This window comes from Mustela erminea, chromosome 5 (genome assembly GCF_009829155.1).
Source record: "Mustela erminea isolate mMusErm1 chromosome 5, mMusErm1.Pri, whole genome shotgun sequence".
Lineage (NCBI taxonomy): Eukaryota > Metazoa > Chordata > Mammalia > Carnivora > Mustelidae > Mustela > Mustela erminea.
This window is the reverse complement of record NC_045618.1, coordinates 101,541,802-101,685,980: the sequence shown is the minus strand read 5'-3', so window position 1 is coordinate 101,685,980 and position 144,179 is coordinate 101,541,802. Positions and strand designations below refer to the sequence as shown.

The following is a 144,179-nucleotide window of genomic DNA, read 5'->3' as shown; positions in this document are numbered from 1 at the left end:
TGAAATTGAGAGCTAAAGAAATGACTAAGGCAGACAGGTTTTTTTGTTTGTTTTTTCAAAGATTTTATTTATTTATTTGACAGAGATCACAAGTACTCAGAGAAGCAGGCAGAGGAAGAAGCAGGTTCCCTGCTGAGCAGAGAGCCCGATGCAGGACTCAGTCCCAGCACCCTGGGATCATGACCTGAGCTGAAGGCAGAGGCTTAACCCACTGAGCACTGAGCCACCCAGGCGCCCCTAAGGCAGGCAGTTTTTATACATTTTAGACAAAGGGACAATAGATCTGTGATGAATTTACAGTTAAGGAAAAGAGATGTTTAGGAACTTTAATTCCTAAGGAATTCTAGCAGAATTTAGGCTGAGGAAGTCAATTAGTGAAAAAGTAGCAAAGCTTACTTCAGCTTTCTTGACTTTAAGGTCCCTATTTCTGTTGATAAGGATGTCTTTTTACTTCTTAATACAGGGAGGCTATTTTTCATAAGGGAGATTTGTTTTCTGCTTTCAGGGGAACAGAGGAGGGTCTGAGTGTCCTTGTCCTGGTTTTTTTCCAAATAGATTCAATTCAAAATAATCAGTATGCCATTGCAGTACATCTGAGGGCAGCCTGCCCTGGGCCCTTACAACTTCATTTACAAAACACCCATTTAGATGCAGTTTCATGTTACACTACCTTGTAAAATTGGTTTTCCCTCATTATTCTCCTTTTTTGATTTTTTAAAGTAAGTTTCTTACTTAGCAAAAGATTTTTGCTTTCAAATAAGAACTTTATTTTTTTTTCAATAAGAAATTTAAAATCAGTTTTTCTACTTCTAAAAAAATTCTTTTGGTGTTTTCATTGATATTATGTTAAATTTCTAGATTATTTGAAGAGATACAGAAATCCATTCAAGAATTTTAGAAAGTTTTCTTTGTATGAATTCTGAACATTTCTTAATTTTATCCTGAACTATTTTGACTTTTTTGTTGTCATTACATATGGCATTTTTCCCCATTATGTTTTCTGGGTGGTAGTGTTTATAAAAGTCTAACCCATATGAAATTTCCATTTCTGTAAGTCAAAAAAGGTTAGTTAAATATTGGCAATCTCATATAGCCTCCCTAATAGCAGTGTTAATGATTCTTTTATGTTTACTTTATTCATAATTACCATAGCAAATACTCATGTTGCTTATCATACTTCTTCAGGTGATTTTCTTGGGCTTTTCAGCTATATAATCATATTACCTATAAACAATGATTAATTTTAACCGTACCATTACAATCTAATTTTTATACCTCTTATTTATTTTTCTTGTCTAATTGCATAGTCTGTTACCTCCAGGATGATGATTGGTTGGGTGTAGTGGTGAGGGTAACATCCTAGTATTTCTCTATACAGCATAGTCTTTCTGATTCTATCGCGCGCGTGCGCGCGCGCACGTGTGTGTGTGTGTGTGTGTGTGTGTGTTATATAAAATTATTATTCCTACTTTATTTAGCATGTTAATCCAGAATGGTTGAAATTTCCAAGTGCTTTTTTAGCATATATGGAGATAACCCTCTGATTTTTCTCTTTTTAAGCACTAATATGGTGAGTTATATAAAGATGTTTCTTAAAATGGAATCATCTTTGCAGTCTTTATATAAATCTTACTTTACCAAGGTGTGCTCTTCTTTTTGCGTTGAATCTTTATGCTAATACACTCTTTGGAGTCTGTGCATTGATATTTATAGATGCCTTTGATCTGTAAGTTATTTTTTCTATTACTTTTGTTGAGTTTTGGTATCAATTAAAGGCTGATTCATCATGAGGATCTGGGGGGTTTCTTTCTTTTCTGCATACTCTAAAACATTTGGTGTCATCTATTACTTAAAAGTGGGTAGAATTTACTGGTAAAATAATCTGTGATGTAGAAATTATTTGTTTACTCTTGGTAGAGAGGTTAACAGTTCTCCATATTTCTCTCAGTAATTACTGTGTTTCGATTTTCTCTCTATTCTGGGGACAATATTGGCAATTCATATTTCACTAGAAATTCATCCATTTTGTGCATTTAAAATTTTGTAAAAAGCTGAGCAAAATCAGCTTTTAGAAGTCTTTTAATTTCTCCCATTTAATTTCTTCCTATTTTTAGTATGTATGCTTTTCTCCATTAAAAAGAAAATGGGTTGGGCGCCTGGCTGACTGAGTGAGTTAATCCTCTTCCTTCAGCTCAGGTCATGATCCCAGAGTCCTGGGATTGAGCCCCGCATCAGGCTCTCTACTCAGCAGGGAGCCTGATCCCCCTCTCTCTCTGCCTGCTTCTCTGCCTACTTGTGATCTCTCTCTTTGTCAAATAAATAAATTTTTTTTTTTTAAATAGTAACATTAGGTGTGCCTGGGTGGCTCAGTTAGTTAAGCAACTGCCTTTGGCTCAGGTCATGATCCTGGAATCCCAGGATTAAGTTCCACATCAGGCTCCTTGCTCAGCAGGAGCTCTCTACTCTCAGGCTCTCTCTCTCATGCTCTCTCTCTCTCTCACACGTCCTCTCTTTCTCAAATAAATAAATAATTTTTTTTTTTAAAAAGTAACTTTAAAAAAAATAAAATGGGTTAATTATTAATATTGTTGGTTGTTGGATTTATTTACCAGTACTACCGTTAATCTGTTTTCTAATTCTTTATCTTTATGCATCCTTTCCTTTTGCTGTATTGAGTGTAATAATGCCATTTCCTGCATAAGTAGCATTTTGGAAACTGCTTAAATAAATAAAAATTAATATGCCATTTCTCTTGCTTTCCCCAAATGAAGAATTATAAAAAGGGAGAGAGAAAATTCAGTTTTAAAGAGGGGAAATGGAATGAAGTCTTTAATTCTTTTTTTCTTCTAGGTAAATATCATTATAAACTTAACTGTCTTGTGATTTTTGATTTTAGAATTGTTGACAATTCATTTTTCCTAAGAAACAAACCTAGTATGACAATAGGAGTTAAAAGGATGCTGTTTTTATTGACTTTCTTTAAAATGCCATTCCTCTGTTCCTTTATTTCTTAATAAATGATTATGCAGTGGGTCAAGTTATAATAGAAAAATCAAGGAAAAATACATCCCCAACTTCTCTCCCTGCCAGAAAGTTGTGTTATCTATTAATTTGTTTAGATACCTAGCAAGTGTTCCTTGTCTTTGTGTGGTTTTGGTATTATGAGCCAGGTAGTTCCATTCCTTTTAGTTCAGTTCAGTCCAGCAGTCCTTTGCTATGTGCATTGCCTGTCCTCGGTGCTGGAGAGAGAATGCTCAATACCCATGCCTCCCCCCTCCCCACCTCCCCACCCTCTCAGTCTGTTCTTTTGGTGCAGATTACTCCTCTAGCCTCAATCAGACTTTGCAGAGAGATGTGTTGCAAGACAGGACAGAGGGAAGGAGGAGTGGCTAAACCCAGATCATTTGCCATAACTATAAAAACAAGGAACAAAAGTTAAGCTGGTTGATATGCATGCTCCGTAGTCAGCAGGATACTCACAGCAGTATTTCTTGTCCGAACCCTCAGGAGCCTGAATGAAGCTCTTGTTTGACTCTCTAAACCCTGCCAGTATTGAATCCCCTGATTGTATTCCCCTGGGAGAAGACTTGGTCCTGGGTGCTGTGCCAAGGAGAGTTGAAGGTGGGGAGGCCTTCATTTCCTCCTAACCTCTCTCAATTCTTGATGCCAGGGGATCCTTAGGAGTGGTGGAACCAGTTTACATTCAAGCTTGCAAAAAGAGTTTAATTACGTTCAGGAGTTTTAATTTCTCAAAAATGTAAAATATCCTCAATTACTTCAGTTCTTACATTCCACATAAAAGTCAGAAGAAATATGCAAGTAATATACGCATATATAAGATTTATTATTTCATACCTGAGATAGTTAATTCAGAATAATCAACATTATTCTCAGGGATACTCTGATGATAGAAGCAGCCTTAGATTAATTATGAAGCAACCAGGAAGGACAGGGCTTGAGACTTACTACTCATTTGAAGATACTAGAAACCAGAAGGCAGAGCATGAACAGGATATTATATAATAGGACACCTTTGGAATATTTCAGTACCTTTATTTTTTATTTTATTTTTTTATTTCAGCACATTTAGATCTTGTAATTTTTTATAATGAAAAAGGTGAGTCATCTGGAGTCTCAGAACACTGAGTTTAGAAACACTGTTGGAGTAAAAAAATATCTGTACCCTATGAAAAGGGGCCCCCAAAAGGAAAGTGTTAGTCTGATTGGGGCCTGGGAAATGGTCCCTACAAGGCTCATTCCTCTAGTGATAGAAGTGAGTGTCCAAACAACACTCACTTCTCATCCCTGTTCCATCTGAACACACCCGCAGCCCTCACTTTCTCTCGTCTTTTGTGATATACACACAGAGCTCAGTATTGGTGTGGGGGACATTGTTTTATTTCTGAGGTCATTTTGCATCTGCCTTTGTATCATTACACTTTTATAAAATTATCTCAGTAGTCACATAATTTGAAAGAATCCTAGGACGTCCTCGCTACGGCTTTTCTAAGTTAAATTTCTCTAGCTTCTCATACAAAGACTCATCAACTTCCTGGTCAGTCTTCCACTGTACATATTTTAATCTGTCCCCATCAGCCTTAGAAAACACTTTGAACAGAAAAATAGACTCTAGTTGTAGTGAACCAGAGCAGAAGATTGAATAAGATGTCCTGTGACGATCTTTGTCCTACCCGTTGTAGCTCTATGGCAGTCATGCCATTTTATTGACACCCATTGCATCATCGTTCAATATGTCTCTTCCACGTGAATTGCCAAGAGCCCAGGTCGTCTTAGTTGATTTTTGGATCCTGAACTCAGATATGTTGTATTTGACAAGGTTCTTGATTATAAATAACAGAAAACAACTATGGTTCCTTAAGCAGAAGTGGAATGTATTTTGATTATCGTGGCTCCTAGAATCAAAGAAAGGTAGAAATGAATCAGATAGGCCAAGGGAGGCAAGGCCCAGATGAATTTTCACCACAGGAGCAGGCTTCTCAGGACAGGCCAGTTGCTAGTAGGGTGTTCACTGCCCAAGAATGGCCTCACTACCACTGGACACCTAGCATCCCTGTGCTGCATTCTGCTGGCATTAGACATGCCATCCTTCCAGACTACCCCTACCTTTCCCCCATAGAGCCATCCTGAAGCACCTAATTGACTTGAGCCTTGTCATTACCCTTTAGGATATAAAGTCCCAGGTGACAGCATTTGATTAGCTGTCTTAGATCTTGTCCTTGCTTATGCTCCCAGGGGGATGGCTGCCCTTTTAGTTTCCATGGTGGAAGAGAGGGATGCTTCCTTATCATTATCTTAGGATTCCTCCCAAAAACGAAAAGAGCTTTTAGATGCTGGGCAACCCAAATTATAAATACCTATTATGCATAAATTTTCATTTTAATTTGGGTCCATCCTTTCCAAAGAACTTTGAAGGAATGATTCTGTCGTCTAGTTAGTTTTCATTTCCAAGCTGCTGCTGCTTCTACAGAATTTTTAAGCTCGTTTTTTGTATTTCTCCAGACTCCAAGGCTTGCACAGGATAGCGTCAGAAGGGTTTGAGGACCACATATTGATCTCCAGCTGTAGTCCTCTCACTTCATCATCCTGTCCTCCTGCCTCATCATCCAGTACACACACCTTCATCCTGCCACTTTTTTCTTTTTTTTAAGATTTTACTTATTTATTTGATAGAAACACAGCGAGAGAGGGAACACAAGCAAGGGGAGTGGGACAGGGAGAGTAGGCTTCCAGCAGAGCAGGGATCCCGATGCAGGCTCGATCCCAGGACTCTGGGATCATGACTTGAGCCAAAGGCAGACGCTTAATGAACGAGCCACCCAGGCACCCCCATGCTCGCACTTACATAACTGTTATTTTAAAAGGTTTTATCAGATGCCTTGCTCAAATCTAGACACACTAGATCTCTACCAGGATCCTTCTCTACCAATCTATTAAACCTATCAGTTTTGTTAGTTAATGTGTTCTGTCCAGCAGCCACCAGAGGTATGGAGGCAAGAAGGTCAGATGACAAGGATTTAAAGCATAAAGTTCCCATTCTTCATGTCCCAAAGGTAATAGGCATTAGAGAGTAAACTATTGAATTTTAACTTCACAGTAGTATTTTTCTCTAATTATGTATTTTTCTTTTTCTTTTTTTTTTTTTTTACTAATCTCAATGACCAAATATGATTAAAGAAGAAATGAGCTTTCCTATCTCATTGGAAGTGATTGTGTTTGGGGTGCCTGGGTGGCTCAGAGGGCTGAGCCTCTGCCTTCAGCTCAGGTCATGATCTCAGGGTCCTGGGATAGAGCCCCACGTCAGGCTCTCCACTCAGCGGGGAGCCTGCTTCCCTTTCTCTCTCTCTGCCTGCCTCTCTACCTACTTGTGATCTCATTCTCTCTCTCTGTCAAATAAATAAATAAAATCTTCATTTAAAAAAAAAATGATTGTGTTTAAAGGGGACTCTATTACCAAAGCAGGAAGTAAACTCCAGGGCATTTTCTTCCCACATGGCTTAGAGGGCTATTCTTATAATATTTCTGTAAATTTGAAATTATTTAATATCGATATTATTAGCATCAAAAAAAATCACAGAGGCTATTAGAAAAACCAGGTTAAAAAATGATACCCCAGGCGCATGGGTGGCTCAGTGGGTTAAGCCGCTGCCTTCGGCTCAGGTCATGATCTCAGGGTCCTGGGATGGAGCCCCGCTTGGGCTCTCTGGTCAGCAGGGAGCCTGCTTCCCTTCCTCTCTCTCTCTCTCTCTCTCTCTCTCTGCCTGCCTCTCTGCCTACTTGTGATCTCTGTCTGTCAAATAAATAAATAAAATCTTTAAAAAAAAAAATGATACCCCAATACCCAATGAATGAAATGAACACATAGTTTTAAAAGAGTAAAACAAATATTTACCTACAATAATCAAACAGGGAGGGAGCTTCACCAAATGCCATGAATTTCAATAACTAATTGTCAAGTAAGGCTCTTGAGCCATACACATTACTAATAATTTAATCCCAGTTTAAATGACTAATCCTGGTTGTTAAATAAAACTAAAGGTATTCCTCCCATCACCCCCCAAAAACAGGGTACAAACTCCAACAGGGTGAAAGAGAACTGATACAGGCTATTTAACAAAATTTCAGAAAAGCAGAGCACAAACCTTCTAAGACTACATATTGTCTAGTTGATGCATATCTCCTCCATCCCCTACCATCACCTCAAGTCACAGAAAAGTGTAAAGACCCAAAATTTCCAGCCCTCAGATTGTGGTATAGAGAGGAAAACAAACTGGAACAAACTGGTTTTGGATATTTCTAGAGTAGAAAGAATCCTGACTCAAAGCAAATAGAAAGTAGAAAATCTAGATAGAATGTGAGCAGAATGAAAAAAAAATTAGAGAACTATTTCACAAATATACTTGCTTTTTAACAATTCAAAGAAAAAACAAAAACAAAATAACATAAATGTAATTGAAAAAGCAAAAAATAACAGGAGCTTCCAAATTTTGAAAAACCCTAGAAATAAGGGGGTTGCCTGCAAGAGCTTTAAACCACAAAACATTTTAAGAACATGAATTATATGGAACATGAGTTTAAATACCCTGTGATAAAAGAAGAAAAAGTAGAGCTGAAAAAAAAAAAAAGACAAAACAACATAATTACAAAACTAGTGAATAAAGTAAAAACAGCAAGGAACAGTTAGAACAGCTAAAACTTGAATTACAACACAGAGCAAAAGTTAAAAAAAAAAAGTTAGATATAACCACTGTCGCTCTCGACCCGCAAGAACGACCCGTAGGCGAGGTGAGTGGCAAACTTCTTTATTCACAATCTTCAGCCGGGGACCCCCCCCAGTCTAAGACCCCCAAGTATATCTCCACCAAGTGCGAACTATATCCAATCAGAGTATACCACGACTAATAAACTACCAATCAGAAGGACTATCTATGTGCACGCATCATGCTCGTGAGCACGTACGTGACTCCATAGGTTTTCTTTGTTCTACAGATCATGCGCCTTTCCCTTGACTCCTGGTATCTATCAAACGTCACCCGCGAATGCACTCACAGTCCTTGGGTTAATCTCTCACTCCTCCCACTCCTCAGACCTCGCTTAGTACGTGACTCCCTGCTCCTGCTGCATGGCTCTCCACAACCACAGTAAACACAGGTTAAAAAAAAAAAAGGAACTAAGAGATTAAAGTTAGTAGAATGGAGGTAGATAGTGGGGACTGGATAAAAGTGATCTCGTGTGATGAAAAATGGTGTCCTGAAGTATTAAACCCATCAAATTAAAACTACTCAAGAGAATGTCCCTGAAATAAAAGTAGATCTGCTGTATTAAAGATCACATTGCATGTCAGAGAACTTCCACAAGGACGGCTCAACCCTGAGGCTCATCTTGCCTATATACTGAAGTTCAAAAGTAAAGAAGGAGTTCTTCATGCCTTCAGACTGACGATATCAAATTATCTGCAGGGGATGTAGTGACCTCAAAATACAGTGGCAAAAGGCAGGAGCAATGACAAAACGTAACCCAAGAATATCTTAACAAAAGGAGTTGTCACTCAAGGAGATAGACTTTCCAAAACATGAAAAGAAAAGGAAACCCAGCACCCATGAGCCTCTCTCAAAAAAAAAAAATAAAAAATCATAATGATAGGCTGGCCATTAAGACAGGAATTTAAGGGGGGAAAGGGGGACAGAGAAGCCAGGGGAAGAGGGGAAGAGGGAAAGGGGAAGAGGCTCTGGGTGAACACCAAACCCATTTAAATATAGACCAGTACAAACCAGTGGACTGTCATAACGCTGATGTCACAAACATGTCAGTATAAAAATACCATAAAAGTCAGAGGAAGGGGATGCAGGGACGGGGTGAGAACATTATCTTTGTTTTTTATAGCAGAGATCAGTGTTCAAAAAAATGCAACGTTCAGAACACTTCAATCTACAGTAGAGCTTTTAGAGGTTAGTATTTCTCAATAGAAGAAAACTTTATTGAAAATTTAGCAATTCTAGGGACGCCTGGGTGGCTCAGTTGGTTAAGCAGCTGCCTTCGGCTCAGGTCACGATCCCAGCGTCCTGGGATCGAGTCCCGCATCGGGCTCCTTGCTCCGCGGGGAGCCTGCTTCTCCCTCTGACTCTGCCTTCCACTCTATCTGCCTGTGCTCGCTCTCGCTCGCTCTCTCTCTGACAAATAAATTTAAAAAAAAAAAATCTTTAAAGAAAATTTAGCAATTCTTTCTAAGCGTCTGGTTTGGCTCAGTGGGTTAAGCCTCTGCCTTCAGCTCAGGTCATGAGCTCAGGGTCCTGGGATCTGTTATGCTCCAATAATGGGTCCGTGATTAAAGGAGCAAGACTGATATAAAGCAAAGGTCAAGCAAAGCTTTATTTCGCACCAAGCATCAAGAATCTAACCAAGCGTTCGGGGACGCACCTCTTACAAGAGAGGGCGACCCCTCTCTGTTTCACAGACTAGCTTTTAAGGGCAAAGGCCATGCGGTCGGGCCTGGCCACGCACAGGTGGCCAATGAGATTGTAACACACACAGGAAACTCCACAGTGATGCTAGGTGACCAATTGAGTTACAGTTTACCCTAGTAGACATTTGAACCAGCCTATTACACCTTGATTGGGATTGGCTCCCAAAAGGCTCCCAAAGGGCGGGGCCCATACTCCTTGGTAACCAGGGAGACGGTATGCATCTCCCCACTGATTGGATGTCTCCACCTGGCCTGACCCACCTTTGTATCTGGGCTTTGTTACCTGAAGCTGGTTTCTGGGACTTGTCTCCAAGTAAATCCCCTGAGGGAAGGGGAGCAGGGACAGTTTCTAAATAGGTCCTTACAAGATCCAGCCCCCCCATCGGGCTCTCTGCTCAGCAGGGAGCCTGCTTCCCCTTCTCTCTGCCTGCCTCTGCCTACTTGTGATGTCTGTCTGTCTCTCTCTCTGTCGAATAAATAAAATCTTTTTTAAAAATGTAGCAATTCTTTCACTTGGCTTCAGTTTGGTTTAGTGTTAAATCCAAGTGGTTTCCTTCTATGAAATCCAAGTAGAACTAAATTGAGTATCATTATTTGTCTGACAGCAAAGGAAGTATAATGTGATGGTGCAAACCTGGGCAGTTAGGACGATATAGTGAAGATTAAATGTCCCCCCCTTTAAAAATGTACATTTATTTCATTATGTTCATATCTACCAAGCCAGTGGTTTCAATTCATGCTTTACATAGATATGGCCAAAATTCATCAAACTGTGTACTTAAAAATGGCTGTATTTTATTGTAAATAAATGTACCTCAATAAAGTTGCTAAAGTTATAAAGATTATTTAAAATTAAGCCCCCTTGAGTCCACATAGAGAAGCAGGGAAGAAATAAAGATTAAAAAAAAAGAAGAAGAAGAAGAAGTAATAGTAGTAGTCTTGAAGAAGGAGAAGAAGAAGAAGAAGAAAGAAAGTGGAAAAAACTTTTTAATTTTTTTTTTTTTTTTTTTTTTTTTTTTTTTTTAAGAAATGAAGGTGGAGGTGAATGGGCAGGGCTTTTCCGTCCCCAACTCCTACTCATCTCTGTTAAATAAACCTGGGCAGGTTGGCACTTTTTTCTTTTTCTCTTTTTTTCTTTTTCTTTCTCTTTATTTTATTTTCCTTCCTTCCTTCCTTCCTTTTCTTTCTTTCTTTCTTTACATAAAGTCTCCAGCATAGAGTTCCAAAGTTTAAGAAAAAGAAAAAGAACACTACCATTTTAAAAATAGATGTCAATTTGGTGAGGGAACAGAGGGCAAGCTGAGGACAAAGCAGAAGCTGACACCCCACAATGCCTCCCTCTATGGGATCTATGTATGTGACATTTCTCATGCACTCCTGGCTGCCCTAAGACTAAGGAGAGGAACAACAAATAGTTAAACTTACAGAAATCACAATCCTGCAAGACATGAGTCTTCCTCAGTTTACAAATGTCTTCATGATCTACAAGATCAAAGCATTTCTATCAATAACCTAGCTTCCAGAAGAAAATGTAGATACAATTAAATGCTCTTATAACCCTCAGCCCATTAACAGACACTTGAAGTGGGCGGAGTATAATGTTCCTCAAGGAAGTTTCCAACTATTTTCATGTTAATGCCTTACTAGAGGGGTAAACCTTAACTTGACCATGACAAAGCCTCAGGTATCTTGTAGGTCCTCTTTAGCTTATGAAAGTTCTTTTGGAAACTTCCCTTTTTGCTTACCTCCCCCAACCCCATAGTATATAATTAGCTACCCCTCACAACCCTGGGACAGCAGCTCTTTCCGCCCTGGGGTCCTGTCCTGGGACTTTAATAAATCACCATTTTGCACTGAAGATCTCTCAGGAATTCTTTCTGAGTCATCCACTCCGGACTCCACCCCACCAAACCTCACCTGTATTCTAAAACCACATCAGATTGACCTGACCATAAATTGTATACAGCTCTATAGCAGGTGGGGAGGGGAATAAACTAACAAAATAAAGCCAGTGAATTAAAGGTGACCTAGTGTTTGAAACAAAGAACACTTCTGGATGAGACTCATGTTATCTGCTTTCTAGAGTGGCTTCAACCCGTCCTTCCCAGACAGATGGAGATGGTCACCAGATGGCGGCTAGTGCTTCTGGATGTGTGAATGGGCCTCGCTGGGGCCTGGACCAGCCCCTGAGTAGGCCTCCCTTCATCTCCCAGTCCGGCTCGAGTTACCAGCAGGCCCAAACAGCTGGCTGCGGTCCTGCCGGCACAAAACCTCTCCAGTTTTCCTAACAATCTCCCTCTCTTTCCTGCAACGTTTTGGCAGCTGTGGTGGGTGGGTGCTTTACTCCTCACTTTCAACTTGCCTAATGCTTGCAGCCACAGGGGAGACCCAAACCCTGCAGAATATCCCGGAATGCAAAGCATTTGCAGTGAGTCACAGCTGCCGAGGTGCCAGCAAGGGCTGTTCCAGACTTGGAAGGGGGGTGGGTGGGGATGGTCAGTCAAAGCAGCTGCGCTTCTGTCAAAGGCTGGCCGCGGGGGCGGGGGGGGGGGGGGGGGGGGGGGGGAAGAGGAGTGGCAGCACTGGCTGGCTTGAGAAAAGGGCTGGATTGAGAAAAGACAACAACAACCAGGGGAAGGGTGCTTGGGGACCTCTCCTCCGCAGCTTCCCCACCTGCTTTATGTGGAGTCACCAGCTCTTCAAAGTCACATTCTCATTGTCCAGACATTTCCACAGGGGTGGGGGGGAAGCCTTCTGGAATAGAAAGGACAGAGAGTTGGTTTTTGGAAGATGATCCCCGACCATCTTCTAACCAACAGTCATAAAAAGCTGAGCCCACTGAGCTTTGCAATACACTATTTTAAGAAATGCAGTGGGCGTTCTCTCCTTATTGCCAACAGAGGGGGCATTCACTGGCTCCCGTGGCCGGAAAGGACTACTCCCTTTTAAATTCTGGACGGAGCACTTGGGTGTCAAAACATTACCTCTTTTAAACTATTTTATTAATAACTGTGAATAGAGGATACATTCATAATATTTATTCAAAATATTTTTTAAAAATATAAGAACTACATGGCTCTCACTTTGCCCCACCCTGACCACCTACTTCTCCACTGTGTATTTTTCCAGAAGTGTTCTTTGCATGTACCAACATGTCTGATCTATGTAAATTTCTGTGCAAATAGCATACATTACACAATGTTTCATTCTTTGTTTTTAACAACCTTGGAAACAGTTTCATATCAGTACAAATAGAACTCCCTTGTTTATTTGTTCATTTAACAGTACCCTAAATATTTAGCAGTACCCTGTTAACAAACACCAGTTATTCTCAATCTTTGCCCATACAAACTGTGCTCCAGTGAATATCTTTGAATATATGTGCAGGTCCATATATATGTCAAATTTCTAGAGCCAGGATTGCTGTTATGTTTTGACATTTAGTTATTGGCTTTTTAAGATTTTTTTTTAAGATTTTATTTATTTATTTGACAGAGAGAGAGATCACAAGTAGGCAGAGAGGCAGGCAGAGAGAGAGAGAGGAGGAAGCAGGCTCCCCGCTGAGCAGAGAGCCCGATGCGGGGCTCGATCCCAGGACCCTGAGATCATGACCTGAGCGGAAGGCAGAGGCTTTAACCCACTGAGCCACCCAGGCGCCCCATTAAGATTTTATTTTTAACTAATCTCTACGCCTGACGTGGGGATCGAACGTACAACTCCAGCATCAAGAGTCTCTCCACCTACTGGGCCATAATACATAATACAGATGCCCTGTATTATGACATTTTGATAATTTGTCAAATTGTCCTTCATAAAGCTTATACCAGTGTATATTCACATGCATGAGTGTTTCTGCTTCCCTTATTCCTCAGCACAGAATTATCCAATTTTCTTACCTTTGCCCCTTGATAGGTTCAAATGCGGCATCTTATCATTATTAAATACGGTTTCTTACTATAAGTGAGGCTGAGAATCTTTATGCATGTTTGAGATGCACTGGTATTTTCTGTTCTGTGGGCTATGTTCTCTGCCCATTCTCTATTGTACTATTGGTTCTGATTCATTGAGCTCTTTGTCAATGTACATATAGAGAAAATTATTTTCCGGTTCATTTTTCTTCTCCCCATATGTACAATGTTTATTTCATACAGAACTCTTCTTACTTTTCTGCTGAAGTTACCTAGAAAGTTTAGCATTTGATAGTATTTCCCCTGAAATTATGATATTTTCCCCCCATATTTTCTATATAACATGTATTATTTTGCCCTTAGCCTTTAAATTTGTGATCCAGCAGAATTTACTGTAGAGGTGGGATCTAGGCTTTATCTGTATCTTTCTCCAGATGGCTATCCAGTTGTTCCAACACTATTTACTGAAAAATCCAATCATCCCCTCACTAAACTGAAATGCTACCTTTATAAAAAACCTGAATCTTCAAGTTAATTTGTATAGTAATTTATTGCTGCATAACGAATCATCCTAACTTTAGTGACAAAAAATAATACCCCTTCATTACCCTGTACTTTCTGTGGATCAGGAATCCAGGCCCACGTTAGATGGGTCCTCTGTGTTAGGGCCTTTCACAAACCTGCAAAGGGTCAGCTGGGGCCGAGGTCTTATCTGAGGCTTGATTGGAGGACATGCTGCCAAGCTCGCATGGCTGTTGGCAGGATTCAGTTCTTTGTAGGTTGTTAGGCTGGGGGCCTGGCTTCTTGCTGGTATCTGCTGGAGGCCACTCTGAGTTCCTTGCCTCCCTATATGACAGCTCACTTCAGCAAAGTCAGCAAAGAGAGAGTCAATAGAGTCTGCTGGCAAGATGGAAGTTACCATCTTATCTAGTCTTTTCTAATGTACAGAAGTGACATTCTACCATCTCTGTCCCATTCTGTTGGTTAGAACAAGTCACACATCCCACTCACACTCAGAGGAAGGGAATTACACAGGGGAGTGAATACTAGGATAGGGCTGTTCGGTGGGGGTCATCCTAGTGTCTGCCCTCTGGCCCCAATGATTCATGTCTCTCACAAGCAAAATGCACCCAACCCGTTCTCAAGTTCTCCAAAAGTCTCATCCCCTTACAGCATCACTTGGAAGTCTGGAATCTCATCATCTAAACCAGGCCAGGTGTGGTCAAGGGACCTCCTGTGCAGCTTATTAAACCCAGCTCCCAAGGTACTATTCCTCCCCATCTGTAGACCTGTGAAACTAGTGGAACCTGTCACTTGCCCATGCACCTGACAGACAGTGGTGGGACTGGCAAAGGATAAAGGCTGGAAACACTCCCATTCAAAAAGGAAGAAAATGGGAGGTACAAAAGAGTCATTGTCCATAGCAATTCACAGGTTTCGGTCTGTTCAAAGTTTCCATATCATACATATGTTGGTACACACACACACACACACACACACACACACTGTGCTTACTAAGTTCCAAAAACTTTTCTATGTGCTTTATATATAAACTTATTTAGCCCTACAACAACCCTAGGAGGGTAGGTACTATTATTATCCTAATTTTACGTAAGAGCAAAATGAAGTACAGAGAGGTTAAACAAGTTTCCAAGGTCCTACTGCCAATAAGTGACAGAGCCAGACATGGGGCAAGGATTCCTGGAAGAACAATTTGTAGGAGGCTTGGGTGAAGGAGGAACTAAACCGGTGCTTTCAGCTGGCAAACATTCTTCCTGGTTCCTTATAACACAAAATTGTGTGTGTACGCGTGTATGAGATGATTTAGCCCTTTCTACTCCCCGGTCAGCAGCGATCAACAAATGTGGAGCTATTCACAATTCATAGGTATTTTTTCCCTACCCTCCCTACTTCACTGACAGCTTTCTGTAAATATGGCAAGAGTATGTGTTTCTCCATTTAACCCCACCTCTCCTGCTTCTTCTCAGAGCCAGCCTAAGCATCCTGTTCCCATTGTTTCTTTCCCCTTCTTCCCCTCCTCCTCCCCCCCTCCTCTTTCTCCTCCTCCTCCTCCCCCCCTCCTCCTCCTCCTTCTTCTTCTTCTTCTAAGATTTATTAATTTTAGGGGCACCTGGGTGCTCAGTGGGTTGAGCCTCTGCCTTCGGCTCAGGTCATGTTCTCAGGGTCCTGGGATCGAGCCCCAAATCAGGCTCTCTGCTCAGCAGGGAGCCTGCTTCCCCAAGCCACCACTTGCCTCTCTGCCTACTTGTGATCTATCTTTCTCTCTCTCTCTCTCTGTCAAATAAATAAATAAATAACCTTCAAAAAAAAAAAAAAAGATTTATTAATTTTAGAGAGAGAGCACATGGGGAAGGGGCTGAGGGAGAGGGAGAGAATCTCAAGCAGACTCTGCACTGACGAAGGAGCCCCATGCTGGCTTGATCTCACAACCTGAGTTCATAACCTGAACCAAAACCAAGAATCAGATGCACAACTGACTGAGTGACCTAGGTGTGCCCTGTTCCCATCATTCCTTACAAGGGAGTGTTGAACTCCCTCCTCATAGCATTCCGTGTAGAGGGCTTTGTCTGAGATCCCCCTACAGGCATCCTTTCTGGTGTGTTCGCCAGCCATCATTGATCCGCACTACATCCAGCCGCCCTTCCTCTTTACTGTAGATCAGGCCTTGAAGTTGTCACTTTGGGTTGCCCACTCCACATCCATTCCCTTTCCCCTCCTTCCTGACATAATCCCAACTTCTTGAGGTATCCAATATCTTGAAAGTCTGGAATCTCAACATCTAAGCCAGGCCAGGTGTGGTCAAGGCACCTCCTGTGCAGCTCATTAAATCCAGCTCCTGAGGCACTATTCCTCCCCATCTGTAGACCTGTGAAACTAGTGAGACCAGGGGATTCAGGGGAAAATGACTCTATGCCCTCTGTTCTTGCTCAAGGAATGTGCTCTGATTAACCTAAACCTGTTTCAGTAATTCCTCCTCCCTGCTTTGGAAAAATTAGAGTTTGGTTCTGGAACCAAGGTTCGAGCCAAACAGCACAGGGCAATCCCTTTGGTGACAGCTACTGAACCAGATGGGGGCATATGAACTAAGTTGGTCCATCAAGATTTTTACCTGCTCTCTCATCTAATGGATATGAGCAAAATAATGTAGCCAAAATTGCTGTGGGGAGCTGTATTAGAAACGCTAGAGGAACCAGGCTTCTGATGAATCATGTGGGCAACAGTGATGAGAGACAGAAAAAATCTGGGTGATTGATGGTGTTGTTGAGCCTGCCATATCTTAGCACACTTCCCTAGTTTTAAAGCCAGCCAGAGTCAAACTTCTTGTTGCTTGAGATCAAAAGCTTCCTAATTCATACAGAATTAAAGATGGTGCCTAGTTTGGTGGAAATTATCTCATGTCTTTTTTATTATTTGGGTGCATTTTTTTTGTAATTTCTACATTGAGTCGATAATAATCACTTATTTTTGAGGATGTTCAAAACTGACTGGTAGTGCCAATTACTTTTATGAGCTCTAATAGTTCTGATAGTTAAAATAGGATTTTTAAACTATCCAAAAATATGATTAGCTTCAAAACACGGAACAGCAGTATTGTCCAGGGAAAGCTCAGCCTGATAATAATTGTTATGCTCAAGGAAGCAGGGGGCATCCCACAACATCACATTTGCACCACGTCCTGCCACATTTGTCTCTTCGTCAGTCAGCCAGCACTGGGGGTTATGGGATGCTTGAAGCAGGGTTTTGGTTCTCCTTGTCCAACAACTTAATATATGTGCCCTTGCAACTTGTGAGAGCCAGACATTAAACATAGCATTCTTCGTTTCCAAACCTCAGAGTAATTCCAAAGGCCCTTAGGATGCATTAAGTATAAAAAGTGAAATCAGAATGGTACCCTAAATAAATGAATGGGGAACCTGGATGGAGTAAAGACTTCGCTCAATTTTCAAAACCCATTGTTAATGATGGAGAGCAGAAGGAAAGGTCACATCAAGGGGTTTTTTTTCCCCCTTAAATTACTCTTGTATTATATGCGCTTAATGTGTTGTGTGTTGGGAGTCCTTACTATTTTTCTCCCAGGGAAAAGTAAAGAATTTTTGCACTTGAGGCTAGACATGGAGGGTTGATTCAAGTAAGTCCAAAGGAGGATTGGTTAGAGACCGAGTTTGGAACTAAGCATTTCCCCAAGCCTGGGTAGCTGGGAAGGGGTAGTGTTGACAGGTTTTCTGGAGGTGACAAAGATGGAATCCCATTTGCACAGTCTCAGAGGAGAGCTTGGTAAGGGCTGCCTGAGTCTCTAGGAGTGAATTTCCCTGTCAGCAGAGTGCACCACTCTGAAAAGCTACTGAGTTGGCCCCAGACAAAACTGTCTGGACAGGTGACCTGGGAGGCACTGCACTCCATGGTGGCAGCAGGGGCAGAAAGGGCAACCTCATGTCAGGCAAATGTTTTCGTCTCTTTGTGCTTTTGCATTGGAAGAAGTCCTTCCCCACACACAGGTCACAATGATTTATATATTTCCTGTTAACTTCATGATAGTTTTGAAAATAGATCTTTAGCCTTTTTGGAACCAACATCTGTTTATGCAGTAGGTAGGGATTCAGTTTTATTTTTCTCAATATAGAGAGCCAGTTCTCCCATCTGGTAGACATCCTTTCCCACAGTTTTCCCATCAAGCTGCATCCTTTCCCACATTGACATGTGGGGACCAAGTTCTACTCTAAACACAGCTCTGTCTCTGAGCCTCCTATTATTCTGTTCCATTATCCATTTTGTCTGTTCTTGAAGCAGTTTCATGTTTGAATGATCGTGCCATAGTAGTATGCCTTAAGTATCATCTCTATGACTTTCTTTTTCAGAGGAAACTTAGCTAAATCATGGACTTGTTTTTCCAAATTTTAGAAGTTTTCAGTATTTCTCAAAAAACCAAAACAAAAATCTGCCAACTTGGTAAGATTGACATAATAGGGTAATTTGGGGGGGTGTTTTGTTTTGTTTCTTTAAACTAGAAGGATTTTTAATTTCCAAGTCTTTTGAGAAAGCAAAATTAATACAACACAAATTAGAAGATCTAATTAATAAATTTAACAACAAGCCAAAGTAATTTTGTTACATAAATTAACCCATTTATTATAGGCTAGCAATGTTTCAAATGGTGGAGCTTCTGCTGGTCTTTCCACTCCTTCGGTCTTCCGGTGGCAGACTTTTCTGTGATGTCATCTGTCAGATGGCAGGTCCAGGTGCCACGGGAGATGGTTTTCATGTGGGAACCACAATACCTGATCCCTGCAGCTCATATTTTCATCTTGGTTTTGCCACAGAAGGAGCAAGTGTACTTGGAGTGCTGGCTAACTTCAGTCTTCTTCACCATTTTCCTGAGGCACCGTAACAGGTCTCATATTTACCCACAATTCCAACCTTCTTGGTGTGTTTAGCCACGTCTGCCCCAAATTCGGTCCGAGCCCAGAGAGGAAGAGACTCAGCGTACATGCCTATTAACCTGGAGAGAATCTTCATAGTATTAAGCTATTCAGTTCATGAGCATGGAGTACCTCCCCATTTATTCAGATCTTTTATGTCCTCCTTTTAAAACAAAAGATTTTATTTTTAAGTAATCTCAACACCCAATGTGGGGCTCGAACTCACAACCCTGAGATCAAGAGTCACACTCTCCACTGTCTGAGCCAGACAGGCACCCCCTTTTATGGCCTTTAACACAGTTTAAAATTTTTCCTTATAGAGCTCAAAGTATAGTCTTTAATTCCTAGAGTCTCTTGTAGTTTTTGTTGCCAGTGTGAAAGATAGCCTATTCTTCTATTACATATTTTCTTGTCGTTTATTGCTAGTATAAACAAATACTATTGATTTTTATCTCATCAATTATTTATACCTCACTGGGAACCAGTTGCGTAGATTCTTCCCTCAGAGGAGATTTTAATAGGTAGAAAGGGGAAGAGGAAAAAGAACATGAAGAAACAGGTGAGGACAAGAGACTCTCTAAGAAGCCCAAAGGCCAGAGAAGAGAGGGGCCAGGTGCTTTGGAAACCAATTTTATCTCTTCATCTTTTTCCCTGAAGCTTCATGGAATTATCCTAATTCTCACATACAGGTCCACCTCTTTAGAAATGTGCCATTCTTTCCTCTCTGAGGGGCTCCCACATCAGAGCCTACTGGAGCCCAGTCAGCCCTCAGCACCATCACCACCCCTCGCTAACTGCATGCAGTCTCCTGGGACAGCAGCCCCCCCACTGATCTCCCACATTCCGCACTCCCCGAACATCTGTCCCATCAGGTCCATCTTTTATCATGTCACTCCTCTACTCAAAAGTCTGTAGTCTGCATGGAGCACTGGGTGTGGTGCATAAACAATGAATTCTGTTACACTGAAAAGAAATTAATTAAAAAAATAAAAATTAAAAAAAATAAAAAACAAAACGAAACAAAACACAAAAATAAGTCTGTAGTCTGGATCCTCTCCTCCTTCAGATTAGCAGCCGGAGTCGTTCCTGCCGCTCAGGGGACTCTCCGTGATCTGGTCCCCCGTTTGCTCTCTGACCTCATTACCTACCGTGCCCACTCCTGCTGGCTCTATTTCACCACCTTAGGTTCCTTGCTGTTTCTCCAACTTGGCAGGCAAGCGGCAGCCTCGGGGCCCAAATAATTATACATTGCTTCATAAAATACACTTGACAGCTCTCAGTTACAAAGCTTTATTATTTCTCGTGGTTTTTGAGGGTAGAAAGCTGGGAGTGGCTTAGCTGGGTGGTTCTGATTGCCGTCCAGGAGCAGTGAGGCGTCTAGCTGTGGCTGCGGTCTCATCTGAAGACTCAGCTAGGGGACAGTCCCCTTCTCAGCTCTCTCACAGGGCTGTTGGCAGGCCACAGATCCTCATGGATTTTTGGACCGAGGACCTCAGTTCCTTCCTGGATGCTGGCCAGACATTGGCCAGTTCCTCAGCTCCTTGCCACATGGGCTTCTCTAGAGAGCACAAAGCGTCTCTCCTGGCAGCTGGCTTCCCCTAGGGAGAGTGATATGAGAGAAAATGGGCACCCAGAATAGAAGCTGCAATCTCTTTAAAACCTAATTGCAGAAGTAACATGCCACCAGTTCTTCCATATTCTATTTATTTCAAATTTAGCCCACACCCAAGGGCACGGGAGTTAAGTTCCACTTCTTAAAGTGGACATTCATGTTTTTTTAAGATTTTATTTATTTGAGAAAGAACGCACATGCACAGAGGAAGAGGGAAAAGCAGATTCCCTGCTGAGCAGAAAGCCTGACCTGGGACCCAATCCCAGGACCCTGAGATCATGACCTGAGCCGAAGGCAGATGCTTAACCGAATGAGCCATCCGGGTGCCCCCATGGACATACAATTTTTAAAATGATCACAAGACCTTTGCACTTGTTCCCTCTGCCAGGGTTCCCTGCATGGCTGGCTCCTTCTCTCATTCAAGTCTCTGCTCATCAGAGAGGCTTCTTATGAACTTCCTCTCTGAAATAGCATCATTTTTTCCCCCTAGTGCTTATCATCTGACATACTAGATTGTGTTTGTTTATAATTTGTCTTCCCACTAGAATATTGGCTTGGTAAAAGTAGAAACTTTGTTTTACTTACAATTAAATCCCCAATACTCTAGAATTATGACTGACATACAGCAAGCACTCAATAAATACTTGTAGGGAAAGAGGAGAGAGAGTGGGGAAAGAAACCCCAAATATGGATTCACATCTTTAGTGTCTTCCAGATGGAAACCTGGTTCATGTCTAGAGTATATTTCACCTGGCCTAGCCCCTTGGATATCTGCAGGTATCCCAGGTACCAGATGGCACCTGTGTCTGGCCTTTTATTTTTTAAGATTTTTTGAAATTTATTTGTCAGAGAGAGAGAAAAAACACAAGCAGGGGGAGCAGCAGAGGCAGAGGGAGAAGCAGGTTCCCCACTTCCCCACTTGAGCATGGAGCCTGATATGGTATTCAATCCCAGGACAGTAGGATCATGACCTGAGCCAAAGGCAGACGCTTAACTGACTGAGCCACCCAGGTGTCCCAGCATCTGTGTCTTTTCTACATATGAGGATTTATAGAGGGTTGAATTGTGTTCCCAAAAAAGATAGGTTCAAGTCCTAATCTCCAGTACCCATGAAAGTGATATTATTTGAAAATAAGGTCCTTACAGATGCTATTAAAAAGGATCATCTCAGGTCACCTGGGTGGCTCAGTCATATGGGCATCTGACTCTTGATTTCCATTCAAGTCATAATGTCAGGGTTGTGAGATCAAGCCCCGAGTCAGGCTCTACACTGGGCGTCAGGCTCTACACTGGGCGTGGAGCCTGCTTGAGATTCTCTCTTTCCCTCTCCCTCTGCCCCCTCCTCCCTCTTAAAAAAAAAAAAAAAAAAGGATTATCTCCATGCCTTACATAAAAAGTAATGACTTAGATAAATTTTCATAATCTTACATGCCAAATAAAAGCCCTTTCAATTCATTTTGTTAATTGCATATGTAATATTTCTAAAACAACTTTCTTTCTTTTTTTTTTCTTTCTTTTTTTTTAAAGATTTTATTTACTTGAGAGAGAAAGAGTGAGAGAGATAAAGCACAAGATAGGGGGAGGGTCAGAGGGAGAAGCAGACTCCACCTGAGCAGAGAGCCCAACACTCTCAATCCTGAAACTCCGGAGCCCAAAGCAGACACTTACCTGACTGAGCCACTGGGGCACCCCAACAACTTTCTTATATATGCTTAGAATTCTGTCTAAACTCAGGATATTCAGGAAAAGGCATCACTTGAAGGGCCCTAGGATGGGGGAACGAAGATAGGAGGAGGATATTTTTAAGTATATACCCCTTTGTGCTACTTGGCATTTTATCTTGTGTCATTGTTTTCTTTAAAACACACACACATACATTGCCATTGTTTTCTTGAACATACACACACATACACTTAAGAAAAAATAGCATGGCATTCCATTTTCTTTTAAATTTTATTTATTTATTTGACAGAGAGAGAGAGAGAGAACACAAACAGAGGGAGAAGCAGGCAGAAGGAGAGGGAGAAGCAGTCTCCCTGCAGATCAGGGAGCCCAATGGGGGGCCTGATCCCAGAACACCGAGACCATGACCAGAGCCGAAGGCAGACACCCAACCAACTGAGCCACTCAGGTGCCCAGCATGGCATTCCTATTGCTTCAGTAAACTGTGATGTAGTTTCCACAGAGTTAAAAGTATCTTTTAGCCAATAATTACTTAATCAAAATCAAACATCTATGAAACTGTTAACTGAAACTTCTTAAGAGGCAGATCTTATATTAAATGTTTTTGTCAAAAAAAAGAGGCAAACTGAGGGTTGCTGGGGGGTGGGAGGTAGGGAGAGGGTGATGGGGTTATGGACATTGGGGAAGGTATGTGCTAGGGTGAGTGCTGTGAAGTGTGTAAACCTGGCAATTCCCAGACCTGTAACCCTGGTGCAAATAATACATTATATGTTAATAAAAATAATTAAAAGAGAGAGAGAGGAAACTTTTAGAGGCGATGGACATTTTCATGGGTGTATGCTTAACTTCAAATTCATCGAGATGTATACATTAATTATGTACAGCTTTTTCTGTAGGTCAATCATACTTCAACTACAAATATTTTCAGAAAAGAACAACAGGGTTACTAATAACAGTTTGGCAAACAGTTGTGAGATTTGGGGGCTTGAAATCTATTTGCAAATGAGATTTGTCTCCCTCTACCTGTTTAATTTTATTTTTTACAACTTTGGATTGTTAAGGTAGGGTATGTTTGCATCTTCTAAAATAAGCAAATAAATATTTTTTTAAAATACAGTGACCCCTGAACGCTGGTCATTTTTGGTTATTTTTTTTCCCAGATAGAACGGTAAGACAGGCATATGTGTTAACTTTAAAGATAACTATTATTATATCCATCAATAAGAAAGTATTTTGGGGTGGAGAGCAAAGAAAAAAACGTATTTTCAGAGGCCCCAAATAAAACTATACTCGCTGATATTCATTTATTCTCTCTCTTTTTTTAAAGATTTATTTATTTATTTGACAGAGATCACAAGTAGGCAGAGAGGCAGGCGGGGGGAGGGGGAGAACAGGCTCCCCGCTGAGCAGAGAGCCCGATGCGGGGCTCGATCCCAGGACCCTGAGATCATGACCTCAGCCGAAGGCAGAGGTTTAACCCACTGAGCCACCCAGGCGCCCCTCATTTATTCTCTCTTTCATTCCAATGTATTGCCTGCTTGTGTCCCAGGATGCACTCGAGGCTGAGGATAAAAGCAACAAGGCAGGCAATCTGCCCTCAGGACAGCGACAGACTTGTAACTGAGGATGTATAATTCACCGTGATGGACACAAAAAATAGCACACAGTAGGCCACAAGAGAGGAGCGGATTGCCATGCCGGGGAACCCTGGGGAGCTTCAAGAAGATAGTTTAAAAGTCCTGTAGATGATCAGTTTTGCTAAGGGATCCATGACGGACTATGGCAGCATGACTGTAACACCAACCTGTTAAATAGAATCATTCTTCCCTCTTACATGATCAGCTTGTGTGATTCTTGGCAGCATATGCTCCCAATGCGCTCTTAGCAACTTTCAAAAACCTGATTGGGCTCATTCGCCAATGTTGGAAGAGGATGACACCATCCAAAAAGGGGTACAAGTTGGAAGCAGAGAGGTTTTCCTGTAAGGAAAGTAAAATGAAGAAGGTATAAATTCTGAAATTGAAATGTGACATTCTTGGGGCGCCTGGGTGGCCCAGTAGGTTAAGCGTCTGGTTTCAGCTCAGATCATGATCCCAGGGTGGTGGGATCGAGCCCCACATTGGGCTCCCTGCTCAGTGGGGAGTCTGCTTCTCCCTTTCCCTCTGCAGCTCCCCCTGCTTTTATGCGCTCTCTCTCTGTCAAATAAATAAATAAAATCTTTTTTTTTTTTTAAAGTGTGACATTCCTGGCTAATTCAGGTCTTTAGTGATTTAGTTCATGCAATGCACTACCCTTTGCAAAATTTCACATTAAGAGCTGGGCAAATACTTCATAAATCTATTTGGAATAGTATGGTTCTATCAAAAGGTTAACCTGTTAGTACAAACCAATTTTTGCTAAAGGGCATTATTTCCTTGCTATGGCCGAGGTGCTGGCTGCTTCTTACCTCTCTCTTCTTATCTCTCCTCTTCTTGGGCATGTGGCTGTCCACGTGCCCCAGCCCTCCTTGCAGAGAGGAGCAGCCATGTGACTGAGTCCCAGCTGAAGTCTTGTGTGCCACTGCCAGACCTGGCCCATCAAAACCTCACATGCTTGACCCATCTTGCCCTTTGCCCCTTGCAGCTGGCTGGAAGGCAGATGACCCCCAAGGCAAGTCACCAGTTAAAGACAGTGGAGCCTCTGTCAGCTCCAGTGCCAGAGGAGGCACCCCATGACCAGTGGGGAGTCCCAAGCACTGTTACGTGAGCAAGGAATAAGCGGTAATAAAGTATTTGAGCCATCATACATTTTTAGAGCGGTTAGCCTTTCTTAACTCCTAGCTAAATTCTTCTCTTTTACTTTTTTGAGGAGAGAGGAGACACACCAAAACAGATAAGTGCAGGGAAATCTAATTATAATGTTTGTGCTGGGCCTCTGTCATTTGCCCCTTTAGACTCAGCCTCTATCCTTCTGTATCCTGCTTTTAGCCCATGAAGACTGACCTACACTGTAGATCTCTCAGGCGTCTGAGTGTGTGGTGATGACAGGGAGGGAGGAGGGGGAGGTCAGGGTATTTTCTGTGCTGACTCACTCCCTGTGAGGTCCTCACAGGAGTTCATGGCTCCTCTTAATCTGGCCAGTTTACAAGAGGGTCTCAGTCCTTCCGGATTCAAAGAGCAGTTCCCTGCCCTTGCCCATGCGCCTTTGTCTCCGCTTGGGTGCCCTGACAAAATACCACAAACTGGGTGCTTACACAGCAGAAGTTTCTTTCTCACGGTGCTAGAGGTTGGGAAGTCCAAGATCAGGGTGCCAGCGTGGTCAGGTTCCTGGGAAAGCCCTCTTCCCGGCTTGCAGATGGCTGTCTTCCTGCTGTGTCCTTAGAGAGAGGGAAAGAGGGAGAGAGAGAGAATGAGGGCGAGAATGTTCTTTGGTTCCTTCTCATAAGCGCACTGATCTCATCATGACAACCCCTGCATGACCTTATCTAAACCCAATTACCTCCCACGTCCTCCTAATACCATCACGTTAGGGATTAGGCTTCAATACACGAATTTGGGGGTGGGGGAATGCAGACAGTCTATCACAGACCCAGGCCCGTGTTGGCAGCCAGGCGGTTACCGAGACTCATGTGACTCCAGCATTCTTCGCAATGACTCCAGGCCCCCACCTTGGGGCCCCCACCTTGTCCGTCTGTAAATAAACCCTCTTAGAATCATCTCGCTTTGAGTGGACCATCTGTTTGCTGTTAACACTCTGACGGAGACAATCTTGCTTCGTCTTCACTCTCAAAAGTAATAGTAACAAATACTGTACATACTGCCCAAAACAAGTAAGCAGTTGTGTATTTTAGGGCAATCAGTAACAATCCCAAGCAAGAATTCCCATGCAGATTATAGCATCTCTCCTCAGCGGTACCTTGACCTTCGTGGCATCTCCAGATTCACCTCTGTCCACAACCCAAAACTAAAAAGGAAATCTCCTTAAACTGAAGGTCAAAATTTGAGTCCTTAGCCTGGCATTCAAGGGCTATCATAATTTTGTCTCTTCTGTCTGGCTTCATCATTGTCATTTCCTCCCCCCATTTCTCCTTCCCCACCCTACAAGCTGGGAGAAAGGTGACTCTGACCCTGTACATCACAAGCCCTCTCTCTGGATCGCCTCTCTTCTTCCTTCTCATTTAACTCCAGGAAGTCTTTCACCTCTGTCCTCTTTCCCTGACATCTACACCCAACTCCTACCCCCACCTGCCCATGCACATACACACCTTCCTGGCCTGGAGTGAGCACTCCTCTACGGCCCCATCACATTGTGCCTACCTGCCAACATCACACCACTTTCCTACCTGCCCCGTGACTGCTGGATTGTGATTCTCTTAAGGACCAGAATTGACGATTATTAACATCTGTATCCCCACAGTACGTCCTTGACATATGTTTGTTGAATGCATAAGCCTCCAATAGTTTTAGGCTTTTGTTAAAAACTTGCACGTGAACTGAAATTCCTGTAGGGACCTGGATAAAGCTGAAATGAGGATCAGGGCATGTCACTCTTCTGTTCCCATTGCTCCTCTACAAGAGCTGGAGACTTGGAAAAAGAATCTTGTTTCCCTTCCAGGGTCTCAACAACCCCACCTCCCCAAGAAATGAAGAGATCATTTCATCACCCCTGACTTTCACATGTTCCACTCAGCACACATTCCCAATGTATAGGACCTGAAGTACTGAAGTCTTGCTGTTAGACATACTGAATTTTTTTAAATTTAGTTTTCTAAATAGGTAATACATTGTCATGGGTCAAAACCAAAATGCATAAAAAGTTACACAGGAAAATGTCTCCCTCCACCATAGCCCACATCTCCATGAACCCAGTTCATACACTCCATGTATGTTTCTTTCTTAACATATATTTGGTTCCAGAGTTGTTTAGTATACCTGCAAGCAAATTACAAACATACATTTTTATATTTTGCCCTTCTTTACTAAAGCATGACATATTTCTTTGAACAGTTTTGTTTTTTTACTTACCATGTTTTGGAGACCTTTCCTTACATGTTCAGTTCTTGCCTCCTCTTTCTTTTGTAAATCTGCTTCGTATTCTAGTATGTGCATGTATCATAGTATCTTTAACCAAACCTTCATTGATAGACTTTAGAGTTGCTTCTAAGCTATTTTGCAAACAGTGCTTGAAATGATGTGCATTTAATCTTGATATGATGCCATATGATTTAATGTATAATTCTTTTAACATTTTGACTTTATACTTCCCTTCAAAAAATGTTTAATCTGTGGGCCAGCTAATATACGACATTTGCTAAAGGATAAACTAAGGTTAGACCATAGATCAATGACCTGAAAAAGTTATTTAACTTTATGAGTTCACTTCTGGGCATTTATCCATAAGAATGTTGGACGATATAGCAAAGTATGAGTTCATTTCAATAGAGCAGGCAGGGTATGTGTAAGCTTTGCAGGTTTTGCCAAGGTCATTTGGACAAAGCAGCATTCAGGGTTCCCCTTGGGGAAAAGCTCAATCATTTTGGTACTTTTTATGATCAGTAATACTTCAATATGATTCAGTAAGCTAATGCATTGTATTCAGCAGAGGTTTACAAAAATGGGGAAGGACTCAGCCTCCAGAGCACCAAAGGCCTCTGGAAGAAGGCATAAGACATTGGTGTCAAGACCCTGCTTGTTCCAGAGGCTAAGAGGTCATTTGAAGGTTTTCTAACTGCTCCCTAGTACAGAACAGAATTCTGTATGGGATTCTCTATGGTAACCCTGAACGTACTTGCTGCTATAGAAGCTAGTGCTCCATTTGGTCAAAGGGAGATTGCTTCCAGCTGCCCTTCTTGAACCTAGTTGTCAAGGTTGCCTAATGAGGAGAGCCCTGAGGCATGCCAGGTGCTACGTGGGCTGGAGGGTGGTGGTGGGTTGGGAAGGGCCTACAAAATGAGATTAGAACCTGCCAAAGGCTGGTAGGAGCTGATTTCCTCTGGCGGTGGGAGCATTATGGGTGGGGTCTTATAAGGCTACTCAGCCTAAATAATGTCTGGGATTAAGACCAAACTTGTAAGACCAGATCTATCTCCCTTTAGGAAGGATGGACCTCTAGGCCCTCTGAAGCAGAACCAACTGAGCATACTCCACAAGGCCACACCAACCTCCACCAGGCCTTATTTGTGGGGCCTGACACAGTTTGTCCCTTAGAGGAACAAACTGCTCTATCTCCTTTATCTCTACATGTATATTTTATCCTTTCCAGTTGGGAGATCTGATTTAAGAACATAAACCCTAAGAAAAAGACAGAGATAAAATTACAGGCCTAAATTAGAAGGAACTAGTGCTGAAGAATATAGGTTTACAGCCTTGTTCTGGAGAGTTTTCACAAACCCTGGCTTTGTTTTGAACTTTAGCCTTCATAACCCTTTCTGAGTTTCTGGTAATGGAATCATATCTATTTTGCAGATTTCTGGAACTCTCTTGAGCTCACTCCACCTCTTCCCAACCCACCAGTCATCTGTTTGGAACCCCCAATGCAGATGAACTACTCTGTTATATTTCTGATATTTATTAGGTAAACATTTTAGATGATATTGCTATTTCCATGTGTGTTTGTTTATTTCCTGCCACAAGTTTCCAACGAGCAGTTACCAAGCAGGCCCAGTTCCAGTCACTTGGGGATGCATCAGTGAGTAAAACTAGCAAAATCATGTCTCTACACTGAAGGACAGAATGGTAGATGAAGAGTTTACGTGATCAACAGTTAAAGAGGGCCAATTTATTTTTCTTTAAGATTTTATTTATTTATTTGACAGACATTGATCACAAGTAGGCAGAGAAGCAGGCAGAGAGAGGGAGGGGGAAGCAGGCTCTTCGCTGAGTAGAAAGCCTGAGGCAGGGCTCAATCCCAGGACTCTTAGACCATGACCTGAGCTGAAGGCAGGTACTTAACCAACTGAGCCACCCAGGCGCCCCCAAAATGCTCAATTTAATACATTTATTTCCAGTGCCTCTTGGGTTCAAATATGGTCCTGAGAGAAAGATGAGCTCTTTTGTGGACTGTTTTCCCTTTTCTTCTTTCTTCTTCAATTTTCTTAGATATTTCCCTGACCTTCCCCCAACACACACAGACACACATACATATTCTTATTTTATCCTATGTTTAATCTAAATACGGTAATAACTCCTCATGTCTTGCTTCCATAGTTTTCTTGCATTGTCTGAATTTCTTACTTTTGTTTGGGAGAGTTAGATCTACTCCAGAGGAAAGCCCAGGTGGGCAGAGATCTCATACACATGCACTTGTGTTTGTAAACTTCCTGACTAAAACCACATGCAATTTGGTCCTTAATTAAAAATCTCTATTATGACAATATTTATATGTTTCAGTTATCTATTGCTGTGTAACAAACCACTCCCAAATTTAGCAGCTTGAAACAGCAGCCGTTTTATTTGCTCATGATTCTGTGGTTCAGGAATTTGGGCTGGGCTTAGCTGGGTGGTCCTTCAGTTTCATATGACAGTGCCTGGGCCCACTGATATGGCTGCATTCAGCTCAGAGTTTGACTGGGGCTGGATTGTTCAAGATGCCTTCAGGTGTCTCTCCTCCAGGCTCCATCCAGCAATTATGGGACTTCTTATGTGGCTTCCAAGATGGAGACACAGACTTGGAAATTATGCATCACTTCTGTCACATTTTATTGGTCAAAACAGGTCCCAGAACCAGCACAGATTAAAGAGGAAAGGAAATAGGGATCCATGGGTGGTTCCGTTGGTTGAACATCCAACTCTTGATTTCAGCTTAGGTCATGATCTCAGGGTTGTGAGATCAAGCCTGCATGGGGCTCCATGCTCAGTGAGGAGTCTGCTTGATTCTTTCCCTCTCCTTCTGTCCCTCCCAGCTCATGCTCTCTCTCTCTCTCTCTCTAAAATAATAAATAAATTCTTTACCCAGAAAAAGAGGAGAGGAATACTCCTCTTCCCCTCAAATATGAGGGGAGTGGCAAGATCACAATGCAAAAGAGCATGTAGGATGGGGGAGTACCACTGCAGCGTCCTTGGAAACATGAGCTACCACACACTATAGAGCTTCTGTGTTAGCTGGTAATCCGCTATACATCTCAGTTCTAGGCAGTAGTAACGAATTTGCTCCTAATTTTCTTTCTCCCTGTATGTCTGTCTGCTTTTTATTAATCAGCACTTTAGCTTGAGCACATGTTTTGAATTATAATCCTGAGTTCCATGTGTATCAGTCAGTATGTTCGGTTCCAAGGCACAAGAAGCACCTCTGGCTCACTTAAGCAGAAAGGGAATTTTCATTGGGTATCAAGTTGTTTTCAGAAGAGAGAAAGTTTAGAGAACTAGATACAGAACAGGGACAAAACCTAAGGAAGACTTGTAGGAAGGTATACCCATAGTGGCCCCACAAGGACACTCTGCTTAGAGCACTAGTGCTAACACCACACAATTAGGCTGTGGGGCTGTCAATGCCACTGGGCCTGGGCATGAGGCTTTCATTTTTTCCCTTACAGTTCCAAGTCCTGCACAGGAAAAACGAGTTGTCCAATTCTACTTACTCCATCCTTTTTTTTTTTTTTTTTTTAAGATTTTATTTCTTTATTTGAGAGAGAGAGAGCATGAGAGGGAGAGAGGGTCAGAGGGAGAAGCAGACTCCCTGCCAAGCAGGGAGCCCGATGCTAGACTCAATCCCAGGACTCCAGGATCAGGACCTGAGCCAAAGTCAGTCACTTAACCAACTGAGCCACCCAGGCGCCCCTGCTTGCTCCATCCTTGACCAGGAAGTGGGGAAGAGGGCTCCTTCCACTTTACAGGTTGGGGCTAAGAGTATTCTGCCTCCTGCCTAGACTTACGTGTTGGAATGTCCCCCACAAATACAAAGAGCTACCCAGTACTGAACATCCAGCCATTGCTAATAGTATGAAATTGTCCTGATCTGGCCCCTCGTACCTCTGTGACCTCAGCTCCTATTCATTCCACTGTAACCTCAGTGCAAAACACAAACTAAGTTTGCTTCTGTCTCAGGACATTATATATGAAATTTCCCATGTGAAATGCTTGTCCCCAAATACTGGCATGACTCTCTCTCACACTTTAAGTCTTCCAATAGTGATTTTATCTAAAATTGTAACTCTTCACCCCCACACTTCCTATTCTATGGGGCAAGAATTTTAGCCTGTTTTGTTCATTGTTGCATCCCCAGCATCTAGAACAATACCTAGAAAATAGCAAGTGTTCGATAACTATGTCTTCAATAAATGAATGTAGAGCCAGTATATACATGAGTCCTTTGAAATGCCTTTGAAACACAGTTGCTATATGGTTGACAAGGATTCTTCTCAGAGTTTAATCCTCCTACTAGCATATCTGCCTGCATATGGTTTCTTCATTTTACGTTGTTATGCAAGACAAATGAAATTTTTTGATAGGTTGAAAAATTGTTTAATTTATTGTTCCCTCTCCTTCAACCAGGCTTATCCCTGTGCCTAGAAGGAAATTAGGTGAATCAGACAGTATCATTTGTTGTAAAACCATACCTTATGCTTGATTCTCTTCTCACCATTTCTAAATTGATATTTCGCTGATTTATTGTACTACTTTTCAGGATATTGCTGATAGCTTAATAATTTTCAAGGTCATCCCTTTCATCCTTCATTCAGAAAGACATGAGGTTGGACTTTTTCCAGTTTTTAAGAATGTATTAGTCCTCAGGAGCTGCCACGAGCAAAGCAGCTTGACAGTGACCTTAACTGATCCATGATCTCTCCCAGGTGGCAAAACATCAGCCCCTGTAGATTTGAACACACTGAGAGCATTCAAATAGTGATGAGAGATTCAAAAAAGTTTACTGAGAATCCACTGAATGCGAAGTTTGTACTGGATATTCCCTTTCTGTGGTTTGGCGATCTTCATTCTCCTGAGTCAGTGCGACATCATAGCGGTGCTAATCCAGCTCTGCCGACTGCACAGCTTGGGCCAAGAAGAGGCAGAACGCAGAGGATCCAGCAAGCTTTACCGGGTGTTTCATGCCATCACATTTGTGTTCCTGCCAGAGGGCCGGTTTCTGTGGCCTGTTTCAGATGATAACATATTTCCCTGTTGGTATAATAACGGGTAAAATGATCTCTCCCTTACGCCCTCCTCATCCAGTCATCCATCCACTCATTCACGGACAAGTTACTCACGAAGTCCCTACGCTGTACCAGGCATTGTGATTGTAACAGTGAACGAAACAAGGTTCCAGCTTTCAGGAAGCCTATGACTAATTGTACCACCTACTTTTATAATTCTTGCTTTAATGACCACAGATATATATAGAAGAGAAGGTTGATGGCTGACACTTTTTTTTTAAGATTTTATTTATTTATTTATTTGACAGACAGAGATCACAAGTAGGCAGAGAGGTAGGCAGAGAGAGAGGAGGAAGCAGGCTCCCTGCTGAGCAGAGAGCCCGATGCGGGGCTCGATCCCAGGACCCTGAGATCATGACCTGAGCCGAAGGCAGGGGCTTAACCCACTGAGCCACCCAGGCGCCCTGATGGCTGACACTCTTACCATCCCCCAGAAAGAGCAAAAATCCTTGGGTTGAAAAAAGAGCAAAAGGAAGAAAGGGGCTTCAGGCCCAATTCTGATTCATATTCCCAGCAAGCATCATCCTGACATATTGAGAGGACATAAATGATGACATTCCACCCGCCCACTCACTGCAGACCTCTGTCACACCCTAACACTGCCTCCTTGTTACATGTCTTCACCTAAGGATGTCATCCTGCTGTCCTGGGTCGTATGCAGAGGGCAGGTGCTCAAGGGCTCTAAGTATTGTAGCATTGGGGGCAAGATTACCCCAGAAAATTCAAACTTTTACATGTATAACAGAAAATATTTATAAACCATTTTCTCTCTCCATTCCCATCCTGTTCATTTGGTGTAGCCCATTGGGTTTCCAATCTTGGAGCTTGCTTGTTTTCTACCTATTACTTGGCCCTGAGAAGCCCTGCCTATGAGCCTCAGGCTTTCACCCCAGGGTATTTTGGCAGAGTTGGTGTTCAGTGAATATTGAGCACACAGAATGTGAGAGGCAAGGTATTTTCCAGCACACGTAGTGAGCGAAAGTTAAAGCGACCTCTGAGAATCTGGATAAAAGGGGATAAAAAGAGATATTTATCCTGATAAAAATCAGGATAAATTATGCATAGCCATGTGTTGTAGAGCCTCAGCGAAGGCTCTGAACTAAACTGAACTGAAGATCTACACAAACATTTCAATGTTTAAAGTGTCCACACATTCTCTTTAGACTCTTCCTTGACTCCACACTCTCCTGCTTTCCTTCCCAACTCTATGGCTGCTTTCTCAGTCTGTTTTGTGGGTTCCTACCCCTCCGTCTAAACTCTATTTGTTGGAGGTCATGGCTGAGTGTTGAGCAACCTTCTCTTCTCCATCCAAGCTACACTTTCTCCCTAGGTGATCTCACCACACACTGTCTTTAATTGCTACATATAATTTTAACTCATTTACTATATATGTATTAATTACTACATATGTAGGAGTAAAGGCAGGAGGGAGGGAAAGAGGAAGACAGGAAGAGTCCATTTAATTACTGTATATATATATTACTTGAATATCTACATAGCAAAAGTGAGAGATGGGTAGAGGAGAGAGAGGAAAAGGAAGAGAGAGGGTGTGTAAATACAGCACAGTGACTCATGATTGCACAGTTGCAGCCTCACTCTCTCCTCTGGACTCCAAATCCATATATTCAATGCCTTCTTAACATCTCTCCTTGGATGTGTCAAAAGCACCACAGATTCAGCATGTCAAAACTGATTTCATATTCTCTCTCTTAAAATCTGATCGTCCTTGGCCCTGATATCTTGGGATGGCATTTCCCATTCACTCACGTGGTTATACAAGCTGAAAATCCAGGCGTTATTTTGACACTTCCATCTCTCTTATTGCCCATAGCCAGTCCAGCACCAAGTTTTGGCAAGTTTGCCTCCTAAATATCATTCAGATCTGTCCTCTTCTTTTCTGTTCTCATCTTTCCAATCCTTGCAGAGAGCAAAAATCCTCGAATTTGACTCCTGCTGACCAACCCTTTTTGTCTCTTACAATCCATTTTCCACAGAGCAGCCAAAGAGAGCCTTCGGAATGCAAGGTTCCCATATGGCTCTCAAAGGGTTCCACTGCTCTGAGGATACACGTGTCCCTGCCGACTTAAATCAGCCCTCATTTGACCTATATTCCCCTTCATTCTCTCCAACTAGTTCCCTAACCTTCTTTTCAGTTCTCTTCTCTGTATGTCTCCCTTACCATAGGGCCTTTGTCCTTCAATCTGGGGATCCTGACCACATCTTGAAGTTTACTTCGATTCATGCTTCTGATCTTGAGTCTTTTCTTTTCTTTTTTTTTTCTTTTTTTAGAAGATTTTATTTATTTATTTATTTATTTATTTGACAGAGAGAGACAGTGAGAGAAGGAACACAAGCAGGGAGAGTGGGAGAGGGAGAAGCAGGATTCCTGCTGAGTAGGGAGCCCGATGCAGGGCTCAATCCCAGAACCCTGGGACTGAGCCACCAGGCATCCTGCAGAGCTTGCCTGTCTCTTCCCTATCGCTTATCCCAAAAATATTTGTTAAATGATACTGGAGCTCGAAGAGAGGTATTCATAAGTGAGGCTTCCTTTTTCCTTGCCTGGGCTGAGAGCCAGTTGAGAGACAAGATATGGAGGGAACAATCAGATGGAGATCAAAATATCAGTTTTATGATCAATAGAGTGGTTGAAAAATGTGGTTTAGGTGTGCAGCAACATTGATATCCCCAACACAAAACCCCAAATCAGGCAGCCTCACTCCCCTAGTCTTTGCTGTACACACATGCCCATAGGAAAGCCCCTCTCAGAACTTACCTCCCAGAGGAAGAACAGAGTATGAATCCAAGAGAAGAGGGGAAGAAGGAGGGCAGACTATGCCCCACCACCACCCTCAAGAACCTTTCCCAAATTTGCCATCCACGTAAGCTACTTCCACGGGTCAGAATGAAGAATGTGGGAAGAGGCCAAGTGTGCTGGGAAGATCCTTTCCCGTAGAAATCAGAGTGAGGGAATCAGAAGCAATATGTCCTACCAAGTCAATAACTGGCTGGACATGTGACTGAATGAATGAGTGAACATACACAGACTATACATCTAATTAGTGGTAGGCACTGTGCTAAGTACTGGAGATACAGAAAGAAGTAAATGTATCTAACATTAATCAAACATATACCATATGCATAGCTCTCTTTTAAGAGCTTTGACTGTATCCATTTATTTAATTAATATTAAACACATTAGTATTTACTCTATTTAATTTTATGTAATATAATTTATCTCATTCTAATATAATTTAACATTACGTTATATTTTATAATTATAGAATATATATTAAACATAAAAATAATTTAACATGTATTAATATTTGCAGTGTATTAATACATTTAATCCCCATAGCAACTCTCAGAGATAGAAACTATTAGTCTCCCTACCCTCATCTTTCTGCACCACAGGGTGAGGCCTGACCAGTGTGACGATGAGTTTTGAAGGCAACGTGCACACCTGCCTCAGCCACTTCTCTCTTCTTATGCCTCTACGTGCCCACAGAAAGGATATATTCTCAATTGCTCTGCCTTGTGTGGTAAGCTTACAGTTTCATGGACCTCATTTGCTTTCTTACTCAAAAACATCGCAACAGATTAGGGGTTCCCCACTGGCTTAGTTGGGATAGCGTGTGACTCTTGGTCTCGGGGTCATGAGGTCAAGCATCACCACACGGGATGTAGAGGCTACTTAAATAAAACTTAAAAATTCCAACAGATCAGTCAAAATTTCAGATTATGCCCACATTAGAGCCATTCCTCGTTAGTATACTGGTGAGTATCCCTGCCTGTCAGATTATGCCCACAATGAATAAAAATCTCATAGAGCATTAGTTGAACATGATTCTACAAGGTTAGGCCATTAATAAAAAATCAGCTCTGTCCTCTGCATTATTTAGATCTTTAGTAAACAAGCATTATATCTGTTTTGATCATTATACTTTGAAAACAATGCAGTGAATGCACTTAGGGTTCTAAGAAAAGTGATAAAGATGATCATCAAAATCAACAGATAATAAATTACTACAATGGAAGTTTAAATTAATTCAGGTTGTTAACTTGTAGAAGAAAAGGCTAAGGAATTCTTAGATTACGCCTTACAATAAGTGAAGTATTTCAGTAAGTGGGCTGGTCTCTCTGGCAACAAGAAAAAATGAACAGATGAGGTTGGTTTTAGAAATTTTAATTTGTAAAACTTCAGAAAATTGCACCCAATACAACAAAACCGTATTTCTTCCACCCCAAACTAGCAACCGTTACCATTTTGTCTTATTTTGTTTCCAGACTTAAAAAAAGAGTCATAGAGTGCATGGTAGAAATTAGTACAGTATCGAAGAGTTTATAGTAAAATAAAAGTAAGCTTCCCATCCCCAGACACCTGATCTTTCCTAGAGGCAACCTTACAAAGATGTTCTGTGTACATATAATCATACATATGTTATTCAACTTTTTTTCCACAAATGGAAGCACATGATGTACAACATTCTGTGTCTTATTTTTTTAAAGATTTTATTTATTTATTTATTTGACAGAGAGAGAGAGATAGTGAGAGAGAGAATACAAGCAGGGGGAGTGGGAGAGGGAGAAGCAGGCTTTCCACTGAGCAGGGAGCCCAATGCAGGGCTTGATCCCAGAACCCTGGGATCATAACCTGAGCTGAAGGCAGATGCTTCAGGACTGAGCCTCCCAGGCGCCCATGTGTTTTACTTTTTTCAATTATCTTTGAGACTGTTGAAACAGGAGAGTTTAAATCGAACATGAGAAAGTACTTGTTTGCAGTCATGTGGATAAAATTCTGGAATGAGTCACTAAAACTGATACAAGTTTCAGCTCTCCTAAGCGACCTCTGTCATCGAAGAGTTTGAGGTTCCTAGGAAGACGACTGAAATAGGAAAATAGTATGCAGGAATTTTATTAGGTAGTGCTCTTGGAATCAATACCTATAGAAGGGAATAGGAAGAGAAAAATATAAAGCAGAAATGGGCAGAGAGAAAGCTGCGGCTGCTATGTGGTCTCAACAACATGAACCCTTAGGGAGCTAAAGCTGGAAGGGCCCTTCTGAGTTATCCTGGGATAGGAAGGAGTCCAGGCCTTCCTGCCTCCACTGTAATCAATAATGGGATGCAGATGGCCCTGGGGAGGTGTGACCTTGGGCTACAGAGTCTCTTCAACCAAAATAATTTCCAGAGAAGAACAATGGCTAAAAGCTATATGCCAGTGGCACTTCAAAAATACGGGGGAATAAGTTCTTCATCCCTGAAGGGGAGCTAGGCAAAGAATTGCAGTATCTGTGGGAGGATGAGAAAGGGAAAAAGACAGAGCGAACTTACAAATGCTAACAGGTAGTGAGTCTAAGCAAAGGATTATGGGTGTTCGCAGTATTGTTCTTGGAATTTTCCTATGGCACTGGTGACACAGTAAGAAATAGTGCCTGGAACCCAAATGTTAGAACTAGATGTTGTGGGGCGTCTAGGTGGCTTAGTGGGTTGATCCTCAGTCTTTGGCTCAGGTCATGGTCTCAGGGTCCTGGGATCGAGCCCCCACATCAGGCTCTCTGCTCAGCAGGGAGCCTGCTTCCCTCTCCCTCTCTGTTTGCCTCCCTGTCTACTTGTGATCTCTGTCTGTCAAATAGATAAATAAAATTTAAAAAACAAGCAAACAAACGAGATGCCATGACTTGTTAAAGGCAGAATTTGTAACTATCTAAGGCCATAATGCCACAGTTTCAGGGTAACCTTATTAGGGGGTACGAAAAACTCAGTGAGCCTCCACTAAGGTTTTCCCCCAACTTGTTGGACCTCATTCTAGGCAAGAAGAATTTTCCATCAACCCAAACATGTCTTCCAAAGGATAGTAGGGAGATTTGAGAAGCCATGTTCTCTGCACATCACTGTAAAGAGATAGCATCCAAAACTTACAAATGAAACAAAGTACTGTGTGCCCTTTTGATATTATACCAGGGCATTATCTAACAAGACTACCTAACAAGTCTGATTCTCTAGGAAATATAATGTTTCATTTACTATTACTGTTGATTAGAACCTAGACTCGAGAAAGTTAAATAGTGCCTTGTAGAAAATCGAAGTGATTTTTATCTAGTCAGTAAGATAACCTCAGGGCGCCTGGGTGGTTCAGTTGGTTAAGCACCAGACTCTTGATTTCGGCTCAGGTCACAATCTCAGGGTCATGACGCTGAGCATGGAGCCTGCTTAAGATTTTCTCTCTCTCTTTCTCCCTCTGCCTCTCCCACCCTGCACCTGTGATCTCTCTTTCTCTCTCTCTAAAAGTAATAAGATAAAACAATGTAAAATACCTCAAAGGCCAAAGCACTGGTCAGGGTCTGCTGTTTCATGCATCCATCATCCATCCACTCTGACTGGACCGACCTTTGTTCTAGTTGCCCTGAGACCCTGCTGTGTCAGTCATTAAATATTTTGAATATCGTCCTTGAATTAATATAGCTATAATAAGGTTATTTTTGTTTGGGGGATCATTTAAAATCACAGCATTTTGAAGTTCAGAGGTGTTGCCTCCTTTAAAAAACAAGAATGAACTTCTATGAAGTGCCTAAAATAGTCAAATTCATAAAGGCAGAAAGTAAAACACTGGTTACCAGGGACTTTGGTTGGAGAGAAGGGGGAGTTAGTGTTTAATGGAGATAGAGTTTCAGTTTGGAAAGATGAAAAAGTTCTAAAGACAGAGGGTGGTGAGGGTTGGACAACAATGGGAATGTTCTTAATGATACTAAACTGTACTTAAAAATAGCTAAAATGGTAAATTTTGTGTTACATATATTTTACCACAAAAGAGTCATTATTAAAAAAAAATTCAGTCCAAAAAAAACCCCAAAAAACAGAATGAGACCACAGGTAGAAAACAAGTTCAAACAGACAATATGAGGATATAAAAAATATAGGTGTTCAGAAAAACAATAAAAATAAATGGTTTGGGGGCAGCCTGGGTGGCTCAGTTGGTTAAGCCACTGCCTTTGGCTCAGATCATGATCCCAGGGTCCTGGGATTAGTCCCATGTCGGGGCTCCTTGCTCAGCAGGGAACCTGCTTCTCTCTCTCTGCCTCTGCCTGCCACTCTGCCTGCTTGAGCTCTCTCTCTCTGACAAATAAATAAATAAAATCTTTAAAAAAATAAATAAAAATAAATAAATAACTGGTTTGGGGTATTAATTTCTTTGAAGGAACTAAATATTGACTACTGGGAAATTATTAGTATACTAATACCATATTTGAAAAATTTAACTTGTCACAGGAAATATCTCCAAGAGAAAATGATGAAAATTTAAAATTTGGGTTGATTACTGGAAACACTCCCTGTCTGAGAGATAAATATTAAATTATGAAATGGTCTCCTCAGGGAAATTGTGAAAGTCATCATCGAAAATATTAAAAATTAAATCAGATAAAACATTAGGCAGGCCTAATGTAGGAAATGATCCTGGTCTGGTTTTGGGGAGAGAGACTGGAAGGCTTATTGGGGCTTTTCTATTATTTATTTTAAAGATTCTGCCAAAAAGCATAACCCATATGCTCAGTTTCCGGCAGAAGCTAGAAATTGTTGTTCAGCGTTCCCAAAGAAGCAAGTGGAGGTAAGGTTTGGGTGCCATTTCAAGTGTATTAAACTAGAGACGCAGATGGCCCAGCTCCTACACCACCAAGCATACTCAGTTGGCTTGACCACGTGAAAAGAAAGAGCCAAATGCAAAACAGACTTTTCCTTCCTTAAAAGCTGAGCAAGCACTTCATAGTCCTCCAAGGAGGGAAGAGGTCTCTGGTGGATTGAAGAATGTAGCTTATGTGGAAGGTCTAGGTGAGGTGTCATTTCTTTGCCCCAGATAGTAGAGGCCTGAGTCTCTGGAAGCCATGAGGAATGAAAGAGAAAGGTGTGAAGCCTGCCCCAGGTGTGGTATAGCTACTACCAAAAAAAAAAAAGTGTATATAGGTGCAAACTTTAACGTACAGTAAACCTGTTAACAAAACAGTCCAGACAAATAAACTGGGCTCTAAACTACAAAACAAACTCCTCTCTTGAGGCATGAAGGCAACAGAGATTGGGTAAAGACTTTAGGTGTGGCGAAAAAGGGCACGTGTCCTCATCACCAGTTTTTCACAGACCAAATGAAATTATTTATGAGGGATGATTGAATCTCAGAGATACAAAATTATTTAATATGTGTTCAGATGTTCACCTCCTTTAGAAGTGAGAGAAGTCCGATGGAAGCCTTCAGGGAAAAGCCTTTATAGACTTTGAGGATGAATGGTAAGGAATTTTGTGATTTGAAAATTAAAAATCCTACTTAAAATGGAGTCTTTTCTACAGTTAGAATAGAATAACAAATGTTTTTGTTAGAAAGGAAATATTTTAAAAGATAAATCTAAACAAAAGTAATAGAAAGTAGCATTATGTAGAGAATACCATCATCCTAAACAAGAAACGAAAAAAAAATAGAACCTTATGAAGGGAAAGAGGAGAAACCTACAAGAAGTATAAAGAAAAATATGTTGATATGTAGATGACAGAAAACCCGAGACTTTCTCAGATAGCCCTTTAGCAAGTTATGCATGAAAGGATACTTACTATCCATTTGTTGTTATTCATTCAACAAACATTTACTGTGTGTCTATTTTTGTGCCAGGCATTGGTAGGCATTGATGATGCTCTCGGGGAAATGCTGTGATGCAAAAGAGAAGCGTGAAAAAGAGCAGGTAACAGAGTGAGCTGATCCAGCCTGGATCATCGGAAAGCTTCCTCCACATGGAGTATTCTCACTGTGTCTCTCAGTATGGGTCTCCCCGTAAGCAGATCTGAAGATAAGGATTTGGGCACAAGCGACCTGTTGAAGAGTTGGTTCCAGAAAGCTCTATGGATGAGAAAGGAAGTGAGACAAGGAAAGGAAGGAAGGAAGATCATTAATGCACGAGGTAGCACTGTGGGTAACTGGAGCTTGGTCCTACTGGGGACTTTCTGAGAGACGTTGTGGAATGTCCCTTAGAATGTCTTACTAAGGAGTATGGGGCTAGGCCTTTTATCCAGCACCTCCCATCCCTCCATAGTTAAGGGTCACTCCAGGTGTGTTAAATTCCTAGCACTTGACCCTCCCCTCAGGCAGAGAGAAAAAGGACATTTATATAAACATTATAAGGCAGGGGTTCCCAAATCTTCAGAATCATCTGGAAGAACCAGATTGCAGGACCCCATCCCAGAGTTTCTGATTCCGTAGGTCTGAAGTGGGGTTGAAGAATGCATTTCTAACAGATTGCCCAGTGATGCTGATGCTGTTGGTTCAGGGACGACACTTCGAAGACCACTGCTCTATGCCAGCTCTGGGCCAGAGCATCAAGAGTATCTGTGACATACTAATATCTAAAGGATAATAGTCATCAAGGAGACAGAGGGTCAGAGGGAAACTAGAGCTGTCTAGGTAGAGGAAACCCTCTATAAAGACCTGAGGCTAGAGGGAGTCTGCCTGGGTAAAAGGAACTGCAAGGTAGTGCCGCATGAGACAGAGAGAGAGAGAAATTAAAGCAAGTGCATGGGGATGAGATCAGTCAGGACCCTGGAGGCATGGTAAGGGTTTAGGATCTGTTTCCTAAGAGAAAGGCAAAAGTATTGAATAGTTTTACACAGGACAGTGACCTGATCAGATTGCATTGTTTAAACGTTCATTCCTGGGGTGCCTGGGTGGCTCAGTGGGTTAAGCCTCTGCCGGCGGCTCAGGTCATGATCTCAGGGTCCTTGGATCGAGCCCCACATCGAGCTCTCTGCTCAGCAGGGAGCCTGCTTCCTCCCCACCCCCTGCCTGCCTCTCTGCCTGCTTGTGATCTCTATCTCTCAAGTAAATAAATCTTTAAATATATATATATATATGTATATACATGTTCATTCCTGCTACAGCACTGAGAACATTGGGAGGGGCCAAGACAGGTATGGAGACCCCCCATAGGTTTCCATTGCAAAGCCAGATAGGAGACCACAGTGGCCTGCACTAAAGCGGTGGCAGTAGAGATAGAGAGAAGTAGATGGGTCTCATAAACACATCTGAGAAAGAATAAACAGGACTTGATGATGGATTAAGAAGAGGAAAGAGGTGAGAATGTATCACGGATGACTCCTAAGTATCTGGTCTGTTCAGTCGGGTTGAGAACTACCTTACAAGGAGAGATCCAGGGTTCAGTTATGTGCACGTTGAGTCTGAGGCGCATGGGGGACACCTAAGTGGAAACCTGCAGTGAGCAATTAGGTATACAGCCCTAGAGCTCATGGAACTGCTTAAAAGCATAAAGTTGACTAAAAGTCAAAATGGCTGCATGAATGTTTCAGTGAAGCTCAATTTTAAAGTAAGCTTTTTCGGGGCACCTGGGTGGCTCAGCGGGTTAAAGCCTCTGCCTTTGGCTCAGGTCATGATCTTAGGGTCCTTGGATCAAGCCCCACATCGGACTCTCTGCTCTGCAGGGAGCCTGCTTCTTTCTCTCTCTCTGCCTGCCTCTCTGCCTACTTGTGATCTCTGTCTGTCAAATAAATAAATAAACTCTTTAAATAAATAAATAAAGTAACCTTCTTCCTCTCTTTCATAAACCTTCCCTCTTCCCTTCTTAGCCTTTTGTTTCAGGAACCCAGTACCACCCCAAAGACAGAACAAAGGAGGCCAGCAGCAAGCAGCTAATTCCTGTAAAAACCAGCTAGATCTTGCATTTCCCTCTTAAACACCCCCACACACACACCTCCCCAGTCCCTGCCTCTGGGGAAGGCTTGCAGGTTTTTTTGAAGGTCATAAATTGCTGCGGCCTCCTTTGCCAGGCAAAGCAATGAAGCTATTGTTCCTCTTTATCCCAAACTGTCTTCATGTGATATTTTGCACCAAAGCACAGAGGCCAGTTTTTGGTGATTTAAATTTGGGAGTTCTTAACATGTAGCTGATATTCAATCCATAGGCCTGAGTGAGCCCCCTAAAAAGAGATCTTTGCATGAGAGCAAAAGGAGGCTCAAACAGAACCTCAAGGACTCCAACAAATCATGGTTATGATGAGGAACTTGAGCCAGCAAAAGGGTCTGAGAAGAAGCAAAGGAAGACCAGGAAAATATGGTATGACAGGAGACAAGGGAAGTGTCACAAAGATGAAAGGGTTAAGAACTGCCAAGAAATCAAATCAGGTGAGGGCTTTTAATGTATGTATGTATGTATGTATGTATGTATGCATGCATGCATTCTTAAGGTGAGAGTTTAAAATGCATTTCAACTTTAGGGAGATGGAGGTAATTCATGAGCCCAACATGAGCCACTTTAGTGGAACAGGAGACAGAAACAAGGATGAAATTTGTTCCATAGAAAGAAAGTGATATGGAAATGGAGACAGTGAGTATAAAGACAATGCTTAAAATACTTTTGAGAAGTTTTGGTATCTACAAAGGGGAAAACAACAACTAAGATGACAGTGAAGTCTGGGTGTACTTCATGACCTACCTGTCTTCCATCCAGTCTTTCAAATGTTGGGGAAGACTGGAGCATATTTAAATGCTGATAGGAAGTTTCTGGGTCGAGAGAGTCTGAAGACACTGGACATGGATAACTGAGAATTTATGAATTGAGAGTAGGAGGAACTGGAATTCAGGGCACACGTGGATTAACCTCTGATAAGAACACGGGTGTCTCTTTTGCCTAATGGCAGCAAAGGAGGAGAGAGCACCTTGTGCAGACACTGGCAGGATTAAAGGTTCAGTAACACAAGTCAAGGGGTTTCTACCCAGATGGCCTCAGTGTTCAATGGAAATAGGGGATGAAGTCATGGGAGAGGGAGGAGTGAGTCTAGTTTGGAAGGGGCTAAGGTTGACTATTCAAGGGCAGTGGAGGAGACTGGAGAATGATATTTTTTGGGGGGTGGGGGTTGGCAGGAGAGGTGCGGTGTGGTGGGAGGCTGAGAATCCCAAGCAGGCTCCACACCCAGTGCAGAGCCTGAGGCGAGAGCTTGATCTTACGACCCTGAGATCACAACCTGAGCCAAAACCAAGAGTTGGACGCTTAATGGACTGAGACACCCAAGTGCCCCTGATTTTTTTTTTTTTCAATAATGGAAGGGAAAAACAACCTCATGGCTTGAATTCAAACTGATTTTCTCAAGTGGGCTGTTTTTGTATGAAGATGAGGACAGTACCTGTAAACATCGATATACTTTACAGCTCAGAGATCAGAGACACCATGCTACTCAATATGCATGTGTCCCTGAGAAACACACCAATATTTATATGTGGTGTTTATACTTTTGGTTCTAATGATCTTCTAGAGTTTAAGTTTTTGGAGGCATGGATCTGGGATGTGCATCTGGGATCATCTGGCATGCTACATCTCATTCTTTCATTTCACAATTGTTGAGCACTTGCCATGTGACAGGCACTGGGCTGGATGCTGGGGGATATGACTCTGAATGAGGCAGATGAGGGCAGGTTGCCATAAGGACCTCCATTCCCGTGGACTACAACACTGATGGAGCTAGTCAGCACAATGCAATTGGAAGTTCCCTCCCTTCAAGGAGCTTACATCCTAATGGCAGAGGGGAAGACTGGGTGGGATGGAGACAAGCAAAAAAACACACGAGATAATTTCAGGTTTTGGATAAGATTTATGAAAGGAAAAAAAAAAGCAGATGAGGATATAGAAAGTAACTTGCAGGTGGGGACAAAGATTACTATAAACTGTGTGGCCTTTTTGAAGAGGCCTTTTGGGGCTGAGGAAGACCCAGTCTTGGGAAGAGCCAGGGCAAGGACTGGTTGCAGGGGGAAAGGCAAGTGCTAAGGCGAAGAGGGAGGAGGTCTCTAGGACCCGAGACAGGGAGCAGGAGCTCAGCAAGGTAGCTTCACCCAGATCCTGGGCTACCTCTTGAGCTGTGAAATGAGTTTGGGTTTTATCCTAGGCTTGACCGGAAACCCTTGATGTTTCTAAAAGAAGAGTAAATGTTGTGATTCGCACATTTAAAGGATAACTCTAGCTACTGTGTAGGAAATGGACTGGATGGAGAGATAGTAGAGAGGCCACTTAGGAGGCTACTGAATAAATAATCCAAATGAGAAGACAGTGGCTAAGACTAGGGTGGTGATGGTGGAGATGCAGAGAAGTGGATCAATGCTGGACAGATTTCAGAGACAGACTTGGCATTAAATTAGTCACTGGTGGAGATGTTAAATTAGTCACGGGGTGGGGAGTGATAAAGCTGAAACCTCTTTTTTGGGGGGTGGTTTTAGGCTGAGCTAATAGATGGATAGTGGTGTTATTTACTGAAATGGAAAATACTGGAGCAGGAATAGATATTGGGGTAGAGCCAGTCTCACATTGCACACCCTAGTTGGAAATGCCTATTACACATGGATCTTCAACTCGGGAGCCCCAAGGACAGGTATGGGCTGGATATTTGGGAATCATCATCGTAGAGGCAATATTTTATGTCTAGAGGTAGGAGGAGATCAGCTGGAGAGAGAATGCATATCGAGAAGGTAAGAGTGCCCAGACAGGTTCCACACCTGCTGTGCTGAATTTAGACATGGGCTGAGGGGAAGGAGCCAGAAATGGAGACTGAAAAAGAAAAAGAGAGGTAGAGGAAAAACCAGGATGTGGCAACTTCCAAACTCCAAGCGGAGCGAGCATTTAGAAAGACAGCACCATGTGTTTTGCAACACAGAGGTCATTAGTGACGGCAAGAACAGTTTCAGGGGAGTGGTGGAAACAGAACAGTTTATCTTTTAATAGGTGCAGGGATGGGCCTCCTGGGTGGCTCAGTCATTAAGCCTTTGACTCTGGTCATGATCCCAGACTCCTGGGATCCAGCCCCGCATTGGGCTCCCCACTCAGCGGGAAGCCTGCTTCTCCCTCTCCCACTCTCCCTGCTTGTGTTCCCTCTCTCGCTATGTCTTTCTCTGTCAAACAAATAAAATCTTAAAAAAAAAAAAAAAGGTGCAGGGACGCTGTTTCCATTTACTCCCTAAAGTTCTTCATGAATTATTTGTTGGATGCAGGTCAAAGGAGAGACAAGCTTTGCAGTGGCACCTCCCAGGCACCAGATGGTGATGTTCAGCTGCAGTCAATTCTCTGTCACCTGAGCACCTTCTCAGGAGCAAGCAGATAAAAGGTACTTTGTCCTTCTCGGTTGGACTGGGTTGGCCCTAGGGCAACTGGAATTGTAGGTGACTTTCTGGTTTGGCTCTTTTAGTGGAACTGCAACTCCTGTTCTGTGAAGAAGAGAAGGTTTATGCATGCAAAGAGGACATTGTGACGCAAAGCACAAAGAGAGTAGGGATCATTTCCCAGAATGGGGGTTAGGAGTCAGTAGTTTACCTGCAACTAAAAATTGGGAGGAACCAGCTAGATGCTAAATAACACTGAAAATCAGGGAGGAGACTAGAGTGCTCCTAAACAGGGAAAACACTTGAACAAGTCAGAGTTTCTTGTGTATTGTTGGAACTGACTGCATGAAGGCAGCGCTGGGGAAATGGCCTCTTGGCCTGTGGCCTTGGAGTCATCTGTGAGTGGTGGCTATACTGTCAGGCCGGTGGACCCCAGCAGCACCTCTGGGTTGGGCCCGTTGGCATCTCTGCTGTCACCACTGGTTCTCCTTTACGGGCCTTGGAATCTGCCCTAGTTGTACCGAAATAATCTCTTAATCACATCCTTCCTTTCTTACATCCGGGCCCCAATCTGACCTCCTGGGAGGGTGTCCGCTGACCGGCACAATAACCCAGCCAGCCCCACCCTCTTGTTGGCTAATAGGAACAGCATTTATTGAAATATGTTTATGCACGATTTGCTGTATCCTGCCATGTGCTTCCACTTGTGTAAGATAGAGTCTTCCAATAACCCAATCCTATCCTTGCAAACTGGTGGGTATTTCTTCTGTCGTGGTAAGGGCTGTTCCTATTGCCCCTGAATCTGTGGAATTACCCCCAAATCTCAGAGGCACCTTGGTTTTAGGTTTAAGCAAACTATTTCCCCCTTCTATTTTCCATAGTCTTTCTGCCTGCTCCCATCTCCTTTGTTTTGAAAAAGCGTCTTTGCTCCTGTGGCAGTTCCATATTACCGTTCTAGTTCTTGCTTTCCTTTCACTGATATACATCCCTTCTCTTCTTCAACTCCTTGAAATCTGTCTCCGCCAGCTATAAAATTGTCCCCTGCAGGGTGAGCAATGATTTTTGCCAGTCCTTGTGTTCTTCAATGACTCTCTTCTCTTGGACTCCTCCGCATCATTCGATACTGATGACCACCTTTCTTCCTTCCTTCTCTCTTTTTCCCTCTCTCTCTTGCTTTTTTTTTTTTTCCTTCCCTCCCCCTTTTTTTTTTTTTAATTTTATTTATTTATTTGACAGACAGAGATCACAAGTAGGCAGAGAGGCAGGCAGAGAGAGAGAGAGAGGAGGAAGCAGGTTCCCTGCTGAGCAGAGAGCCCGATGTGGGGCTTGATCCCAGGACCCTGAGATCATAACCCGAGCTGAAGGCAGAGGCTTTAACCCACTGAGCCACCCAGGTACCCCCTTCCTTCCCTTTTTTGGCTAGCTTGACACTGGACTAACCTGATCTTTTTTTCACCTCTGATCCTTTCCTCTGTTGCCTTAGAGGACTCTTCTTCCTGCATCTGCCCTTGGGGAGCAATTAGTTACCCCTGGGTCAGGCTCCTTTGAGGGGTGGAGCTTTCTCTTCAGGCTTGCCTCTATGTTAACGATTTCTCTCTGTGATCTGATCGTCTAACAAGATAGGCAGGCTTATTTATCTAATTACCCTCTAAATGTTTCTACTGGGATACAGGCTCTCACCCCAAGTTGAATATTTCTTTTTTAAAACATCTGTCTTCCCTTTGGTCCCTAACATCGACTCCTCCCTACTTCTGTTTCCAAGTTTAGTAACTCCACTGTTCTTCCTGCCTGGTCACCCAAACTTAAAGACTTTGAAGCATGTATGACCTTCTTTTTTCAAACCTAGGTTTTGTTTGACCATCAGGTAACTCACATTAAATAAGGATAATCCAAAACTCAGGGTTGCTGTGAGGAACATTTAAAGTGTGCTGCACAGCACTTAGAACATCAAAAATGCTCAAAAGTTTTTGACAATAACTCTTTTGAAATTCCCTCCCTCTCCCAAACCCTGTTACTTACCTCATCAGCCCTCCACCCCCCCAATCCCTATTACTTTTCTTACATCAAAGTTACAAGCAGATTCCAGACCAGCCTTCTGTATTCTAGTCCCTAGCTCTTCCGATCCATCATGCATATTTTTACTGGGTGAATCTCACTTGTACGTTACTCTCAGGATAATTGCCACCATGTACCAACTTTTTAATGGCTCACCATTTTCTGTCTCAGAATCTAAACTTCTGTCCTACCTACTCTGGCCTCACTCTACACCCACTCTTCCCCAGAGCATCTCCTGGGCATTTCTTCCTTTATTTTCCCTGGTGGTGAGCATGCCACACACACTTCTGCCTTGTGATTTCACATACTACTCCTCTTGACAGGCCAAACTTCAGATCCAGTTAGAGTTAACTTCTTCGTAAATACGTTCCATGACTTCTCTGATGACCTTCTTTCAGAGGTTAGGTTATCATAATCCTCATAGTGGGTTTGTAGTTCACCATTTACATGTTAGAGTGATAGTTTTTCTCCTTCTTATTTTAATGAATCATTTCTTTAATTACATGCACACAAATATTAATGCTAGCTAAAAGATGGAAACAACCCAACTTTTGTTCATTTGTCCCTTGAAAAACACTTGGGATGTTTCCATCTTTAGGCTAGCATTAAAATTGGTGTACAAGTATTTGTGTGGATATATGTTTTCAGTTCTCCTGGTATATACCTAACAGTATTGTTGGGTTACGTGGTAGCTCTCTAATGTCCTCAGGAATTGCCAAATTGTTTTTCAAAACAGCTGACCTATTTTGCATTCCCACCAGCAATGAAGGAGGGCTACAATTTCTCTACATCCTAGTCAGCACTTGTTATTGTCTCTTTTTTATTATGTCATTCTAGTGGATATGAAGTGTTACCTTATTGTGGTCTTGATTCGCATTTTCTTGATGCCTAATGATGTTGAGCATTTTTTCATATGCTGACTGTATATCTTCTTTGGAGAACTGCCTACTCAGATTATTTGTTCATTTAAATTGAGTTATTTGTCTTGTTGTTGATTTATAATAGCTATATATAATATATATAATAGCTATATATTCTAGATATAAGTCCCTTAAAAGATATACAATTTATAAATATTTTTTTTCCATTCTGTGGGTTATTTTTTCACATTTTCCTTTTTTTTCTTTTTAAGATTTTATTTATTTATTTGACAGGGATCACAAGTAGGCAGAAAGGCAGGCAGAGAGAGAGGAGGAAGCACGCTCCCTGCTTTATCCCAGGACCCTGGGATCATGACCTGAGCCAAAGGCAGAGGCCTAGGTGTTACTCCACTGAGCCACCCGGCACCCCTTTTTCACATTTTTCATGCTGTCTTTTGAAATTTAGGTATTTTTTATTTTTATAAAATCCAATTTAGTTTTTCTTTTGTTGCTTTTGCTTTGATGTCTTATCTAAGAAGCTATTGCCTAATCCAAGGTCACATGTTTTCCTCTCAGAATTCTATAGTTTAGATCTTAAATCTAGGTCTGTGATCTATTTTGAGTTAATTTTTGTGTACAGTGTAGGGTGGGGGTTTAGTTTATTCTTTATGAATGTGGACATTCTTTATAATGTTTTAAATATAAGCCTCCTACATTAGATAGATGTTCCTTTAAGACCTTGTGACGTGTTGTACATCTACATGTCTCTCAGTGCCCTGCACTGTACTGAGCACACAATTAGCTACCTTGCTTGTGTGAGCCTATGTGTGAACACTTCATATTTTTGTCAAGGACAGAATATCTCACAAGATGACATGACATTCAAAGTTAAACCAAAGAAAAAAAGTTTTTAGAGTATCCCCCAGCATGGTTTCCTGCGAAAAATTTTCTATGCTCCGGAGCAGTAAATACAAGCAGCGTATTTCTTTCCCCTTGAAGTAAATTTCATTGCTCTCCCAGATCCTTCCTTAGGTCTGTGTTGAAACATCCCCACCCCCAGCAAATCTTCCCTGTTTCTAGGTTTGCCAGTCCTTTTCTTGCTGTTTGCAGTGACTACCACTTCTCACTTCTACTCAAAAAAAAAAAAGGCCCAAAGGGACCAGCTGCACCCATGCTAATCTAATTACTACCCCTTGATTTCTACGTCCTTAGTAGCTTTACCAGTATGTTCCATTTTTGGCAATCGCTGGGACAAAGAATTCTGCTCACCTGGTATTTGACAGGTAATTGATTACATTTCATCTTGCTGGCCTCAGATGTTGGCTTTAAGTGCAGTTTTAACCCCCCTCCCCACACACACACATTCACATTCACACAAACCTTCTCTTATTTTTTCCTGTCACCCAGCATCTGTTTCTTCTGAATCCAGTGGATATACTCTGTATTCACCTTTTAGAAACATAAAAGCGCAGTTTAGGTAGGCTCAGAGAAACAGCTGAAGTCAACCTGTGGATTAGCCAGCCCAAGGGTTGCATTTGATGGCAGATCTGTGAGGTATCATTTGGTCTAAATCGAAGACCAGAGCTTGGTACCTTATTTGGATATTGCTGCTTTCAGTGCTCGGGCTGTTCTTCCAAACACTGGAGTTCTCGGCTACTTTTCAGCATGATGTCAGTACCACAAGTATTGCATTGTCTTCGAGGTTCTAGTGGAGGATTTCAGATAAGATTTCACATCTGAATACACTGGAAAACATTAGGTAGAAGTAAACATTTAAGAAATGCACTTGAAAGCCTCACTTGATAAACTGGAAAAAAAAAAAAAAATACCCCAGTTTCAGCAATTGGAGTCTGACTCCTTTCATCTTCACAACAAGCACCAGCTTGAAATACTCAAAAAGAGGGCCTGAAGGGACCAGCTGCGCCCATCCTAATCTAATTATTCCTCCAATGGTACTTAACAGAGGGTCACTGCCTTCCGGTGCTCTATACTGCTCAAACATAAACTGCTGATTTTCTAAAGATAGGAAAGTCTCGTCACGCTAGAACTAAGCTATTTCAAAAGTTGAGAAATGGGGCTGTTATTTACAATATTAACCATCCCCCTCTGTCACTAAATGTAGGGAATGTTCACAAACATGTGCGGTAGTCAGAGCAGTAGGCACTGTGATGTGAGGTTGTTCAGAAAGTACTCACTGGGAGGTGAGAAAATAACGAAAATGTGGAAACTGAGTGTTAAAAGCATTTCTGAGACATGACAGTTAGCTTCGAGAAATTTGTCTGAAGAAAGGGAATACTGAGAAAGGACATGGATATTTTTGGTTCTATAGAGGAATATTTGAGAAGCAGGAGTTCTTCGGAACTTACTGGAACACTTGCAAAGTTCATTAAGGTACAATGCTCATTCCTGGCTCCATTTTATTTTATTTAAAGAATTTTAATTTATTTATTTGATAGAGAGAGAAACAGCAAGAGAGGGAACACAAGCAGGGGGAGTGTGAGAGGGAGAAGCAGACTTCTCGCTGGGCAGGGAGCTGGACAAGGGGCTCAATCCTGGGACCTTGGGATCATAATCTAAGCGGAAGGCAGATGCTTAACTGGCTGAGCCACCCAGGCACCCCCTGGCTCCATTTTAAATCTCTGTCCTGCCCCTTCCTGCCTCCCCTTGCTTCTAATTTTGTGGCATTTTTAATGTATGTTATCTCATAGCCTATGCATCCTTAAACATTGCCACAAATCTTTTTGAAAATCCTGCCAAGGAGGACAGTAGCTTCTCCATCAGCTATGTTCATTATTGTGAATGTAATGGTATGCATAGAGAAATGGAGATGCTGGATGAGATTTAAGGTGGTGACAGAAAAGTCCTAAAACCAAAGCTTTGGAGTTTGTACAAAAGAAGAGGGGCACCTGGGTGGCTCAGTCGTTGAGCATCTACCTTCAGCTCAGGTCATGATGCCAGGCTCCAGGGTTGGAGCCCCACATTCCGCTCCCTTCTCCGCAGGAAGCCTGCTTCTCCTTCTCACACTTCCCCTGCTTGAGTTCCCTCTCTTGCTATGTGTCTCTCTGTCAAATAAATAAATAAAATCTTTAAAAATAAAACAAAAGAAAGAAAATGAAGGGAAAAAAAAAAAAAAACCTCCCGTGATCTCAACACAAAGACAGCTTCTTATCATTTTGGTTTATTTCCTTCCAGTCTTTTTTCTCTGAATATTTGAGGATAAGCTTGTGATGTTACAGCCACATGTACAGTTTTGAACAGCTTTTTACCCTAACAAGCAATTCCCTATTTTATTAAGACCGTTTTCATGTATATTTTCAGCACTATAATTTACACAAATATCCTTTCCTCTCTGGACATTCACACTGCTTCCAAGAGAACTATCTGGAACCTTCATGAGTAGAAGTAATTGGAGAGTAGAGAGATGACAGACTGGAGGCATCAGTTTCTCCATGATGACTAGCTGAAAATACTGTAGTGGTTTTCCTTTTTTTTTTTTTTTTTTTGGTGCCAGACCTCTGTCATCTGAATTTCGCTGCTCTCCTTTCGCTCTTTTATGGGTCCCACCCTTTCTTGAGGCCTCTAACCTCATTTCCCAAGTGCGTTGATGAACTAAGGGTTATTTACCCAGTACGTTCCTTTTCAAAGTAATTGACACAGTTTAAAAACCGGTGTCTTTTAGGGGACCCGACACATCTTGATCTTTCTGACCTAAACTTTTTGGGTCATGCGTTTGCCAGCGAGGCAGGTTCCCTGGCTAGTTGTTTCTGAAATGAGTGTCACAGGAATAGGTGAAGTGGCAGTCAGGTGGGAAGCAGGAGGACCATTTTCTATCACTAGTCTCAACAGAGTTCTTCAGCTCTTCTCTGTACCTGCTGGCACCATTCCAGGGGTATTAAAATTCTTTCAAGGTGTGGCTGAGGGTGGGGTAGAGGATGTTTAGCCATCTGAAAGCCTTAGTAGACTGTTAGTTCTAAGCTGCATATAAAAATACACAAATACGCAAAGAGTTGGAGCGGCTGGAAAAACAGTTTTTGAGTAAAACTCATTCTACTGCATTTCCTCCCCCCTCAAACAAGGGCATCGTAGGGTGTGTTCGACTCGCTGCGGGTCGGAGCTTCCGAGCGGGTTAAGAGCGCAAAAGCGAACTCTTGGGAGTGCAGTAGGAGTTGCCGGTTGTGCCGGACATTGCTTGCAAAGCAATTTTTGTGGTTCACCTCCCTCTGGGTTTTCTCATTCTTTTGTGGGATGTTCATGAAGCTGGCTCGGGCATTTATTTTCTAAAGTTTTTACGTCCCAAACCCCTCTCTCCAGCTCCCGGAGTACGGCACCTCTTCCTGCCCCGAGACTTCTGGACTTGCTCCAGACGTGGGGAGGGGGCGGGGGACTTTGTTCCCAGAAAACGACCTTGCCCTGGGAATTTCCTGTGACCATTTCTCACGGACAAGCCCCCTTCTCCCGCCGGAAGCACAGACACCCACCGCCGAGCGCTCCCGCAAAGTCGGAGACCCGAGCACAGAACGCAGCTCCCCCGCGGGAGGCCGCCCGCCTTCCCCTCGCTCCCCCTCCTCAGGTCCCGCCGCCGAGAGCCCGGATGTTGGATTCAATCCCTACGCCCGGTCCTTCATTTCCATAAAAGGGCAGTGGCTCGGCGGGGCTGAGATTGCTGCGCCGCGGGCGCCCCCCGCCTCCCCCGCACAGCTCCCACCCCCGCCGCGCGCGCCGCCCCGCCCCGCCCCCAGCCCGGGGAGTGTGCGCGGGCCTCAGCCCACAGCGCGGCCGCGGGGGACAGTGTGGGACGTCGGTGAGGCGGCCCGACCCGCTCCAGGCGGCTCCGCGGGGCAGAGGGGGAGGGAGCCGGCGCGCCCTCCCAGAGCCGGACTCCGACTGAGGGGGCGGGGAGAGAGGGGTGGAGCGCTGGGAGAGAGGCGAGGGGCCGCGACGGCAGGACTCCATTAAGTCGCTCCAGCCGGGAGGCAGCGCTTCGCCGGCTGAGGAGGGGGACCGACGCCGCCGCCCCGCGAGCCGCCGCCCCCGCGCCTGTTGCCGCGCGAACCCCCGGCCGGGAGCACGAGGAGCCAGCGGTGAGGGGCCGGGATCCGGGCTGGAACCTGAGAGGGAGCGCGGGCGGGGAGGAGGAATGTGAAGCCCGCGGGGCTGCGTCTCTTTGGGCCGGGGTGCGGTCTGCAGGCCGGCAGGTGAAGCCCGCCGCGGTCCGCTAGGCGAGGGCCGCTAGGCTGGGGCCGCGCGGGGCGGACGGGCGGCGCCGTGTCCGCCGGGGGCTGCGGCGGGCGGGAGTGCTGGGCGGTCGCCGGGAAGGGCGCGGGGGCGCAGAATCCCGCCAGCGGTCCCGCCCCACCGCTGCTCTCCCGAGTTCGTGCGGAAACCCTCGGGTCTTCCACCTTCTCCCGCTCCGCGGCGGACTCTGCGAGTTCGGTGGGATTTGCCTTCCTTTGGGGGAGTGACGCTTACGAGAGCCATTTCCTCCGTGCTCGCAGGAAGGAGCCATGGCTCTGGACGGGATAAGGATGCCAGATGGCTGCTACGCGGATGGGACGTGGGAACTGAGTGTTCATGTGACGGACCTGAACCGCGATGTCACCCTAAGAGTGACCGGGGAGGTGCACATTGGAGGGGTGATGCTCAAGTTGGTGGAAAAACTTGGTGAGTAGCATCCCAGCCGCGTCTAGATAGATACACGACCTCCAGACCGAGGCGGCGGGCGGGTGGTGGGGGGTGGTTAAGGATGGGGGAGGGGAGGCTTTTGGAAATCTTGCTTGGCATCCCGCAAATACTTTTCAAAATTTTAAGATCTTTCAGTATTTAAGTAGAAAGACTTTTTTTCACATTTGTATCTTGTTTTGCTATGTTACTGTTTGAAATTTTCTTAATGCGGTGGTTCCAGCCTCCCAATTAATAAACTTAATTGTGTAGTGACTGGCGAGAACGCCTTCAGCGACTTCACGTTAGAAGAAATGAGAAAAGTGCGCGTTTATGTGGAGAGGGGAAAATTAACAGGGCTTGTGGTTATGTCAGTTCATTGTACCTGAATGTTGGTGACATCTGGTATTGAGGATGATGCAAAGAATTTTTAAAGTATAAATTGCACTGGAAAATGTGCAACTTGCGACGCCAGTATGCAGGTTCTGTAGCTGTATTACTATGTGATGGAGCGTATTAAAATGTTCCAGTCATCCTCTGTTAACGAGGGGTGGGGCAGTGTTTGACTATCTGTAGTCTGTGCTTTAAATACGCTATTTCGAGTGTTCAGTTGTATAATATTAAGCTCATGAAAGAATGTTGTGCTAAAAAAAAAAAGCATAATTAAATCGAGATTCATTCAATTTTAAATAATAGGGTATCCAACAGTATGGACTGTAAGAAAATTCTGCAGTACGTGTTTTGGTTCTGATACATTAAATAATTTGCAGTTTTAAGAATCAACTAAAATGATCATATAGATAATTTTTATATTAAGAATCAACTAAAATGATCATATAGATAATTTTATCCCAAGTGAAATGCTCGGGGCTCTGTCTTTCTGACTTAACATACCTTTTTTATGTCATGCAGTTCTGGTAAGGTGATGTGTGGCACTGCCTTTTTTTGAGGGGGGGGTCTTTTTATTTGAAACACAGCATTCATTCTTGAGACTACTGTGGAAAAATAGAAAAGTGTTTATCAGGAAACGTATTCCTTAACCATGGGATTGTTGTATACCTGCCATGTAAATCTATGAAACTAGAGTTCAGTGGTATTTGCAAAATAAGGTAGAATTCATTTAGGTAGATCTTTGTATCTCTACAGGAAGTTTAATTATTGAAGGACCAAAAAGAAGCTCCTTACAAGGTAGACTCTTCTTTGGTCTGTGTGTTGTTTGCCTCTCTGAGACATGGCCCAGGAAAGCAAGCCCCCCCCAGTAGTCCTTTGAAAATGAGATTTTGCATATTGTTAATCCAGTTAACTGTTGGTTAACATTGTTCTTACCTGATTTGACTACATCAGTCACTGCAAAATACCCGTGAATCTTTTTTATCCAGCATTAGTGTGGGATTAAGGAAGAAAATAACATAAAATTTTTGATGTTTCCTTTGTTTTCAGAGGAAACAAGCATTTGCATCAGAAGTTACTTATATATGCTGAATGGACCTTATTATAATAAGAGATACTTCTTACTGTGAGAAAGGAGCTGTTGAAGGTGATCGAGACAACTTAACAGTTCTTGAAAGCCAGTCTTTATCTGATGAATAAGTAATGACTTCTATATTTATATTGCATTGATTAGAACTGTTTATTACAGAATCACAGGCATAAATAGAAATAAAGAGAATAAACGATTTGCAGATAGAACTGATGTTAATTTTAAGTGACTATAACCTGAATCTTTTAATGTTGAAACATTTTAAATTTTTTATGCAGTGAGAAAGAAGCCCACAAGCCCTGTACGTGGAAACCTTGCATTTTTCTTGAACTGAACCAGTACTGATCTCTTATATTTTGACTTCCAAATAGAAAGTGCTTTTCATCATTATTCTGATTTATCTGTTTGGTACAAGGAGAGCTAAATGATTTTTTGCTTCTGATTTTAGGATTAGGTACTTTGAATGGTAAGCTGTTTTCTTAACTATTGGTAAGTGAAAAGAGGAGAAATTCAGTAGGGCAGCATTTAAAGTTTAGGTAGGCCAATTAGAAAGCAATTTTATAATTTTTTTTTCTTAAAGATTTTATTTATTTATTTGACACAGGTCACAAGTAGGCAGAAAGGCAGGCAGAGGGAGAGGGGGACTCAATCCCAGGACCCTAAGATCGTGACCAAAGGCAAAGGCTTAACACACTGAGCCACCCAGGCACCCCAGGAACTTTATAATTCTTGAGAGTAGCCTAAAACTGCAGTGGCCTGCCTTTTGAAACACTGAGCTGTGTCACTGAAGGTATTAAAGGGTGGACTGGGTGGCTGGCTGCTTGTCAGCTACTACAGTAGATCAGAATAGTTTGCAGGATCTGGAGGATTGGAGGTGTCCATGGCAGAAGGTCTTGTGTCTTGGGATTGCAGAGCAGGGATGGACAATTGGCAGAATTGGCAGAATGGAAGCTATGGCCTTGGAACAGTTATGGTAACTGTGGAACAGAAGGTACCACAGGTTTCTTCTTGTTCTGATGAGAATCTTATGAAAACCAAAAGCCCTGAGTTTTAAGGCTTTCTTCCTATGTAGTCAGTGATGATAATTATTTCCTGGGGATTGATGGATTCTATGGTGACCCCTCCTTTCAAGACTGTATTAAAATTTTGTATGTGGGGCACTTAGTTGTTTCAATCAGAAGAGTGTGTGACTCTTGATCTCAGTGTCTTCAGTTTAGAGTTCCACACTGGGTGTAGAGATTACTTAAGTAAATATTTTAAAAATAAATAAAATTTTGTAAGTATGTACATATATGGGATTTTCTGAGAAGAGGCTTTCTAGCTTTCATTAGATTCTCAAAGAAGCCTGTGATTTAAAAAAAAAAAAAGAAAGAAAGAAAGGAAAAAGGTTATGACACAGCCTGTGGGTTTGACCCCTGAAGGTCACCCTTAACTGTGAAGCGTATAGGGGTCAGATCAGACGTAGGCACTTTAAGCAAGCTAAAAAAGTAAATAATGCTTCCTTAGTATGTGTCAGCAACATTATTATATTTAGTTAGAATTTTATAAAGAATTTTTGCCCTTCAGTTAAGGTCATTAAGTAATTTTTTGATTCATGACTTTGAGTCAAAGATCTGAAAGGCCTCCTTTAAATCTTAGTGTAAAATTCATATGTCATTCTGCACTAACCTTTTAAAAGAAAATAAAGAGTGTATGCTATGAAGAAGTGGGCCATAAAGGAATTATATCCTGATGTCACAGAAAACTTGTTGCATCTGTGACTTAGTTTAGGCTGATATTAGACATTATCTCAAGATTTGTTCCCTCAATGTTTATACCTCATTCTAAAAATGATAAGTTGAAAAAAAATGAAAAGTTGTTTTCACCTTTTTTATTTTTAAAAATTCAAGTTGAAAGCTTGAAATCAAACTTGAAAAATTTATTGTAGTTTTTGTTAAAAATAATTTCCAAACCTGTATAGTGTTTTTTGTTTAGTGCTTTTTTATTTCAAAGTAAAGAGTTAATATATAAAACATCAGGGATAAAGATTATAAAAATAAGGGGCACCTTGGTGCCTCAGTGGGTTAAGCCTCTGCCTTCTGCTCAGGTCATGATCTCAGACTCCTGAGATCAGCCCTGCATCAGGCTCTCCTTAGCAGGGAGCCTGCTTCCGCCCCCCCTCCCCACCCCGCCTGCCTTCTGCCTGCTTGTGATCTCTGTCAAATAAATAAATAAAGTCTTTAACAAAAATTATAAAAATAAGACATTAGAGAATAAAATTATAAACTAAGTATATTCAAAAATTTTGTAAGGAAGAGGCCCAATTTTATGGGATTCCCTTATGTTCTGGAGATCACCTAATATTCAGAACTAAGTATTGAGGATTCTAAATGCCAAGGAGATGCTTTGTTTCACTGCATTTTGTGCTTTATAAATGTCTTTTCTGAAGTTTCTCTTTTTTCTTTTCTGAACTGTGTACAATTAAATATTCCCTTTCTGTAGAAATTCATATTAGAGGATAAGGAATTTATTGTTACATGGTACTCACTGGAGTCTCCAGCCAGTAGCTCTCTGTAAGCTTGGAGAGAGGAATAGATTGATTTCTGAGTTTCTTTTCACCTCTGTCTATGAGTAGGAAGAGCATAGAAGTCGGGTTAAATAATAATCCAGAGGAAAAAGTACAAATCGCATTCAGGAGTAACTACAAAGAAAGGTATGGAGTTGACCTAGAAAGTTTAGGGAATGTTTCTGAATGTAGCTTTTATAAAGATATTCTTCTGGCATTGAAGTGTGTTATGTTCTTGCTACAACTAATGAAATAGAGTACATTTATGTTGGAATTGCATGTTCAGATGCAGTTAGGTTGTGAGGTTGGCACACATGACAAAAAAAAGTAGATTTTAGTTAAAATAACCCCCTAAAATCCCTTAAAGTATTTATGAATTATAATATACATTCATTCCATTTCCCAGGAGTGCAAAATAGCTTCAGAAACTTTAAAAACCAATTTATTTAGTTGAGCACCACATGAAGAGGTTGGCTTGTGTTGGGGGATTTGTTGCACAAAAATACTTTAAATACTAGGAATAAAGCTTGGCAAGATGAACACAGAGAAAAGCATGTGTAACTGGATAGCTCCCTTCTAGTGGTGCTTAGTGATCCTTGGGGAAGTCATGTTTATTTAGTGAAATGGTGTCTGTGCTATTGAAATCCTGTTTTTTTTTTCTCCTGAAGTCTTATGGTTTAATTCATGGAAATATCTACATGGTGCACATTCACAGCACTTACTTTGAAATATATCAAGATTATAAAAACATTTTTTTAAATCTTTTGGAGTGGGATGGGAGAAAAATTCAGTGGTAAAGTCATATAAAAATGGGATGGGGCGCCTGGGTGGCTAACTCATTAAGCGCCTGCCTTTGGCTCAGGTCATGATCCCAGGGTCCTGGGATTGAGCCCCGCATGGGGGCTCCCTGCTCGTGTCTCCCTCTCCCACTCCCCCTGTTTGTGTTCCCTCTCTTGCTTTGTCTTTCTTTGTCAAATAAACAAAAAAATCTTTTAAAAAAGTGGGTTGAATTTAGTTAAGTATGTACTTTCTGATAGGAGATTTACTCTAATATCCTATTAATGATCCATAAGAACTGGACATTGGATTTTATGTGCTCTTAGCAAATATTAAGCTTCTTAAAAATAGGGGACAGTAGGGATATCTGGGTGGCTCAGTGGGTTATGGGTTAAGCGTCTGCTTTCAGCTCAGGTCATGATCCCCGGGGGCCTGGGATAGAGCCCTACATTGGGCTCCTCATCCGTGGGGAGCCTGCTTCTCCCTCTCCCCCTGCCTGCTGCTAACCCTGCTTGTGTGTGCATGCACGTGCGTGCTCTCGCTCTCTTTCTCTGTCTCTCTCTCAAATAAAAAAGGAGCAGTATGTAAATTTTACTAAAATTCTCATAGTACTAAAAAAGTTTGAGCTGTTCCTTGGATATATTAGTGTATGGTTTGCTGTCATGTTTTATACCCTGTTTTTTTTTCTTTTAATCAACAAATAACTGGTGTTAAATAAATTAGTCACTAAAAAATAATATAGGCACTATAAAGAATATCTTTTAAAATTCAGTTTCTTGGGGTACCTGGGTGGCTTGTTAAGCGTCTGCCTTTGGCTCAGGTCATGATTCCAATGTCCTAGAATCAAGCCCTGTGTAGGGCTCCCTGTTTAGCGGGAAGCCTGCTTTTCCCTCCCACTCTCCCTGCTTGTGTTCCCTCTCTCGCAGTGTGTCTCTCTGTCAAATAAATAAAATCTTAAAAAAAATAAAAAGTAGAGATACTTGGGTGCTCAGTGGGTTAAGCCTCTGCCTTCAGCTTCGGTCATGATCTCAGGGTCCTGGGATCCAACCCTGCATCAGGCTCTCTGCTCCGCAGGAAGCCTATTTCTCCTTCTCGCTCTGCCTGCTGTTCTACTTGTGATATCTCTCTCTCTCTCTGTTAAATAAATAAAAATCTTTAAAAAAATAAAATAAAATTCAATTTCTTTTCTTTTCCTTTTTTTTTTTTTTAAAGATTTCTTTCCTTATTCATTTGACAGAGAGCACAAGTAAGGGGAGTGGCAGGCAGAGGGAGAAGGAGAGGCAGACTCCCCGATGACCAGGGAGCCCAGTGTGGGGCTTGATCCCAGGACCCTGGGATCAGGACCTGAGCCAAAGGCAGATGCTTAACTGACTGAGCCACCCAGATGCTCCCCCACCACTTTTTTTGGTTTTATTTATTTGTTAGAGCATGTGTGCACACATAAGCTTGGGGGGGGGGGCAGTGGGCAGAAGGAGAAGCAAGCTCCCCACTGAGCAAGGAGCCTGACATGGGACTCCATCCCAGGACTCTGGGTTCATGACCTGAGCTGAAGGTAGACGCTTAAGGGATTGAGACACCCAGGTGTCCCTTTTATTCAGTTGCTTAACAAAAGATCTCTTTGGAGATGTGTAATAGCTATTGAAGAAAAGTGAAAGAAAATTAATGTTTTTTATCTTCAGCTCTATTTTTTGAAATTTCAGTCTTACAAATTCAGTAATAAAAGGAACCATGAAGGGTGCCTGGGTGGCTCAGTCAGTTAAGTGTCTACCTTCAGTGCATGTCATGATCCCAGGGTCTTCCAGTCAAGCCCCACATCAGGCTCCCTGCTCAACAGGGAGCCTGCTTCTCCCACTGCCCCTCCCCCTGCCCATGCTTTTTCTCTCTCAAATAAATAAAATCTTAGGAAAAAAAAAAAAAGTAACCGAGCACTGTATAGTTTTCACCTAGGTCACCAGTTAGCATTTTGCCATTGATTTCTTTGTACACACATAAATTTCTTTGAACCACTTTCAGTAAGTTGCAGACATCATAACCCTTCATCCCTGAATACTTAAAATAGGTATTACCTAAAAATGAGGACTTTCTCTTAAATATTATATTACAGTTATCAAATTTAGGAAATCGTTGTTTCAATAGTATGTGTAATATGCATCTGTGTTCAAATTTACCACTTGTTCAAGTAATGGCCTTTGATTTTTTTTTCCTTCCAGGATTCCATTCCACATTTAGTTGTCACTAAACTGCTCTTTACTCAGTCTCCTTTAATATACATAATGGGTACCAAGTATTGCTAATATTTTTAAACATTGTTAGGTATAGCTTTCCCATAATGTTGTCTTCAGACTAGTAGTAGATGCTGATGGGTACACAGAATAATACGAAACAACATCCTGTCTCTAACACTTAATTGGTTTGTATGATCTTTGGACAGCTAATCTAACCTTCTGAATGGGTTTTGGCATTTACAAAATGGAAATTAAAAACAACAGCACACTTTCTCATAGGTCTTGGTGAGAATTAAAAGAGATAATATGTGTAAAAATATATTTATAAACTGTTAGTGCTATAAAAATGAGAGTGGCTTGGCTGTTTTCTCAGTGGCATTGAGAGTCCCTGTGTATAATGTACTGGGGGGAAATAAAAGAACTGCTTTTAAAAGGAATTAAAATGTTTTCTCAACTATTTAACTTTAATAGGTTCCACCTTTGAAACAGAAATGTACTCAGAAGGGAGTCTGAAGGGGTTTAGTTTGGGACTGCTTTGTGTTCTCACCCCCTAAACAAGAAAAATAGCTATCATTTCAGCTTTCTCACTTCCAAACACACACCTATCTCTTTAACATAATAAAAGCTATTTAACTGCTGTATTCACAGGATTTCTGAAGTTGAATGAACCAGTAAGAGGATGATGGTATTAAAGGGATTTGAAAAATTTATAACCATGAAGGCTTTAGTAGTAAATTAATTCTTTTTATTAGAGTGGTTTGTTTTTTCAGTTATAACAAAGGAATGATATAAAATTGTTTTTTTGGCACATGAAAACATTGAGCCCATGTAGGAACTAGGGAAGTGGTTAGTGTATGCGGTATTTTTATATTAATAATTATTTTAGTGAAATAAAAATTAATGTTAATGACATGATATGTTACAAAATGGTATATATGCCTAGTGTGAGTTAAATGAATATTCTGAAGGAAAATTTAAAAAATTTTTAATAGAGATGGGATGATGTTCTACACTTGAATTTGTGGTTACAAATTCATATCCATTATAATTCATTGCAACAAATTATTTCTGTAATTGTATTTTTGACTAGTTTTTTTCTTAATACCTAGCTTACTAAGATACAATTTATGTACATTAACATTCATCCTTCTTGGTATAATGTGCTGAGTTTTTTTTTTTTTTTTAAGGTTTTATTTATTCATTTGAGAGACAAAAGGTGGGGGTGGGGAGCAGAGGGTGAAGCAGACTCCCTGCCGAGTAGGGAGCCAGCTGTGGGACTCTATCCCCAGACTCCAGGATTATAACGGGAGCTGAAGGCACTTGCCCAACCAACTGAGCCATCCAGGCACTTGTTGGGTGCAGAGTTTTAACAAATGTATACCATTATGTTAAACTACCATAATTAAAGGGCGTCTGGGTGGCTCAGTTGTTTAAGCATCTGCTTTTGGCTCAGGTCATAGAGCCCCTCATTAGGCTTTCTGCTCAGTGGATAGTCTGCTTCTTTCTCTCTCCCTCTGCTGTGTCAAATAAATGAAATGTTAAAAAAAAACAAAACAAAAACAAAAAAAAACCCCTACCATAATTAAGATACAGAACTTATCCAGCACCTGGAGGAGTTTGTTTGTGTTCCTTTATAATCAGCCTATCCCCTTAACCCCACTTCTTGAAAAACATTGATAGTCAGTCTTTACTAGAATGTCCTCTAAATGTAACCATAGAGTCTGTAGCTTTGAGTCTGGTGTCTTTCACTTAGCATAATATATTTAGAAAAATTTTTTTTTAGCATAATACATTTAGATTTATCTATGTATCATGAATATAAAAGTAGTTTTTTCTGTTGCTGTGTTGTCATTGTATGAATTATATCAGTTTATCTATTCACCAGTTGAAGGGCATTTGTAGTGTTTCCAGCTTGGAGAGATTATGAGTAGGGCTGCTGTAAATATTTTCATTTCTCTTGGATAACGATTGAGGAGTTGGGATTCCTGGATAGTATTCTAGGTATATGCTTATATTTATAAGAAGCTGTCAGCTTTTCCAAAGTGGCCACATTATTTTGCATGCCTGTCAGTGTTGTATGAGAACTGGAAAAAAAAAACTTTTGAGAGTCCAGTTGTTCTGGGTCCTTCCCCAACATTGATACTGTCAGGTCGTGTTTATATTTTTGTTCAATTTTAGTCAGTCTAATAAGTTTGTAGAGGTATCTCATTATGATTTTAATTCACATTTTCTTAATGGTTAGTGATGGGGAGCTTTTCACATGTATGTATGACATCTGTATATCCTTTTAGTGAAATGTCTTCATATATTTTGCCTGTTTTTTTTTTTCTTTCTTTCCCGCCCTACCTCTTTTACCTGTTTTTTGTTTTGTTTTGTTTTAAATCTGTGTTGCTTTCTTACTGAGTTTTGGGTATTTTTTTTTTAAGATTTTATTTATTTATTTGACAGAGAGAGAGATCACAAGTAGGCAGAGAGGTAGGCAGAGAGAGAGGGGGAAGCGGGCTCTGTGCTCATTCAGGGCTCAATCCCAGGACCCTGGGATCATGACCTGAGCTGAAGGCAGAGGCTTATTAACCCACTGAGCCACCCAGGCACCTGAGTTTTGGTTATTCTTTATATATGTTTTAGATATAAGTCTTTTATCGGATACATATTTTGCAGTACTTCTAGTTTATGGCTTGTTATTTCATTTTCTTTACACAGTGTATTTCAAAGAACAGAAGTTCTTAATTTGGATGAAGTCCATTTTACCAATTTTTTTTTCTTCTGGATTGCCCTTTTTATTAAGAAACTTGCCTAATCTGAGATGTCCAATGAAAACCAATTTGTTACTGATCTTCTAAAAAACTTAGATTTTTAGACCTTTAGTCGTAAATATTGACAATAATGAAGCATATTTGAATAATAAAAGAAAATTCTCAGGGTTTATTTTATTTATTTTCTAAAAGATTTTATTTATTTGAGAGAGAGAGACCGAGATAGCAAGAAGAGGGAGAAACAGGCTCCTCGCTGAGCAGGGAGCCTGATGGAGGGCTCCATCCCAGGACCCCAGGATCATGATCTGAGCCAAAAGAAGACACTTAATGTACTAAGCCACCCAAGTGCCCCAAGTTTTGGGGTTTAATGTTACAGGAATGTTACAGAAAGAATTAGGTCTGGGTTCTAATCCTGCCCTACCACTGAGTAGCTGTGTGATCTTTTTTTTTTTTTTTTCTTTTTTTAAGTCAGAGTTTTCAGTGTTCAGAATCTCAATTTCCTTATCTGTATAGTATAGATAAACACAAAATAAGTCTTCCTTTAAATTTGTTTTCTTCTCTATGTAATTTTATTAGAGTTCTTCAAACATTGTTTTTTAAATGTGGTAACTTTTCAAACTAGATGATACAACATTCTAAGATAGTTCTGTTGTGGATGGTCTGCTTTCCTTCCCTGAGACTATTATATTGTTTATTTGTAGTAACACTCCTGGAGTGACCTGGTAAAATGTTTTGAAAACTAAATCATCTGGTATTTTCTCTCATTTCAATACTTCTTATATGCGAATTCACGAATAAGTGAATTAGTATATATAAAAGAAGAAGAAATGTGAAGTTTGCATTTGGATTTTCTTTCATGATTCATGTTTTTGGAGTTGATTTTCTACTATCGAGTTGTATAAGAACCAGCAACCCTCAGTATTTTCTTGGACAACCTGTATACACTTTTCAGTATTAGGAAGCTGGTAACCTCCAGCACAGAGGAGGTGAAATCTGCTTTAGAATCTCTTGTGAATCTTTTCTCAGATACTTATCTTATTTTTATATTATGCTGTAACTAAAAACTATATCAGGTTGTGATTTCAAAGCATCGGTGTAATGATGATTTAGATATCTTTTTCATAGTGGAACACTCAGAATTGTGAATAAAACACCAATAAAGGGCCAGCATTATTGATGATAGATGACGCTTTCTATTGGAAAAGTACCTCCCAGCTTAATATTCCTTAATATAGTCCCTGAATTCCCTAACTTTTGAAATTAAAAAGCAGATGATTGCTATTAACCAATTTACAGTTTCAGGCAGGGTGTTGAATTCTGTGGCTGTGAGAGAATGCTCTTGTTGGGGAGAATGACTGGGATGGGGGACAACAGCCTATTGGTGTGACAGCCCTGACTTCATTCTAGTTGTACAGCCTTGTGCTGGGTGACCTACCTGGTCTGTACCTCTGGTTGCTTGGCTATGAATTAGGGATAATAATAGTAACTTTATCATAGCATTATTAAAGGATTAAGTTAGTTGATAAATATGAAATGTTTCAGAATAGCCTTTGTAAATGTACTGATGATGATTATAGTCTGGACTATTTTAGTGGTGAGTAAATTTTTCCCTTTTACTGAACTAGAGAAATAAGGCTATTTTATAAAAGATTGAGAAAGTATCTTTTATAAAGGGAGGCCAAATAGTACTAACTTATTCACTATAATATTAGGAATGTATTTTGACTTTATTGTGCTACCTTGTATCACTGTAGTAATATTATAAAGTTATGACAAGAATGTATTAGAAGCAGTAGATTTTATGCTCTAATATATACAAAATTATAGATAAACTATGCTGCAGCGAAGGTATTTCCAGTAAATTTAATTTCTGGTTTAGGCAGATGCTTTCTTTAAAAGGTAAATTTTGTTAGTGTTTAAGAACTTCGTCTAAGACATGGCTACTTATGGTTATGTTGTGACCTTGGTAGTTCTTTACCTTCTGATTATTTAGTGTCGCTTAACCTTAGTCTTTTTATCTGTTTCTTGAAGTTAATTATAAAAACTAAGATGTTAAGAGGATTAACAGAATCCCTGGTAATCAGTAGAATGGTTAGGAAGAGCTCAATAAAATGTTATCTTCAGTTAAACTTCAAATACTATGTAAACCTAAATAAAATGTAAACTTGAATTGTAGAATGAAGCAGTCTAATTTGTTTTCATTGTATTTATGTAGTATTTAACCAGAAACCCCTTCTTATTTTCTTGCCTTTGTAAATTTTGTTGAATAGTTCTAAACTCTCTGAATACATTACCTGAAGCCAGACTGCCTGGGTTTGAATACCAGCTTTACTCCCTGTAAGCTTTGTGACAGTGTGCCAAATTATTTAACACTGCTGTGGCTTGGTTTCCTTACAAGTAAAATGGGGGTAATAATATATTTACCTTAAGGGTTTGAGGGTTAAATGATGTATATGTGTAAAGTACTTAGAACAGTTTTTGGCACGTACTAATTATAGCACATACTAGTTGTTATAATGTTATTTTATTGAGGATCCTAATGGACCTCTGGAATATCTCTCTACTAAGTATCTTATCTCATGGGTTTGAGGAATAAATAAAATGCCTTAAGTCAGACTAGGAAAGAAACACTTTAGAGTGAGATGGGACATTTGTGTGTAAACATTCCTGTATAAAAATAGTTCTGTATACTCACACTGTATTTTTGATAGGTTATAGAGGTATATAGCAGGACACTTCTATGGGGATAGAAAAGGTAGATGGACTTGATCTCACCAAGAGCAGCAGCAGCAAATGTTTATGGAGGGCCAAGCATTGTATTAAGTAATGGGGCATAGTCCCTGTTCAGATGTGAGCAGCTTTCTAGTACCAGAATGAAAACGGAAGATTGCTTTGAGTTAATGGTCTAGTTGTGAAGTGCCAAAGAAAAGTGTAGGAAGATGATGGAGATTTAGAAGAATGAGCAGTGACTGGTCTTATTTGAAGAGGGCCAGGATGAAAAGTTAGGAAGAAAGACATTCCAGATTGCAATTGCATTGTTTATAGTGCATTGGATAATAGCTTGGAGAAGTAAAAGATAAGATTGTAGAGAGGAAAAAAAAAAAAAAAAAAAAAAAAAAAAAAAAAAAAAAAAGATTGTAGAGAGGAAGGGTGAAAGTTCAGTAAGTGAGGAGATGATATTCTATTATTCCTTCACTCACCCACTTAATATTTTTATTTTTTAATTTTTAAAAGATTTTTTATCTATTTATTTGACAGAGAGAGACCTAGCGAGAGAGGGAACACAAGCAGGGACTGTGGGAGAGGGAGGAGCAGGCTTCCTGCGGAGCAGGGTGCTGATGTGGGGCTAGATCCCAGGACCCTGGGATTATGACCCCAGCCGAAGGCAGGCGCTTAATGACTGAGCCACCCAGGTGCCCCCCCCCTTAGTATTTTTAAATGAGAAACTGCTGAATGCTAGACAGTGTACTATGAATGGGAGAGACAGGAAGTGAACAAAATTCATTCCTTATTCTCATCTTACAGTCATAGGGACAAGACAGTCTTTAAATATGTAATTGCTATAATGTGATGAGTATCATAATTGAAATAGTTACAGAAGTATCTCCTGGGGAAGGAGACCTGGTATATGGGGAAGGGTTTTTGGAGGAAATTACTTTAAACTTGAGAGTTCAAGGTGGAGTAGGAATTAGCCAGACTTAGGCAAAGGATGTTAGCTTATTAGGGCATGGGATGGAAGAACAACAGGTTGGGAGAAATTGAGAAGCCCCAGCTTGAGAGGTAGAGCAAGAGAGGGTGGCCATTCAAGGAACTGAAAGAAGTCTAATGAAGAGCAGTCCTAGGAAATCAGTGGCTTGCTAGGCTTAAGAAATGAGCTTAAGAAGTAAGTGCTTAAGGGCGCCTGGGTGGCTCAGTTGGTTGAGCAACTGCCTTGGGCTCAGGTTATGATCCCGGACTTCCAGGATGGAGTCCCGCATCGGGCTCCCAGCTCCTTGGGGAGTCGGCTTCTCCCTCTGACCTTCTCCTCTCTCATGCTCTCTCTCAAAAAGAAAAAAAAAAAAAGAAATAAGTGCTTAAAATGCTTTATAAACCAGGTTTAAAAGATTTAGCATTACATATACTAAGAGCTACCAGATACCAATAAAATATTTAAACAGGGAGAGACATCAGATTTTTACAAATTTGAAGCTCATCAAGTATGTATAAGTCAGTAACATAAGATGTAAGCTATAATAAGCCTCTTGGATTCCAAGAAATATTTATTTCAGTAGTCTGTACTTCTGTCCTGTATTAAGATATATAAGTACTTTCTGAGATAAGTTTACCATGCCAAAACCAATACAGTATTCTCACTAAATTACTTCTTTTTTATATTATAGAATAGTTAGTGCTTTGATGACCTTTTTTTTTTTTTTAAAAGATTTATTTCAGAGAAAGCAAGAGCTTCTGCATGGGATGGGGCGGGGGAGGGAGTAGAGGAAGAGGGAGAGAGAATCTGAAGCAGACTCCCCCATTGACTGTGGAGCCCAACATGGGGTTCAATCTCATGACCCTGAGATTAGACCTGAGCTGAAAGCAAGAGTCAGAAGCTTAACTGACTGCTTTATCCACGTGCCCTGATCACTTTTAAAAGACAAATCCATTTAGTACTATTGTGAGTCAAATACTAATTGGTGAGTTCATCCCTGATGTTACTTTTTGGTATTTCATGGACTTCTCAGTCCAATCTCCTAGGAACTAAGCCAAGTTGAACCAAATTTGTATTATGCCTCCTGGATTAGATAGAAAGTTATCCACCCTCTGGAAATGAATAATTGGCATACCTTCTGTGTGTGGGCATTCTATAATTCGAATGCATGGTTTATGTGATCTGAGAAAGCTTATCAACTACTTTGGGTTAGTCTATTTTGTAGTATCAAATAACAAATTGAAATTGACAGATATTATTATTTTGGTCTTGTGAATAACTTCATAAGGGGATTTGTAAGTTAATTGATTTTTTTTTCTTTTTTAAGGATTTAATTGTTTTTTTAGAACATGTACAAGCAGGGGGCGGGCAGAAGGTGAGGGAGAGAGAGAAACTCAGGCGGAGTTCCCACTGAGCATGGAGCCCATAACGGGCTTGATCTCACTACCCTGAGATCATGACCTGAGCTGAAATCAAGAATTGGATGCTCAACCAGCTGAGCGCCCCAATTTTGTTTTGTTTTGATGAACGAATTCCTAAATTTTCAATATTGAGCTATATCAAAGATACACTAATTTGTCACTTTTTATCAGTTTAGGTTCTAAATGTTTCCTATAAACGTTCAGTCCATCTGCTTTAGTCAGTCATTGAAGCCTTAATGTCAGAATAGTTGTTTAAGTTAAAAATTGAATGGAGTACTTCAACTGAAATCTATGGCAATTAAAAAAAATTATTTATTCATTTGATAGAGATCACAAGTAGGCAGAGAGGCAGGCAGAGAGAGAGGAAGGGAAGCAGGCTCTCTGCTCAGCAGGGGCTTGATCCTAGGACCCCGAGATATGACCTGAGCTGAAGGCAGAGGCTTTAACCCACTGAGCCACCCAGAGGCTCCAAAATATATGGCAGTTTGAATGATGTACAAACTTTGAAGCAGTTTACAGCATCTGCTAACAGATTAAAAATATTTTTAAGGGTTTATTTATTTATTTTTTAAAAGATTTTATTTACTTATTTGATAGAGATCACAAGTAGGCAGAGAGGCAGGCAGAGAGAGGAGAAGCAGGCTCCCCGCGGAGCAGAGAGCCCGATGTGGGGCTCGATCCCAGGACCCTGAGACCATTACCTGAGCTGAAGGCAGAGGCTTAACCCTCTGAGCCACCCAGGCGCCCCAAGGGTTTATTTTTTAATTTTTTAAAAGATTTTATTTATTTGAGAGAGAGAAAGAGAACAGAGAAGGGGGGGGAAGCAGACTCCCTGTTGAGCAGAGAGCCCGACGCAGGGCTTGAGATGACCTGAGCCAAAGGCAGATGCTCAACTGACGGAGCCACCCAGGTGCCCCCAGATTAAAAAATTTTAAAAAGGGGGCGCCTGGGTGGCTCAGTGTGTTAAAGCCTTTGCCTTCAGCTCAGGTCGTGATCTCAGGGTCATGGGATTGAGCCCCACATTGGGCTCTCTGCTCAGCAGGGAGCCTGCTTCCTCCTCTCTCTCTGCCTGCCTCTCTGCCTACTTGTGATATCTGTCAAATAAATAAATAAAATCTTTAAAAAAAATTTTTTTTAGAAAGAATATGACATACCAGATAGATTTTTGGAAACCATCAGTGCTTTGCACACTTTCAGTATACACATTTCAGTTAGCACAGTTTAGTTAAGTAGCATCAGTCATCCAACAATAGGATTTATATTTTAGTTACCACCATACTTGATGAATAATTGCATGAAGTGAAACCTCATCTTTCAGTCCCTAGTTCATTATGTAAATTACAGATGTGCATCATGACTAGTGACCAGGCATGTCACTTATTTCAGAGTCTGTCCATGATTTGTCACTTGTGTATTTGTTACAGTTCATACATAGACAAAGTGTAGCTGTGTTGCCTCTGTCTCCCGCTGATAAACTCATGAGCTATTTAAAAAAAAAAAACAAAAACAGATGATTGGAAGAGGAAATTGCCAACAAAGATAAATGTGCAGCAAAGAAACAAAAAATGGTAATACCAAATGTAAAATTTGAATCAAACATAGATGGGGAGTTACAGAAGAAATAACTCACTATGGCTGTTGTCATTGGAGAGACTAGTATGCAGCCAAAAGGATTTAATAAAGGCAGATTTATTGACATAAGTGAGGAAAATGGTGTGACAAAAAGGATGAAGATGTCTCACAGAAAGTGATACCAGGGGGTGCCTGGGTGGTTCAGTGGGTTGAGCCTCTGCCTTGGGCTCAGGTCATGATCTCAGGGTCCTGGGATAGAGCCTCGCATTGGGCTCTCTGCTCAGTGGGGAGCCTGTTTCCCCCTTTTTCTCTGCTTGCCTCTCTGCCTACTTGTGATAGCTCTCTCTGTCAAATAAATAAATAAAATCTTAAAAACAAAAAAGTGAGGGGTGCCTGGGTGGCTCAGTGGGTTAAGCCTCTGCCTTTGGCTCAGGTCATGGTCTCAAGGGTCCTGGGATCGAGCCCTCTGCACAGTGGGTAGCCTGCTTCCCACCCCCCCCCCCCGCCTGCTTCTCTGCCTACTTGTGATCTCTGTCTCTGTCTCTCTCTCTCTCTCTGTGTCAAATAAATAAATAAAATCTTAAAAAAAAAAAAAATGTGATACCAGAAAAAAGAAATTGTGAAGAGACTCTCAGGGATACTTCATGACACCGAAAGTGCAAAGGATAAAATGGGAGTCACCCCACACTTAGGAGTACAACTTGCCAAGGCATAAGTAAGCACTATTTAAACTACTCTTGATTAAACTTTTTTTTTTTTTTTAAAGCTTAAGGAACTGAGCCACCTAGGGGTCCCACCAAATTTACATTTTAAAAGATAACTTAGTTTTGCAAAAATGCCAAGTAGTCTAGGAAGGAGATGTTGAGGACATGAAGTAAGGCAGTGTTAAAAGGAGAGGAAATGACAAATTCAGCAGCTGCTTGAAAGGTAAATTACAAGAAAAACTGGAGAGGAAGAAACCGAATAGGACTTGAGATACATTCAACTTCAAAGGTTTAAAGGGTAAGCCAATATAATTTTTATGTACATGATCTTAGTGTAGTCTTGCCTTAATTTGCTGGATGGGGTGGGATGGGATGAGGGTCAGTTTCTGAATTATGAGATATTTGCGTGCTTCAAATAGCCAGTGGGTTGTTGTTTTGTTTTCCATTTTATTGATTACAAAAAGAATATGTTCACTGTCAGTGTTGGGACTTTCTTTAAGCAGTCTGTTTCTGGTTTTCATAGCTTGGAAAATCAGGAATATTCTTCTGTCTAGTATGTATGATGCCTATATTATAGAAGTTTTTGTAAGTCTTAGTTGATGTAGTATATTTGTAGAATGCACTGCTCAGAATTCTGTTGTTAAAGGGTAGCTCTGGTAGTGGGGAGGGTCATCCTTCTAAAATAAGATTAAGAATGATTTAGACTCTTGAGTCTTAAGAGAGGAAATGATTTAGAAGGTATTCCAATTATTTTTAGATGATAGACTTCATTTTATAGTAATATAAATCTAAAATATGAAACAAAAAGTTGTTAAATTATTTTTCTAGGGACGCCTGGGTGACTCAGTTAAGTGTCCAGCTATTCAGCTCAGGTCATGATCTCGGGGTTGTAAGATCATGCCCCAAATTGGGCTCCATGCTGGATGTGGAGACTGCTTAAGATTCTCTCTCTCCTCCCTCTGTCTGTGCCCCCCCCCCACTCACGTTTGTTATCTCTTAAATGAAAAAAATTATTTTTCTATATTGTTTCTTTGCAGTTTATATGTTAGTGTTTTTCACTTGCTTTAAGCTCATATTAATTTTCCTTACTAGTATATGCATTCTTGAAATACTTATATAGCTGCTAACAGTAACTGTTTTGAATTTTACAGGAATGTCTCAAAGATAATTGCTGGTCTGGTTCCAGACCACTGCAATAAAGCAAATATTTCAATAAAGCAAGTCAAATGAAATTTTTTTTGTTTCCCAGCGCATACAAAAGTTATGTTTACATTATACTGAAGCCAAGTGTGCAATAATAGCATTATGTCTAAAAAAACAATATACTTACCTTAATTTTTTTTAAATTTATTTATTTGGCAGGCAGAGAGGCAGGCAGAGAGAGAGGGGGAAGCAGGCTCCCTGCTGAGCAGAGAGCCCTGTGTGGGGCTTGATCCCAGGACCCTGAGATCATAACCCGAGCCAAAGGCAAAGGCTTTAACCCACTGAGCCACCCAGGCGCCCCTACATACCTTAATTTAAAAATACTTTTATTTCTAAAAATGCTAACCATCATCTGAGCTTTCAGGAAGTCATGATCTTTTTTGCTGGGGGAGGGTCTTGCCTTGATGTTGATGGCTACTGACTAATCAAGGTGATGATTGCTGAAGGTTGGGGTGGTTGTGGCCACATTTAATTTCTTAATATAAGACAATGAAGTTTGCCTCATTGATTGACCCTTCCTTTCACGAACGATTTCTCTGTAGCATGCAAATACTACTTGATAGTATTTTATTCATAGTAGAACTGCTTTCAAAATTGGAGTCTGTCCTCTCAAACCCTCCTGCTGCTTTATCAACTGAGCTTATTTCATGTTCTAAATACCTTGTTGTCATTTGATCTTCACAGCATCTTCAGGAGTAAATTTCACATCAGAAAACCACTTTCTTTGCTCCTGCATAAGAAATAACTCCTCCTCTGTTCAGGTTTTATCCTAAGGTTGCAGCAACTCAGTCCCATCTTCATGCTCCACTTCTAATTCTATTCTCCTGCTGTTTCCACTACATCTTCAGTTACTTCCTCCACTGAAGTCTTAAACTCCTCAAAGTCATCTGTGAGGGTTAGAATTCACGTTTTCCAAACTCCGTGTTTATACTTTGACTTCTTCCCATGAATCAGGAATGTTCTTAATGGCATCCAGAATGATGAATTCTCTCTAGAAGATTTTCAGTTAACCTTGCCTATATCCATCAGAAGAATCACTGTCCATGGCAACATTAGCCCTAGGAGATGTATTTGTTAAATAATAAGACTTGAGAGATAAAATTACTCCTCCCTTGATTCATGGACTACAGAGTGGATGTTGTATTAACAGGCTTGAAAATAACATTAATCTCATTCTACTTCTCTATCAGAGCTCTTGGGTGACCAGGTATATTTTCATTGAGCAGTAATATTTTGAAAGGAATCTCTTTCTGAACAGTAGGTCTCAATAGTGGGCTTAAAATATTCATTAAACCATATTGTAAATGGATGTGCTGTCGTCCAGGCTTTTGTTCCATTTATAGAGCACAGGCAGAGTGGAGTTAGGGTAATTCTTGAGAGCCCTAGGGATTTTTGGAGTAGGCTATGAGCACTGGCTTCCACTAAAAGTCACCAGTTACATTATGTAGCCCCTAACAAGAAAGTCTGTCTGTCCTTTGAAGCTTTGAAGCTAGGCATTGACTTGTCTCTAGCTATGGAAGTTTTAGAAGGCATCTTCTAATATAAGGCTGTTTTGTCTATGTTGAAAATTTGTTTAGTGTAGCCACCTTAATTAGTGATCTTGCCTAGATCTTCTTGGTAATTTGCTACAGCTTCTATATCAGCACTTGCTGCTTCACTTTGTACTTTCATGTTCTAGAGATGGCTTCTTTCCTTAAACCTCTTGAACTAACCTCTGCTAGCCTTAAACTTTTCTGCTGCTTCCTCACCTCTTTCAGCCTTAGAATAAGAGTTAGGGCCTTACTCTGAATTAGGATTTGGCTTAAAGGAATGCTGCAGTTGGTTTGGTCTTATATCTAGACCACTAAAACTTTCTTCATATCAGCAATAAACTTGTTTCACTTTCTCTTCATTCATTCCTGTGTTCACTGGAGTAGGACTTTTCTTTCAAGAACTTTTCCTCTGCGTTACAAGTTGGCTGTGTGTGCAAGAGGCCTAGTTTTCAGCCTGTCTCAGCTTTCAACACTAGGCTTTTGATTTAAACTGGGAGATGTGCAACTCCTTCTTTCACTTGGATACTTAGAGGCCATAACAGGGTGGTTAATTGGCCTAATTTCAATATTTTGTCTCAGGGAATAGGGAGGCCAGAGAAGGAAGGAGATGGGGAAATGGCCAGCCGGTGGAGCAGTCAGAACACACACCAGCCACCTTTATCAATCAAGTTTGCCATCATATGGGCATCGTTGTGGTATCCCAAAATAATTATACAGTAGTAACATAGGAGGTCACTGATCACAGATCTCCGTAACAAATATAATGAGAAATTTTGAAATATTGCAGAAATTTACTGAAATGTGACACAGAGACATAAAGTGGGCAAATGCTATTGGAAAAATGACGCAGATAGACTTGTTTGATACAAGGTTACCATAAAACTTCAATCTGGGGGCGCCTGGGTGGCTCAGCAGGTTAAAGCCTCTGCCTTCAGCTCAGGTCATGATCTCAGAGTCCTGGGATCGAGCCCTGCATTGGGCTCTCTGCTCAGCGGGGAGCCTGCTTCCCCCTCTCTCTCTGCCTGCCTCTCTGCCTGCCTCTCTGCCTACTTGTGATCCCTCTCTCTCTGTCAAATAAATAAATAAAATCTAAAAAAAAAAAAAACCAAAAACTTCAACCTGTAAAAAAAAAAATGCAGTGTCTGCAAAGAGCTGTAAAGCAAAGTACAATAAAATGAAGTATGCTTGTAGTTGCTATTATTAAATCAGTTAAAGACATGCATATTTTAAATATTCCTTCATTCACGTTTGGTGTTTGGAGAGTGACCTGATGAGAGAGACATGTAGTTTTGGCTGGTTCTAGGCAGGGCCTCTTAAGATGAGCTCCTCCCTCACTTGAATTATGGTTTCCATGGTGTAGTTCATAAATTTCTGGTGTAATTTATCTTTCTTAGTATACGTCTTGAATTGATTAGCTTAGTGATGAACTGGTAAATGTGTGGTAGGAGATGGAGTCCATTTTATATTAATAAATTGATATTCCAGTATATGGATAATATTGGAGCAAAGAAATGGAATTGTTTGAATGACTGTTTCAGCATAGGTCTTGGAGACCCAAATGAAATTGCAGTCTGGTGACAAGATTTCTCTGTGCTTGCCAAGCAGGGTTTATTTTGGGCAAAGCTGGATGAATATAAATACAGTCTGTGAACCCATTTTTTTGTGCTGGTCACTTACTCAGTCGACAGATATCTGTGCGAACTGAATTCTGATCTCACCTCTGCCACTAAGTATATTTTCAGGTCCCAGTTCACACAGCCGTCATAGCATCCCTCTATGGTCAGATGTGCACAGACTAAGCAAGTTGCACTAAGATCTGGTGAAGTCAGATTCAATGGAAAGTTTGTTGAAACTCTTACCAGAATATTAGTCTCTGCTGCAGCCCTTTGCTTTTGAGATTTCTTGAAATTGGGGCACCTGGCTGGCTCAAACGATGGAGCTTGCAACTCTCGATCTCAGGGTTGTGAGTTGAATGACACCTCACCTTTGGCATAGAGCCTTTAAAAACAACAACAACAAAGATTTCTTGAAATCTACCACATAATAGTGCTCTTACCAGTGTAGGTCACTTAGCTTTGAGGTAGGAAAGGCAGGTGCTAAGGAAGGGAAGGGAGGAAATAAAATCTTCATGTGAAAGCATATCTCACTTCTCATTGCTCCCTCTGGCAAGACCTAGTATTTCCACTCTGGGTTGTTTTTTTTGTTTTGTTTTGTTTTTAATTTTTAAAAATATTTTTATTTATTTGAGAGAGAGAGCTAGATCACAAGAAGGGGGAGGAGTAAAGGGAGAAGCAGACTCCCTACTGAGCAGGGACTCCGCTGTGGGGTTCCATCCCAGGATTCTCTGCAATCATGACCTGAGCTAAAGGCAGATGCCTAATCTATTGAGCCACCCAGGTGCCCCAGATCTTAGTGCTCTTGTTGCTCTCCATTTAATTTTCAAGCTAGGAGCTTTCTAGCTTTCCATTTCACCTACAGCTGTCTTCTCTCATCTATAGTCAGTATCATTAAGACCTGTGATTCCTAGACATATTCCTTGTATTTGGCTCCTTCTCTTCAGCTTCTGCCTTAGGTCAGGTCCTTTTTCCAGAATGTTGCAGTAAATTTCTTGCTATCAGGCACTTCCTTTTCCTGATTTATTCTCCATAATCCCATCATAATTATCTTCATTAAAAAATCTGATTTAGAGACTCCTTTGTCTATAGGATAGTTCCTCTGAGCACATGTTGGAAATCCCATATCTCTTAAGAATCAGGTAAAAATCTTTTAAAAAGGGGGGGGGTGCCTGGGTGGCTCAGTGGTTAAGCCTCTGCCTTTAGCTCAGGTCATGATCTCAGGGTCCTGGGATCGAGCCCCACATTGGGCTCTCTGCTCAGCGGGGAGCCTGCTTCCCTCTCTCTCTCTCTCTGCCTGCCTCTCTGCCTACTTGTGATCTCTCTCTGTCCAATAAATAAATAAAATCTTTTTTTAAAAATCAGGTAAAATACCATCTCTTCTTCAGAGCCTAATTCCTCTTTTACATTAAAATTGGTTGTTTCTGATCAGACAATAAAAAGAAATAAAAGGAATCCGAATTGACAAAGAAGTCAAACCCTCATTCTTTGCAGATGATATGATACTTTATGTGGAAAATCCAAAAGCCTCCACTCCAAAACTGCTAGAACTAGTACAAGAATTCAGTAAAGTGGCAGGATATAAAAACAGTGCACAGAAATCAGTTGCATTTCTATACACCAACAAGAAGAATTTGTACTCAGGAAACTATGTAATACTGATGAAAGAAAATGAGGAAGACACAAAGAAATGGAAAAACGGGAGCCTGGGTGGCTCAGTGGGTTAAAGCCTCTGTCTTCAGCTCAGGTCATGATCCCAGGCTCCTGGGATGGAGCCCTGCATTGGCTCTCTGCTCAGCAGGGAAGCCCTTGTCTCACTTGACAACTTACCAGCAGTGTTCTTTCTTCCCTCTCTAACCCAGACTCTACAGGTGCCACTGCTAGCACTTTTCATTCTTTCTCAAATTGAAGCATTGACCATATATTTTGCAAAAAATCTCATTTTAGATTTGGGCAAAAATCTGATTTGGAACCTACCTATTATTTATACTATTTCTTTGTGGCAAACCTGAATTCTAAGACCTAAAAATGAATTTTTGGAATATAATCATTTCATATTATAGGGTTTGTCTTAGACAAAGTAATTTGTCCTTTTTAGAAGATGCAAGCAGGAAGAGGAAATCAGTTCAATTTGATTTCCCCACATCTAGGGAAATCTCTGTTGTGCTTCTGGTTAGTATGGAAGCATGTTTTAATTCTGAAGTTGAAAACAAAGTGGATTTTTAAAAATCTGTATCTAAAATTAATCCTTGTCCGGGATAATATTTTCTTGGGATAGTAATGAAGGATGTTTAAATTTTTCAATATGAGGATTTATTCATTTATCAGTTACTGTATGCAGCCACTGTGCTAGCAATATAATGGTGATTGAAATAGAACTTGTGTTTGTTTTAGAGAGTATAGTCCAGTAGGGAAGAAAGACGTTTACCCCACGCATGAACAACAATGAATACAAATTTTGAGCAATACCACAGTGTACTGAAATAGAGAATAATGAAGGGACACAAGACATTGGAAGGTTTATCTTAGGGTGATTGAAAAGACTTCCCTGGGAGCATGAAATTTAAACTAGAATTTGAGAAAGAGGGAACTCGACATTCAGAGTGGAATAGCATGTTCAAAGCCACTAAGGCAGGAAAGAACTTACTTATATATATTAGTTCCTGGAATAAAGAGAAGGAAAAAGTATGGTTGAGGCAGAGGAAGAGTAGCGTAAGATAAATTCAGAGGAGTGGATGGGCCATAGTGTGTGGGGTTTTGTAGACTATGATAAGGCATTTGGATTTTATTTTGAGTGCATTTGGAAGCTGTTAAAGTATTTTCATCAGGGAAATGACAAGAGTCAACTTTGAGTAGATCACCTTGGGATGTTGTTTGTAAAGTGCTGAACGGAATCAGTAGACTTGTCAGGGGGCTGTTGGAGTAATCAGCGGAAGAGGTGCTGGTGACCTGAACAGTATGGGCTCATGCCAGTGGAAATTGGAGATTTTTGAAAGTTAAATAGAGAGGTTGCTGATAGATGTGGGGAATGATGGGAAGAGAAGAATCCATTACTTATAGATTCAGGTTTGGCCAACTGGGTTGATGGTTAGTGCTATTTAGTAATAGCTGAGATAGAAAATTGGGCTAAGTTTTGGATATATTAAGTTTGAAATGCCTGAGAGATATCTAGATGGAGATGTGGGATAGGCAGTAGGAGATGTAAGCAGGTGCTCTAAGCAGAAGGTTGGGCTGAAGATAAAGCTTAGCAGTGTGAGTGTATAGATGCCTTTTAAAGCCATGGAAATGGATGAGATCCCTAGGGAGTCAATGTAAGAAGTGTGTGGTTCCTAGAAGATGAGAAGGGCAGCACAGCATAGTTAACAGGATTGGTTTGAGATAAATAGACAGTTATTTTATCATAACTCAAAGGCAGGAGACCCATACAGGTAGAATAAATACAAGAAAGTTTTATAAATTTGGTTGGCATGTAGGTGAAATAGTTCCAATCTGATAGCCTCTGTATTTTCTGAAGTAGAATCTGTCATTGTCTACTTAGAAAGAGGGAGGATAGTCAGCAATTTGAGGATGGCTATGAAGTTTGAAATACAGTGGTGGACTAAAGAAACATAGGCTTGCCCAGTGGTATCTCAGACCATGTTGATCATAAAATTTATAGTGCAGGCATACTTCAGAGATACTTTTTTTTTTTTAAGATTTTATTTATTTATTTATTTATTTATTTGACACACAGAGAGAGATCACAAGTAGGCAGAGAGAGAGGAGGAAGCAGGCTCCCTGCTGAGCAGAGAACCCGATGCAGGGCTCCATCCCAGGACCCTGAGGTCATGACCTGAGCCAAAGGCAGAGGCTTTAACCCACTGAGCCACCCAGGTGCCTCCGGAGATACTTTGAATTTAGTTCCCAACCACCATAAAATGAACGTCCCAGTAAAATACGTCAAATGAAATTTTGGTTTTGTAGTACATATAAACAATACATTTACACTGTAGTCTTAGGTGGCAATAGCATTGTCTAAAAAACAATACACATACCTTAATTTAAAAACATTTTTTTAAAGATTTTATTTATTTGACAGAGCGAGCACAAGCAAGGGGAGCAGCAGAGAGAGAAGCAGGCTCCCCACTGAGCAGGGCCTGATGTGGGGGCTCAGTCATGACGTGAGCCAAAGGCAGACGCTAACAACTGAGCCACCCAGGCAGCCCTTTAAAAATATTTTATTGCTAAAAAATGCTATTATTTGAGCTTTTAGCAAGTCATATGAGTGATCACAGATCACCATAAAAAATAATAAAGTTCAAAATATTGCAAGAATTACCAAAATGTGACAGAAATATGACGTGAGCAAATGCTGTTGGAAAATGGCACCAGCACACTTGCTCAAAGCTGGGTTGCTACGAACCCTTCAGTTTGTGAACAAAAAACCCCCACAGTATCTGCGAAGTACAATAAAAAGAGGTATGCCTGTAATTGTTTCAATCCGGTTGTGAAATGAATGAGGGAAAATCCTCTTTTAAATTTGGTAGAAAGGTGACTAGGTGGTATAAGTAAATGGTGTGATGGGGGCGTCTTGTTTTGGAGGTCTTATTTTGGAGGTCAAGGGGACACTGTCTTATGATGTCTGGTCAGTTTGCCTGGCTTGCTCACAGTGGTGTTAGAACTATTTGCTTAGTAGCTTTGTTAATAGCTTACTAGGACTGAAGTTTTTTGCTGTCATTAAAGAGGGTAAATTCTTGACATGTAATAGTTATATACTACCTAATTTGGGGTTTTAAGAGGAATCTAAAAGGAAACAGAGGAAACACAACAGAAAAATCTATGTACAAAAATAAGGCATGTGCCCAGAAGGTATTTGTATACTTAAAATTTAAAATAAAATGTTGGGGCACCTGGGTGGCTCAGTTGGTTTAGTGACTGCCTTTAACTCAGGTCCTGATCTGAGGTCCAGCCCCACAGCAGGCTCCTTGTTCAGAGGGGAGCCTGCTTCTCCCTCTCTCTGCCTGTTAGACTGTCTGCTTGTGCTCTCTACCTCTCTCTGTCGAATAAATAAATTTAAAAATAAAATAAAATTTTGACTTGTCAAAGATTGTCTAATATAAACTTTGCTTTTGGTTTATGGAAGTTACGAGAATGCTAAACAAATTCTGTATTTCCTTCCTGAATGACTATTATTTCTTAAATATGCAAACAAATCTAAGCCACTTTAAAGTAACATTTTGTTTCCTGTTTATTTCAAATTGTTATTAATAAGTTACTTATTTTTGAAATGTGGGTACTTAAGTTAATTCAGTTAACTATTTCTTTTTTTTTTTTTTTTTTTTTTTTTTTAATTTTTAAGCAATTAAGATTGTTTAAAAATGGAAGTAAATAACTGCATTTTAGAATTGCATATCAAAATGGTCAAGAAGGAATTGTGGCCCTATAAGGAAAAGATTAAATAGGGTGTTAATAGTCTATCTCCTTTCTCTGTGCTCATATTTTCTAGAGTCCTTGCATAAAGATGGACATAGTATTTGCCTTAGCAGGAAGCTTTTTGAAATACTTGATTCTTTTGTGACTGATGGAGCGGGCGTATGCTCCAAAAACCATTTGGTAGAATAAGCAATGTTTGTGTACTCAGCCTCCCAATAATGAAAGTCCTAAGCCTTCTGTTCCTTAAAATACACACTTGGTGTCTTTGAGGGTAAATACTCTACTACTTTTTGAATTTGAAGAGCATTCTATTATAGTCAAATGAGAAGACTTTTATTGATACAGTTAATGCTTTAGCCATTTGAAATTTTAATGATATGAATTTGAGTGTCTGTCAGGTAGTAGTAGTTTTATGTGGAACAGAGCACAACATAATTGGGTGTATTAAATACGGGAGGAACACAGGAATAATTCTTTCCAGAATTCTGGCAGATTTTTAAAAATTAATTTTAAAAGTTAATTTATAAATTCCAGCATAATTAACATATAGTGTTATATTAGTTTCAGGTGTACAAAATAGTGATTCAACAATTATACACATTACTCAGTGTTGGCAAATGTTTTGAGAAATTTACACATATTACTGAAACTTATTATAACTTTTATTGGGTATATGGAACCATAATCTAAATAATTCTTGACTTCTAAAAAGTTACTAAAAAAGGCTAAATTTATGAGAAAGAAAACCATGACTTTATAGTAGTACATTTTCCCCCTTAGGTTTCCTTTCTGAGAAGGTTTGTGTTTATGGTACGTTGCCTCTTAAAAATCTGGATACAAGATTTTAACGTCACAGTATACCAAATACAAGAAGGTGGTTACACTGTACCTGGAGCACAACTGAAATCCTGACATTGGACAAACTATCAGAACATGTTGAGCATGATCTATCCCTTAAATGGTTATATGATATTGATGGAGCAAGTCCCCTTGCTGATGCTTGCTAATAAGTTCTACCATAGCAAGTGGCAGGGTGATTATTGTTGTTGTTACTATTTTGAGAGAGTGGGGAGGCAGGTAGAGAGAGAGAGAATCTTAAGCAATCTTAACCAGGCTCCATAGCCAGTGAAGAGCCTGACATCTGGTTCAGTCTCATGACCCTGAAATCCTGACCTGAAATGAAATTGAGAGTCAAGTCTTTTTTTTTTTTTTTTTTAAGATTTTATTCATTTATTTGACAGAGAGAAAGATCACAAGTAGGCAGAGAGAGATGGGGCGGGGGGAGCAGGCTCCCTGCTGAGCAGAGAGCCTGATGCGGGGTTCGATCCCAGGACCCTGAGATCATGACCTGAGCCGAAGGCAGAGGCTTAACCCAATAAGCCACCCAGGCACTCTAGGCCAGTTACTCTTATGAGTGAGAGTGTGTGTGTGTTGCATTCAGTTGTCCAGTGCTACGTTTGGAACACCAAGACTACCATTCTGAAGAATCAGAAATGTTTGTTTATTAGAACATGGTGTAGGGCTCAGATTTTGATGTGGAAGGGAGTTAAATACATGGAAAGTTGTTCCAGAGCTTTTTGATTATGCAGATATAGGGAATTTCAGTAACTTTATAAATCCTCTTACGATTTATAAATAAACCATTATTTTAAAAGAAATACACAAAGAAAAATAAACCATTGTTTTACAAATAAGTAGCATTTTCATTTGCTTTTCATTTATTCATAATTATTTTATAGATGGCCATTACTTTTATTTATTTATTTTAGAGATTTTATTTATTTATTTGACAGAGACACAGCGAGAGAGGGAACACAAACAGGGGGAGTGGAAGAGGGAGAATCAGGCTCCTCCCTGAACAGGGAGCCCAATGTGGGGCTTGATCCCAGAACCCTGGGATCATGACCTGAGCTGAAGGCAGACGCTTAAGAGCCGAGCCACCCAGGTGCCCTGACCATTTTACTTTTAAAATCAAAGTTTTTTATGCCTCTATTCAGTTTTTAATGGGAGGAATATGTAAATATATATGTTGATATCAGAAATCTACTCTTGTAGATTTATACGTTGTAGATTATATAAATCTACTCTTGTAGATTTGTATGTTGTTTATGCCAGTTACAGTTGCACTGTAGAGACAAGCTGCACTGTAGTGTACTAGATAACTTAAGTACCAAGAGTCATTACATTAAGATATACTGCTTTACACATATACACACAAAATTCATTAAGCATTTTTGATGTACAGTTGGTTCTTGTGCTTGCCTCGGTGAATGATTCTCAATTGATACACCATCATTTTTCTTGGGATTTTGATCAGTGTTTAAAATAAGTTTTTGCTGCATCTGAATAGAACAACTATATTCTTATGATAACCTGGGTGAAGCCAGTTGTGGGTCTTCATGTGTAAGTATTAGTTTCAAAGTAGCACCAGAGGAAGATTTCCTAGAAACCAAGAAAACATTGTTTTGCGTATTTAAGAGAGCTCAGTCAAGTCTCTAAAAAGTTTTGAAGTGAAACTGTGACACAATGATTCTGCTGAAAAGCAGATTAAAGAGTAATTACTATAAATGTGTTTTGAGCTTTATAGAATCATTCCAGTCCTGTTTAATTGATATTGTAGGGACACCTGGGTGGCTCAGTTGGTTAAGCATCTGACTTGATGTCAGCTGGGGTTTTGATTTCAGGGTCATGAGTTCAGGCTGGGCAGAGAGCCTACTTAAAAAAAGGACCTCTGGATGGCTCAATCGGTTAAGTGTCCCAACTCTTGGTTACGGCTCAGGTTTCTAGGATAAGGCCCTGCGCGGGGCTGCACTCCCGTTTATTCTTGCTGGATACAGATGTGCTGCTCCTTTGTTGTGAGAAAGGGAAGTGGAATTGATGGGGAGGGTCAGATTTTTAAAAAGGAAAATCAGGTGAGGTGCTTGTTTCAGGTTAGAATTTGAAGTCTAATCGATGTGAAGTTGAGATTGTCATTTGTCAGGGGCCCACAAAGTTTTTCTGTAAATGTCCTGATACAAATATTTGGGACTTTGTGAGTTTCCTCTGCCTGAGTGAAGGGTGGTCAACTACGTGCATGACATCCAGAAAGCAGTAGGAATTTAATGGCCTTGGGGACAACCTTTAACCAAGGAAGTGGATAGCTTCTCTTTCCTTAGGTGGGCCAAGTGTTAGGCATGTTCCACATAATAAGTCTAGAGGGTCTTTAGCAGGACTGAATTCCAGTTATAAACAGCAGTCCATCTCACTGTCCCTAATCCCCTCGACTATGTTTCCCCTCAAAGTTCTTATTTCAGATTTACCCTTGGAGGAATTCAAATGATAGTCGGTTGTTGACAGACTTTCGGTGGTGGTAGTAGTAGTCGTAGTATACAGCTTTTTCTTCCCTTCTCCCCCCACTGGAGAGATATAGCTTCCTTAGTGATTGACCCTGGCACGAGAGTACAGCAGAGTGAATGGATTGAGGAATGGGGAAGAAAGTATTTTATGCCTACCTGCCATTAATTCAGTTCAGCTCAGCCTTACTCAAATTGGTACATTCTTTGTACCAATCTTTTTCTGTCTTGGGTTTTCTAGTCATGAAGAAAAAAGTAAATCACCTAACTTGTGTGACCATTTACCTCAGAATAAATGAAAAGGTCCCAACTTTGTTTTTCTGTGAGCAAGATTAGATTTTCTGTGTTTAAAAGTTAATTGACATTTTCTGTGCTGGAAAATAACTTAAGATTCAGGGTACTATACACATTGTGTCACATAATGAAGTGAGTAGTTATAAAATAGTAGTTATATGTATTTCTACAGCCAAACTTCAAATAACATGATTGACTGGGTTTTCCCAAAACAAATAATAAAATATCAAAATGGCAGTGTAATCACAAGTAACTACAGTTCTCCTATTAAAGTACTTACTGATTAGGAATGCCTGGGTGGCTCAGTCGTTAAGTATTTGGCTCAGGTCATGATCCCAGGGTCCTGGGATCGAGTCAGGCATCAGGCTCCTTGGTCAGCAGGGAGCCTGCTTCTCCCTCTGCCTGCGGCTCCCTCTGCTTGTGCTCTGTTTCTGTCTCTCTCTCTCTAAAATAAATAAAATCTAAAAAGAAAAAAATACTTACTGATTAAATTTCTTTTAACGGCTGGGGAATTGAAAGTGTTTTTCCACTTGTGATGTGTTTCTTCTACAATGAGAAGTTCAAATCGTATGATGTAAGTTTCACCATTAGAGAGGGGTTTCCAGGCACATAATCAGCGCAAAAGTTTTACTTTTTACTATATGAGGCTTTCAGGTATACAAGTTGTGTTTTAAAAAAATTTCATATTAGCATATGCTTTTGAGCTCATTTTCTGAAAGTTGACCAGTGCTTTTTAAATCTCTATTAAAATTGGGACTGCTGGGTGGCTCAGTTGGTTAAGCAGCTGCCTTTGGCTCAGGTCATGATCCCAGCGCCCTGGGATCGAGTCCCACATCGGGCTCTTTGCTCGGCAGGGAACCTGCTTCTCCCTCTGCCTCTGCCTGCCATTCTTTCTGCTTGTGCTCACTCTCTCTCCCTCTCTCTCTCTCTCTCTGACAAATAAATAAATAAATAATCTTTAAAAAAAATCTGTATTAAAATTAGCTTTTTATCAGAATCATGATAATTGGTTTTTTTATTTGTAAGAATGCTATTTTCCAGGTTTGTTTGTTTGTTTGTTTTTCCCTTTCCCTGGAAGGCTTTGGCCAATCTTTTGTTTTAAAGACTTATTTATTTATTTATTTTAGAGAGTATGTTCAGAGGAAAGTGGAAGGATGGTCAGAGAGAGAGAGAATCCTCCAGCAGGACTCAGAGCTGAGTTCAGAGTCCCATTCCAGGCTCAATCCCAGTACCCTGAGATCATGACCTGAGCTGAAACCAAGAGTCGGTCACTCAACCAGTTGAGCCACCTGGGTGCCCTATTTTTTTTTTCTTTCTTCCTTTCTTTCTTTCTTTCTTTTTTTAAGATTTTATTTATTTATTAGAGAGAGAGAGACTGCAAGAGAGGGAACAGAAGCACAGGGAATGGGAGAGTGGGAAGCAGGCTTTCTGCAGCGCAGGGAGCCCGGTGTGGGGCTCTGGGACCCTGGATCCCAGACCCTGATACCAGGACTCGGGGATCATGACCTGAGTGGAAGGCAGACGCTTAATGACTGAGCCACCCAGGTGCCCCACCCTGCCTATTCTTTTTTTGAAATATCATATCCCCTTTTTCGGTTCTTAGTTTAATGCATACTTATCTAAAAAGTCTTCACTTTTATTGCTATTTTAAAAAAATAGCTGAAGTTGGATTTTATTTTGCAAGTTTGTTATGATCTGTTTACTGAGGTAAGCCAGATCTTGTGTTTATTCTTTTATTTGGTTTCATTTAATTTAATTGCATAAGGCTGTGAAATAGTTTAACAGGTAATAACATTTTCTTTTACACTTGTATCAGAATATGTTGGGGGAGGGATGCCTGGGTGGCTCAGTTGGTTAAGCAGCTGCCTTCGGCTCAGGTCATGATCCCAGTGTCCTGGGATCGAGTCCCACATCGGGCTTCTTGCTCGGCAGGGAGCCTGCTTCTCCCTCTGCCTCTGCCTGCCATTCTGTCTGCCTGTGTTCGCTCTCTCCCCCTCTGTTTCTCTCTGACAAAAAAAAAAAAAAAAAAAAAAAAATCTTTAAAAAAAAAAAAAAAAAGAATATGTTGGGGGAAAAGTTGGGTTGATGTAACTTGTAAGTTACTTCTCTGGAAATGTATTTGGGACAGCTTGTATATTTGGGATGTAGTGTTTTGTTTTGTTTTGTTTTGTTTCTTTTACTCGTGAACCTTTTTCTCCACACTCTTTACCTAGGATATTGGTTTTGTTCACTTGGATTCCCCATCTTCGTCTTCACTACTCCTTGTACACCTCACAACATCTGCAGCCTTATAAACAAACCTCAGCCTTCTCACCAGCTTTATCAGAATATTGTCTTTTCCTTAAGGCTGGGCTTAGAACCCACTGACTCCACTTCGTTATTAATTTTTCCAAGTTTAGTTCCCAGGGTTTTCCCTTTGTTTTATGAGTGACTACAGTATATTCTCTTTTCATCCTTGTGCCCTGTATTGTACCTGATGATTAGTTACACTGTGTACTCTGCCTCAGCTACGTTATGTATAGCTTTCAAGGGCATAGTGTTTTCTCAGCTCTTGAGGATTTCTTTTTTTATCTGTCACATAACAGACACTTCGTATTTTAATTAGTTGCTTGTATTAAATACCCAATTTAGCTTTCTTCTTAGAATTTCTCTCTAGGTAATCTTAGTGATTTTTAAGTGTTTTGTTTATTGCTTGTTTTTTAATAGATGTAAAAAAGGATTGGTCTGACCATGCTCTCTGGTGGGAAAAGAAGAGAACTTGGCTTCTTAAAACACATTGGACCTTGGATAAGTATGGCATTCAGGCAGATGCTAAGCTTCAGTTCACCCCCCAGCACAAACTGCTCCGCCTGCAGCTTCCCAACATGAAGTATGTGAAGGTGAAAGTGAATTTCTCTGATAGAGTCTTCAAAGCTGTTTCTGACATCTGTAAGACTTTTAGTAAGTATCAAATTCTTCATGAAAGTATTAGTGGTGTGATGTATATATGACTGATGATTAACAGCTTATTTCAGAGAGTAGGTTGGGGTGAGCTATGTCTGTATGTATATGTCAGTTTTTCACTTTATTCTTGAAAGTTTTTTTATTACTTTAAGATAAAGAAATATTGAGGTAAGATCGAACAGGATTCTTTCCTTACTAGAAGTGTTATGTAATACTTCATTCTGATGACTTAATTTTTATTTCTTGGGAAGGAAAAGAAAAAAGGCATCATTTTCAGGATATAGGTTTTGCAATGTTTCCTTCACATAAATCACTATTTGATTTTGGTGATTCAGGCACATAGTGTCACTTCCTTCACTGAAGGCCTGACATAGCTTCTAAGGAAGTGACCACGAGTGTTATCTTCCTTAAGCAACTTGAACTTGAAGTTCACCTACAACTTGAATGCTCTTGTAGTGATTCTGTTTATGCTTTCTGAAATGAAATGTAGACTACTTTTGGCTGGCCCAGTTATGTCATATGACAGGAAGTATTCAACTATCAGAGAAAATGAACTATTGCCATTATCACTAGTACATAATTCTTTTATACCATAGATTTAGGGGAGATGTAGAACATTACTGTTTTGATCTAATGACTGAAATTATAGTGTTTTTTTTATGCTTAATGGGGTTTTTAGGAAAAAATAAAGTTACAGAAAAGTAGAAGGAATTATATGAAAATTACCTAATTCCTGTTAGCTTAGAATTAATAACTGATATTTTGCAAAACTTTTTTAAAGTCACAATAATAAAGTTCTTGAGTCACACTCTTATAATTTCCCTTCACAAAGCAACCACTGTCATAAGTCAGTGTGTATATCCTTCTAGTACTTTTAAAAATACATCAGCACACACATATGTACATGCATTTCTTCATATTTGTGTGTTTTGATATCCATAAACAGTATGCTGCCATAACTCTTTGGGTATTTTTCTTTTTGCAGTTTGCATTTGTATGCGGGATACATACAAATGGTTTCTCAAGTGGTTATACAATAGTCCCCTACTTCTCTATGAGGGATATGTTCCAAGACCCCTGGTAGATGTTGAAACCACAGATAGCACCCCTATATCTACTGTTTTTTTCCTATACATACATATCTATGATAAAGTTTAATTTACAAATCAGGTGTAATAAGAGATTAACAATAATAAACAAAATAGGTCAATTATAATAATACACTATGATAAAAGTCATGTCAGTGTGGTCTGTTCTTCAAAATATCCTCTTATACTGACTCAGACTTCTTTATCTTGTAATGATATGAGATGATAAAATGCCTACGGGATGAGATGAAGTGAGGTGAAGGATATAGGCACTGCTACACAGCATCAGGCTGGATGGTACATCAGAGGAAGGATCATCTGCTTCTAGATCACAATTAACTGAAACCATGGAAAATTAAATAATGGGTAAGGGGGGACTGCTGTACCAATTTACATTACGGGCAGCAACATATGAAAACTCATTGTCCCAAATCATCACTAACATTTGAATATTGTCAGTTTTTAGTGTTTACTTTTTTGAGTGAAAAAATACAGTATTTTATTTTAGCTCATAAAGGTAAGTATATTTCTGTATCTCTTAGTCATTTAAGGTTTTTTTTTTTTTTTTTTACTTACCCGTTTATATCATTTATCTGTTTCTTAAGTTCATAAACTTTATAAACAAAATTGAATAGAAAGTACAGAGAGTCCCACTAACAGTCTGTGGGTTTGGACAAAGACATGACAGGTATCCATCATTATAGTATCATACAGAGCAGTTTCACTGCCCTAAAAATCTGTGGTCTTCCCTCTCCCCTACCTCCTGGCAATCACTGATCTCTTTACTGTCTCTGTAGTTTTGGCTTTTCCAGAATATTGTACAATTGGAGTCATACAGTATGTAGTCTCTTCCAATGGTTTCTTTTGCACAGTAATATGCATTTAAGTTTCTTTCATGTCTTCACATGGCTTGATAGCTCAGTTCACTTTAGCACTGAATAATATCCCATTGTCTGGATGTACCAGTTTGTTTATCCTACATAGCTGCAGAACCTACATCGCTAGTTTTTTCCAAGTTTTGCAGTAACAAGTAAAGCTACTATAAACATCTGTGTGGAGGCTTTTGTATGGGCATATGTTTTCAGTTCCTTTAGGTAAATACTAAGGAGGGTGATTGTTGAACATAGGAAAAACATATGTTTAATTCTTTAAGAAACCGCCAAACTGTCTTCCGAAGTAGCCGTGCCATTTGGCATTCACACTGGCAGTGAATGAGAGTTCTTGCTCTGAATCCTCACCAGCATTTGATGCTGTTATGTTCTGGATTGTGGCCATTCTAATAAATGCGCTATGACATTTCATTGTTACTTTAATTTGTATTTCTTGGATGACATAGGATGTGGAGCATCTTTTCATATGGTCATTTGCTATCTGTACATCTTTTTTATGGAGGTGTCTGTTAAGGTCTTCAGTCTTTTTTTTTTTTTTAAGTAGGCTCTAATGCACAATGTGGAGCTCAGTGTGGGAACTTGAACTTATGACACTGAGATCAAGAGTCAGATGCTTAACCAGCTGAGCCATCTAGGTGTCCCTTTTGGCCCATTTTGTTAACCAGGTTGTTTGTTTTCTTACTGTCAAATTTTTAGAGTTCCTAGTATAGTGTTTTGGAAAATAGTGCTATATTAGATATTCCTTTAGCAAATATTTTATTCCAGTGTCTGGCTTGTCTTTTCATTCTCTGACAATTTCTTTCAGAGAGCAGAAAGTTTTTATTTTAATGAAGTCTAGCTTATCAGTTATTTCTTTTGTGGATCACATCTTTATTGTCATATCTAAAATGCCATCACTAAACTCAAGATCATCATGATTTTTTTTTTTTCTGTGTTATCTGGGGGTTTTATCATTTTGTGTTTTACATTTAGGTCTGTGATCCATTTTGAGTTAATTTTTGTGAAGCTTGTAAGGCCTGGGTCTAGATTGCTTTTTTTGCATGGGATGTGCAGTTGTTCTAGCATCATATATTTAAAAATTATCTTTTGTTATATTGCCTTTGTTCTTTTGTCAAAGATCACTTGACTGCACTTATATTGGTTTATTTCTGGGTACTACATTCTGTTCCATTGATCTGTTTGTTTTTGTTTTTGTTTTTTTTCCAGTAGCACCCTGTCTTGATTTTGATAGCTTATATAAGTCTTGAGGTCATGTATCATCAGTCCTTCAACTTTGATTTTCTCCTTCAGTATGATTTGGCTATTCTGGGTCTTTTACCTTTCCATATAAACCTTAGAATTAGTTTGTTGGTATCCATAAAATAACTTGCTGGGATTTTGATTACACTGAATCTGTAGATTAAATTGAGAAGAACTGATATCTTAACAATATTGAATTTTCATATACTTGAATGTGGAACATCTCTGCATTTATTTTTTGATTCTTTCTTCACAGTTTTATAGTTTTCCTCATTAAGATCTTATACATATTTGTTAGATTTATATTTAAGTATTTCTTTTTATGTGTTAATGGAAGCAGTATTGTGTATTATATTTCAAATTCCACTTGTTCATTGCTGGAATATTGGAAAGTAATATACTTTTATAAATTTACTATGTATCCTGCAACCTTCCTATAATTATTTGTTAGGGGAGTTTTTGTTGATTCTTCTGAATTTTCTGTAGGAATGATGAGTATATTTGTGAATGAAGACCATCTTCTTCCTTCCCAATCTATATACTTTTTCTTTTCTTTTCTTGTCTTACTGCATTAGCTAGTAGTCGTGGTAAGAGAGGACATCCTTGTGTTGTTCTTGATCTTAGTGGGAAAGCTTCAAGTTTATCATTGTTAAGTATGTCCTTTGCTAAAGGGTTTTGTAGGGTTTTTGGTGGGGGTGTTTGTAAGTATTTTTTATCAAGCTGAGAATGCTTGCTAGCTTACTGAGTTCTTAATCATGAACTTGAAATTGGATTTTGTCATGCTTTATTTATATCTTTTGATGTGATCATGTGAGTTTTCTTTAGTCTTTTTTGTTTAGTCTTTTTTTTTTTTTTTTTTTTTTTTTTTTTTAAAGATTTTATTTATTTATTTGACAGAGAGAGATCACAAGTAGGCAGAGAGAGAGAGAGGAGGAAGCAGGCTCCCTGCTGAGCAGAGAGCCCGATGCGGGACTCGATCCCAGGACCCTGAGATCATGACCTGAGCCGAAGGCAGCGGCTTAACCCACTGAGCCACCCAGGCGCCCCGTTGTTTAGTCTTTTGATGAGATGGATTATGTTGATTTTTGGATCTTGAACCACCCTTGTATAGTTGTCATAAATCTCACTTGGTCACGGTGTGTGATTCTTTTTATGCATTGTTGAAGTCTATTTGCTAATACTTTGAAGATTTTGCATAATATTGGTCTGTAGTTTTTTTTATAAAGCTTTTGATTTTGGTATTAGAGTAATGCTGGCTTCATGGAATGAATTAGGAAGTATTCCCTCCACTTTATCTTCCAAAAGAGATTTTAGAGAATTAATATAATTTCTTCCTTAAGTGTTTGTTAGATAGGAAAAAAGCTCCTTGACATGGGTCCTGACCCATGTGTGTTTTATGTGTTCTGGTTATAACACATAAAACACAAGCAAATATAAATAAGTAGGATTGTATCAAACCAAGAAATTTCTGCACAGCAAAGGAAGAGTCAGCAGAATGAAAATCTCTGGATAAGAAAAAATACTTACAAATCCTGTAACTGAGAAGGGGTAAATATCTAAAATATAGAAAGACCCCATACAATTTAGTAGAAAAAACAAACAAAAATCCAATTAAAAATGGGTAAAGGACCTGAATAGACATTTTCCCAAAGAAGATATACAGATAGTCAACAGATACATGAAAAAGTGTTCAGTATCACTAATCATTAGAGAAATACAAACCAAAACCACAGTGTCACCTCATACCTGTTAGAATGGCTGTTGTCAAAAAGACAGATAAATACTGGCAAGGATATGGAGAAAAAGGAACCCAGCCACAATGGAAACTGTATGGAAATTCCTCAGAAAATTAAAAATAGAACTACCATACAACCCAGCAATTCTACTTTTGGAATATAACTGAAGGAAATGAAACCACTGTTGTGAAGAGATATCTGCATCCCCGTGTTCATCGCAGCATTATTTGCAATGGCCAGGACAAGGAAAAGTGTAAGTATTCACTGACGGATGAATGGATAAAAAAGTTGTGATACACACACACAGATATTATTCAACCATAAAAAAGAAGGAAATCCTGCTATTTGTGACAACACTATGGACCTTGAAGGCATTATGCTAAATGAAGAAAAGTCTGAGAAAAATACTGTATAATCTTGGTTATATGTGGAACCCAAAACAAAAACAAAAAAGCTATAAGATCATTTTTGTGGTTACCAGAGGCAGAAGATGGAGAGTGGGGGGAATTGGATGAAAGTGGTCAAAGGTACACACTTTCGTTGTAAGATAAGTAAGTACTGGGAATGTGATGAATGTCATGAAGACTATAGTTAATGCTGGTATGGCATCTTGGAAAGTTAAGAGTTCTAGTCACAAAGATATTGTGTGTGCGCATGTGTGTGTTTACTTATATTAAAGAGTAGTTGTTACCTTACTGTGGTGGTTACTTCAGAGTGTACATAAGTCAAGTTACTATGCTATATATCTTAATTGTATAAAGGTATCTCAGTATCTCAATAGAACCAGAAAGGTGTTTGGTAGAATTCACCAGTAAACCAGTCTGGCCCTAGTGCTTTCTGTTTTGCAAGGTTATTAATTATTGATTCAATTTCATTAATAGAGGTCTCTTCAGATTATTTCTTATGTGAGTTTTGGCAGATTGGCTTTCAAGTGTTTTATTTAGTAAAAATGATATTGGCTTTCTTTTAAAATTTAACTTAAAGAAAGTACTTTTATGTAATGATTAAGTGAGGTTTTTAGTTATACTTCCTCTTTTTTTTTTTTTTTTTGAAAGAACCACTTTTGGCTAGGCACAAGTACTTTAAGCTCTTTGATGTAACATGTGTTTGGAGGTGTAGAGCCTTATTAAGAAGAAATGAAAATTCTCCCAAAGTTTAACTGATAATTACATAGAGGCACTATGCTGCCATTTCATATCATCAGTACATAAACAATTTGAGTCTTGACCAATACTAATTCGTTCATACTTTTTCCTTTCTGTTCTAACAAAGTTCTCTATTTGGTAGGGATAGTAGTAGTGGATAGTAGTAGACAGTAGTAGTGGAACAGAACTCTAACTCAAATTCAGTTGTGTTTAAAAACATTTTTTTAAAAATTTGAGTAATTTCATTTTGGTAGCCTAATTTATACATAGAGATTCTAATGCAAGGGCTTGTTTTAGGAGTAATGATGATTACTTTTTCTATAATGACAAAGGTGAAAAAGAAATGAAGAATTGCTTAAAACTTCTAGCAGCATTTTCTAGTTTTAGCTGTTCCAGTGGATGTAGAGTAGTAAGTGCTGGTGACTTTAATTTGTATTATGCTAAAGACTAGTGATGTTGAGGATCTTTTTACATGCTTACTCATACATATTTTTTTGGTAAAGTATCTGTTTAAATCCTTTGCCTCCCCTTTTTATTTGTTTATTTATTTTAAGATTTTATTTATCAGAGAGAGAGAGGGGGAGAGAGCGAGCACAGGCAGAGAGAATGGCAGGCAGAGGCAGAGGCAGAGGGAGAAGCAGGCTCCCCGCTGAGCAAGGAGCCCGATGCGGGACTCCATCCCAGGATGCTGGGATCATGACCTGAGCTGAAGGCAGCTGCTTAACAACTGAGCCACCCAGGCGTCCCTGCCTCCCCTTTTTAAAAGAAAAAAAATTATGTTGTTGTCATCTTACTGAACTGTAAGCACTTTTTAAGGTATTCTGGATATAGAAAATTTATTGGATTTATGTTTTGCAAGTACTTTTTCACTGTGGTTTATTTTTTAATTTTTAAGTTTTTTTGAAGAACATAAATTTTAATTTTGATGAAGAAAGACAAGTTTATGATCTCTTTTATGATTTTTATTCATAGACATAAAAATCATTAACAAAATTTTAAATCGGGCCTAGTAATAAAAGATTAACATATCATTGTTAAGTGAGGCTTATCCCCAAACAGGAAACTTTCTGTGTGCATGTGGAAAGAATGTATATTATCATTGGGTGGCGATGCTTTATAAAATGACAGGCAAAGTTGGTTGAAAAACAAAGGGATGTTGCAGTCTTCATCTATAATAGTTGGTTTGTTCTTGCTCCTTTCACATCCAGGGGCGCCTGGATGGCTCAGTGTGTTGAGCCTCTGCCTTCAGCACAGGTCTTGAACTCAGGGTCCTGGGATCGAGCCCCGCATTGGGCTCTCTGCTCAGCAGGGAGCCCGCTTTCCCCCTCTTTCTCTGCCTGCCTCTCTGCCTACTTGTGATCTCTGTCAAATAAATAAATAAAATATTTTAAAACAAAAACAAAAAACAAATGGAAAAAGGTATTAGTGTACGCACACATTTAAAATTGTTTTGTCTTCTTTATGAATTTTCTCTGTTAACAATGAAATGACCTGTATTTCTGATAATATTCGCTTTGAAATATACCTTGTCTGTATTTAAAAAGTGCTGCAGCTATCTTTTGGTTGGTATTAGTATTTTTTATTATCCTGTTTCTTTTAATTTATGGCTTTAAATTAGGTTTCTTGTAAACAACGTATAGCTAGAACTTGCTTTTTCCATTTATTCTGACAATCCCTGCCCTTTTATAAACTCTTTAGGCCATTTATATTTAATGTGATTATCACTGTGGTTAGGTTTAAGTCTGCCATGTGTATTTGTTTTACTTACAGTATTTTATTTTTAAATTTCTACATGTTTTATTTTTTTGTTTTGTTTTGATGGACAGGGGTTTGTTAAAGTTATATTTATTTCTACCCATGACTTTAGTAGATTTTACTGCTTTTTTTTTTTTTTGCCTTTTAATATTCTAGAATTTATAGTATATGACTAACTTAACCACAACAAATGCTCAAATAGTATAGCATTACATGTACAAAGTATAATAATCTTTGAGTAATAAGTTCTATATCCCCTTTCCTTTCCTTTTTGGTACTATCATATATTTTACTTCCACATATTGTGAAAGTCACCATATATTGTTCTTTTCCTGTGAAGCAATAATTGTCTTTTCAAAGTAGTAGAAAGTAAGGAAATTTTTTTTAAGATTTTATTTGACAGAGTGTGTGCATGTGCAAGCAGAAGGGGAAGGGCAGAGAAAGAGGGAAAGAATCTCAGATTGACTCCATGCTGAGTGCAGAGCCTGACTTGAGGCTCAGTCTCATGACCTGAGCCAAAACCAAGAGTTGGATGTGTGCCCCAGAAAAGTGGTCTTTTTAATTGCTCACACATTTACCATTTTTTAATGGTCTTTGAGAATACTTTTCATTTGGTATCCTTTTTCTTCTATCTGAAAAACTTTATATAACCCAATTATAGTTCAGGTCTGCGGGTGATACTTTTCACCTTTTCTTTGTCTACAGAAGTCTCGATTTTTGTCTTCATTTTTATAAGATATTGCAGCTGGGTAAAAAATCCTAAATTTGTTCCCCTCCAGTAATTTTCACATGTCTTTCTGTTGTCTTCTGGTTCATGTAATTTCTGAGAAGTCTTTTATTATTATTTTATTTTTTCTTCTGTGTGCTTTCTCTGTTAGTCTTTCAGGAATTTATTCTTACTCAGTTTTTTTTTTGTTGTTTTTTTTTTAAGCAATTTAATTTTATGGTCCTGGCATAGTTTTCTTTAGGTTTGTTTTATTCTAGGTTCATTGCATTTCTTAGATCTGTGGGTTTATGGTTTTCATCAAACTTGGATAGCTTAATGTTTCTTTCTTTCTTTCTTTCTTTCTTTCTTTCTTTCTTTTTTTTTTTTTTTGTAGGCTCCATATCCAATTGGAGCCTGACATGGTGCTTGAACTCACGACGCTGAGATCAAGAGTTGGATGCTTAACGGACTTAGCCACCCAGGGTGCCCAAAACGTGGATAGTTTATCAGTTCTTCAAATAATTTTTAGTGTCCGTTCCCACAACTCCCATCCTTTGCGGGACTCTAGTTTCATGTATGTTAGGGTGATTATTATTGTTTATTCCTTTTTTCCCGAGTCTTCATTCTCTGTATTTTCATTTTGGATAGTGCCCATTTTTATCTTCATGTTCACTGATACCTTGCTAATCTCCTGTCAACCCCATCCAGTGTAGTTTTCATTTCATATGTATTTTCATGACCAGAAGTTTGATTTTGGCCTTTAAAAAAATTTGGAAATCGGGGCGCCTGGGTGGCTCAGTGGGTTAAGCCGCTGCCTTCGGCTCGGGTCGTGATCTCAGGGTCCTGGGATCGAGTCCTGCATCGGGCTCTCTGCTCAGCAGGGAGCCTGCTTCCCTCTCTCTCTCTTTCTCTGCCTGCCTCTCCATCTACTTGTGATTTCTCTCTGTTAAATAAAAATATATATATATATGTTTAAAAAAATCTAGAAATCTTTCATTTTTCTCATTATGTTTATGCTTTCCTCTATTATATAGAATATATTTCTGATAGCTGTTTTAATATCTTTGATTATTGATTCTATCATCATAGATAGTTACTTTAGATACATAGATAGTTACTTTATTTTTTCCCCTTAATGTTGGTAACGGGTTGTATTTTCCTGCCTCTTTTATATCTGGTAGTGTTTGATCAAATGCCAAAATTATATATTTTGGTGGCTGGGTATCTTTTTGTATTCCTTTTAAGTAGTGTTGGCTTGCTTTCTTTTTTGGGGTGGGGGAGTCAATAGTTAAACTATTGGGGCGCCTGGGTGGCTCAGTGAGTTAGGCCTCTTCCTTTGGCTCAGGTCATGGTTTCAGGGTCCTAGGAGCGAGCCCTGCGTTGGGCTCTCTGCTCAGCTGGGAGCCTGCCTCCCCCTCTCTCTCCCTGCCTCTCTGCCTACTTGTGATCTCTCTCTCTGTCAAATAAATAAATAAAATCTTTTTTTAAAAAAAGTTAAATTACTTGGAATCATTTGGGCCCTTTTGATACTTTTAACCTTATTTAGGGTAGGTCCAGAGCCACCATTAGCTCTGGACCTCTTCTGAGGATTCTTTTCAATACCCTGTTTCAGGAGGCCTTAACCCCATATAAATACACAGATCAGTATTCAGACAGACTTCAGTGGGTAACAGCAGCTCTTCAGTGTTCTCTCCCTGGTTTTCCCTTTTCTTTAGTATTCTGACTCACAAATTATGTGTCTTGGCCTCCCTGAATTCCTGGCTCTGTGTGCCCCTTCCCTGCCCTGAATTACTGCTAAGGAGCAGTAATTTGGTTTTGTTTTGTGTTGTTTTGTTTTTTCTCTTCTGTCCTGTGCCTCCTTGTTGTCTAATGTCTGAAAAGTGATTTTCCCCCTCCTTACTGTTCAAATAAAGCAGGAGGGTAAATAAAGTTCCTATTACTCCCATTTTATTTGAGACCTTTCATTCTTTATTTTCTTCCAGCATTATACCTCTCTAGAAAGCCATCATTTGCTCATTGTATTTAATAACAGTTTCCTCCCACAGAAATTTTAAGTTAAGTATGTTCAGAACATAGCTAATGCTATTCCTTCTGAAATCTCTGTACTTCTCCACACTGACCCTCAGAAGTCTCCACAGTAGTAAAAAACACCACTATCCCAGATAAACATACCAGAAACTTGGGCGTCATTCATCCTTAGCACCACTGTCTTTCTCACCTATTCGTCTCATCTCATCACCTAGAAGTGTTATTTTGGCTCTTGGACAGATCTTAAATCTTTGCACATCTTTCTGTCTCTGCCATCCCCACTACTGTAATAGACCACATCACTACCATCTCTCCCCTAGACTGTTCAGCAGCTTCTTCTATTCATCTTGTTCCTTATAATACATACTTCATAGAGTAAGCACCAAGATTTTGAATTTTTTAAAAATCAGAGCAGCAGATGCAGAGTTAAAAGGGCTTATGACAGGGGCACCTGGGTGGCTTAGTTGGTTGAGCATCTAACTTCTTTGGCTCAGGTCAAGATCTCGGGATCCCAGGATCAAGCCCTGCGGTGGGGGTGGGGATGTCCATGCTCAACAGGAGTCTGCTTGTCCCTCTCCCCTTCCTCCACCCCCACTTATGCATGCTCTCTCTCAAATAAAATCTTTCTTTTTTGTTTTGTTTTGTTTTGTTTTTTAAAAAGGTTTTATTTATTTACCTGACAGAGAGCACAAGCAGGGGAAGCAGCAGAGGGAGAGAGAGAAGCAGGCTCCCTGCTGGACAGGAAGCACAATCTGGGGCTCGATCCCCAGTCTTAGATCATGACCACAGCCAAAGGCAGATGCTTAACTGAGCCACCCAGGTGTCCCTCAGATAAATAAAATCTTTTAAAAAGAGGGGGTGGTGCCTGAGTGGCTCAGTTGGTTAAATGCCCACCTCTTGATTTTGGCCATGATCTCAGGGTTGTGGAATCGAGCCCTGCATCGGGCTCCATGTTCAGTGGGGAATCTGCTTGAGATTCTCTCTCTCCTACCTCTGCCCCTCTCCTCCCACCTTGCTCTCATGTACTCTCTCTATTAAATAAACAGATCTTTGAAAAGGGAGGGCAGCTTATGACATAGGGTGTGGGGGGAGTTAAATAGGTGATGGGCATCAAGGAGGGCACTTGTGACGAGCACTGGGTGTTGTATGTAAGTGATGAATCTCTAAATTCTACACCTGAAACTATTACACCTCATGTTAAGTAACTGGAATTTAAAACTTGAAAAAAAGAGGGACCTAAAACATTAAAAAACCACTTTTCTGCCCTCTTTCTCCCCAGCTCTTAATCACATTAGTTCCATTTCCCACTATTTTGTTTGACTTTTATTTCCAGAATTCCAAATAATGTACTTTTATTTATTAGTTTTAGATATGTGCTCATTGCTTTTTACCCAAATGTTTCTTTTCCCTCTTCTTATAATTATTAAAATATTTGACTAAATAATTATTGTTTACATTATTTCAATAAAGTTAATCTTTTTACTTGGTGAACCAAGATTTATACTTTATCATCTCATATGCGTAATTGTTTATCATTTACTTAGTTTTCAACCTATATCCAGTGCTGATTCTTCTGCATTCTCTGTAGTAATCTCCTCCCTGCCCCCTTTTTTTATTCCTAGACAGTCTGAAGCCCCTCCATCCTCCTGCTCTGGTCTGAAGTGGATGCTTTCTAGGCTAAGCTGTATAGTTGTAGCTCCAGGACAGCCCTTCATTATTGTCCAAGCAAAATGTCTTCTCCTGTCTCCTATTTGATCCTTGCATTTTCCAGTATTGATTTGCTCACTTATTTTGGTGGACTAGATCCTTCATCAGCATAGTAGGAAAAAGGTGAATGAGATAGAAATTTTTGAGGTGTTACCATTTTGTCCTTTGATAGAATTGTTGGGTTGAAAATTATTTTTCCTCAAAATTGGGAAGTCATTGTTACATAGCGTTTTTGCTTCCAGCATTGCTATGAATAGTCCTGATAGTGTTGTGTTTTTTTAATTTTTTTTAAGATTTTATTTATTTGACGAAGACATAGGGAACCAAGCAGAGGGAGTGGGGGAGGGAGAAGCAGGCCTCTCGCTGAGCAGAGAGCCTGGTGTGAGGTTCAATCCCAGGACTCTGGGATCCGGACCCAAGCCAAAGGCAGAGGCTCAGTGACTGAGCCACCCAGGCGCCCCCTGATAGTGTTGTTAATTTTGTTTTCATCCTTTTGTAGGCTGCTTTTTTCCTTTGAAAATTAGTTTCAGGATCTTTTCTTTTCCCTACCATGTTGAAATTTCATGGTAATATGCCCTAATTCTTCACTTCTGTTTTCTCTGTTCTCTCCATAACTAGTAATTAGTCAGATGTTGTTGTTGGATTGGTCCTTTTACCTGACTTAATGTCTCCATTGGATTTTTTTATTGTGGTTATCAAATTTAAATTTCCATCGTTCTGTATTTTTATCTGGAGGTTTGTTACCCAAGTATTGATGAATACATTTGATATTTGTGGATTTTATATAAATTCAAACCTCAACCAAAAAGAAAAAAAGAAATTGAAGAAAAAGGACTCTTCTTTCTCTCTCTCTTTAATACATAAATAAATTCTTCAAAAAGGGGGATTGGAGGGGAGTGCCTAGGTGGTTCAGCCAGTTAGGCATCTGCCTTTGGTTCAGATCATGATCCCAGGGTCCTGGGATTGAGCCTTATGGTGGATTCCCTGCTCAACAGAGAGCCTGCTTCTCCCTCTGCCCCTCCCCCTGCTCATTCTCTCTCTCCTTCTCAAATAAATAAAATCTTAAAAAAAAAAAAAAAAAAGACCCTCTCTCCCCATTGTTAATATCCAAGATCTTTTTTTTATTATTATTATAGTCGATACAATATTACATTAGTTTCAGGTGTACAACTTAGAGTTGACTATATTTCTACACTGCCTTTTATTCCCACAACTTAGTATTCATCCACATAACTGGAAGCCTGTATCTCCTATTCCTTTTCACCCGTTTTGTCCATCCCCCCTCAAACCCCTCACCTCCAGCAACCATCAGTTCTTTGTATTTATAGATCGGATTCTGCTTTTTGTTAATTCTTCTTGTTTGTTTGTTTTTTTAGATTCCACATATGAGTGATATTATATAGTTTTTGTCTTTCTCAGTCTCATTTCACTGAGCATAGTACCCTCTAGGTCCATCCATGTTATTGCAAATAGAAGATTTCTTCCTTTTTATGGCTGCATAACATTTGTATACGTGTGCACCCGTGCACACTCCACATTTCCTATCCATTCATCTATCACTGGAAACCGATTGCTTCCATATCTTGGCTATTGCAAATGATGCTCCTAATAAACAGTGGTGCATGTATCTTTTTGAATTTATGTTTTCATTTTCTTTGGGTAAGTACCCAGTAGTGGAATTACTGGATCATATGGTAGTTCTGTTATTTTTGCAGGAAACGCCATACTGATTTCTGTAGTGGGTGTACTGATTTACATTCCGACCAAAAGTACACGAGGATTCCTTGTTCTCCACAGCCTTGCTAACACTTGTTATTTGTCTTTTTGATTTTAGCTGTTCTGACCAGGTGTTAGGTGGTATCTCACTGTGATTTTGATTTTCATTTTCCTGAAATTAGTGGTATTGAGCATCTTTCCATGTGTCTTTTGGCTATCTGAATTTTGGGAAAATATCTGTTAGGGTTCTCTGCCCATTTTTTAATTGGATTGTTTTTTGATGTTGAGTTGTATGAGTTCTTTATATATATTGGATATTAACCCCTTATTGGATATATCATTTGCAAATATCTTCTTCCATTCTGTAGGTGGCCTTTTGTTGATGGTTTTCTTTACTATGCAGTTGCTTTTTATTTTGGTATAGTCTCAGTTTATTTTTGCTTTTGTCTCCCTTGCCTCAGGAGACATAGAAAAATGTTGCTATGGTCACTGTTAGAGAATGCCTGTGATCTCTTCTAGAGTTTTTATGGTTTCAGGTCTTATGTTTAAGTCTTTAATCCATTTTGAGTTCATTTTTGTATACGGTGTTAGAAAGTAATCCAGTTTCATTATTTTTTTCATGTAGCTGTCCAGTTTTCCTGGCCCATTTATTGAAGGGACTGTCTTTTCCATATACATTTATTTTTGTTTATATTTTTTTGCTTCCATTGTCAAAATTAATTGACCATATAAGCATGGGTTTATTTCTGAGCTCTATTTGTTCCATTAATCAGTGCATCTATTTTTATGCCAATGCCTCTATTTTTATGCCATTTTTATGCTATCTTTATGTTTTGATTACTAGAGCTTTATAATAGTATATTTTGAACTGAGGAATTGTGATTCCTTTAGCTTTGTTTTCCTTTCTCAAGATTGCTTTGGCTATTCAGGGTCTTTTGTAGTTAAATAAAAATTTTAGTATTATTTGTCCCATTTTTGTGGAAATGATGTTAGTATTTTGATAGAGATTGCATTGAATCCGTAGTTTGCTTTGGGTAGTATGGGCATTTTAGCAGTATAACTTCTAACCCATGAGCATGGAATATCTTTCCATTTGTTTGTGTCTTCAGTTTCTTTCATCTGTTTTATAGTACAGGTCTTTTTCCTCATAAGTTTATTCTTGGGTATTTTGTTCTTTTTGGTGCAATTATAAGCAGAGTTTTCTTAATAACTGTCCATTGTTTCTCTTTCTGTTACTTTGTTACTAGTATATAGAAATGCTACTGATTCTGGTTATTTTATATCCTGTAATTTTACTATCTGCTTCTGGTAGTTATTTGGCAAAGTCATTAGGATTTTTTATGTATAGAATCATGTCATCTGTAAATAGTGACAGTTTAACTTTTTCTTTACCAATATGGATGCTTCTTATTTGTGATTGTTGTTTCTAGTACTTGCAGTACTATGTTGAATATCTTGTTCCTGATCTTAGAAGCAAAGCTCTCAGTTTTTTACCACTGAGTATACTATTAGTTATGGGTTTTTCATAGTTGGCCTTTATTATGTTGGGGTATGTTCTGTCTACACCCACTTTTTTGAGAATCTTTCAGGAATCGGTGTTGAATTTTATCAAATGTTTTTTCTGCATCAATTGAAATGATTATGTAACTTTTATCCTTCATTTTGTTGATAAGGTGTATCGTGTTGATTTGTGAATGTTGAATCATCCTTGCATCCCCAGAATAAATCCCACTTGATTGTGGTGAATGATGTTTTTAATGTATTGTTGAAAGTGATTTACTAAGATTTTCTTCAGGATTTTTGCATCCATTCATCAGAGATGTTAGTTTGTAGTTTTCTTCTTTTTGTTGTATCTTTTTCTGGTTTTTGTAGCTGGATAATGCTGGTCTCATGATACATGTTTGGAACCTTTCCTTTCTCTTATGTTTTTGGAATACTTGGAGGAGAATAGGTGTGAACTCTAAATATAGAATTCACTCATGAATCCATCTGGTCCTGGACTTTGGTAAGTTTTTGATTACCTATTTAGTTATGAGTAGTCTACTCAGATTTTCTATTCCTGATTCAGTTTTAGAAGATAATATTTTTCTAGAAATTTGCTTTTTTCTAGGTTGTTCAGTTTGTTGATATATCATTTTTCATAGTATTCTCTTGAATCCTTTATTTCCGTGAGGTCAGTTTTTACTTCTCTTTTGTTTCTGATTTCCTTTATTTGGGTCCTTTCTCTCTCTCTTTTTGTTTTTTTTGTGATGAGTCTTTCTAAGTGTTTATCAATTTTGTTTGTCTTTTCATAGAACCACCTCTTCATTTCTTTTATCTTTGTTCTGTTTTGGTTTTTTTGGTCTCTGTCAGTTATTTCTGCTCTAACTTTTATTATTTTCCTCTTTGTATTTACCTTGGGCTTCATTCTTTTTCTAGTTCCTTTATGTATGAGATTAGCTTGTTCCTTTGACCTTTTTTGTTGCTTGATATAGGCCTATATAATACTGTATATTTCCCTCTTAGAACTTTTTTTTTTTTTTTTAAGATTTTATTTATTTGACAGAGAAAGACAGGGAACACAAGTAGGGGAGAACTGGTGAGGGGGAAGCGAGGAGAAGCTCCCTGATCAGCAGGGAGCCTGATGATACAACAACATGGGGCTTGATCCTAGGACACTGGAATCGTGACCTGAGTTGAAGGCAAGACGCCCAACAACAGAGGCCACCCAGGTGGCCCAAGAACTGTTTTTGTTTTGTTTAATTTTTGCCCTTGATTTTTTAAAAGATTTTTTATTTTATTTATTTATTTGACAGAGAGAGAGATCACACAAGCAGGCAGAAAGGCAGACAGAGAGGGCGAGGAGGGGAAGCAGGCTAGGGAGCCTGATGTAGGGCTCGATCCCAGGACACTGGGATCATGACCTGAGCCCAGGTGCCCCTGTTTTGTTTTGTTTTGTTTAAGGTTTTTTTAAAAAAAAAGGTTTCTAAGTAATCTCCACACCCAGTGTGGGTCTTGAACTTAGAACCCAAGATCAAGAGTCATGTGCTTTACCAACTGAGCCAGGCATTCCTTAGAACTGTTTCCACTGTATCTCCAACGATCTCTTTGTTAATCTCTGGTTATTCTTTATAACATCCTATTCATCTGTCATAGATGTCATCATCTTTCTGAGAATTGTTTTTAAGAAGGTTTTGTTTTTTGTTCTTCTGTTTCTTGTAGTATTGCTGGCTCCCCACGTCGTTTTTCTTTTTCATGTTAGAAACTCTGTGCGTTCATTCCATTGCTGCCATAGCAGATTTTACCATAAATTTAGCAGCTTAAAACAACACAAATTTGTTATGTCACTGTTCATGTAGTTTAAAAGTCTGGGCACAGTGTGGCTCAGATGGGTGTTCTAGTTAGTCTTACAAAGCTGAAAGTAAGGTGTCAGCAAGGCTGTATTCCTTCTGAAGGCTCTGAGAAAGAATTCTTCATGGTAGAATTTGATTGCATATGGCTGTAGGACCAGGGTTTCTCCTAGCTTGTCTACCAGAGGTCATTCTTAGTTTCTAGAGGCCTCCCAAATTCCTTCCTCCATCTTCAAAAACAGCAGTAGCAAGTCCAGTCCTTCCTACTCTTCACATCTGTCTAACCTCTCCTTCTGTCTCATCTTTCCTATACTGACCTCTCCTGTCTTCTGTTTGGCAGGCCTCATATGATTACACTGGACCCATGGAGAGAGTCAGGGGAGAGAGATCTCCCTTAAATCACATCATTAGTAGCTTTAATTCCATTTGCAAAGTCTCTTCACAGCAGTCCCTAGATTAGTGTATAATTGTATAATCAGGGACAGAAATTTTAAGGTGTTACCTCTGGAACTATAGCCCTGCCACAGAGTCCTTTCTCAAATGTCTGTCAGTCACTGTCTGTCTGTTCATATATTTAATAATGGGGCATTACAAATACCAATAGGAAGTCCTACATTAAATGAGGTTAACTTGTCATCCTTCTCTGGGGTATTTAGACATTAAGTGAGCTTTATCAAATGTCTGTATCTAAAAGATTGTTCCCTAGGCCTGTTCAGATTGTCCTCTAAGAGATCCTAAAGGGCATGCATCTAAGGGATGGGTTTAATCCAGTATGGGACAGGATTTGTTTTTGTTTTGTTTTGTTTTGTCAATTTTCAGTGCTTGGTCATGCTTGATGTTTGGCACTATGAGTCAGTGTGTTTCCCATTGGTATTTCCTTTTGCAAACACCTTGATTTTATTTTTCTCCCTTTTGTTAAGTCATTTACTACTCTCCCAATCTGGCTTCTGTCTCCCAAAATTTTTCTGCCTTTAATGTGCTATTTTCTCCTATTTTTTTTTTTCTTTTCTTTATTTAGTATCATTCTGGGGAGGATTGAAAATAAATGCACAAGTTCAGTGTACATGTTTAATAAGAAATTCTCTAGACAGAATTTATTTATTTTTAAAAATATTTTATTTAGGGGCGCCTGGATGGCTCAGTGGGTTAAGCCTCTGCCTTCGGCTCAGGGTCCTGGGATTGAGCCCCGCATCGGGCTCTCTGCTCAGCGGGGAGCCTGCTTCCTCCTCTCTCTCTCTGCCTGCCTCTCTGCCTACTTTTGCTCTCTCTCTGTGTCAAATAAATAAATAAAATCTTTAAAAAAAATATTTTATTTATTTGACAGAGAGGAAGTATAAAATTTAGTATGAATGAAAGACAGCACAGCATTTTGGTAAATCCATTTAAAAATAGTTGCCCAGGTGTATTTTAGTTAAGTATAAATTTTAATTATTTTTGCTCTTCACCAGGCCCACTTTTATATTTGATTCAGATTTCTAAATTCACCATGTAATTCTTTCTTGATACAAAACACAGTAAGTAAATCAGTCCTAAATTCCTGTATGAATGAAATAATCAGTGTCTTATGTGGAGGTGTAGGTTTACTTTACTTTTTGGTTGTAATAAAATGAAAACTTATTCACGGGCTTCATGTATAGTCAGTGGCTACCCTGTTCCAATGTAGAACTGCCTATCATTTGAGAAATAAGATGTCATTCTTCCCCTCACCCCACCCCCCTTACCCTTTCCTTAAGCTACTAGTTATCAACAAGAAGTTGGAATCAGAATTACCTATGAAGCTTTTTTTTTTTTTGAGATATAATTGACATATTAGTTTCATGTATATAAAATAATGATTTTATATATGTATACATTATGAAATGTTCACCACAGTAAATCTAGTTAACGTCCATCACTAGAGCTTTTATAAAAACAAGCTGCTGGAAGCCCTGAGTCAGTTAGAGTATATGGGGGTATGACTGAAGTATATATTTTTAGTAGTATTTTTAACTTCACAAGCAATTCTCTTGGACACTTATGGTTAAGAACTTTTTTATATGCTTATGACTGACCCAAAAGCTAGTTACACTTAGCAATATCCATTCTTATAATAACATTAATAGCTGGTTTGTGAGCTGGACAGGAAATGACCGGGGAACAAAAATCTCAAAAGGATGAATCATGTAGTATAGTGATTCTCAAGCAGAAGGGACATGCCAGAAACATTTGGGATGGATTTTCAAATTAAACATGCTTTCTTTCCCCTCTCCCACTAAACCTGCCTATGATGAACTGTGATAGAAGCATGTCCTATATCTCAGGCGGGATTCATTATATGTCCTTTTATACTTGTTTAGATTTTTCACCCTGTACCAGTACATGCTATAGTTTGAACCACCCTACCTGACACTTGATACTGAAGTAGTGATTATTCAGAAGCTTGGGATTTTGTAATGCCTTTTGGATCTCCCAACCTGGCAGTAATGGCATTTAAAGGCGAGGGTATACTGAGGATTGAAAGTTTAACTCATAAGTGATTAGGTCTCTTAGAATGTTAAATCTTGTTTATTTTTAAAGTACACTGGGAAAGGGGTGCCTGGGTAGCTGAGTGGTTAAGGCTCTGCTTTCGGCTCAGGTCATGATCTCAGGGTCCTGGGATCGACCCCGCATTGGGCTCTCTGTTCAGCAAGGAGCCTGCTTCCCCCCCTCTCTCTGTCAAATAAATAAATAATTTCTTTTAAAAAAAAAAGTACACTGGGAAATAATGGCTCAGTTCTACTAATTAAATATGGGTCAAAAAAATACACTTCGTTAATCTACATAAAGCAGTTAATCCTAATGAATTAAACTTCAAAAATTACATTTGAGGGTAAGTTGATTAACTTCTTTTTACCTAGAATATACAAGAATGAAGAGAATCTTTGATTTAATTAGGGAACTTTAGTTAAAGAATATGCTATACTATTTTTAACTTTAAAAAGAAATCAAGGGGTGCCTGGGTGTCTTAGTTGGTTAAGTGTCCAGCTGGTTTTGGCTCAGGTCATGATCTCAGGGTTCTGGGATTGAGCCCTGCGTTGGGCTCTGGGTTTACCATGGAGTCTGCCTAGGATTTTCTCCTGGTCTCCCTCTGCTGCACCCCTCCCCCTGCTCGTTTTCTCTCTCTCTCTCTCTCAGATAAATATATAAATCTTTTAAATTTTTTTTTTTTTTTAATCAGACATCCCTGGAAGCTTTTTAAGAAAGTGACAATTTAAGGAGCAAGAATTTTATTTTTAACGCGATTTCTGCTGCTTAGTACTTAAAATATACATACCTCAAATTTATTAATAATTAAAGAGCAGTTACATCACCTGTCCTCTGTTAACGTGTCTCTTCAGGACAGTTTTTCTGGTAATTCCATTTTTGCATTTCTGAAAAACATTCCCCAGAAAATAGCCTGTAGAATACAGGACAAAACAAAAACCTGACTTGTACCAGAGTGTTCATAGTAGTAAAATTCAAATAACCAACAGAAAAACAGAAAAAAAATACGGTTATTAAAAGGTTTTTTGGACTTATTTTTTAAACGTGGGCTGAGGTGTACATAAAATAGGTTTTTAAAAGAAGATTGTATTCAAGAGACAGATTGAAGAGAAAGAGAAAGAGCATGAGTAGGGGGAAGGGCAGAGGGGGAGGGAGAAGCAGACTGCTTGCTGAGTGGGGAGACAGGCACAGGGCTTCCATCCCAGGACCCTGGGATCACGACCTGAACCCAAGGGAGATGCTTAACAGACTAGCCACCCAGCTACCCCTAAGATAATTTTTTTTTTTTTTTAAAGAAACTCCAGTGTGGTTTGCAGTGATTGCTACCATGCACTCTGCGTGAAAATTAACTTTGACTTGAAGAAACCTAATAAGAAAAAAAAAAAGAAGAAACCCAAACCCAATAGAAAAATTAGTGAAGGAAATATGAATGTTTAAAAACTTTTGAGATGTACATCACTAGTAAATAAAGAAATGTAAATTAAAGAAAATAAACATACTGTTTTTCAAGTAAGTGAAGCTTTAAAAAACACATGTGCCCAACTTGCTCCACTTTTGTCTAAAAATTATTATGACCTTTGATCTAGTAATTCCACTCCAGTGAATTCTTGAAGAAATTAAATGTGGAAAAATATGTGCATGGATAGATGTTTGTAAAATCATTATAATGGGTTCATTATTAGAAGAATGGTTAAATTATGCTACATTTACACAGAATTTTATTTATTTTTTAAAGATTTTATTTATTTATTTGACAGACAGAGATCACAAGTAGGCAGAGAGGCAGGCAGAGGTAGAGGGGGAAGCTGGCTCCCTGCTGAGCAGAGAGCCCGATGCAGGGCTCGATCCCAGAACCCTGAGACCGTGACCTGAGCCAAAGGCAGAGGCTTAACCCAGTGAGCCACTGAGCCACTTAGTTGCCCCCCAAGTACATCTATTTGTACATGTATTAACATAATCCCTTATTTACATAGCCGTATTCCATTTTTCAAGAATGGGTTTTAAATGACTTAACTATTTATACTTTTGTAGTTTCCAAATTTATACCATAATCACATATTTTTTTAATTAGAGAAAAACATTAATATCTAGTACTTAATGAAGTACTTATTACATGCCAGGCCTTGTTTAGAGAACAGTACCCATATTAATCATTTAATTCTCACAACAACCTCCTGAGGTACTATTATTCTCATTTTACGGATGAGAAAACTAAGACACTGGCATGCAGAGTAGCTTGTCCAGACTCCCAGTTACTAAGTAGTGGAGCTGTGTGATCTGAATTGCAGCTGGTTTGACTGTGTGCTTCAGCCTCAGAACGGGTCTCAGCAGCTCTACAGCAGTCTGCTCCGTCCTGCTCTCAGGTCCTCTACAAACAAAAAGCTTCCTGCGTTTGTAATACTAGATTGAATCTAGGGGAAACTGTGAGCTTCTGAAGACACAAACTGCTCCTTGTAAAACTCCCTCTGATCCAGTAATTTTCAGCCCTCAAACTTTAGTCAGACAACCATATTTATTTGTTCTGTCACTACAGAACACTACAGATTTGTCATTTTCTGGAATTTTTGAACAGAATTATATAGTGTATACGCTTTTCTTTTTCTATTTTATTTTTTTAATATGCTTTTCTAATTCCACTTAACGTAATGATTTTGTGATAAATTCACGTTATTGTATGTATCCGTTTCTATTTACTGATGACTTGTGTTCCATCATGATTAGTATTCCACTGATACGAAAATACCACATTTGGTTTATCAGTTTGGGTTATTTCTAGTTTTGGCTTCTGTGAGTAAAGCTCTTTACTTAGGTGCTGTTCATTTTCTTGAGTAAATTAAGTAGAAGTAAAATGGTGAAGTTGTATGTTTAACTTTATAAGAAACTGCCAAACTTTTCAAAAACTGTCTCATTTCCCATTTCCACTGGCTGGGTATGAGAGTTCCATTTCCTCCTCCACGTCCTCACCAACATCAGCTGTTATCAGTCCTTCTGATGTTGGCTACTCTGATGAGTATGTAATACTTTCTCATAGTTTTAACTTGCATTTCCCTTATGCTTAATCCACTAAGCCAGGCGTCCCTGTTAATTTGTTTTTTAATAAAGGATAGTTTTTTTGTGGAGTGTGTTTTATGTAAAAAATCTTTGTCTACTTATACTTTCTTTTAGGTCTATGATCCATTTAGAATTATTTTTTTGTATATTATGTTACATAAGGGCTAATGTGTTTTTTAAAAATCTATGAATCTCTCATTTAGCACCATTTATTGGTAAGATTTTCCTTTCCTCTTGAATTGCCATGGCACCTTTGTCCAGAATAATTGACCACCTATATTTGGGTCTGCTTCTAGGTCCTCTTCATATATATATGTCTTACCATTTAGCTAATAATTGCACTTTTTTCTTAAGATTTTATTTATTTATTTATTTGTCAGACAGAGATCACAAGTAGGGAGGCAGACAGAGAGAGAGAGGGGAACCAGGCTCCTTGCTGAGCAGAGAGCCCGAGGTGGGGCTCAATCCCAGGACCCTGAGATCATGACCTGAGCCACTCAGGCACCCCTAATTGCACTGTCTCGATTGCTATAGCTATATACGTGATGTCAAGTAGTCTAAGTCCTCCAACTTCAGTCGTCTTTTAAAAAATTGCTTGGACTATTCTAGGTTTATTTTCATTCCACATGAATTTTACAGTCAGCTTGTCATCTTGTATAAAAGAGCAAGCTGGAATTTTAACTTGGATTCTATTGAATCTTTAGCTCAATTTAGGGAAAACTGACTTCTTAACAATTATTGCAATTCATGGACATGGTATGTAATTTAAATATGTTATATAGCTCTTCATATAGGTCATTGTTCATTCTTTTTGCTACTTTTACTTAACATTTTTTTTTAAAGATTTTATTTATTTATTTGAGAGAGAGACAGAGAGAGCATGAGCGAGGAGAAGGTCAGAGAGCGAAGCAGACTCCCCATGGAGCTGGGAGCCTGATGTGGGACTTGATCCCGGGATTCTGGGATCATGACCTGAGCCGAAGGCAGTCGTCCAACCAACTGAGCCACCTTTGCCTCTTACCAGATTCTTCATATGTAAATGATTAAGATAAACACAGAAACTTGTCATTTTATATAAAACAGAAGAGACTGAATCAATTAAAACTTGGAGATTTGATAATGTTATGAAAGTACTTACATTTACTTCATGTATCATGTATAACTTACAACATACAGGTTGAATGAGGGATACCGAATAGTCTAAAGCTTTTTTAAAAAAATTGAGGTATAAATGACATACAATAGTATAAACTGTACAGCATAGTGAATCAATACTTAATATACATTGCAAAATGACCACCATATTCATTCTGCTTACTGTCTGTCACCATACAGAATTAATAAAGTATTATTGACTATATTCCCCATGGCTGCATATCACATCCCTGTGGCTTATCTATTTTGTAACTGGGAACTTGTACTTAAAAAAATTTTTTTTGTAAGGTTTTTGTCAGACACAGAGAACGTGTGCATGTGCACAAGTAGGGGGAGCCACAGGCAGAGGGAAAAGCAAGGAAGCCCTGTGTGGAACTCCATCCCAGGTCCCTGGAATCATGACCTGAGCCAAGGGCAGAGCCACCCAGGCATGTGGAACTTGTACTTCTTCTTCTTCTTCTTCTTCTTTTTTTTTTTTTTTAAACATTTGCTGGTTTCTTTTTTTTTTTAACAGATTTTTTTTTTTTGGACAGACAGAGATTACAAGTAGGCAGAGAGGCAGGCAGAGAGAGAGAAGGAAGCAGGCTCCCCACTGAGCAGAGAGCCCAATGTGGGGCTTGATCCCAGGATCCTGGGATCATGACCTGAGCCAAAGGCAGAGGCTTTAACTCACTGAGCCACCCAGGTGCCCTGGAACTTGTACTTCTTGATCCCCGTCTAACCATTGCACCTGCCTCCTCACAACTCCCTTCTCTGCTGGCGAACACCAGTTTGTTCTGTGTATCTATGCCTCATGTTTTTGTTTTTGTTTTTGTTTTTGTTTAACATTCCACAAATAAAATTGTGGTACTTGTCTTTCTCTGACTCATTTCACTTAGCATTATATTCTCTGGGTCCATCCATGTTGCTGCGGATGGCAAGAATTCATTCTTTTTTTTGTGGCTGAATAATGTGTGTGTGTGTGTGTGTGTTGTGTGTGTACACACTACATCTTTTTTTTTTTTTTTTTTTAAGATTTTATTTATTTATTGGACGGAGAGATCACAAGCAGGCAGAGAGGCAGGCAGAAAGAGAGAGGAAGCAGGCTCCCTGCTGAGCAGAGAGCCCGATGCGGGGTCGATCCCAGCACCCTGGGATCATGACCTGAGCCGAAGGCCGAGGCTTAACCCACTGAGTCACCCAGGCGCATACTCCATCTTCTTTATCCATTCATCTATCAGGGCACCCTGAGGTTGCTTCCATATCTTGGCTATTGCAAATAATGCCTCAACAAACATATGCCTTTTTGGATTAGTGTTTTTGTTACCTTTGGATAGATGTCCAGTAATGGAACTGTTAGATCATAATCTTAGTTCTAGTTTTAAGTTTTTGAGCGATCTCCATACTGTTTTCCATAGTGGATGCACCAGTTTACATTGCTAAACAGTGCACAAAATTTCCCTTTTCTGGGGAGCCTGGGTGGCTCAGTTGGTAAGTGTCTACCTTCAGCTCAGGTCGTGATCCCAGGGTTCTGGGATCAAGCCCCACATCGGGCTCCCTGCTCAGTGGAAAGCCTGCTTCTCCTTCTTCCTTTGCCTTCTGCTCTGCCTAATTGTGCACTTGCTTGCTCGCTCTCTCTCTCTGAGGTTATTTAAACCTTTATTTAAAGGTTTAAATAAAACCTTTAAAAAAAAAAGATATCCCTTTTCTCCATATTCTAACACTATTTTTTTAATAATAGTCATTCTGACAGGTGTAAGAGGATAATTTCATTGTGGTTTTGATTTGCATTTCCCCGGTGATTAGTGATTTGGAACCGTCTTCATGTGTTTGTTGGCCTTCTGTGTGTCTTCTTTGGGAAAATGTCTTCAGATCCTCTAATTGGATTGTTTACTTTCCTGTTACTGAGTTCTATGAATTGTTTACTTATTTTGGATATTAACCTGTTACTGGTTATATGATTTGCATATACCTTCTATTCAGTGGGTTGCCTTTTGATTCTGTTGGTTTTCTTTGCTGTGTAGAAGCTTTTTAGTTTGATGTGGTCTCATTTGTTTATTTTGTTTCCCTTGTCATTGGAGTCAGATCCAAAAAAAATTTTTTTTTCTAAAACTGATGTCAAAGAACTTACCACATGTTTTCTTCTAGGAGTTTTATGCTTTCAGGTCTTAGATTCAAGTCTTTAATTCATTTTGAGTCAGTTTGTATATGGTCCAGATTCATTCTTTTGAATACAGCTGTCCAGTTTTCTCAGCATCATTTACTGAGGAGACCATCCTTTCCCATTGTATATTTTTAGCTCCTTTGTCATAAATTGACCACATAGGTATATGTGAACTCTCAGGCTCTTTATTCTCTTCCATTGATTTGTATGTGTTTTTATGCAAATACTGTACAGTTTTGATTACTACAGCTTTGTAGTTTAGTTTAAAATCAAGCTGTGTATACCTTCAACTTTGTTCTTTATCAGGATTGTTTTGGCTGGTCAGGGTCTTCTTTGGTTCCATACAAATTTTAGAATTATTTGTTCTAGTTCTGTGAAAAATATCATTAGAATTATTAGAATTTCTTTTTTTTTTTTAAGATTATTTATTTATTTATTTGACAGAGAGAGAGAGATCACAAGTAGGCAGAGAGGCAGGCAGAGAGAGAGGAGGAAGCAGGCTCCCTGCTGAGCAGAGAGCCCGATGCGGGACTCAATCCCAGGACCCTGAGATCATGACCTGAGCCAAAGGCAGCGGCTTAACCCACTGAGCCACCCAGGTGCCCGAATTATTAGAATTTCAATAGGGATTGCATTAAACTTGTAGATTGCTTTGGGTAATACAGTCATTTTATTAATATTGGTTCTTTCAAACTGGAAACACGGAATATCTTTCCATTTATTTCTGTCTTTATTTTTTTTTCCATCAACTCCTTATAGTGTTCAGTGTACAGTACAGGTCTTTTACTTCCTTGGTTAAATTTATTCTTAGAAGGGTGCCTTGGTAGCTCAGTAGAACATCTGACTCTTGGTTTTGGCTTCGGTCATGATCTCAGGGTCTTGAGATCCAGCCCCGCAATGGTCTCTGTGCTCATCGCAGAGTCTGCTTGTCCTTCTTCCTCCCCCTCTGCCCTTCCCCATGCTCATGTTCCCACACATGCATACGCACGCGCGCTCTCTCTCTCTCTTATAAATAAATAAGTCTTTTTAAAACAGTTTAAAAAAAACAGGGGCCCCTGGGTGGCTCAGTCGTTAAGCATCTACCTTTGGCTCAGGTCATGATTCTGGGGTCCTGGGATCGAGCCCTGCATCAGGCTCCCTGCTTGGTGGAGAGCCTGCTTCTCCCTTTCCCACTCCCCCTTGCTTGTGTTCCCTCTTTGGCCGTCTCTCCCTGTCAAATAAATTTGAAAAATCTTAAATAAAAAAGTTTAAAAAAAATGTATTCCTGGGTATTTTACTTTTTTGATGTAGTTGTAAATGGGGTTGGTTTTCTCAACTTCTGTTTTGCATAATTTATTATGTATAAAAATATAACAGGTGGGGTTTTTTTTTTTAAGATTTTATTTTTTTGAGAGAGAGCGAGAGAGAACATGAGTGGGGGATAGGGATATCATGACCTGAGCCGAAGGCAGATGCTTAACTGACTGAGCCACCCACATGCCCCAAAAAGAACACAACAGGTTTTGTATAGTAATTTGTTTTACCTTCCAACTTAACTGAGTTTTACTGGTTTATTAGTTCCAGTGGTTTTTGAAGGGAGTAGTTAAGTTTCTATATATCGTATCATGTCATCTGCAAATAGTGACGGTTTTACTTTTTCCTTTCTAATTGGTATGTTTTTATTTCTTTTTCTTGCTTAGTTGCTGTGGCTAAGATATAAATCTTAACTTTTTTATGGTTTTAGTTAAACAAATATATAAATGAGTTCTAATATTTTCTCTCTGTACCCTAGCAGATTGTTCTCTCTCTACTTCAAGGCTACTACATTCATTAGACGGTATTGAATACTTCGGGAGATTATTTGTAGAAGTGCCATACTTCATTCTTTTGCATGGCATTAACGTCTGGCAAAACAAACACATACATATATAGAAGAAAACTATGAATTCTTGCATTGGAATGGATTAATAGATGAATTTTCCAGATGTTAAGTGCTTAAATTTTCCATTATGCTACTAAAATAATCTTTCTTCTTGTTTTAACAGATATCAGACACCCTGAAGAACTTTCTCTCTTGAAAAAACCCAGAGATCCAACTAAGAAAAAAAAGAAAAAGCTAGATGACCAGTCTGAAGATGAGGCCCTTGAATTAGAGGGGCCTCTTATCACTCCTGGATCAGGTAAGACTTTGCAGAGGCATAGTGTCCTAACTGTGGATGTGTCTCTATGTTTGTGTTTTTTTGACAAATGGTATAAATAGGTCCAGAGAGTGATCAACTTTAAAAAACTCTCTTTCAGCACTTTTTCCCCTCAGTCATCATGAAATCACCACTATGGTCTGTCATGTACAAAGCATTGTGTCAGGTGTTAATAGCTGCATCAATAAAAAAGGAAGGCTGGTTCTCTGCTCAGGAAGAGTCAGAAAGGGGCAATCAATACTTTAACTGGGCTCAGTTTTTTGCATTGCAAAAATTGGACAGTTTTCTTAGTATTTAGTTCCTTTTTTCTGTATTCTGTGAAAACCACAATTACTTAGTTAAGACATGATTACTTCTGTGGGTTACTTAAAATCTCTGCTTTGTGTATACTGGTCCCTTTTCACCTTTTTCCTTTAAGGTTTTGCCCCTTAAAGAAGCTTCCTCACATTTCCTTCCAATACCTCCCCAACCTGAATTAGGTATCCTTCTATCTTAAGTCACCAGACTTCTCTGTGTTACATTATATTGCATGTTCTTACCTAATAAATTGTGAGGTCCCGGCGTGATGAAACTGTCTCTTACATTTTTGTTAACCAGAACCTGACTTAGCATGTGGCATCCAGCAGGAGCATAGGCAGTGTCTTTTGGGTAGTTAGATGATTAATTAGATGACATGGTTATTTTGTCCTGGGCATACACAGGGACTGGACGTTACAGTTTCCCATGTGTCTCAGCCACACATTTATAAATCCATTTCTTAGGAAATAGGTTCCTCAGTCAGTAAGTAAACTAATTTAACTAATTCAGTTTGTTCTTGGTTTTTTACATTCTGGGGTAATGATGATAATGGAAACAGTTTAGTGCTTACTGTATACCCATTTTACACATTGTACTCCTGGAAATTCACTTTAGCATATTTTACTTGTGGAAATCACTTAATTCTCACTACAGCCCATTGCAGATTATGTTATTATACTCCTTTTAAGGTTGAAGAAATGGCACAGTAAGGTTAGGAACATCTAACAGCTCATACCTTGTAACTTTTATACCCTTACTCATGTACTGATTGGATTTGGGAAATACCAAAAAATAAGTCAATCCTAGCTCATAAGAAGTTTTTAGGCTAATTGAAAAACAGTTACTTTATTTATAAAGTATGTTTATACTATATAAATGCTAAATGAAAATTATAGAAAGTAATGTTCCAGGAATTCGGAAGACAAAACAATTCCAAACAGGGTATATTTATTTTATAGTTTGGGGAGTTGAGTTTGTGAATTAAGCATTCAAAAAGTTCCAATGTTTTAGCGATAAACTCATCTTCTGATAAGTTGGATACTTTCCCTGTACTGGCATTTTGTTTTTAATTTTGTGGTCTTTTTTACTGTATGAAAATTTTATGTTTTTATGTAGTCAAATCCATTATTTATAGTTTTGGGCCTTCATCCTTGGTTAAGAAAATCTTCACAAATATTAGTAAAATTACTCTATATTTCCTTTTTACACTTTTCTATAATTATTTCATATTTACATACTTTAACTCATCTGTAATATTAACATTTGTTATTTTTAATTCACCTGAAATTTGTTTATTAAGTATGGTATGAGGCGATATTTTGGTGGGAAATTTTCTGAAATGTATTAAATACTTGAGCGCTCTTTTATTTTTTTATTTTTTTAAAGAGTTTATTTATTTATTTTACAGACAGAGATCACAAGTAGGCAGAGGGGCAGGCAGAGAGAGAGAGGGGGAAGCAGGCTCCCCACTGAGCAGAGAGCCCGATGCAGGGCTCGATCCCAGGACCCTGGGATCATGACCTGAGCCGAAGGCAGAGGCTTTAGCCCTCTGAGCCACCCAGGCGCCCCTTGAGTGCTCTTTTAAAAAAAATTGTATGAGACTATAGTATCCAGGTTATCAGGCAGATTGTAAAGTTACATGAGGTTTTTAATATTTGTAGTAGGTGATTCAAGACTGTAGTACTTGTTGAATTCTCTTTCTCCTCCTTAACAGTTTTTGTTATTGTTCTGTATAGTTGAGCGAGCTCCTGTATGTTACTTCATCGTACCTACTTTCTACTTTAAATATGTTGTAAATTTGGCAACCAGGAATACAAGGTAGTTGGGATTGTCACTGAACTGAGACTTGGAAGGAATGTAAAATGTACACACCCTCCGTTCCAGCAGTGCTGCTGGAATTAGGAAATACGTACAAACATACCTGGTGGAAGGCATTTGCTGCAGCATATGGTGGAAGTACGTACGTTAGGAAATACATACAAACATACCTGGTGGAAGGCGTATTTGCAGCAGCAGTGAAGTCCACACGAATCGGGAATGGCTTAAATAAGTTATGGTACCCAGAAGGTGGTGTGTGTAGTAGCTTCAGTCAGAATGGCTGATCTATAGCTTGGCTCTGAAATGTAATAGCTTTTGGCACTGGACAACTTACTTAGACCCCTTGGTTTTCTTCTCTAAAATGAGAATAATAGGATTGTTGGAAACACTAAGTTACTACTGTGGAGCACCTAACAAAATAAGAATAGAAACAATGAAGTGTAGAATATACAAAGTAGAGGAAATTGAGAGGGCAGAGAAGTGATCGGGTAGCTGATTCTATTAAATGTTGTGTAATTTAGGGGAATATGTTTTAGAAACTTCATAAAAATTCAGTTCTAACTGCATTTAATTCTGAGTAGTAATTATAGTCCATCATACTAGGAACAAAATTTCAATATTCTGACGTTCCTAGTAAAAGACTTGTTTGCTAGATCTTTGAAATACACAATGAGAAGATTTTGCCCAGAAGATCATGCTTTTCTGTCCCTCATTTACATATGTACTCTCTATAGCAGGATTATTCTTTGCCCACCTGAGCTGGAGTAATGTTTTCAGCCCTTTTAATTACTACAGGGTGCCCAAGTAACCCTTTCACAAAAATGCCTTTGTAATTTTAAAGTTCTAGCTTTTAAGGATATCACTGACTATCACAATACCCTTTAAAGCTAAGAAAGGAGAACTGACAGCTATTTATTTATTTATTTATTTAACATATAATGTATTATAGTTTCAGGGGTACAGGTCTGTGATTCATCAATCTTAACACACTCCACAGTGCTCACCATAGCGCATACCCTCCCCAGTGTCCACCCCCCAGTCACCCCATCTCTCTCACCCACTCTCCACTCCAGCAACCCTCAGTTTGTCTTCTGAGATCAAGAGTCTCTTACAGTTTGTCTCCCTCTCTGGTTTCGCCCCTTTTCATTTTTCCCTTCGCTTCCCCTATGATCTTGTTTTTCAAATCGCTCATATTAGTGAGATCGTATGATAGTTGCCTTTCTCTAATTGACTTATTTCACTTAGCAGAATACCCTCCACGTCCATCCACGTCCTTGCAAATAGCAAAATTTCAATTTTTTGATGGCTGCATAATATTCCATTGTATATGTATACCATATCTTCTTTATCCATTCGTCTGTTGATGGACATCTAGACTCTTTCCATAGTTTGGCTATTGTGGACACTGCTGCTATAAACATTGGGGTGCAGGTATCCCTTCAGATCACTACCTTTGTATCTTTAGGGTAAATACCCAGTAGTGCAATTGCTGGATTGTTGTAGGGTAGCTCTCTTTTCAACTTTTTGAGGAACCTCCATACTGTTTTCCAGAGTGGCTACACCAGCTTGCATTTCCACAAACAATGCAGGAGGATTCCTCTTTCTCTGTTTCCTTGTCAACATATGTCGTTTCTGACTTGTTAATTTCAGCCATTCTGACTGATGTGAGGTGGTATCTCATTGAGGCTTTGATATATATTTCCCTGATGCTGAGTGATAGCGAGCACTTTTTCATGTGTCTTTGGCTATGTGGATGTCATCTTTGCAGAAAGGTCTGTTCATGTCTTCTGCCCATTTCTTGATTGGACTGTTTGTTCTTTGGGTATTGAATTTGATAAGTTCTCTATAGATTTTGGATAGTAGCCCAGTAGCCCTTTATCTGATATATCATTTGCTAATATCTTCTCCCATTCTGTCTTTTAGTTTTGTTTACTGTTCCCTTTGCTACGCAAAAGCTTTTTTGATGAAGTCCCTATAGTTCATTTTTGCCCTTGTTCTCTTGATTTGGCATTATTGCGAGGAAGAGATTGCTGCCTGTTTTCTTCTCAAGGATTTTGATGGATTTCTGTCTCACATTGAGGTCTTTCATCCATTTTGAGTCTATTTTTGTGCATGGTGTAAAGAAATGGTCCAGTTTCATTCTTCTGCATGTTGGCTGTCCAGTTTTCCAACACCATTTGTTGAAGAGACTTTTTTCCATTGGACATTCTTTCCTGCTTTGTCAAAGATTAGTTGACCACAGAGTTTTGATGGTCCATTTCTGGGCTCTCTATTCTGTTCCATTGATCTATGTGTCTGTTTGTGTACCAGTACCATAATGTCTTGATGATTACAGCTTTGTAATAGAGCTTGAAGTCTGCAATTGTGATGCCACCAGCTTTGTTGTTCTTTTTCAACATTCTTCTGGTTATTCGGGGTCTTTTCTGGTTCTATATAAATTTAGGATTATTTGTTCCATTTCTGTGAAAAAAGTTGATGGTATTTTGATAGGGATTGCATTAAGTGTGTAGATTGCTCTAAGTAGCATAGAGATTTTCCACAGTATTTGTTCTTCCAGTCCATGAGCATGGAACATTTTCCCATTTCTTTGTGTCTTCCTCGATTTCTTTCATGAGTATTCTCTGAGTATAGATTCTTTGCATCTTTGGTTAGATTTATTCCTAGGTATCTTATGGTTTGGGGTGCAATTATAAATGGGATCAACTCCTTAATTTTCCTTTCTTTGAACTAACAGCTTTCTTTGTTGCTTATTTAACAACGTTAGATACTACATATTGCTTTAGTTACTAACACTGGAAGATACATACTAAGAACATCAAATCAGATACCCTGTGGCTAGCAAGTTTTGTTTTTTTTACTTTGTGTTTTCTTCCTAGACTAGATCATGACAACTACAAAAATCTCTAGTACGATCACCACTTTCTCATAGGTTAATATTCTCTATCATTGCATTGAGTGAGGTGGTGGGGAAGGGGTTGTTAGAGTGAAAAGGAAATTCCTAAGCATATTCCTTAATTGGGTAAGGGAAACAGCCATTCTCTTCCCATCATCCGTTAACAGTGTGATGCCCATTTACTCATTTTCTTTTTAAAAATTATGACTGAAGACAAAATACAATTAACAGAGTTAGGACTTCTAGGGGAGGTGCTTTTACTTAACATTATTCTGAACTTCTAAGTCTTAATTTAAACCAATTTTTTGTAGTTTAAATGATGGGGGATGTATTTTCAGTTGACTAAGTCAACAAGTGTTTATTTATGTGCCTCTATTATATGTCTAGCTCTGTTGAACACTGGGGAATTGGAAGAGAAGATATCCCTCCCTTCAGGGGCTTAATTATAAGATATATCTTTGTTAGCAAAATTTTATCTACCCATTTGCTTTAATACTTTATTTGTAAATCTGTTGGAACCAGTTTAGCTATTCACTGAGAAAACATTAAAATTGTTCTCAACTTATGTGCATTTATTCAGTTACATTGAGGTGTCTTAAAACGGTATGGATTTCAAAGGGTGATAAATGTGGATGTATCTTCCACTGGACATTTGACTAGAGCACAACTTTTTTCTTTTGAATTGAACAAAAAAAGCTTAGTTTACGGTTTCTAAGATTCTTTACTCAAGTTCACTTGAAATATTTACTTAAGTTTATGATGCACATTAGGAAAAGTCCTTTTTTTTTCCTTTTTCCATTTCCTTTTCTTTTCATTCTTTTGTTTCTATCTTCTATTGTTACCTTTCCTTTACCTTCTGAATTCCTTTCTCTCCTTTCCTATAGGCACTGATGTTCTTTACATTGGCCCTCTGAAAGGTGAGCCTTGCCACAATTAAAACCAAAAACTTGGTCTGTCTGCTTCAGCTATATCCTTCACTTATCTTCTAATTCCCTTGAACTGATTTTCCCCCCCAGAATTTCTGCCAACTTATATTCTTTTGACCTTGTTATTATATGTTCTAATGGTATACAAATAGAGTTAAAGTTAATTTTACATGTTTTCAAGAGAGGTAAAATAATGTACTAAAGCTTTCCTTCCAGAATGAAGCTTTTGTTTCACAATTTGCTTTATATAGCATGTATTTTTGAAAACCAAGATTCTGTACTTTATTCATACTTACTACCCATTTTTTATATTATTTATTAGGAAGTATATATTCAAGCCCAGGACTTTATAGTAAAACAATGACCCCCACTTACGATGCTCATGATGGAAGCCCCTTGTCACCAACTTCTGCTTGGTTCGGTGACAGTGCTTTGTCAGAAGGCAACCCTGGTATACTTGCTGTCAGTCAGCCAATCACATCACCGGAAATTTTGGCGAAAATGTTCAAGCCTCAGGCACTTCTTGACAAAGCGAAAATCAACCAGGGGTAAGTTTTAAAATAGAGATACATTGAGGGGTATCTGGGTGTGGTTCAGTTGGTTAAGTGTCTGAGTTTTGAGTTTGGCTTGGGTCAGGATCTCTTCAGTTGTGGGATCAAGCCCCTGGTTGGACAACTGTGCTCAGTGCCGAGTCTGCTTGAGATGCTCTCCCCCTGGTCCTCTGGCCCTCCCCCTGCTTGTGTATGTGCTCTGTCTCTCAATAAATAAATAAATCTTAAAAAGATAAAATACAGATGCATTGAAGAATTTCTTTCCCCAACTAGAGGTCGAAATATTTTATTAATTTTTGCGTTGTTCCACTGCTCTTGTTAATTTGTCTAGGTGGCTTGATTCCTCAAGATCTCTTATGGAACAAGATGTGAAGGAAAATGAGGCCCTCCTTCTCCGATTCAAGTATTACAGCTTTTTTGATTTGAATCCAAAGGTACCGAGGGTTTAGAGGGATCTCTTCTTTTTTTCCTTTTTGTTTTGTTCATTTGGATGTTGTTATCTGGAGTTGGGAAAAGGAATCATTTGTACATAGCAAGTCTGAATAATATTAAAACCCCAAGCTTTAGACAAAGGCATCTGTATTTGAAATAAGTCTATTGTGTTAATAGGTTGAAAGCATAATTAAACCATGTTCTTTTGTGTTAAAATAATTGAATTTTTGGTTGATTTGTATTTTAAATGCACTAGCTTGGTACTATAGAATTGGTAAAGTTAGTTTTAGCAATTTTTTAAAACCTCTCTTTAGCTGTGTTTTTGGTAAAAGAAGAGTTCTATGGAATAGTACCTTTTCGATGACTTTCACATTTCTAATTATAAATCAGATGTGGCTTCAAAGAAAAATTCTTCTAAGTCTACGTTTCTTCATATTTAATAGGCAAACATTATGTTTTTATCAAATGACTGCATCATCTGTGCTTTTCTGAGAAGAGTTAAATTTGCTATGAAATAGAGTATATTCCCTAGAAAACACATGGCACAGAGATTTCGATCTTTTGCTTCCTTATTTATCATCCTTGGGGGATAAACCTCTCTTAACTGATTCTTACCCTTTTCATGTCTAGATTATAGTCTAGATTTTAATGTATATGCTTAACATTTTTATTATGTACTTAGGTTATTCTTTTTGTAACAGTAAAATGTGTAATTTAGAACTACAGAAAATAATCTTAATACCTTTCAGGCCATATCATGTCTCATTTTAGTAAAACCAGTGCTGGTTTGGGAACATAGTTACGTTTGCTGGGGAAGGGAGATGCTGTATATTTTGTTAACAGTCTAAAATAGTATTGTTAAGACATTACTATTAATTTTTATTAATAACTAAATGGATAATTCAATAACATATAAATAAATCTTTACCACAAGTACATACATATGTACTTCGTATTTCAGATTCTTAAAATAATTACTGTTTCCAGGGACCTAACTCTTGGTAGTATGTTTTTCCATAGGGGGGGCAAGATGTTTCCTGAAATAATTAACTCTCTGATCATAACATTTTAGTGTGACAGGTTGCAATAAGAAACTGAAAAGCAGTCACTTTTTCCTTATTTTAAATGTCTTTCATGTTTCATTTTGTTACAAGCTCTGTAATATCTAATTATTATTTTCCTGTAAAATAACATACAGAATCTTATTTCTAATACTGAATAATAATAATTTAGTTTTAACTGTCATTTTTAATGGAAAATCAGATGTGGGTATATATACATATACCTAACCCTGTAGGTATCTTTATTATTAAGTATTTGATACTGAATAAAAATCCCAGAAAAAATGAATATTAGAACTTTGTCAGGCTTTGAAAGTGAGTATTCAGTTTTCAAACCTTATGTTAAAGGTTATGTATTACAAAAGGATTGTGTCTCTTTTGCTGCAGTATGATGCAATCAGAATCAATCAGCTTTATGAACAGGCCAAATGGGCTATTCTCCTAGAAGAAATTGAGTGCACAGAAGAAGAAATGATGATGTTTGCAGCCTTGCAGGTAGTAAGAGTATTGGTAAATGGGACTTTTCAAGGGAAAGGGTAGGGGATTATTTCTAAATAGTAGAGTAGCACTGTAATTTCAGTAGCATTTTGATAGTGTTTACTTTTTTGCTTTGTAGAAATTGAATACATTTAGAAGACAAAATAAGTACATGAATTTTTTTTTTAATCTGAGAGTTTAGTGGTATACTTGATAGTTATTTTTCTGTATCCTATAGCAGAAAAATATCCTCCCATCCTCAGATATGTATTAGCTTAAAACTACCCAGTTTTCCCTTTGAAATAAGATCTTTATTGCAAATCAGATTTCTAAAATGAAGCTTTTAATTGCATAATTTCCTAAGTAGCTATGGATGATAATATTTTTTAAATGGCTATAACAAAAATAATACATTTTAAAGGTGATAAAATTTTAAGTTTACTGAAACTAAACAAATTTTTAGAATAATCCTTAAGAAGTAGGTAGCTAATATTTTCCTTACAGTAAACCAGTGTTATCCCAGAAGTGATTCTTGCATATCAGCTTTTCCAGAATAACAGTAGTGGTTATTAAAAGACTGTCGTTTCATTATTCTGTCCCCTTTAGTAAAATAACATAGGGTGGCGCCCACAAGTCTGCATTTTTAGAGACACTGTGATGCATGCAGCTGACCACTACAACAGTCATTCTTGTTTAGTGAGACTTCAGTGAATGTTCTCAGATTATGGTAGAATTCTGGTTTTGCCTAAAGTCCTAACAAAATTGGTGTTAAGTACAGGAAGCAGAGTTGCCAGTTATGAAAGGCTTTTACTGTTGGGGCTCCTGGGTGGCCCAGTCGGTTAAGGGCTGCCTTTGGCTCAAATGAATAAATAAAATCTTTAAAAAAAAAAAAATTGTCCACTTCATTACTGCTGTCCCCTCTAGTAAAATAACATAGGTTTCTAGTCAAGAGCAGGCAATTAGTAAAGTTTTAGGAGAGTCAGTGCCCCTAACCCCCATCTTGTCCAAGGGTCAAATATACACATAATTGTATTTTTACAGAAATGGATTATTTTGTAGCTTTCCCCCACCCAGTATATTGTAGGTATTCCATTTTAGGACAGTAGAAAACGCCTCAGAAACCATGTATTTTAATCTGTGGAAACTGAATGTCCCAAAACATAACTTTACCGAACCATTTTAGAATCTAGATTTAGTGAGAGAATTCTGAACTAATCCCCTGAGTTCTTAGAAGCCTTCCCAGAGACTGACCCGAAGGCTCTAGAAATCCATCTAGTACCATAAGGTGTGGGGGGTGGGGGAGTTTGAAAAGATGGCATGGAAAAGCCTGGTATTTTTATCTCTGGCATAACCTACACTGAATTATTTTCTCCTTGGGGCTTCTGTTTCCTTGTGTGACATAAATCTACAATAGTAAAAAGAAACAAATAATTAAAAGTAAGAAGGTATGGATAAAAAAATAGAAAGGTTAAGAACACTGTTTTTAAAGCAGTTACGTCTAAGTCTGTATTGTAACATTTCATAGATGTCCCATGCACCTCTGAAAGCAGAGCTGGATTTTAAGACCAGTCCCATTCATAGCCAGGTTTTTCCTGGATAACTTCTAAGGACTTTGCATCACAATCACCTGAGTCACTTAATAAAAATGCAGACTGTGGGCTAGACCTCAGATGTACTGAATCAAAATCTCTGGGGATGAACCTAAGAATCTGTATTTTATTTTATTTTATTTTTAAAGATTTTATTTATTTATTTGAGAGAGAGACAGTGGGAGAGAACATGAGTGAGGAGAAGGTCAGAGAGAGAAGCAGACTCCCCGTGGAGCTGGGAGCCCTATGTGGGACTCGATCCGAGGACTCCGGGATCATGACCTGAGCGGAAGGCAGTTGTCCAACCAACTGAGCCACCCAGGCGTCCCAAGAATCTGTATTTTAAACAACTCTCTTCATGATTCTTTTCTTTTCTTTTTCTTTTTTTTTTTTTTAAGATTTTATTTATTTACTTGACAAAGATCACAAGCAGGCAGAGAGGCAGGCTCTCTGGGACCCTGAGATCATGACCCAAGCCAAAAGCAGAGACTTTAACCCACTGAGCCACCTAGGCATCCCTCTCTTCATGATTCTTAATGTTACTACTCTGACATGTGAGGTGACTAAGGGTCTCAGCCTACCTCATTCTCCATGATTTGTGAACATGGAAGTTTCTGTCACTTATTTTAACACAACTGAAGGTTTAGCTAGAGACTATTCATTACCAATTCACTAAGTCTTAAAGTATAGAGGAACGCTGACAGTTGGCCCCAGATTAGTTGATTCAGTGTTCCCCATGAGTAGACTGTATTCAGTGAATGAATACTTCAGAAACTTGGAATGCTGTTTAATGCTTTGAAAGGTAACTGATTAAGTGATTTAAAAGTTCTGCTTACCTTTGTGTGAAACCTCTGTAAGGTTTAGCATCAAACTCTAATTATTAGTATTTGTTCTAAGTGACTTTAAACTAAGTATATTTAAAATCATTATTCTATATGCAAAGATTTTTTCTATCTGCATGTAGGAGTGTTTATCATTACTCATCATGTATACATAGACATGTAAATATATAAGTGTATATATTCACATATAAATGTAATCAGTTTTATTCTTATGTAACTGAGAATATAAATATCTTCCTCTGGTTATGTTTTCAGCATTGAATTGAGGTGGGGATGGGGGATGGTGGAGAGGGGAGCTTTAGCCTAACACTAAAAACTAATTTTCCTCTCCTGGGTAGTAGTAGTAATTAATATAAGGTAATCAGTGTTAATCCATTTTTACAAAAGACCTTATGCATATTCTGTTAATTCAGTCAGTATTCATTGCTTTTAGGACTTGCTTTAGACACAGGGAATGCTGTATGGGGCCAGGAAGGGACCAATAAAAAGAGTCTCTGCTTGTGTGGAGCTTGGTGGAGGACATGTTAACTCTTAAGTTCTAGGGCTTCCCAAACTAAATTCAGTTTTATACGTCCAAAGACCTACTTCTTTATATAAATATTTATTAGGATATTTAGGACACTGATTTCAGATGCCATTTATTTTCCTATCATTTTAGTTCTTTCCTATCATTTCTATTTCTTTCATCTTCTCAAGTTAGGTGATGGAAAGCATTCAGTATAGATGTAGGTAGTAATCTCATTTTATAGGTTTACTAAAGTTAGAACAGTCATTTAAATAAAATATCATTTCTGTTTCCAGTATCACATCAATAAGCTGTCAATCATGACATCAGAGAATCATTTGAACAACAGTGACAAAGAAGTGGACGAAGTTGATGCTGCCCTTTCAGACCTGGAGATCACTTTGGAAGGGGGGAAAACATCAACAATTTTGGTAGGGTAAATCTAATTCCTACTAATTTAGTTGGAATTGATGCTTATCTTTTTGTGGATTTAGGTTCTCATAAATTTTGTGTGGATATGGAGAAATATTTCATGCTTTAGAGAATACAGGTTGACTTTTCAGAAACTTTTCAGGGAGAATTGTAAAATTAGTATTGTTCTAGTCTCCAGTGCTTCCAATATAATAAAGTTAGAGCTTGTGATATGTACCCATTCTCTCAGTAAGCAGTGGGAAAACATTTCTGCAGAGGGAAAGGTAGTTTCAAGTCATAGTAAAATTGATTTAGTGAGCTGCATATTTGAAATATTATAGAAAGAAAAGAAAAATAGATCTCAGGAAAAATTTTGATTACTAAGTTTGGTTTTAAAGCTTAGGAATTAGTTATTACAGAGGAAACACCTCAGGGCTGTTAGGATTTTGCAGAGTTTCCATAAGCAGATATAAACAGTTTTAGCTGAATTAGAATCAGTATGTTCTTAAAGGTTATATGAACTGCCATTTTGATCACATCTTTTATTAGTTTTTTTAGCCATTTGAAAATGCTTTGCAATTTATGACCATATGATTATAACTTTAAAACCTTCATAATCTGTGTTTTATATAATTTTGCTTATTGAATAAGCTGATACTTGGTATTAGATATTAAACATTAGGGTTTCGAATTTCAAGAAAAATCAGGAAAAACTGATTTAATTCTTTCCCTAGGGTGACATCACTTCTATTCCTGAACTTGCTGACTATATTAAAGTTTTTAAGTAAGTACAAAATGGGGAGGGATTCCAAATATTAATGAATGATAAATATCAATTTTATAATCTTATTCACATTATTGAAATTTATTGTAAATTTAGGAAATGCATCTGTAAAAGCATTTACCAGTTAGAGAAACACTAAATTGTAAGAGAAAACAACGATCTTTACCAAATTAAAACTGCAGTATTCACGAACTTATTTTTATCTGATAAACAGTTTTCTTAAAGCGTAAAACAAAGACTGTGTAGCCTAGATTGCATTGTGTACATTGAGTTGTACAGTGGCATTTCAGGGGCTTTCATCCCCTCTGGGTGAATGAAAGCAGGACATAATGAACTGTTATTGCCAGTGGTTATTTCCTTGTTCAGAGCCCCAGATTCTGTTGCATTTTATTCATTTGTTCATGGGACATTTTATAATAAGGTTCCAGTGTATCTTATCTAGACTTTTATCAATCTAGGCATAATCCAGTCGAGAACTAGGCATTAAAGCAGAGAGGGCAAAAAGAGGAGGTGACTTGGAGTATAAGATGAAAAGCCATTATGGAATAAACCATACACGGTAGCTAAACCTAGAACAGCTCCCCATACAGACCATTTCTGAGATAGGGGCAAGATTTCAGATGCAGCTCCCTACCACTTTCTCCTCCCATTACATACATTTCCTTACCTGCTCTCCATTATGACTGCCCTGTTTTCTTTATGTTTGGCATCGGGGTGGCAAGATGAAGCACCATTCAAATATACCCGAGACAAAAAAGCACTTTGCACACTTTAGTTATGCTAGGTGCACCTGCCTCTCCAGAGAGGCCCCAAAGACAGCCCTGCACACACCCAAGAACTTGCTGGTGATTATAGGACCTAGGAGCCTTCCCGTTGGTGATATTTACTTCACCTTTCTTGTCCTTTCCATTTGACCTGCTAGTGATAGAGATGGCTGCCACTGACAGAAATACTAGAATGCTGGCCCTCCTGTCTTTGTCCTCGGCCCACTCATTCTTTGTGAGAGATTCCTGAGTAGATTGATCACGAAGAGGCAAATCCAGTAACAGCAATGTTGAGTGTAATATGGTGGCCCCAGGGAACTGAGTTCAGCATACGTACAACTTGGCCATAGACTTAATGATGTGAAACTTCGCTGCTGATACTATTGATAAAGCTATTTCAAAAGTTTTTTCTGTTAATTCTGTTTGACACGTAGACCAAAAAAGCTGACTCTAAAAGGCTACAAGCAATATTGGTGCACCTTTAAAGATACATCTATTTCTTGCTATAAGAGCAAAGAAGAATCCAGCGGCACACCAGCTCATCAGATGAACCTAAGAGGTAAGGAAAGCCTTGGAATTACTAGTGTTGATGGAGAAATTTCTCTTGGCTAATAGTCAATAAACTTCATTTTGCTGGGCGGGGGGGTAGTTTTTCAGCAGAGTCATTACTTCTTCAGTTACTATTTTCAGTCTAGATTCTTCACTTTTCTCTTTTTTGTCATAATTTTGAATATTAATTTCACATGAATATTTTATTGTAATGTCTTTGTGGCATCCTCATTTGAAGTGATACCACTTTTCTTCTCAGGTAAATTTATGGTTCTCTTTTCTCATCTTCAGCATTGGGACATTCATGTTTTCTTCAATCTCACCCATGTTGTATCCTCTCCTCTGTTTTTCCTGGCTTCTTCCTTCCTCATCAGCATCCTACTCTTTCTGACTTTCTGACTTTCCCTGATGACAAACTGGTCCCTCTCATGTTCCCCAGCCTCTTTTTTGGTTCAACACTAGGGTAGCAGGTACCTGTGGGGTTTGGCTAAGTTCTTCCTCTCCCGCAATAACTCTTCCCTGCACATTATTGTTCAACATTCAGCTCTTGGTCTGGCCTCTGCGGTAGCCCCAGGATGCCCCTCAGAGGCTCCTCCTAGCTGACAACCTGAATGTCATTGGTTTCCTCTTGTCTCTTCAAATCTAGAGCTGTCACGAGGGGCACATTTCCATTCCCTTATGGCAAACTTGCTTCCTGTGGCCTGGGCTGTGGCTAGGGCCTCAGAGCTACTGGCTCTGGTCTTTTATTGTTTCCCCATTTCATTTGCCATTTGGGTGACTTCATTGGTTCTTCACACTGCTCCTTCATGTCCTTTATCTGATTGATGGAGTGGTTCAGGCAGAGGGAGAATTTTCTGTCCAGGTTGGTCTGGTTCTTCTTCAGCTAAAGGACATCTTGCTGCTTCCTGCCGCAGTTTTTCTACAGGGTCTTGCAGAGTGTTGATGAGCCCTTCACTTGTGGGCATATTCACTAGAAGCACATGGCTCACTTGCAGTGAGAAGTACACTCCCTACACCCTTGGCACCAGCGTTGCTAGATGGAGGATGCAGTAGATTGGCATCTCACCGTTCACACTCTTTACAGCAAAGACCAGAAACGAAAATACATTTTCTGGACTGATTTCCAGTGAGATTTTGATTCCAATCAGATAAACGTTCATGTTGAGACTTGAATCCTGATTAAGTTAAGGGGCTGGAGAGACAGAATTGAGAAAGGAACAAGGCGCTTCTGGGCTCTGGAGCTGCCGGGGCAGCCTCTGGGTTTCCCAGCCTCTCAGTGGTAGCGAGGTTTGCACTTCCTTTGGCAGGCCAGGCATGAGGGTGGTGTTCAGGGAGTTAATTCCTATCGGCCCAGCCCATTTCTCCTTTGGGTTACATTTTGCATGTACATTTATGATTATATGTAAAGCAATATGTCTTTCTAACTAAAAATATCCCTATTTAAACAAAAGTACCCAAAAAGGGGACCCCTGATTCATTCACAAAAATGATTCCCAAAATAATTTAATTTCTTGCTTAAAATACAGGGATGCTTTCCTTGATCTATTTAATTCTCCTTTAATTTACATTAGGATATTTTTAGTGTATTTCAACAAAATGTCCAAATCTGTATTCTGCCCAGTAGTCCTCTGAATTGTTGTTTTAAAAAATGGGAAATCTCTGTCCTGGGTAGAAGATTGATATGCCCATGTGTTAGAATTCTGTAATTTTCCTAAAAATTTCAATTGGGTTCACTGCCTTTCTTTCATAAGACCCATGGGTTTAATTTTGGAGCTTTCTCATTATCGGTTACTGTTAGAATCCATTGCAGCTTTGTTCTTGCTTCTCTTTTTAAGTTGTCCAGGACCAGCCCAGGTTATCTACTCTTGATCTATAGACTAGATCTGTCTTCTGGGCCCTGTCTTTCCTGTCTGTCCCTATTACATCCTTAACCTTCTCTCTTGTGACTGAGAAGTCAAGTCCTGGTATGGAGAATGGCTTGTGATGTGCCGCCTCTTCCACGTCCTCCCAAAAGAGCACTTTTGCTCTGCTATTAAATAAGCCCTATGATTTCCAAGCTGTTGGACCTCAGTAACTTCCCCTAAAAAATGAGAGTGTCGGACTAGATGTTCTCTATGGCCTTTGGACATCTAAAATGCAAAGTTGTAAAAAATTCAGTTCAGCAAATACTGAGTGAATTCCTGTGCTGTGAACTGTGCTGGATACTAGAGACTTGAGCAAGAACAGATGACAGTCCCACCCCTCAAGGGGTTTAGAGTATGCTGGGGGAGATAGAGAGTTACAATTTGGACAATAGTACTTTAAAAAGTAAATGATAGGTCTAAGGAAGAGCAAAGTGGGTAAGGGTGCTTGCTCTGTCAGTGTTCAGTGACTATGGAGAGAATTAGGATAGACTTTGTGAGGGAAGTAATGCCAGAGTTAGATCCAAGCTCTAACTCGAGGTCCATGGAAGGAAGGTGAGTCCAGGCAGAGACTGTTGTGGAGAAAAGCCTGAAGAAAAGCATGAGCAAATGGGGTTTGTGCTGCTGGAATGTAGAGTTCAAGGGGGAGGATGAATACTTCTGTAGTGGGTGTTGAATCTGATTCTTACTAAGATGAATGATAATAGCAGAAGAAATTGGCAGGAAGTAAGAGGATAAAAATAATAAGGAGATTGTTTTTTACACTGGCAGCAATGAAGTGCCACTAAGATTATTAACATGAAAATGACAGGATCCATCCTATTTATATTGGCTATGGTATAGAGGAGTAATTTAGATTACTCTAAACTGTGATCCAGATTAAGGAGGTCAATATAGGTAGGGAAAAGGGTACCTATTCAGAGGGCCCTGAGGAAGCACAGTCAGCAGCCTGGGTGATTGACTTGGGAGAGGCTAATGGGGAGGGACTTATTTCTGGCTTGTGCAGTTGGGTGAATAGGGTTGAGAATGTAGAAGAGCTGAGTTTAGGGAGAAAGATGATGAGTTTAATTTTGGGTTATTTTAAAGGTGAGGTACCTGTGGGATTTCTGTAGAAGATACTCTGTAGGCCATTGGATCATGGGAGATCCGCACTGCTGATAATGATGGTAGCTGTTTCAGGATTAATAGTAAATGCAGCCTAAGAACAGTTGTCTGTAATATGAAAAGGCTAAGAATAGAACCCTGTAGGACACCCATGTTTGAGGTACAGGGCAGATGAGAGGAAGAGGAGCTTGCAAGGGAAACAGCAAATGCTTATGAAGACCATGGAAGTGAGGTATGGTGGGAGCCAAGGTAAAAGTTGTTTCTAAAAAGACAGGAGTCAACAGCGTCAGGTACTATAGAAAAATAGAGTGTTAAGCCTCCATAGCATTTAGCCCCATTGGAGGTGTTTAGTGGCCTTGATGAAGAACAGATTCAGCAGATACCAGTGGCCTTTTGAATATGGGAGCCAAAGTACCGTCACTGAGAAGTAAATAGGAAACAAAGATAGCTTTTTGTTAACCTTACTGTGACAAGGAAGGAGGAAAGAGGGCAGTAATAGCAGAGAGAGCTATAAGGTGGAGGAGAAAGGCACTTTGTGGTTTAAGATGGAAGAAACTCAAGGAAGTTAAATGCTGATGGAAACATCACAATAGAAATAGAAAGGAAGAAAGAAATCTAGTATCCAGGAGAGGAAGATCTTTTTAATGGAGCAAGGCTCCTGGGATGGCAGAAAACTCAGCTCGCTTGGATAGGAGAGCCTTAAGAGGAGAGATCCCTCTCCCACTGTGTAGAAGTTGAGGGGAGCTAGCTTTATCAGTTATGGTAGCAGGAAGCTCTGTGACTCATGGCTTTTTTGGAAAAAAGAGATGAAGTTGTCCACTGAGAGGGGATGGCATCAGAAGCCCGAGAAGATTGAAATAAATGTTGTTGAGAATGTCTGAAAACACAGAGAGACTGCAAGTGTCATGGGCTCAGTTGAAGTTGGGAATCCGTGAATTTCTAGTGAGATCTATCTGCTTGGTTTTGTGATATATTTTTTTTCTTCCCTCTCCTCCTTTTGAGTGCTCAGCAGCCTAATATAGGCAAGTAAAAGATAGATGATTGAATTGATCCCTGGTTACGGTTTTGGTAAATGAGTATAGTGGAAAGACAGTGAATCTAGGGAATTGGAGGTTGATACCTGGTTAATGGTGTGCAGGCTGAACTCAGGAAAAGAAAGAGGTGAGAACATATTGCTGATGGGGAAAAAGTTGTGGGGCTGCAGAAAGGGTCCCTCAGATGGTTTGAAGAGAGGACTGAAGGTTGTGATTAGAATGGGCTGTTTACATTGAACATTTCAAAGGAAGTGTAATTGGGTTGCAGTAAAGTATGGCATATTGCCATTGAAGTAGGCAGCCCAGGTGGCATGGAGTGAATATGGCCTGAGATGTGGACTCATAAGTGCCTCTCCCACCTACACTAGCACCTGAGTTACCCACTCACTTTGCCTCTCCGAGCTTTTTAGGGTTTTTTTGGTTTTACTTTACTTTTTTTTTTTTTTACGTTTATTTATTTAAACAATCTTCTCACCCAACATTGAGCTCAAACTCATGACCCTGAGATCGAGTCACACATTCCTGCAGTTGAGTCAGCCAGGTGCTCCAGTATTTTTTTTTTTTTTTTAAAGAGGCCTAATTATTATGGATTTGTACACATTAAATCCATTTGAATGATTAATGAAGTCCATAAAAGATCATATATCTTCAAACATCTCATTTTAACTTTGCAGATTAAATGCATTGCCACACAACTTCCTGATAGTTTGTAACCCTTGCACAGAAAGAGTTAAATGCTGTAGCTAATTTTTTTTTAAAAGATTTTATTTATTTATTTAACAGAGAGTGAGAGAGTACAGGCCGAGAAGGAGAAGCAGGCTCCCCGCTGAGGAGGGAGCCTGATCCAGGACTCTGGACTCCATCCAGGACCCTGAGATCATGACCTAAGGCAAAAGCAGCTGCTTAACCAACTGAGCCACCCAGGCGCCCCTGTAGCTAATATTTTTTAAAGAAAGCAAAGGGGAGAAAGTCTACCGAATTCATGATAGGAGTTGCTTCTAGAGAGAAGAGGACCTCCCATTTATCTAAAATGTTCTTTTTCTTTTAATATAATACTTCAATTTTAACATCTGTCCTTATTATATGGTGGATATATAGACATTTATTATCTTGTCCTTATACTCTCTGTGCAGAGAGAAGTTGCTCCAGTACAAAGAGCAAAACAACCACAGACCCTAACAGTTTGCAAGCCTACTTGACGGTCTTAAGACCTATTGAGGGTGACAATTGGAATACCCTTTAAAGAGCCTGACATGGTACATTATCTTATTTGTCCTTACAGCATTCCAGTGAGGTAGAGTTTATGGTCAGGAAATTTTGGGGGGAGATGTTAAATAAATTGGCAGTAATTATGAAGTGACAGAGAAAGGTGTGAAGCCTAAATCAGATGGCAGAGCTGCACTGCACTGCATTACTCTGGTTACTGCTTGTTTATGACAGCCGTTCTCCCGCCATGTTCAGTCCGACTGTGTTCTCTACTGTGAAGCTACGAGCTAATGCTTAACTGAGTTGATAATGTGGCTTTTTGTAGCCCATATCTGTGTGTTGCTGAAAACTTACCAGTGGAGTGAAATTCTGAATACCAGTTATTTTCATACTGACTTCCCCAGTATGTAAGTGTAGATTACCTTCTGTAGTAGATGTGCTTCTAAAATACTGCACGTAAAGTTAACTTGTGAATTGAGTCAAATCTATGAAGAAACTGTAGTTTTAAAGAAACCATTTTTGTGCAGATGCTCACCCTCTGAATCGAAGTTATTGTAAGTATGAATATTTAAGTGTTTCAGCACTCTGGAATTTTGGAAAGAGGCACATGCCCAGGAGTGTTTAGTTGGATCCTGAGAGCATCTGTTTCTCTTCTCCCTGCCATTAGGTTTCTTCCTGCCATGGAGGATAGGAGGGCCTTGAGGAGAATCCTGTATAGGACTCTAGCTCAAATAGGAATCCCATGGACACGATGCCTTTTCTTTCTTTTTTTTTTTTTTTTAAGGCATCATAAGTCATTTATTCTTGGGGTATCTGGCCAGTAGAGCATTTGACTCTGATGGGGTCATGAGTTCAAGCCCCATGTTGGGTGGATTACTTTAAAAAAAAAAAGTCACCTATTCTTATCAAAACATGAATTACAGAAAGACACTTTAATATCCCTATACATCTAAAAACTTAAAAACCCCAGATAATTTAAGGTTCAAGGAACTGAATGATATTTCAAGAATATCAAGGCACCTGCCCAGCTCAGTCAGTTGAGCATCCAACTCGGTTTCAGGTTGGGTCATGATCTCAAGGTTGTGGTGCAGGCTCTTTCTTTCTCTCTCTCTCTCAAATAAATCTTTAAAAAACAAAACCAAAAACCCACGATATCAAATTTGTGGGATGGTGTTTTGGGGTAATATCCTTTTTAATAGGACCCTTTCCTTCTCTTTTCAATTAAGTTTTATGAAGGCCCCAAATTGTATTAGATGTGACTCTTTGCTGTGCCTCAGAGTTATTGGGCAGAAAAATTTCTTCCCAATTAATCGATTGCAAAACAGCAAAATTCAGCATGTTAACATAAAATGAGGGCTGTCTGTATTGGCTTGGGATTTCTTAAAAGTAAATTTGACCGTTATAATATTTTTTTTATTCTAGGATGTGAAGTTACCCCAGATGTAAACATTTCAGGGCAGAAATTCAATATTAAACTCCTGATTCCAGTTGCAGAAGGCATGAATGAAATCTGGCTTCGTTGTGACAATGTAAGTTTTCCATTTAAAAATATAAACCTCCATTTTTTCTTTGATTTGAGTAGACCAGCCCTCCTTACATTTTATACTCCTAGGACCCATCATGTGATACATTTCATATTTCAGTATTTTTTTTCAACAGGAAAAACAGTATGCGCACTGGATGGCAGCCTGCAGATTAGCCTCCAAAGGCAAGACCATGGCAGACAGTTCGTATAACTTAGAAGTTCAAAATATTCTTTCCTTTCTGAAGATGCAGCATTTAAACCCAGATCCTCAGTTAATACCAGAGCAGATCACAACGGATATAAATCCTGAATGTTTGGTATCCCCTCGCTATCTAAAAAAGTACAAGAACAAGCAGGTATTTGATTCATTTTACTTCATCTGTTTTCCCCTGGTTTTATGATTTTGTACATACTTTAAATTTAGTTTCCCCTCTTAAATAAAACTTTTAGTCATAATTTCTTATCTGGTGGTCAGAGTATAAAATAAGCTGCAGATAGTCTTTAGTCCATTTGAAAATAGGTCATTTAAAAAAATGTTTCTCATTCTAATAGGACAGATAATGAGGTGAAATAGTTGGGAGCATTTACTCACAACAACGTAAGGAAATCACCCTATGAATGAGGTGTTCTTGCAGGGAATTGAATATGGTGTGGATGCTTTGGGTTTCATTTCTTTTATAATTGTGGTATAAAGCACAGCCAGCATTTCCCAACAAAATCTCTAACAGCTCTCCCTGCTGCTGAAATTGACTTTTCCAGCTTTGGAAATAAACTTTATGAGGGTAGAAATAGTCTACAGTTCAGCATTGTTTTTTTCTTAACAGTAAAAAACCTAAACCAAAATTTTGCATGATGTGACAGAGTTTGGTAAATTTTCATTGACACTCCCTGCTTTTCTTCACTCTGTTTAGAATTCCTTTCCTGGAAATTAATACCATAAAAGGATTGCTATTTAGGAAAATGGTTCTTCGGGTACAACATGAAAGGTTCTTTGCAGGGGAATTTCACTTGGGATAGCCCCCAGTATTTGCTACACCAAACATGCCATAAAAGGCAAAGGCTTCAGTCTGAGGTGGGGGATGAAGAAGACCTTTCAAATAAATATTTTATTTCTATCTAGTTTCATTTTTATCTCTGTTAAAGAATAATTTTGAAACATTACTGAAAGGGCCCAGTGAAATACCTAGAATGCTTATTAATTCTTAACTTTAAATATAATGTTTATCATATGGGTCTGAAATCACTTAGCTAGAAATAGATGTTCAGAAGTTTTAATTGCCAAGTATTTGTCTTTAAGTTTCAGAGACTGTGTAAGCTCTACACAATTTCTCTACATAGAAACTGTTTATCCCACAGTCCTATGATGTGGGAGTAGTAAGAAATGGAGGAAATGCTGCCCTGGGGAGTTTTGTGGAATGTAGATTGTAAGTTAAAAAGGGAAAGTGAATCAAGTACTAATTTAATTTTTTTTTTTAAATTCTTAGTTATTTTATTTAAAAATTGTTGAAGGAAAAAACTTGTTTCCAAAAGTGGATTCATTTGCCTTCAAAGGCAAGGAACAATTTCAAACATTAGCAAGCTATCATTTCACTTTCAGGTATCAGGAAAAAAGAGATCTTAAAATCTAACTGAAGATTGCCAAATGTTGGTTTAGTTGTCAGAGGTCCTGAGTTGTTTTCTCAGAAGCCTTTCAAATGGTAGTTTTCACCTTTAAAAAAGATAGTTTTCTATCCCTCATTTCTCAGCTAGATTGTCAAGTGAAAATTCTCTTGCGGACAGAAACAGTGAATATTTGACTGGCAGGATAACAGAATCTAAGGATTCTTCCAGCCTTGTCCTCCATGTTGACATCTTATCAAAAGCATATTCTTTCTTAATCTTGCCTTCCCTGACTAGATTTATGAGTTGTTCCCAGGACGTAGAGACCGCAGATTGCCCTGACACCTAGGAAGTGCTGATAGGCAGAAGTGTAGTTGCTATTGTGTGTCAGGTGCTGTACTGGTCATTGGATGTAGTGCTCAGTAATTGTTAAACTATCTAATATAGTGGCATTCAGGAGTCCACTAGGAACAGAGGTGGGCCATGGGCTCTTTCATTCCTACCAGGGCCCATCAATACACATTTTGTTACATTTAATCTACTTTAAATCCCCAAAACCATATGTTATTCAAACCTACTATATATATATATATATATCTTAACATGACTGTGACTCCCAAACTAGTTTTTTACATTTTAGAGAAAAGAGTTGTTCTCTGCTTTATCCATGTGAATACAAATTGAGATAGACTAATGTTTACAGCTGCCATTCCTAGTGTAGTGTATAGCATCTCTCCATTTTCCCTTCCAGGAAAAAGGATGCAAAAAACAGATGGTAATTGAGGGTTTGCTTTTCTTGTGTAAATAAAGAAACAGTATGGTCACTGCACTTACCTTATATGTTCAACTTATTTCTGAAAAGTGGTGCATGGGTCATATTATTGGACTCGATCTCAAAATATTAAAGTTTTTTTTGAACATTAATTCTGATTTTGCTACTAAAATCATTAGGCCTACCCTAACCAGTAAGAACTGGTAAATGAGCAGGGAAACATTATTTGCTCTTTGTTTTCCCCTACAAATTTCTATCATAATTTTAGTAACACTTAACAGTCTAAAATAATGAAGTTTTCTCAGTATTCTAAATGGAAAGTAATAGCTGCTTCCTTGTTTTCATTTTCATGCTTGCATTACTTTGCTTGGTTTCCACCTAATGTAATTTTTTTTGCATGGTTTTTGGCTGGAATTTTGGTTTGCAGGTTACCGCAACTTTTTCTTTGCTTCATTGCCATTTTTTCTGATTGCCTTTTTTTTTTCTTTCTGCTTCCTTTTTCTTTCTTCGCATTGCCATCTACAGCCAGGCTATATAAGAGATTTGGTAAGTTCTCCATATTAACCAAAAAAAGAAAAGAAAAATATTTAAAGCTTTAGACACAGTCCCCTCTTACAGATTAATTTCCTTCCACTCTTAGTGGGAGTATAATTTAAAAGTTAACTTTTCTATGATTCCTTTAGAAAAAATTATTAAATTATTATGGTTGTTTCAAGTACTTTAAAGGTGATAATAAATACTCCTGCTAGAAATTTATATTCCAGGTGCTCATTCTGATATTGTGTCTTGGTGCTAATTTAAAAACTCATGTATAGGATTAGAACGTGCCCTTGTATAAAAAGCAGTGACATATATGTGTATACTTGGAATATATCTCAAGAGTGGCAGTTATGTGCTCCTAATAGTACTTGTTGTTTCTGGATATATGGAAACTGAAATGAAGAAGAAATATACCAAGGGTTATTTATTTATTTTTTAAAAGATTTTATTTATTTATTTATTTATTTGACTGAGATCACAAGTAGACAGAGAGGCAGGTGGGGGTGGGGGAGTAGGCTCCCCGCTGAGCAGAGAGCCTGATGCGGGGCTCAATCCCAGGACCCTAGGATCATGACCTGAGCCCACTGAGCCACCCAGGCGCCCCTACCAAGGGTTATTTTAAAGAGTCATCATTTCACTAAAATACCCAAATGTAGCTGCAGAAATTTCCCAATTCCAACTCTTATGACATATGATTGTGGGGTGGGGCACATAGTTTAATTTTTTACTTTTTGTCTTGATCCTCCCATGAAAGACTGTTGTTTGATGGTAAAGGTATTGTTTAATCATGTTTAGATAACAGCAAGAATCTTGGAGGCCCATCAAAATGTAGCTCAGATGAGTCTAATTGAAGCCAAGATGAGATTTATTCAAGCTTGGCAGTCCTTACCAGAATTTGGCATCACACACTTTATTGCAAGGTCAGTGGTTCTCCTAAATACCTGTGTATAAATATTAATCTGTGCCTTTTTACTTAATCTACTTCAATTAAATATTTAAAATACCTGCTGAGATGCTTCAAGCAATTTTACAGTAACATGTAAAGAATATTTTAATGTATTTTCTATACTCGTAATTTTTACATTAAAAATTAAAAATGATTTCTATTTTTACTTATGTGAAAATATTACTCTCATGAGTTAAAGAGCACGTCTTAAAACCAGAGCAACATGTCCTCCTATCCCCAACATGTTTTTAAACATTTTTTATGTTTTTAATACTCTAGGTTCCAGGGAGGAAAAAAAGAAGAACTTATTGGAATTGCATACAACAGACTGATTCGGATGGATGCCAGCACAGGAGACGCAATTAAAACATGGCGTTTCAGTAACATGAAACAGTGGAACGTAAACTGGGAAATAAAAATGGTAAGCTCAGTGTTAACTTTGAGTGCGTGTAGAGCACTAATTTCTGCTAAGAATCAGTAAATTAAGAATAAAAAGGGAGATAAATGTCTTAGATTATTTGTACCATCACCTCTTACAGTATAAAACCTGGTTGGTTATTCATTTCCCACTTAAACTTTCCTATTTCATGACTAACCCAGTTATTGAACTCTAAGAACACAGTCTGCTTAGAAGGTGGTTTTCTGGAACTGGTACATCCCTGTCTGTCACTGTAGCAGCTACTGTTTATTGAATGCCTACTCTGTGCCTGTCATGATGGCTAGATGTTTCTATATTCGTACCCTGCTTCTAATCTCACCACAGCCTTGTGGGTGGTTGGATTGTCCCTGCTTTACAAATGAGGACACTCACATTTAGAGACCTGATGGCCATGATTACCATGACCACACACTTGGTAATGGAATCAGGATTCAAACTCCAATGCTCAGGGCTGTAAAAGCTGGCACAGCTCCTACTATATATCATGCTGTCCCTAGCCTTGAAGTACAGTGAATATCATTTAAAATAAACAGTCTTTTACTGATAAGCCATATGTTTTAGGATCTTCAGGTTTGTTGTATCGGTTCCTATTACTGCGTAGAATCTCATTTTTCTGAAATACAGTAGTGTCCCTCCTTATCTGTGGTTAACCACAGTCTAGAAGCAGAAGATGCATTCTCCTCCTGACCTGTTGTTAGAAGGTCCATAGAGGCCTAACGCTATGTCACAGTGCCTGCTGTGTCCTTTACCTTCATCCTGTCTTGCTGGCATTTTATCACTTCCCATTATCACAGGGGTGAGTACAGTACAGTAAGATATGTTGAGAGAGACCATATTCACATAACTTTGATTATAATATACTGTTATAATTCTATTGTTAATCTCTTCCAGTTTCTAATTGGTAAAGCTTATCATCTGTATGTATGTAAAGGGAAAAAAGCAGAGCACATACAAAGTTCAGTACTACCCATGGTTTCAGGCATCCACTGGGGTTCCAGAGATTTCCCATGGATATGGGGCTGGGCTCCTGTATTCAAACATAATACCTAAAGGTTAAATGTCTTGAGCAAGTATTAACTTAAATGTAACTTAAATGCAGGAAGTGGGTTTTCTCCCAGGCCTTGAAGAGAGACCTCACTAACTGAATCACCAGAGACCATTGAGAACATAATGACTTAAACCCCTTGCATGCAGTCTTTTCAGAATGAAAAACTAAAAAGGAGTGGTGGAGGGGCTAATAAACTTAATCTTCTGGAATCGAAGGCACGATTTAGGATTTTTTTAAAAATTTGAGGATCAGCAAGTACTTTGTGAGAGGGCAGACATTAATAGCACATTAGCTTCACTTGTACCCAACCATATAGAGTTTTCCTGGGACTGACAGTTCTTGGTCTTTGTTTCCAGGTCACGGTAGAGTTTGCAGATGAAGTACGATTGTCCTTCATTTGTACTGAAGTAGATTGCAAAGTGGTTCATGAATTCATCGGTGGCTACATATTTCTCTCAACACGTGCAAAAGACCAAAATGAGAGTTTAGATGAAGAGATGTTCTACAAACTCACTAGTGGTTGGGTGTGAATAGAGCTACTGTGTAATGAAACTCCATGGCCGTAACAATATTTAACTTTGAAAGCTGTTGTTTGTTATATGCTGCTTAATAAAGTAAGCTTGAAATTTATCATTTTATCATGAAAACTTTTTTGCCTTACCAGACCAGTTAATAAGTGCACTAACAAGCACGACTATTAATCTGCTATCATGATACAATATGTGGACTTGAATGTGGCACACATTCCTTAGGGCCAGGAATTGAAAACTAAAGTAGTGGACAAGTCAGGAATAAAACATCACTGATTTAATTTAAGCTAGCCAAACCAAGAAACTCAAGCCATATACTTTAAAGCTATCCAGGGCTTAAACTACATGAAGTCTATTTATCATGTTTAATGCATGTGTTTTAATGTATGTTTAATTTGATCTTGTGTTTTAAAAATACCAACTTCTGGTAGGCTTTGATGCTCCATCTCCCACTCATCCCCAAATAAATCAGGCCTACAAAAGATGCCTGATACTTAATAATGATGTCATTGTTCGACTTTGAAGGAAAATGCTATCAGTGCGTTAGGCTTGGTTCATTTTTGTCCTTGAATAAGCATGTATGTATAATGTCTTGTGATTTTATTTTTACACCCTATTGTATTACAACACCTGTATTCACCAGCATATTCACGTCTGCCTAAAATATGCAACTTTTGCATTACAATATGAAGTAAAGGTCTATGAAGTATGCATTTTGTGTAACTAATGTACAAACACAAATTTTATAAAATTGTACAGTTTTTTTAAAAAACTCACAACTAGCAAATGGCTTAGATGTAGCATCTTTGCATTAATTAAATGCTTTTA

The 144,179-nt window shown here is 39.4% G+C and overlaps 1 protein-coding gene across 7 annotated transcripts; it reads left to right on the top strand.

The window, feature by feature from the left end:
• The first annotated feature begins 54,093 nt into the window (after window positions 1–54,093).
• Window positions 54,094–143,792, top strand: FERMT2 (fermitin family member 2). 7 transcript variants are annotated; one of them, XM_032344253.1, is made up of 18 exons: window positions 54,094–54,367; window positions 54,782–54,947; window positions 88,205–88,438; window positions 116,656–116,790; window positions 122,701–122,733; window positions 123,065–123,290; window positions 123,625–123,727; window positions 125,174–125,281; window positions 128,496–128,630; window positions 129,345–129,394; window positions 130,593–130,717; window positions 137,375–137,481; window positions 137,612–137,833; window positions 139,828–139,851; window positions 140,374–140,394; window positions 141,184–141,308; window positions 141,614–141,755; window positions 143,178–143,792. In XM_032344253.1, the coding sequence occupies exons 2-18, from the start codon at window positions 54,791–54,793 to the stop codon at window positions 143,349–143,351; spliced, it is 2,121 nt and encodes a 706-aa protein (XP_032200144.1). In that variant the 5' UTR covers window positions 54,094–54,367; window positions 54,782–54,790; the 3' UTR covers window positions 143,352–143,792. The 7 variants fall into 7 exon arrangements, with proteins under 7 accessions (XP_032200144.1, XP_032200145.1, XP_032200143.1 ...); XM_032344252.1 differs by lacking the exon at window positions 88,205–88,438 and having other exon boundaries at window positions 54,249–54,367; XM_032344248.1 differs by lacking the exon at window positions 122,701–122,733 and having other exon boundaries at window positions 54,249–54,367.
• The last annotated feature ends 387 nt before the right edge of the window (window positions 143,793–144,179 follow it).

Excerpts from the sequence above, each read along its gene's own strand:
- FERMT2 (XM_032344253.1), top strand. The coding sequence starts at position 54,791 with ATGGCTCTGGACGGGATAAGGATGCCAGATGGCTGCTACGCGGATGGG. Across the intron at positions 116,791-122,700 it reads TCTTATCACTCCTGGATCAG|GCACTGATGTTCTTTACATT; the intron begins GTAAGACTTTGC and ends CCTTTCCTATAG. Across the intron at positions 123,728-125,173 it reads TTTTTGATTTGAATCCAAAG|TATGATGCAATCAGAATCAA; the intron begins GTACCGAGGGTT and ends CTTTTGCTGCAG.